This window comes from Diadema antillarum, unplaced genomic scaffold, assembly GCF_040938485.1.
Source record: "Diadema antillarum isolate AM-2024a unplaced genomic scaffold, OU_Dant_1.0 seq00001497_RagTag, whole genome shotgun sequence".
Taxonomy (NCBI): domain Eukaryota; kingdom Metazoa; phylum Echinodermata; class Echinoidea; order Diadematoida; family Diadematidae; genus Diadema; species Diadema antillarum.
The window spans coordinates 442,871-587,049 of NW_027272234.1; the positions used below are offsets into that span (position 1 = coordinate 442,871).

A 144,179-nucleotide genomic window follows, 5' to 3' on the forward strand; every position below is an offset into this window, starting at 1 on the left:
ACAGTGGCGGATCGGGGGGGGGGGGGGCGCACCGGGCCCCCCCCCCCCTTAATTCCAATGCGAAAAATATAGCTGCAAACTTCAGTTTTTGGACTGTAAAATGTCAAAATTTTCAAGCTCGCTCGTTCCGCTCGCTCGCATTTAATCGCTATGCCATTCCCCTGATATTGCTGCCAGCAATTGCCTGCAGTTGAGCCCGGTGCGCACCCCCTTAATTTCCAAGCGAAAAAGTATAGCTACAAACGGCAGTTTGGGGACTTTAAAATGTCAAAATTTTCAAGCTCGCTCGCATTTAATCGTTATGCTATTCTCCTGATGTTGCTGCCAGTAATTGCCGGCAGTTGCACCCGGTGCGCCCCTCCCCCTTAATTTCCAAAGCGAAAAGAATACAAACAATCTGATATAGCTATAAACGACAGCTTTGGGACTGCAAATGTCAAAATTTTCAAGCTCGCTCGCTCGCGTTTAATCTTTATGCTATTCTCCTGATGTTACTGCCAGTAATTGCCAGCAGTTGCGCCCGGTGCGCCCCCTTAATTTCCAAAGCGAAAAATATAGCTACAAACGGCAGTTTTGGGACCTTAGAATGTCAAAATTTTCAAGCTCGCTCGCATTTAATCGTTATGCCATTCTCCTGATGTTGCTGCCAGTAATTGCCAGCAGTTGCGCCCGGTGCGCCCCCTTAATTTCCAAAGCGAAAAATATAGCTACAAACGGCAGTTTTGGGACCTTAGAATGTCAAAATTTTCAAGCTCGCTCGCATCCCTTACGAAAAAGTCCTGCGGTACCACAGGACAGTACCACAGGAAAGTACCACAGGACAGTACCACAGGAATTGTCCTGTGGTATTTTGGGACGTACCACAGGGCAGTACCACAGGAAAGTACCACAGGACCGGTACCACAGAACAGTACCACAGAACAGTACCACAGGACAGTACCACAGGAATTCCTGTGGTATTTTGGGACGTACCACAGGGCAGTACCACAGGGCAGTACCACAGAACAGTACCACAGGAACTGTCCTGTGGTATTTTTGGACAGTACCACAGGACAGTACCACAGGTCGATCATTACCACACAGTATGCACAGGGCAGTACCACACAGCATTACCATGGTACCACAGGAGAGTACCACACAGGATAGATCGAAAAAAAAATCTGGGAGAATTTTAGCCACATATCAAGGCATATTCCTGATAGGTGAGTGATGGATTTCAGGACAGACATGACCCTACTTAATAACCTGTCCTACTCCTAAACCTCAAACGAGAGTCTAATGGCCAAGTGCCATTCTATTCCTATAATAGCTAGATCTATATAGTCATATCCTATTCCTAGGTAGCCACAGAGCTACCAAGTCTCAAGCATTCTGCGTGAGACTTAAGCATTTAGGATCTGTCTCACGATCTCACGCATGGCACCCATTTTTCTCACGCATCTGGTGAAGTCTGCAATTTGGGCTAAAGATAAGGAACATAGCTCAAAGGATTAAAGAGATAGTTGCAATTGAAGGTATATTCCCCTTTTGCCTTTCAAAATTAGTAAAAAATAGTCACTTAAGTATGCACCAGATCGCATCATTAAGAGCTAATAATGTAAAAAAGCGCCCTACCATGGGAGGGGGACATCCCCCTCGTTTGCTTGCGCATGCGCGCGAGCGCCGAGACGCCGAGTCGTAAAAATCTCACTCATAAAAGTTTTTTGAACTTGGCATCTCTGTAGCCATCGATCGTATCAGTACATATATATGGCCGTGTATCCGTAAACCATTAAGGCATGGCTACTAACTAGATTATACTTTATTATCAAGATATGAAATTACACTTTCCTAACAATATCTATGATATTTATTGGGAATAACATAACATAATTAGACAATCTTTCATAAAGTTCAAAGTAAGTCCCATCATTAATACTTTGACTTTTTAAGTCATCTATGTATTTTCTAAAATCTAGAGTGCTTTTTATGAATATTCATGAGCTATGTAAAAATTTGTACCACAGGAGTACCACAGGAGTACCACAGGAGTACCACAGAAGTCCTTATGAAATTTTTCATGCTTTACCTCAGCACTTTCACTAAATAGGTAATACTGTAGGAGTATAGGACAGGTTAAGTAATGGCAAATCAATTGCTATAATTCACAGCAGAACTCATCTATCAATTAATTGAGGAATATTAATATGTGCTCTTTGTTTATATTTTTGTTATTTCAGTTGGCTCTGCCTTACAATTTTCCTGTGTGGTACTCCTGTATGGTACTGCTGTTTGATATTCTCCTGATGTGATAGTCCTCTGGTATATAAAAAGAATATCCTTTGGCATTTTTCTGTGGTACTTCCTATTTAGTAGACCAGCCAAACCTCAAAAAAGGCTCTAGATAAGGATTCGACGGCATTTTTTGTTAATGCTCCGTTCTCATACTGAAAGTTTTGCAAAAATACCAAGGAATAGCGTACGGCCGGATGTCAAGCGCATTTTTGCCGAAAAATGTCATTTTTTGCACAAAATTCAGAAGCATGTCAAAAATCACGATTTTTATTTTTTGCTTGCATTCAATTCATATTCAAAAGATCATGAGTTTCGATTGTCCCTTTTAATGAAATTGCAATTCAAATGTGTTTCCTTAGCATTCTAAAAAGTCATTTTGTACAGCCATATATGGGGCTCTCAAATGTTTGGGTGTTGTTTTCTCGAAATAATATTCACAGATTAATTAACATTCTGCAAAGTTTGTTTTTCCAAGCTAATTAGATGATCTTCCAAAAGTAATTTAGTGTTTCATAAAACTACAAATGCTTCTTTAATTGAATGTGTCAATATTATTTCTAGTTTTCTTGAAGAAATTTTTACTTTTAATCAAAACTCTGAACATGACGCAGGAACTCAGAAAATGCATTTTCGAGCATTTTCCAGCAGCCCCGCGCTGCTTGTGTGCGCGCGAATACTTAATACGTGTGCGTACGTCTACGTCTGCATGCGCAATAAGTCATAGAGATATTATTAGTATACATCTCTATGGCAATAAGTAAACTCTCTCGATCTCGCGCGAGAGCTAGAGCTGCATGTTTCGGTCGTTGAGTTGGAAACGTGGTGACTGAAAAAGGGACTATTTCCTTCGAATGTAAGTAGATTAGTAAATGAATACATAGTTCTTTATTGCACTGCATAACAATTAGATATACAACTTTGATCTTAGACTTGGCAAATATCAAGGTTCAAGCGCTAGTAGAATCTAACGTTAGGCCGATGTCTTATGTCTTTCGCACCGATCCCGTGGGCATGCCTACCAAGCCCCGGGCCGCCACCCGACCGTGCCGGCGGTGCTTGTTAGTGGAACACCGATTATTCCGTAAAGCACGTCTTGACACGGTGCGAAAAGAGGCCTACATTAGGTCTACGTCTAGATTTAACTGTTAGCCTGTGTCTTGTTCGTTCGATCTAGATTTCTAATCTATGGCCTCATCACATGCACTTAGACTGAATCCTCGTCTAACGTTAGGTCTAATCTATCTAACGGTTACACTCTCTTTTACTGTTAGACATTCCAGCGAGGGGTTACTGTCCTGTACGAGATGTAGAGTGTTAGATGTACGGCTACGCCTGTTAGTGTTGAATATGCCAAAACAATATTCAATCGGGCTAGGCCCTAATCACAATGAACTTAACACCTAACGTTTGCACATTAGCACAATAGCAGTTGTATAACGTAGACAATACAGGCCCACTACTAGTAACGTTAGATGTATTTGTAGGGCTAGAGCCAGGTCCAGGGCAAGGAGCTGTAGTCTATACAGAAGGTGTAGATGTTATTATACTAACGTTTAGATTCTAATCAAATACTAGACCTATATAAAATCTGGGGGGGGGGGGGGGTCTGAAGTATGATAAGAAATAGCTGCCGTCTAAGTAAAATTAGGATCTATTCTAACCTTAGTCAAGATCTGGGCCACTGATTCTACCTAACGTTAGAGGTTTCTAGTAACCTAGATATCTAGGCAGTTTTGTTGTAAAGACCCAGCTAACAAGGCCTAGCTAGACCTAAGTTTAGACATCTAGAGGTTCCAAAATCTGTCTATAAGATAGGCTAACTTTGATCTAAATGTTCACATTAGATCTAACATTTCTATCTTGATCTAACAGAATCTCCTAACATTAGCTCTAACTTTAGCACTATACTAGTCTCTAGAGTAGAGGTCTAAGGTTGACTCCACTCTTTATGGTACCGTAGACCTACATGGGTTTAGAAAAAGAGTCTAGGATTTAGGCCTAGGTGTTTTTTTATATGTATAAAAGCGAGTCTACAACCAAGTGATCTTGCCATTCGAATATGCCTGAAAGAGAGAGAGAGAGAGGGAGAGAGAGAAAGTGTTCAGTCCTGACTGCCAAACTCTCCTAATCTGTGAATCATTTACATGTACTCTTCTAGTTTACAAATAGATCTAGTCAAAAAGGAACTGTTCAGAAATGTCTTTACTCATAAGTACCAACTTCTTTTCTTAATGTCTCATAGAATATAAAGGTTCATTTGAAAAAATGTAAATATTACATTTTCAATGGATCGTTTATACCGACTCACTAAAACCTAAATATCTTTCTTCTTCTTTTTTTAACTTTTCAAAAAGCTAAAAAAAAAATCACATCTCAATAAAAGAGATTTATAGTTATAATTGATTTGCATGGGGAATAAAGAAAATCATGTCAATGCTAAGATGCCTTTTCAAAACAGTTAGATTTCAAATTGATTTTTTTTTTGTTCACTGTTAGCTTATAATGCTCTGCTTTAAAGATGAAAAAAAAATTATTTGAGTCATGTTGATTTCTGTTTTCAGCTAGATGTACCAACAAGTGGACAGACTGAGTCTTGTCTTCAAACTTCGCCAGAGAGAGACATATCCTGACTTGCCAAAATCTAAAATCTACTTGCAACAAAGTGCAGAACAACCAGAAGGTAAGAAACGGTAAATGTCTGAAATATATTATAACGGTCTAATTTGAAATATCTTTTAAATACTAAGTTACTAAGTGTTTGATTATCAAATGTATCGGTTAAGTGCCCAGTTGAAAATAATGCCAAATCTAAATACAATGAGTATTAAATATTCCTATTCCATTTGAATAAATTGTAACAAGCATGTTTTCACTTTGACAGTTGCATCACAATACAATGTACAAGTACTTTGCAAACAAAGAGAGGAGAAGAATCTTATATCTCCATTTATATACAAAGGGGAGCAAATCTATGATCAAATGTGTATTCTTGTTTTCTTGTAAATTCATTGCATGTTTTTTTTTTGTAGAGGATCATGTGAAAGAACGGTATTCTATCTACTGAAGAGGAGATAGTGTAAAAATCAAACATAAATGTAATCAAGTAAGATATTGTATGTAATGAAATATTTCTCAGCCAAGTCAGTTGGAAATAGTGGTGGCACAAGTGTTTAATGTGTGCACAGATGAAAATACGTCTGTAGTCTCAAATCAATTTTAAACTTTCCATTATTATTATTTTGCTATAAGTATGATGTAAGGGTAATATGCTGTGATGTATTGTTCTTTATTTTTATCAAGGTGTCAGCAACAAATGGACATGCTGAGTTTGAGATCACATCCACTAGAGTGAGGGGGAGATAGAAAGATGTCTTGACTGCGATATAAATGCCCTTTCCAGCTCACAAGTAAGTGTCAACGATTTGAAATTAGAAATAATATCTCATGAATACAAACCGATTTGTGCTAGGAAATCATATCCTAATCCACATACAAATGAGAGCATGATACAATCTAATATTTGTGTACAGGAATTACAGGTGTCAAGATGACTTCCATCCTATATAATTCATTTTCAGTAAGATATGGCTTTAGAGCATCAAAGATGATAATAACAACGACATGATTAATGTGTAACATGTAATACAAATTAGTGTTGACAGTTACCTGAAGATCCAAAATCTCATACTAAGGGATTCATGAGATCGTGATGATTAATTCTAATTCATGATGAATGTGTTTGATTTTTGTTGCAGTATAAGTATCCTGTTTCACTCATAAAAATGATAACTTATTTAAGTTTTTGTTAATTATATTTTCGACCAGAATTAGCACAAAGTGGACAAAATGGACCCTGCAAACCACAGCCAACTACGGACAAGAGAGAAAAAGAAAGAGACAGATGTCCTGACTACCAACTTCTAATCTTTGCATCCTGTACTCTCTTTCGAAAGGAAATACGGGAGGTAAGCAATGATACACGTAAAATGTAAACCCCAAATAGGTTGGAATATTTTGTTAAGCCTTTGACATTTTTACCAAATTTTTGACTGTCGATCGTTCATTGGGCAAAAAATTAACGCATGTTTTGCTAAATGAGTGCAGTACTGCATATGCATGTAGTCAATCACTCTAACAACCAAGATTCACATGAATTATCGCCGATTATTATTATTTTTTTTTTGGAGCCTCTGTCAAAGATGGTTGCAGGAGTCTTTATGTTGTTGCAGTCATCCATTCACCTGCACATCTGTCCCATTCTCATCTCGCAATAACTTAACATTTGCTCAGCAGATCATCTTCAAATTTGGTTTTATACAGAAGAGATGATTACCTGGGCCATGTAGCATTTTAGTTTCTGTTTTGATTTTGCTGCTGATTGTAAATTACATGGAAACCCTGATTTCTATTGACTGTAGAGTATTGCTACCATGGTATTGTATTTACCTTTGGATGGCAAAGTTATCATAACCTCTAAGCAATTTGACTTTGATTAGTTATGAGGGTATTGATGTGAAAGGTCATGGGGTTATTATATGCACGAAAGTGTTGAATGTATCCAGTTGCAGTATAAGGCAAGCACTACCTTGAAATTCTTCTGAATGGAATGAAAAGCTTAATGGAAAGAATTGGATGTTTGGATCATGAAAGTTTCCTACATTTTATATTTCATTGCGTACTCACGGTTAAATTGCTACAATTAGGATCTACTGTATAAAATATACTTTACCGTTTTAAGGAAGCACTACATATAGAGGAAATCAAGTAACCGTATATCTTTAGCGTATATGTCACTGTGTCTTCACCAAAGATTAAAATGCCCATGTCACTTTCCTCATCAAGTAAAGACAGATACTAGTACACCATTCTTTTTTTTCTCTCTCTCTCTCCAGAAACAACCCTGCCAGGCTATCCGGTCCGCATCCAGATTCCGTATGAAGGATGTCATTAGAACCTGAACTTACAAGTATGGAATGCATCTATCTAACATTCTCAAGTGTGATAACAATGTGCTTTCAGGACTATTATAGAAGTTGAATATATATATATATGAAAGACATGTGTATATATTAGGAATTTCTACTAATCCAGATTAAATACTTCTTTTCTAATCTTTTTTTGTTTTGTTTTCTTTAGTGATGAAGTAAAACAAGGTCTGATATCAAAATGTGCACAACACTACTTGGCAAACAGAATTTACAATATGATTTGATATAGATCTACTTCCAATTTTGATTGCAGCATTAAAGGGATGAGGGATGGTCTACTTTTGGTTGAGATGGGGACTGAGATGGAAATTTTGTGAAATAATGAGAACCCTGTTATGAAATATTAAAGAGTAAGCAATACCAAGAGGAATTCCAAATGTATTTGTTAAAAATTGGTTTTGAAAAGGCTGAGATGTACAAAAACAAAGAGGTCCTAAAAAAAGGTGGCACCCACTTTTAATGATTATCATTCTGTGTCACTTTTTAAAAAAATTCTTGGCGTTTCAAAACCAACAACTTTAATCAAACAAACTTAAATTACTCTAAGAATTTGATGCTCTTTCACATTTCATAAGTTGTTTTTAATTTGCTTGCAAAAAGTTAAAGTCTGAAATTCCGTCTCAACCAAAACTATACCATGCCTTTGAGACTCACAGTTATAAGCCGCATACTAGTAGTTCATGGAAATTGATCCTATTATTTCCTTTGACGCCGAAACGCCAACATGTTAATCCTGTCAGATTGGAATGTCTTTTGTTTGTTTTTTTGTTTTTTTTGTTTTTTTTGTTTGTTTGTTTTTTTTTTTGGGGGGGGGGGGGGGGGTCAACAAAAGGGAAGTGAACTTTGCCTTTCTTCATCAGATGGAGGAAAATATATGAGATGTTGGTCAGAAAAAAAAAAGAAAACTACACGTTGATGTGCCTAAAAAGAGAAAACTTCACAAAGGAACAGTTGGTGAATCTGAAGGGAAATAGCACAGAGCATGTTTTTTCTGGTTTAAGTTATAAAAGACATAAGTAAAAGGTTCCAATCCAAACACCAAGTACAAGAAGTAGTGAAAAGAATATGATCTGGTGAAGATGTATGTTTTGCCAGTTTTGTTTTTTTTTCACATGTGCCATAATTGTCATGATGTTGGTAATACTGTAATATATGTTAGCTATTCAGGACCCCAGTAATGTATTCTGGTACTAATTGGAATAAGGGAAAGTATTAGAGGCAAGCCTCACCCACGCATTTTGGAGAGGTGATTTCTTTTTTTCTTCACTGAGAGAGAAATACTCAGTACAGATATCTTATCACACTGGTCTGCAGAACACAAAAATAATATCAGACTAAAAGTACAATTTAAAGAATTTGGCAGTCACCATTCTAATTAAGTTGTACAGTGACGAAAGTTCAATGCAACAGCGTACAGTCATAATTAGCTAGGACATGTAACCACAAACTGTGAAAAGACAGAGATATTGAAATATTGCCTAAAGAGAAAATTTTGATTTTCTAACTGGTGTAACGTTTGTGAAGGTGGACACAAAGTATATGTCACATTAAAAAAAAATGAGTTTATCAATGCACTTAATGAAGTCAGCACAATTTGTATTGTTGATTTTCAAAGTCTTTGGATGTATGTCACAGAGATTTATTCATGATAAAAATTTTCACTGAGGACTCATTTTTTTTAATGCTTTTAATCATTTAAGAAGATTGCTTTCTGATGGAATTTTTGTTATTGTTTTTAAATGTCCACAAATCGAGACTGAGGTTCTTTACCTTTCAAAACGAAATTATACTGTTGAAGACAAATAATTATTTATATTTTGCAGGATTCAAGCATGTTCTTACTATGTATGGTATTTTTATCAGCATTTTGGTTACCAGCAACATAGATGTCAAGTGCTGCTATTCTCGTAAATGTACGCTAATGGCAAATCATTATTTTAAAAAGAGAAATTGCCTCGTTTACTGTTTACTTTATTTCATTGTGTGTTGATATAGTCCGTGAAAGCTGTTTGAGACGGTGGTTGCGGGCGTGTGCACATTGTGTAGTACGTTTTGTTGGTTGACTGGGAATTTAGAGTGTTGGTGATAACTGAAATTATTATTTTTTTTTTCACAAAGATGTGATGATATAGAACAAGAAAAACAATTTGTTTCATGTCTGCTCCAAGGACATAGAACTTGGCCAAGGATAAATATAATCTGCACTATAGACTCGATGATTTAACCGACTTAATGATGGGAAGGGGAAATGAGGCTGTTATTGCATTGTACGCATTTCAATTCTACTTCCTTTTTACTTTTTGTTTTCTTTTTTGAGGGTGATATTTACCTTACTTTTTCACACAAATATCTGGGATACATATATAATATTCTTATGTCGCCGAATAAGTGTGCGTTCCAAACAACGTTCATGTAAACAATCAATCATCATAAAAGAAACATTTAGTAAGTCTTCTGCGGGAGGACAGATCAAAATAAAATGCAAACACCTCGCCTTAGAACATTGCAAGAGTAAAAGTGATTTTGTGCCTATCCCTAACAGGGCTGCGTTTCAGGGCCTGAGAATGCAAACTATATAGCAGTGTATTGATAACCATGAATTCCCAAGCATTCTCGGGGGAAGGGGTGAGTATGCAGGATGGGAGATTTGGTATCGTAATTTTTCCCAGTAAAACGTGATTTGTTATCACGGTTTCCATGACAACCATTTCCAAACATAGTAAACAATTTATATCTAACTCTTAGGTTTTATTGTTAAACATGAATTAGTTAGATTGATACGTTTTTCACACACACACAAAAAAAAAACATGTTTCAACACTTGTACGTTTTACACTCGTGAATATTTGAAATTTTCAGGGAGTGACCTAATAATGATCAGTTGCCATGGTAACACTACTGACCACCCCTCTTTATATTTTTGTTGTTGTTGCAAATAAGCACATTTCAGTCATATCAAGGTGCCACAAAGGGTTTTTGCAGTCAGCTATCCAACCTGTCCATTGACTTCGCCGATTATGTAAGGTAAATACCTACACGCACTATACCATATACAATATATATGGGCCTACGCTATACATCGGATTTTTCATTCAAAATGCGCGTCCAGTAAAAATACATCGTCCCATTTAGGATAACATAAAAGTGAAACGAGTTATTTTTCGCCTTATCTAATAATTTCTTTGCTGCATAAGATATCAGAACATATATTATATTTCGAAAAAATAAAAACTTTTGAATAGATTGATTTAGGTAGTTTAAAAAAACTTTGAAATATTGGTAGATTTTACAAAGTACAATTTTGAGTAAATAACGGTTCTATGTTTCATTGCGCCATATATGTGCGTGTAATATTCTACATTCAAATGTATATTAGTCAGGTTATAAACTTGAAATGGAAGATAACACATTTCTAGTTTGAAATCAACCATTACTTATTTCGATAAAAAAATCAAAATCGTGATTTTTGACATTCTTTCAAATTGTGTGCTAAAAAAGGCATTTTTCGGCAAAAACGCGCTTGACATCCGGCCGTACGCTAAACTTCAGTATTTTTGCAAGACTTTCGGCTGGGAAACTTAGCATTAACAAATTTTGCCGTCCAAAGTTTAAAAAATCGTCTTGGCTGGCCTACTAATATGTGTGGTATTGTTGTGTGGTATTGCTATGGGGCACGACTGTGTGATATTACGCATTTAATTTGCTGTGTGGTACTTCTGTGTGGAACAGTACCATATGATCTTCCTGTGGGATTTTGGGACACATACCACAGGAATATCACAGGATTAGTTCCTGTGGTACTGTCCTGTGGTAATGTCCCAAAATACCACAGGACAGTTCCTGTGGTAATGTCCTGTGGTACTGTCCTGTGGTACGTCCCAAAATACCACAGGACAGTTCCTGTGGTACTCTCCTGTGGTATACGTCGAAAATTACCACAGAAATTCCTATCGTACTGTCCTGTGGTACGTCCCAAAATACCACCGGACAAGTCGTGTGGTACTGTCCTGTGGTACTATATTGTGGTACTTTCCTGTGGTACTACCCTGTGGTACGTCCCAAAATACCACAGGACAAGTCGTGTGGTACTGTCCTGTGGTACTATCCTGTGGTACTGCCCTGTGGTACTGTCCTGTGGTACGTCCCAAAACACCACAGGACAATTCCTGTGGTACTATCCTGTGGTACTTTCCTGTGGTACTGTCCTGTGGTACGTCCCAAAATACCACAGGACAAGTCGTGTGGTACTGTCCTGTGGTACTTTCCTGTGGTACGGTCCTGTGGTACGTCCCAAAATACCACAGGACAATTCCTGTGGTACAGTCCCGTAGTATGTCCCAAAATACCACAGGACAAGTTGAGTGGTACTGTCCTGTGGTACTATCCTGTGGTACTTTCCTGTGGTACTGTCCTGTGGTACTGCCCTGTGGTACTGTCCTGTGGTACGTCCTAAAATACCACAGAACAAGTCATGTGGTACTGTCCTGTGGTACTTTCCTGTGGTACTTTCCTGTTGTACTCTCCTGTGGTACGTACCAAAATACCACAGGACAATTCATGTGATACTGTCCTGTGGTACACGTCCCAAAATACCGCAGGACAGCTCCTGTGTTACTGTCCTGTGGTACGTCTCAAAATACCACAGGACAATTCGTGTGGTACTGTCTTGTGGTACTGTCCTTTGGTACCTTCCTGTGGTAATGTCCTGTGGCACTGCCCTGTGGTAACATCCCAGAGTACCACACGAGCCTGTGACACAGTACCACACAGTTCCTGTGTTAACATATATTTGTGTGGTACATTGTGTGGTACCGACCAGTACCACAGGGAGTACCACATGAGCCCGTAAAACAGTACCACACAGTTCCTGTGGTAACATTTATTTATGTGGTACATTGTGTGGTACTGACAAGTAGTACACGGAGTACCCTACAAGCCTGTGGTACGGTACCACACAGTTCCTGTGGTAACATTACAAGTGTGTGGTACATCGTGTGGTACCGACAAGTACCACAGGGAGTACCACGGGACTTTTTTGTTAGGGATTTAATATTTATGCTATTCTCCTGATGTTGCTGCCAGTAATTGCCAGCAGTTGCACCCGGTGCGCCCCCTTAATTTCCAAAGCGAAAAAATAGAGCTACAAACGGCAGTTTTTGGACTGTAAAATGTCAAAATTTTCTCGCTCGCTCGCATTTAATCTTTATGCTATTCTCCTGATGTTGCTGCCAGTAATTGCCAGCAGTTGCGCCCGGTGCGCCCCCTTAATTTCCAAAGCGAAGAAATACAGCTACAAACGGCAGTTTCTTGGACTGTAAAATGTCAAAATTTTCAAGCTCGCTCGCATTTAATCGTTATATCCATTCTCCTGATGTTGCTGCCAGTAATTGCCAGCAGTTGCGCCCGGTGCGCCCCCCTTAATTTCCAAAGCGAAAAAAAAAAAAAATATAGCTACAAACGGCACTTTGGGGACTGTAAAATGTCAAAATTTTCAAGCTTGCTCGCTTCGCTCGCTCGCATTTCATCGTTATGCCATTCTCCTGATGGTGCTGCCAGTAATTGACAGCAGTTGCGCCCGATGCGTCCCCCCCCCCCCCTTAAGTTACCAAAGCGAAAAAATACAGCTACAAACGGCAGTTTTGGGACTGTAAAATGTCAAAATTTTCAAGCTCGCTCGCATTTAATCGTTATATCCATTTTCCTGATGTTGCTGCCAGTAATTGCCAGCAGTTGCGCCCTGTGTGCCCCCCCCCCTCAATTTCCAATTTGGGGACCTTAGAATGTCAAGATTTTCAAGCTCGCTCGCATTTAATCTTTATACTATTCTCCTGATGTTGCTGCCAATAATTGCCAGCAGTTGCACCCGGTGCGCCCCCCTTAATTTCCAAAGCGAAAAAATATAGCTACAAACGGCACTTTTTGGACTGTAAAATGTCAAAATTTTGAAGCTCGTTCGCATCTAAGCTTTATGCTATTCTCCTGATGTTGCTGCCAGTAATTGCCAGCAGTTGCGCCCGATGCGCCCCCTTAAATTCCAAAGCGAAGAAATGCAGCTACAAACGGCAGTTTTTTGGACTGTAAAATGTCAAAATTTTCAAGCTCACTCGCTTCGGTCGCTCGCATTTAATCGTTATGCCATTCTCCTGATGTTGCTGCCAGTAATTGCCAGCAGTTGCGCCCGATGCGCCCCCCTTAATTTCCAAAACGAAAAAAAAAAAATATATAGCTACGAAATGCAGTTTGGGGACTGTAAAATGTCAAAATTTTGAAGCTCGCTCGCTTCGCTCGCTCGCATTTCATCGTTATGCCATTTTCCTGATGGTGCTGCCAGTAACTGACAGCTGTTGCGCTTGGTGCGTCCCCCCTTAATTACCAAAGCGAAAAAATATAGCTATATAATATATACAAACGGCAGTTTGGGGACTTTAAAATGTCAAAATTTTCAAGCTCGCTCGTTCGCATTTAATGGTTATGCCATTCTCCTGATGTTGCTGCTAGTAATTGCCAGCAGTTGCGCCCGGTGCGCCCCCCTCCTCAATTCCCAAAGCGAAAAGATATAGCTACAAACGGCAGTTTGGGGTGTTTGAGATATCAAAATTTTCAAGCTCACTCGCTTCGCTCTCTCGCATCTAATCGTTATGCCATTCTCCTGATGTTGCTGCTAGTAATTGCCAGCAGTTGCGCCCAGTGCGCCCCCCTCCTCAATTTCCAAAGCGAAAAGATATAGCTACAAACGGCAGTTTGGGGTGTTTGAAATGTTAGAATTTTCAAGCTCGCTCGCTTCGCTTACTCACATTTTAATTTAATTGTTATGCAATTCTCCTGATGTAACTGCCAGTAATTTGTCGTTTCACACCGTCATTCCATAATCCATGTAATAAGGAAAACTTACAATAGGCGTTTTCACATCAGCCCGATGTTTCGAAATAGCGCGCTATTTTCTGACGTGGGAAATTAAAAAAATATCTCGAGCTTGGATTTTTATCGGGCTGATGTGAAAACGCCTATTGTTGCTCAATGACTGCGCTGTGGAATGTATCACATTCCGTTATGTAATGTAGTCGCCATTAAGGGTGGGATTTCACGGAGCACGCGAACGATTTGCGAAGGATGCGAATGACAAAATCCAACATTCGGAAAAGTTTTTCTCCAAATGTGTTCCGACAATGAAGCCGGAAACTATTCTTGCGCAATTTGTGCGAAGTTCCCCCACGACGTATGTGAAATTGTCGTGTGTATCATTGCTAAAGTACAGCATGTAACGTACACGAAGAACACGCGACGGAAATGCGAACAACGAAACATTTTCATTAATCATGGGAGAAAATGTAGCAAGGAGAGGTGGAAGCAAGAAAAAAAAATCAACTCAAAACAGCTTTCTTGAGTTAAATTTTTTTTCTTTCCTGTATTTCTCCTTTCTTTTTCTCTCATTTCTCTATCGTGTGTTTGCCTACATTTTTCCCCCTAGGACGTATCTCCACTAGTAAAGCATTTGATCTTTTTTTTTTTTGCAGTTCCTCCAACACATAATCTCTATAGTTCAAATGAAATTTACATACTTAAGATTGATTTTAAGTGTATTCTGCGATTTTTTTTTGTATATCAAATATTCTTTCTCTTTGCTAGTCTTTAATTTCTTTTGTTACTATAGTTGTTAATAATTGTTTGATGTTTAGATGTATGCTACGATTTTTATTTGTATAAAACGTACAGGGCATACATCCCCCAAACATGCGCTAAACGTTCGCGAGAATGTCTCAAAAGGTACGCGAACAGTTTGCGATTACGTAGTAAAATGATCGGAAAAACTTCGCAGATTTCGCGTAAGGGTGGGATTTCACGGAGCACGCGAACGATTTGCGAAGGACGCGAATGACAAAATCCAACATTCGGAAAAGTTTTTCTCCGAATGTTTTCCGACAGTGAAGCCGAAAACTATTCTTGCGCAATTTGTGCGAAGTTTCCACGACGTATGTGCGAATGTCGTGTGTATCATTGCTAAAGTACAGCATGTTACGTACACGAAGAACACGCGACGGAAATGCGAACAACGAAAATTTTTCAATAATCATGGGAGAAAATGTACCCAAGGAGAGGTGGAAGCTGTCTTGAGTTGAATATTTTTCTTTCCTCTATTTCTCCTTTCTTTTTCTTTCATTTTTTTATTGTGTGCTTGCCTATATTTTTTTCCTAGGACGTATCTCCACAAGTAAAGCATATGATTTTTTTTTTTTGCAGTTCCTCCAACACATAATCCTTATACTTCAAATGAAATTTTACATACTTTAGATTAATTCTAACTGTATTCTGCGATTTTTTTTTTTGTAAAACAAACATTTCTTTCTCTTTGCTAGTCTTTAATTTCTTTTGTTACTATAGTTGTTAATAATTGTTTGATGTTTAGGTGTATGCTACGATTTTTATTTGTAGAAAAGTATAGGTCATACATCCCCCAAACGTGCGCTAAACGTTCGCGAGAATGTCTCAAAAGGTACGCGAACAGTTTGCGATTACGTCGTAAAATGATCGGAAAAACTTCGCAAATTTCGCGTAACATACGCGAGACATTCTCCAAAGTTTCGGAGTCTGTTTGGGGTTTCACGAACATTTTGCGAACATCGCGCGTGTCCTGCGAAGGTCTTGCGCATATGACGAGGCTTTAAAGACACTTTCGAGAACACTTCACGAGCAAATCACGACCAAGTGTGCGGAAAAGGTTCGCAGAAAATTTCAAACTTTTTTGAAATTCTCGCCGAAGTAAAAACGACATTCGCGAACAATTGACGACGCTTCCGAACCCTCACGTTTGTTTTGCGATCTTTTGCAGACTAAAATGCGAATGCTGGATTTTGCCATTCGCGTCATTCGCAAATCGTTCGCGTGCTCCGTGAAATCCCACCCTTAGTTTGCAGACTGACAGCGCGCGCACACACACATACGCACGCACGCACAAGTATACACATCCTCAAAATTACTTTTCCACGAGGTGCCCCCCCCCCCCCATGTCTTGACCCACGGTACGCCACTGTCGCTGTAGCGTATCACACACAACCAAACACTCATGCAAACCTTTAGAACATAAAGCTTGGTAACTGACCTTTTCACATGCAGAGGAACACAGCAATGGCTTAATATGCAGTCCACACATGCCAACATTATTTACATGCATATTGTTCGCATTGAGTTCTTCAAGAGAACCAGAAATCTTGCTGGTTAATCCTCAAGTTCATGCTTTGTTGAACATGGCTTTTATTAAATCATAATAGCCATGTTCATACGTATATGGGTCTGATCCAAAAATAGTGTTCACTTGGACTAAATTTTCATATTGACACTTGTATTTCATGTTATATATCATATAAAAGCTGAGAATCTGCAGTTTTCAGAAAAATACGTTTCTAATATATTTGACGTTAGACTTTCCCGTAAATTACCGATAAAACATGAAAAGCGCCCTCTTTGCGCGACGGGACGGACTTTACTTTTTCAAAGAATTTGCACAAAATCTACATAAGTAGGGGAAACATCAATTCTTGTCATAGAGTACCCTTCCTAGGAGCAATTCATATCTGGTATTCATTTTTCTCATTATAGTTGAATTTGGGGTCAAAATCTTCATTTTTTTTCTTGAAAAAACATGTTTTTCAGTACTTTGACACAAAATTATTATTTTTTCTGTATGATAGACTTGAGTTTGATCACTCATATTCCATAATGTATCAATGAATTAGTGGGGCTCTATATCCATGACACTAAATTAGATAATTCTCTATTCATAAGAAAATTATAATTGTCCAACATAATGTCCGTCCCGTCGCGCGACGGGACGGACATAATGGTGGGCGCATAATGGTGGGCGCAACGGGACGGACTGCACATGTAAACAATGGTAGGTGCGACGGGACGGAATTTTTATACCATAATAGGCTAAAAAAAGAGTGTCCCTAACTTGAACAGAATAAAAAGACTACAATGTAATTGGCAAACTTTTGAAAAGAGTAACCATTGTATGTGGTCAAGGGGTTTTATGGATCCTTCATCTTCCCTTCAGTTCTTAAATTATTATATGTACACTGTATCTCTACCCCCATCCCATGATCTGATTGACTAGTGAGGTTGACCAATTGAAGTTAAAGAGATGGTATAGTTTTGGTCTGACTTGTATGTCAGAAGTGTCTAAGAATTGAAAGAGGTTTATGTTTCAATTCTTAGACACTTCTGACATACAAGTTTAAAAATACAATTTATACCAAAAAAAAAAAAAAGAAGAAATGTCAACAATATTACAGCAACTCAAAAAAGAGGTGAAGTTTTAAAACTGAAAAACTACAGCATGGTTGTCAAAAACTGTGATCCTAATATATGATGCTCAAGCCCTTGTGGATGGAAATTGAAAAAAAAAAAAACCCAGCATCTGGATACTAAGATTATCACAAAATTACTTCCCCAAAATGATTTGCCACTACTCTGAGTGGTGTTGTTGCTGCTGAAAACTTGTATCTCCATAGACTTTATAGCATAGTCAGTCAAATCGTGGAGGTAGAATCAAAGGTTGTGAAAATGACGTGCAACGTAATGAGTCTCATTTTCACTCATAAAAATATATATATATGTTCCTGGGAAAAGTATAATCGAGGATTACTATACCATAAGTGCAAGGATTTTTGTGTAATGAAAATCTGTAATGAAAAACTATAATAGTGATAACTGCTACTGAAATTTTCCAACATTTCTCCAGTAGTTTAAATCTTGGTACTCTACACTAAAATGTTATAAAACTGTGTTAACCACAGGTTTGAACACATTTTGATGAAAATTAGTCAGTGTTGAAAATTTCCCATTCGTATTGTACATATATTGTAGTGCATATCGTTTCGTCCCGTTGCATTATGGGATGGAATTCAACACCTTTTGAGGAAATTACTGAAAAACTATAATATATTAGATCTGTATGTTAGCTCTTTTGTTGAAGTAATGTAGGGAATGGTAGCAAACAATGCCACATAGCATGACAAGTCTTGCTCATCAACGCTGATACAATCCTCCTTTGAATTTTGTTTTAAAAAAGAACAGTGATTTTTTTAATTCCGTCCCGTCACGGCAGTAAAATTTGTTGTTTCCATGAAAACAAAACAATTGTCTGCCTTGTTTATAGTGCACTTTCATGCTTTCGTGTAAGCTTGATACATATGGCTGCTATCATGCTAACATTATTTTTTTTTTATTTTGTGAGCAAAAAAATTCTCCTAAAATGCGTCTCATCACTGTCCCTTGATTTTTTGGATCAGACTCAGAGGCACATTTTTGTTTTTCTCGCTGGAAATTGGAAAAAAAAATGGAAGAGAATATGAAGAGTATCCACAGTTGCCAAGATTGTCATTAAAGACAGCCTTTGCATTGGTGATCAAATCTTGGTGGAAAGATTCAATCTTTGGGCAAATGAAATGCCATTGCAACATTATCATTCATGAAAAGTAATTTTCCTCGAGAAAGAAAATCAAGGATTACCGTACCAAAAGTGTAAGAATTCTTGTAAAATGAGAATTTTTGGACTTATGAAAATAATTGTTAATCAAATTTTTCAGCACTAATTAGTAGTTTGAATCTTGGTGTGCTTATTCTACACTAAGATGTTATAAAACTGTGTTTTCCAAAGTTTAAATACATTTTTATGAAAATTAGCTGATTCTCTAGAATTTCCCATTCGTTTGTACATGGTTCATTTTTGTCCGTCCCGTCGCGCGACGGGACGGACTTCAACAGCATTTGAGAAAATTACCTAAAAAATAAAATCTAGAATTAGATCTAGATGGTTCTCTATTTGTGCAAATAATGTTTGGAACATTGACAAACAAACACCACATGACATGGTCTGTATTGCTCATTAACTTTGAATTAATTCTCCTTTGAATTTTCTTCACAAAAACAAGTGATTTTTTCAGTCCGTCCCGTCGCGCTAATAAAATTTGTTGTTGCTATGGAAACAAAACAGATGCTGATCTTGTCCATAGTGCAGTGTGATGTCTTCATGTAAGCTTAACACATTTGTAGTAATAAATGACTGCTAACACTTAAACTTTTATTGTTTTAAATAAAAAACCCATTCAAATTCCGTCCCGTCGCGCTCCCTTGATTTTTGGATCAGACCCATTTCTAGTCGGAGTAAGAATTCATGGCTCGGCAATTAAAATTCAAATAAATGCATATCTTGCCACGACCCTTGTGTCCACACGACGGTCGTGGGAAGAAACTCCGACCAATTTATGTGCGAGGGTCGGTGTAACTTCCGGAAGTGGCAGCGCCGCGCTCGTCGACCATGCGATTGTTTTTTACCAGTGGCATTTGTATTCTCCATTCTTGTTGATGGAAATTTTGGTAAGAGCGGCAGCTTCTTCGTCGCGATCGATTAGGTTAGAATTGCACTACACGCGCGCGTGTACTCGCAAAATGTCAACATTGCGATTTTGACCCAGGAAGTTTTACCTAGGTCGTAAGTATGTAAGTTCATAGATACTCCGAGGGCTTGTCCGCACGGGCAATTTACTCCTACCGGCTAGTCGTGGTAGCGAGATACTCCTGAGAAAACTCAGGAGTATCTCGTTCGGAGGAAGAGGTCGTGGTAAGTTTCTCCGATCGGAGGAAGTTACCACGACCTTGTTCAGACAGGCACTACTCCGACCTATCCTCCGAAGTTACTCCGACCAAGCTTCCTCCGACCCTTCCTCCGAAGTTACTCCGACCAAAACTGCCTCCGTCTGAACGCAGCTTTTGTTTTGCGAGCTTATGCATTATGTCGCTTTGCAAACGAGTGCAGTGCCTAATGAGAGAGGGAAGCAAAGAAAAAAAATGTACAGGTGTGCACAGTGCATGAGATATTTCCACACTGACTTAATTCAGAACTGGCTTATCGGCCACACAATAATGATACACAGGTATGCAGCCGGGTGCACGCATGGTCGCCGACAGAAATTCCTTTCCTTACGAGCTAAATTTCACATCTGTAAACAATTTCCCTAGACACACTTGCTAAAATTAAAAAAAAAAACAAAATGAAATATTCTATAAGATACACGAAAGTATTTCATATCTAGGTAAACCAGCTTAGAATTTCACTCCAGTCCTGAAATTTGCAGGGTTAATTTTCTCCTCGAACTGTCGAAATCCGCGTAGAGGCCTTTACAAAATAAAGCACACACACAAATGTAAGTGTTTTTCTGAATCTACGCCTCAGCAAACAATGTCGTCCCCGAAATCAAAAAGAAGAAAAAAAAAAAAGGCGCTGTCAATCCTCATAATTAAGGCGTTTGTTGCAAAAGAATTTCCCACATCAGCCACATTTATAAATAGTTTTAAACTTGCAGTTTTGAACTTCTAAGGTGTGTTTTTTTTTTTTATCCCCCTTCCCCCATTCATCGCAGTGTACTAGTATTCAGCAGGTGAAGAGATGGTTCTGGGGTCATCACACTTTAGTACAGTATAGTTATTAACAGGTGCGAGACCACCTGACAGGAACGCCCTCAGCCGATCAAACCGCGTCATTCAACGACTCTTGCGCTCACACCCATAAATATTTCCCCATAGGGATGTGTGTTAGAAATCAAATTTCAAAAAATTCTGTAAAATAGCTTGGAGAAATGAGGTGTTTCAGCTTCACTAACCTGGATAAGTGAGATACGCCCTTTCATCCGTCAAATTTTCAGGGTGGGTTCTTCAGCTCAAATTCTGTCCAGGGGTCCACAAAGCCAAACTACGAGTTCTTGTCACTCAAAAAATCACTTATTTTCCGTACGCGTACCCAATGAAATATAGTCCCCTCAAATTCCATCAGAAAAACTTTCACCTTCCAACCAAAATGCAGTTTGTAGAGGAATTCATACTCAATATTTACAGCTATTCAGTTTTTTGCCAAAATACATCATTGATTTTTAATCAATTTTTTCTTCATTTATTTTGGTCTATTTGTGAAGGGGTCTGGGACATTCTATTGTATTTACGGGTGTGAGCCCTCTTGCTGTCTTCCCATCACTGACCTCTACTTCAGTGCTTCCCATAGTTTAGCGGGCGACGTATTTTTTAGACTATATCAGTCCTTAATTGCCAGTCAATAGAGGGCGCGACGGTGTGGATGCACAGAACTAGAGTTCTGTGTGTGGATGTCTAGTTAGTCGACTAGACTTCGACACCGTCGCGCCCTCTATTGACTGGCAATCAAGGACTGATTCAGGCTAAAAATACGTCGCCCGCTAGACTATGCCTCCCACTGCATGATATCTTGAGAGCATTTTATTGGTTGCTGCAGGAGCACTCACTCCAGATCTGAAAGCTCCGGACCTCTCTAGCTCACAAGAGTCCTCCAGGAGACAGTGGGTCGGAAATCTGCTCTGAAAGTTGGCTTCGGTCGAACGATTGGCGAACATGAAATTTGACGACATCTTATCGACTGTCGGCGAGTTCGGTCGGTATCAGATCATTATCTTCTTACTCGTGTGTGTGATTACCATACCCAACGCTTTCCACAGCATTGGTATCGTGTTCATAGGCGGAGCAGCCGATCACTGGTGCGCGGTGAGTTCAAGAGGCAACGTGTACTTGACCTAACATTTTACCGACAGGGGTTCTGTTGATTGATTGATTGATTGATTGATTGATTTCACATATTTTGTAAGGGTTGCTTGCTCAGCAAGGTCTGGTTTTCAGCAATTCCCTTTTTAAAACAACACATAAAATGTACGATACAGAACATTAAGAATACGCAAAATTGCATGAATAATATTTCACATTTAGCTGTAAAATGTTACAGAATATATAAATCATTAAACAATAATCAAAACTGAATACAACAATTCAATGGACATTACCAGACATCGTAAATGAACTGTAAGATCATCAATATATATAAATATTTATGTAACTGCAATGAAATAACACAATTTCAATTCAATTAAAAAACAACTGAAATTACAGATCTGCCAATGCTATGGTAGTGTACTGAAGAGTTATGATTATGTAGATGCTTGTATTATATGTTTGTGTATGTGTGTGTGTGTGTGTGTATGTGTGCGTTGCATGTGTGTGTATGTGTGTGTGTGTGTTTGTGTGTGTTTGTGTGTGTATGTGTGTGTGTATGCAGGTTTGTAATTACGATGAATGTTTGAGTATATAGGTGCATTGCGCGGCAAGAGCTTAAAAGAAGGCAACATTACATGACAAGTACAAAATAAATGCAACGTAAAGGACATGGCTGTGGCGAGATGTTACACTGAGCTGGGGTACGCACAGTTTTTAGCTTGACATTACAGTAGAGATGTAACACGACCCAACTCACTCTTAAATATTGAAAGCGAATTTGCATTTCGACATTCATCAGGAAGAGAGTTCCATAGTTCTCCTCCGATATTGATGAAAGTTTTTTTGAGAGAAATTTGTTTTACACATAGGCTTCCTTGATAATTTTCTGTTTGAATTGCGAGTTATCCGCAAAGATACATTGTCGTTAAAGCAAAACCTTTCACACAATATTGATGGAGCATTGCTATTCACACGTACATTTGTACATCATGTAAAGGCCGTGTCACACCAGCCTTGCGTGCGACTTGCAAAGAACAATTTTGACTACCCGGAGGTCCCCGTAGATATCCGCACATGACAGTACCTAGCATGTATCTCAAAAGTAGTCGCCCGGAGGTGCGCACGCATATTTTTTTACCCGCAACCGTGTTTAGGCCCTGTCACACCTTTCCGGGCAAGCTACTCGGGCTTGTTACGTGTAGGGATTTTCTAGCATACCGGACATTCCTGAGGGCGGAAAAGGATTTGTGCGAGTCAGCGCATGTGTCTTACTTGCTGGACGCGTTATACTTGCGAGTACACTGTGTGACCTTTGTACCAGTCGCGTGGGGGCTGACAACTTAGTGAAGGAATTCCTCTAATGGAATGGCTGAAATCTCACAGAATTTCATTATCTTGGCTGCATACGGGACTGCGAAGTACCTGCGTGGGAATTGCCTGGGAAGTACAGCCGCTAAGGGTCTCCTACTGGCGTTCTGCGTGGACCTCTACGGGCATTCCCGCGACCCACCCGGAACAAGTTTTGGTCATGCTCAAAACTTGGCTGCGGTTAAATCGGACTTGCGTGAGCACCTCCGGGCAACTACGCGCTAGATACTGTCAGGTGCGGACCAACTGCGGAGAGCTCCTTGGAGTAAATTTGTTTCCCCGCAAGTCAAGCCGCAGAAGTTCCCCCGTACGGTATGACAAGGCATGAATGAAAATTGCAAACATTCTTGTTCGCCCGCTGAAAATCTTCTACGTGCTGGAAACTACCTCCTCGCCACAAGCCCGCGTTCTGGTGTGACACGGCCTTTAAATAGTGTTTTGAGAGTGCACCACCCGAGGTTTTGTAACACTTGATCAGATGGGGTATCCCATATATGCAAGTATATCCACTAACCATAACCAGCACGTTTTGTGCAATTTGTTTATAGTAGTATGATTAAATTCGGATCTTAAAGACCAAAGAGTTGAGCAGTACATTGCATGAGGTAGAAAAACCCCCCAGTATAATCTGCTTAATTGGTTCGGAGTAAATAAATGTTTTATTCGTCTAATCATGCCGAGCATTTGTTGCACGACTTTTACTGTAGCATTAACGTGGTGTTTAAAGTTTAGCGTTTCGTCAATAACACCAAGACATTTGATGTCGATAGAGCTCCTATAGCTCTAAGCCCAATGCTCCGTGCCGCATAAAAATGCCCTTGTCACAGCCGTGGTGTTGATCAGAATTGTACATTGCTTTGACAAATTTGCGCAAGATGATTAAATGTTAATCGTTTCTATGACTATGAGATACCGCTTTTACCCTTTGACATGTTAAAAACAAGAAAAATCGGCTCCAGCGTATCTCTGCGGATCGCTACGAATAGCTATGAATACAAAGAATGTCAGATATGTCACGAACTACACAATCAAATTTGCCGTAGCGGCCACTTTCCACTACGAGAGAAAAGCCATGTTAACGACTCTATATCTATAGCAGCCACCTGTCTCTGACGACCACTTTTTGGCCGTCTCCCTTGAATGGTCGCTATAAACAGGTTTGACGGTCTCTGATGTGACGTGGCCTTTACTATTAGGGAGAGCGGTTTGGAGCATTGAACCTCAAAACCAGTGAAATGTTAAACATTCAACTGTCATGGGATAGAACCTTCGCATTATGTTTGCTCAAATTGCAAAGAGATGTCACTCCTTATCTAACACCTCCCTGATCTGAATGAAACAGATAGGCCTTACATGTTATAGGACTTCATGGAAAGAGTTCCATGTAGGCCTACGTAGATTAAAATACCATCGCAACCCAAATCCCAACCCTATCCAACTTGGACCAAGCAAGGAGGTTGAAGAGATGGAGTAACAACAGAGTTATTCCCTTTGATCTATGTTCGAAGCCGCCGCTCAAAATATTTGAAGCATGTGCCAAACAGGATCTGCCGCGCCGATACGTAACAATTGACTCGTGTCTCATTGCATAATTACCAGCCACTTTCAAAGGAAAATATGTCTTTGTGATGGTAATTACTTTCCCTTCTTATAAAAGCTATAGGTGGTACAGACACGAGGATGCGCGAACAGAAATAGAGGAAAAAATGCTGAAATGAAGATGAAAATTACTCGACTGGGCATACGCGGGCACTAATCTGATATATCTATCAATAAAGAATTATACTTGAAGATTATTACATGTTATTTTCATTTGGGGAAATTTAGTCGAAAAGTGATAAAACCAGCTTTCCAGGATGGTACAGTTTTAAACATATTCACATAATACAGCTCTGATTTACACTTTCGCGCAAATTTCTGAACGGAATTGACTTTTGTTTTACATGCTTTATTATTAAGTGAAATTTCATTTTTTCAAATAAATAAATAAGCAAAATATGGCCAACATCGATCATCAAAGGCACAAGTGCACCTGTGGAATTCTTTTGTACGTCAATAGAAATTTGACAATTGTTTGAATAATTAGAGCCAGTTGGAATTCCATGTATAAAACTTCCTTGGTCCGTACCTTCGGATTCAGGATGGCCTTTGGTTCCGCCTTAAAGGGGCTTTCCAGACGATTTTGATAATTTCACGTCATGTTGTACACAAATAGACAGCTCCATTGTATAGGCTTGTGGAATTCATTGTGGTCCGTGAGCAGAGAAACAAAATACTTTGACGAATCTTAAACCATGGACCCTACCAGGGTCCATGTTCAACAAAAAATATTTGAGAAATGTAGCACTGTAATTCCATTACAATACAGCTTACTTTACAAGTTCACCTGTTTATAATCAATGCATACCTTCTTCTTTTGTTACGCTTCCTCGAGACCCACCTCATGCATTCTTATGGTGAGGCTGCATGTCATCATCCTTATTCATTGCTGTTTGTAATAAGTTTTGAAACCATTCTTATTTTTCTTCTCAATCACGATAGATTCTGAAACTCTGTAGGCCTACTCAATATAACTAATTGAATGCTTGTTCAAATAAGGATATAAGGAAAGCACCGACCCATGTCAATAATGTTCAGTAATTCCAACAATCTGAGGCTGCGTTTATCAACTCCTTTTCTCGGCAGAAACAGGTTATCCAAACAGCTTTCAAGGAATTTTTACGAGTTGATAAACGCAAAGCTGTTTTGAAAGCCCTTTAGGAAAGCCTTTTACGAAAGGGTGCGTTTATCAACTCTCCTTTCTCAGCAGAAACAGGTTATCCAAATAGCTTTCAAGGAATTTTCACGAGTTGATAAACGCAAAGCTGTTTTGACAGCTCTTTAGGAAAGCCTTTTCGAAAGCCCCAAAGTTGTGACGATCCAAACAGGTTTCCTAAACAGGTTATCAGAAACCTGTTTGTAAAAGCCTTTCGAAGTTGATAAACGCAAAGCTGTTTTGAAAGCCCTTTAGGTCGCCCTACTGCGGTTACGCAACCATGCGTTTCCGGTTTCTGAAAAGACGCGCGCCACGTAAAGTGCACCCGAGTACGTGTACACAGGTGTATACATACAGCTGTGTGTAATGCACGCATATGCTTGGAACAAGGAGGTGTTTCTTTCACCAACAAGGTTTGAGAAATAGAGTAACAACAGTCTCATTCCCTTTGATCCCATGTCTCATGCCGCCACTCAGAAATATTTGAAGTATATGTGCTAGACTGGAGCTACCTCACAGATAGGAAGACAATTTATTGATTCATGTGGCATTGTATCATGACTTGTCACTCTCAAAGGAAGATATGTCTTTATGATGGTAATTGCTTTTCGCCGTCCCTTCTTAGAAAACAAGCGGCACATTAATAGTACAGGCAGTCAGGGCTTTGGAAAGGGCTCTCGAAAAGGCTCTCGAAAGGGCTTTCAAAAGGGCTATCGAAAGGACTATCGAAAGCCGTTTAAACATGGGAAAGTTGATAAATGCAGCCGACGAAAACAAGCGGCACATTAATAGTACAGGGAGTGGACAGGGCTTTCGAAAGGGCTATGGAAAGGGCTATGGAAAGGGCTATCGAAAGGACTTTCGAAAGTCGTTTAAAAAGGGGAAAGTTGATAAACGCAGCCGTAGAGAAGTACTAGTAATGTATAACATATGACTTTAAAGGAGACCTCAGGATGATTCTCAGATTTTTACATTTGACCAACTATAAATTAGTTATACTGAGGACAGAGTTTCAGTATATGGGATGAAGAATAAGAATATTTTCAAAATTTAGAACAAATTGGAATGAACAAGGATGATGATATGGCAGAGTCACTATGCGAATGCATGAGTTGGGGCTCAAGGAAGTAAAACAAAAGAAGAAGGCATGCATAGATTATACACAGGTGAACTCATAAACAAGCGGCATTTTAATAGAATCACACTGCTACATTTCTGAAATATGTGAACCTCCTATGTCATCATCCCCGAGAGAAGATCACGTGTTCGCACTCCGATGATCTCATTGGTTGCAAGTTCTAACACCTGAAATTTGTCGCTGCGTGCGCGGTGTCGTCAACGTCTCTGTCATCACGATAGTCAGTTTTTCGATGCTGTCTGGGGCTAAAACGGATATTGAATTTATGATGGTGACTTTGCTAAGTTCGTCAGCAGGGGTAAGTATCTTTTAAGTTAATTATTTCCTGTACCAGTTATTTACTATCATAAACGATGTGCATGATTTTCACGGATTTGATCGCATATTGTACGCAACTTTGTCTTTGCACACATATAATGTAGCGCAGCATAGCCTGTTTGCCATTATATCAGCATAGGCCATAACACTAGCGGTGCATTGAGTCCGAACTTCATTTAGGGTTCCTTTGTCCAATAAATTTAAATAATCTTCATTTTGAGAGAATAATTTCTATCATCAAATTTTAGGTATAAAATGTGCTACCAAATGCTTCCATGGCATTTTCCATTGTTGTTGACGTAGTTGTCTTACCTCTGATGGATCTTTGACTTTGTTTAGCATAAATCATTCGTGTAGGGTCCTACCGGTACGGTAAACTGGCGTGCACGAGGACGAAGTTCGAACCCTGTCTGTAGGTCTAACGTTAATCAATAGACACCAAATTCAACTGCGGAAATTCGACTGCGATCGCGATACGTCAATAAGCTTTCTTCTTTAACACATTCGTAGTCTAACATTTTGTTTTCCATTTAGGTATCTATCAAACCGAATGATTTTGTTACTAGAATCTAAATAGTCAAGACGTCTACTAGAGTACTGGGTCTAACGTTAGTATTGGTCTACGTTAGGTTCCTAGAGCCCAGAGGTATTCTAACGTTAGTGCTACATCCAGAAATTAAGTGGGATCTAACGTAACGTTAGATGTTCAGATTTTGAGAAAATGTGGATTAAATATTGCGTTCTTTACAATGAAGGGGGCCTCACGTTAGATTGACAGGCCTGAAAGATGTGTCGAAGTTTGGTCATCCCATCATTCATACCAATGGCCCTACCTTAGCGTAGATTAATTCTGACGTTAGATATTCTACTACTACTGTACTAGACTAGGTCTAGGCCCTATATATGTATATGGGTGAAAACTTATGAACGATGTACAATCGGCCATTTTCGGGCTTTGCGATATTCAAACCCTTGTATTGTCACCTGGGGGTGTTTTTCATAGTTTTAGGTATCATTTGGTAGGGGAGGGTTATGCCTTTCAGAAAATATATACTTTGTATAGTTGTTACTGCTTTCCTTGAAAAAATAATGCCTTAAAGCTGAAAAGATTGACAAAAATGCATATTTTACGAAAAAATCCCAGAATCACACGTCGTAATTTTTGTTCCAATCCAATTCTACAGCTTTGCTTTTCCTTGTGAGTAAGCCCACACACTTCAACTATTCAATCAAGTACTTCTGCCATGAACGTGTGTATCATTTATCTTATCAGGAACTCTTGAATTCACTTATGACTGAAAAAGAACGTCTCTGAATGAATTGTCTTTCCCTTGACCCCCAAAAATCAGGGTGACTATAAAAACATGTAAGGCCGTATTTATTTAGCGTCTTATTCATACTACCATTCCATCAAAATTTGTGAGTGAGCTGTATGAAATAATCGCGTGGTGGCTCATTAAAGAAAATTATACTGAATAACCATCAGAGATGTTCTATTGGTTAATTGTGTCATTATTGAAAGTGGGTTATGGTTGAGATAAAACCTGGTGATCAGTATATCAGTGTGAGCCAGGCGACTATGATGATTGGCAACTCTAGTAGCACACTGTCCACAAAAATTAGTTCTGGTTGAAAACCCATATTGGTGAATGTCTCTGATCAAAAGGAATGTCCCTGATTGAAAATCTCTGAAGGGATATTCCAATATCTGACACTTACGCACTGCATGATACTTTATTTCCGTGCTTATTTTATGCACTGACGCGATATCCTGGAATCGAGTCGGCACAGTTCAGAGACGCGAATGCCCATAAATCCAGAAAATGTGAGTAATAACCAAAACTTTCCTGGTGTTTGTGCCGATTTATAAGAGCTATTATTCCGTAGATTTGCCAATCAGTATAATTTGTGAAATTATGTATCTTAATCTTTGAATTAGAGGTAAATCAAAGAAGGATGGCCAATAAATTAATATGTAAGAATCTGCATGAAGATCAAAGACCGCACGTCTCTGAGCAAAATGAAAAACGTCTCTGATAATTACTGTTTCACGAAATAAAGACATCCACTATTTAATACAAATTATGAGAACATTGAATTAAAATTAGCTCTGGATGGGTGCGGTTAGTATAATAGGAACAAGTAGAACAAAGATCTTATCCGTTGATGGATTTGAAATTTGTGCGCATGTGATGTGTTCGCATGCACTGGCTGTAGTATTCAGTGTATGTAGCTCTCCCAAGGTCCTCTCGGCCGAGTCACATTCAGTCATCAATTCGAACAGAAAGGGACTATAGGCAGAACCAAACGTTGCCCGAAGCCTGTTTTCAATACTTCACCTTAATTGGTAAGTCTTCAAATTGAAGAATTTTTGGGATTTTAAGTTGACATTTATCCTGCGATACTAAATCTGTCATGACCCTGAATGCTACAATGCGAAGCCCGATTACGCTATGCGTATGGGACTGCTGGTCGCTATGCGTATGGGGCTGCTGGTCGCAGTTAATTGCATGATTACTAAGACATGCGAGTAAGTCTCACAGTGTTAGTTATATGAAAGGTACTTTAACCTGAAACACAAACTAAGACAAGGAAACTTTTGAGGTACCAAAACTTTTTATTATCTTTAATGTCTCGTTCACCGTACTTTAAGAGACTTTCACACCGGACCTGGCAGACTTGCTCACTCATGCGAAACATTGCAAAACAAAACAAAAACAAAACATGACGGAAGCAAGCTAAGGTACGGCAACAAGGATCGAGGAAAAAGGAGTGTTTGGGTAAATCCTTGGATCCAGCCTTAAAGGACTGCTGTTGTTGTGGTTTTTACAATTCTCTTGCGCCCGTGTGTGTGTGTGTGTGTGTGTGCGCGTGCGTGCGTGTAAAGGCAAGTAGTTTTGCAGGTGTACTGCATGCAGCATTCGTATTTACGTATGTTTTGACTTCTTTTCTGGGGACCTACCCCTGCAAGCGTTTGCTTTTCTTAATAGGTTCGCCCGCATAATTATGTTTCCCATTTATAGTCACTTACATTCAATTTTCAATCAATTTTCCGAAATAAACCAGACTGATCCAGATCCATTTTGTGTCACGAAATATGTTTTCCGTTCAGTCTGCACACACTAAATTTTCAATAGGCGTTTTCACATCAGCCCGATGTTTCGAAATAGCGCGCTATTTTCTGACTTGGGAAATCGGAAAATATCTCGAGCTTGGATTTTTATCGGGCTGATGTGAAAGCGCCTAATGTCTTGTCAATGGAAACTCGACAAAAACGAAATGTAATGAAATTCAATAACTAGTGAGAAGAACGCCCTCAGCTGATCAAACCGCGTCAATACACCACCACTGTCCTCCCACTAAGCTTGTTGGTCTGCTAGAAGCACCAACTTCAAATCTGAAACCCAGAACCCAAGTTCTTTTTCGTTAACGAGAGTCCTCGCCAAAACATTAGATAGGAAATCCACTCAAACGTACTTGTCAACATGAAATTCGACGACATCTTATTGACTGTCGGTGAGTTCGGCCGATATCAGATCATTATCTTCTCACTCGTGTGTGTGATGTCCGTACATACTGCTTTCCACAGCATTGGTATCGTGTTCATAGGGGGAGCAGCGGATCACTGGTGCGCGGTGAGTGTACGTAAAAATGGAACTAGCTCTACACAGTGTATGAGTACTATAGTACTCGAAGCAAAAGGCTTATTGTTGACTGGCAAGTGGTTTCTTTGCGAACAAGCTCACTGATTTAGCTCTTCGCCCCAAGGGTGCGGGGACCGGGAATGTTTTTGTTTGTTTGTTCGTTTGTTTTTTAGTCTGCTCGTTGTTGTTTCTGGGCCCCGTCTTATGATGACTTGTGATTGATTCAAATCAATCACAACCTTGCGACTGAATGCAAATCCATCTTATAAAAAAGTTATGATTGAAATTAAGACGGAAAACTGCAATCAATCACTGATTGATTGCAGCTTTCAAGAGAATTGTGATTGAATTCTATCACAAGTTTTATAAGACAGGGCCCTGTTGTTTGCAGGGTTGGTTGTGTGTGTGTGTGTGGGGGGGGGGGGTTGCGAACGTGGGGGGGGGGGGGGGTTCAGCGATTTACAAGGTCAATAGTGAAACCTTCGGAAAGCCATGGCTGTTCACTGTTGTGATTTTCCTTCAACTTTTGTTTTTTCAATTTTAAACCGATCTTTTCCTCCAGACCCCCAAACGTGGGCCTATCCATAGCGGTAGGCTTCAGCCCCCATACACCATGGTTCCGGGGCTCCTGGAGTGCACACAAAAAAAAGACAATGTGGTTTGTAAATTGTATGGGATAAGATCAGATAGATGCTGCATGAAACCGTTAAAGCAGAATACTAAAGGAAATGCATATTTTGTTGGATTATTCCCCCATTTCAAGCATAGAGCATGTTAAACACAGCGGCCTTTAATTCATCCATTTAGAAAATTGCGTTTTGGAGAACGGCTGCTGAGAAAAATTGTATCCTGAATCATGCTCAATCGGAAGATCCGTGGTTATTTTGGGGGCTTGTCCATGACGTCATGGGATGAAAGGCAAACCCGGAAGTATCACACAACACACACAACCTAAATGGGTCAATTCCTGGCCTGACTAGCATTAAACTAGTCGAGCACGGTTAGTAAAAATTGCTATACGAACATGATGATAGTAAAATGCGGCAATGCAGCTAGTAATGCTCTGCTGGATTAAATCAGGCCATGGTTTACTAACCCAAAGCTAGTCAATCAAGTCTGACTAGCATAAAATTGTATGCTGTACTAGTTTGCAGTGTATACGCCAAGAATTAGTCAAAGTGGAGGAACTAGTGTAAAGCTAGTCGAAGTGGAGAAACTATCATAAACTCGTTGATCTTACGAAAACAGCGCATGTTAGTAAAACTGAAGGAACTACCGTGAACTAGTAAGTCAAGTTGGTAGAACTAGGGTGAATTCCAGTGAATACATATTTGAATGCATTTGGTTAGGCCAATAGAAATTGAGAATTCCCCTGTCATGTGTTTACTTTAAGCCAATCACCAGCCGCAATTTCCCCTGGTTTGGGCGCGGGAAGGTTTACCTGAGCGACGCGTCGCCTGTACGTGGACGTACTGTGTGCATGTGTATACGATGTGCTGTGCGTGTATTTATGTATGCATAGGATTTACGTGCGTGCGCAATCGTAAGAATCAGCGCCTGGATGTAATGGACGTGAGAAAATGTCTGTCTTCAAATGGAGTGGGGCGGAGATATTATTCACATTTTTGAAGGTAAGCAAACCATAGATCGATCTAATTATAACCCACTTGTTGAGTTTTTCCAGTATTATGGGCTAGTCTACCTCTCCATAAACGACCATCTAAGTTACCTTACGAATAACCCCGGGCCCGGGACGCTCCTTGTAACGTTAGTGTACACAGTTAGCTATGGGGCTGGTCGCAGTTACCTTACGATCTAACACCTAACAGCTAGAATCCGAGGCCGAAACTCAACTGTTAGGTGTTAGGATCTAATACTACAGTAATACTTTGAGTCTTTGTGCATATTGGGATGGGGCTCGGCCTATTCGCGGACTAGACCCTATAAAGTCTTTAACTTTTTAACGTTAGAAACGCATTTTTCAAACAAAATAGAGTCTAGACCAGGTTATGATTTCCAAAATTAACAAAAATGAGTGACGAATGTAACCGTCATTGACATTGTACATCTGACATTGTAACTGTGTTAGGGGGCTACTTGTACTTTTGTAGGCACCTATAGAGCGATACATCGATCATCAATAGATCAATAGAGTTCTAAAAGTTCTAACGTTAACATTATGCGTTTCAGAAAATATTGGGACACACTAAACTCTGAGTCTAAATTCTCCAGAACGTTAGTCGTAGGCCTAACGTTAACTACTAACACTAACAGTGTAATGTTAGATCTTAGGTAGAGAAACTAATAGAACTAGACACGGTCTAGTCTACATAGTACATGTACTTAAGTTGGGGTTCTACCGAGGTAGGGCTTACTCTATAACTGTAAAAGTCTAACCGTTAGTCTAAACAAGTCTCACAACCGTTGGCGTTAATTGTAGGCTCTACTCATTTATTCTATTCCAACTAGAACAGCATTAACGCGAAATAGGCCTACTATTACTAACGGGTTAGGCCCAACTAGTATTAGTAGGTAGTCTAGAACTCCGGTTAGGTCCCCACTCACCCTTCACCGCTATAGCTGGGGACTTCTTTCAACCTCCATAGACTTTGCGCATTAGTGGAGACACACACGCAGAATGAGAGGGGACCGTTATCACGATTTAGCCCTAGAACGTAGTAGAAGCAGAACCTAGACCACTGTTAAACATCTAGGGCCTACATTGAACGGTTTTCCAGGATAAGCTATATCCTAGGGCCTAGGTCCGGTTCTCATTGCGGTATTATAGACCTAACGTTAGGCCTACAGTGCAGTGGTATGAACTCTACATGGACTACAAGCATAGCATCATGCACACAGAGATGATCACTGTAAAGTATATAGAGGGAGACGTCTAGTCGAGTTTAGACCACGGTTAGAGATCGACGTATATAAAGCTGTGCTATAATTAACCCTACTAGTATTTTAACTGGGGGGGGGGGGGGGGGTCAAATTGACCCCCTTCTCGACATTTCACGCCACGATTCCGCAACGCGCAAAGATTTTGCCGCGTCATTTCATGACTTTTTTCATTGAAGTCTCCCGCATATTTTGAGACCAAATTTGCGATGTCCGGGTACACCGTTTTGAAGTTACGCAATGTTTTGCATATACATGTCAACCTGAAAACAGCTCAAATTCATGATTTATGTGCAAATCCTATGCAAATTGTGGTTTGTTTGTTTGTTTGTTTTTGTTTAATTGATATAAATTAAATTATTTCAACTTTTAACCATTGAAATTAATCAATTCTAATGTAGATAAGCTTGAAAAAGTGCCTGCAACAAATTTTGGAAAAAAAAACCAAACAAACAATGGAAAACAAAAGATCGAAAAAACAGTAAAATACATGAAAAATTAACAAAACAATAAAAAAACAAAAGAAACTGATTTCGACTGCGCTATTTTTTTAAAAGAAAATTGTTTGATGTGTCTTGAGGAACTCTGACACAAAAATTTAGCAATCCTTCAGTCTTTTTGTTGGAGTTATATGTAAAAATATAATTTCATGCATAAATTTGCATAATTGCAATTTATTCAAAAATATAAAATCAACATTTTTTCTATTGTATGACCATGTAATCTTGTAGTTGACATCCGGCTCTATTTTCAGGCAACATTTTGCGGTGATCACGCGATCGGCGGCCGAGATCTGAAGGGGGGGGGGGGGTCAAATTGACCCCCCCCCCCCCCGTAAAAACTTGGTCTCCAATAGCCCAGTTGAAATAGGGTTAATGCAATAGACTAGAAGCGTCTAGAAACTCTACATTGCTATTGAGTCGACAGCCGAATCACTGACACTGTGTTGCCAGAAGGTGATCTCGATTGATACAGTAATAAAAAAAAAAATGGTGAAATTTGGTGATTTGTATAATTGTGATGACCTATGTAGTAAAAAGGACTTTTATTTGCCACCACATTCAAGCATCCACACAGCTGGGAGAATACCATAGTGTTATTGCACTCCCACGTCATGTGTGGCAATCATCTAAGTAAGAAATACGATGCATGCACTGTTAAGTGTTAGTCCACTGTGACATCACACTTCTAGCTGAAGATCAACGTGCTCACACATCATGGAGATCGATCCCCCTTTTAGCAGACGACAACGGGTACTATATTTGAACATTGTTTTTTATGAAAGTTACAGGTGACCTTAGGCATTGAAATTTGGCAGAGATCATCTTTGGGTCTTTCTAAATATGCTGATCGATGTAGCTAAAAAGTAATTACTAGCTTTTCTATTGATGCACACTTAGTATTTGTGTGGACAAAACGGAACTGCATATTGTCTTGTGGAGATGAGTTCTAAATCTATTTCTGAACATTGTGTTTTCATGCTTTCCTCCAGATAAAAAGACGTAACATGACAGTTCTTCGGGAGTGATGGTGATTTAAAGGAACTCGGTATAGGGGTCATCATTTGGAGAATGAAGACAGATTGATAGCTGTACAGTCTCTGTCACACCACGAGGGTGCAGATCACCAGATTGAAGAATATGTAACAGATGTGGCCAACGACTAGCCATTGAATGCAGGGTTGACGAATGCTGGAAACACCGGGCCAACATCAGCGAAGGAGCCTCTGAGATATGGACTTCCATTGCACTAACCCTGCTGTAAGCTATTCTGTTGTTTTCCACGATGATTAATGAAGGGAGACTAGTTTGAAATTGATTCACATTTATTTTACATTCTAGAGTCTCAGTAATTACATAAGAGGCTACATTAAGAGACTGAAAGCTTTGTTGGTTTTGTTTTGTTTGAAGAAATGATTTTCAAGTATTAATTATTCTTCATGGAGCAGTTTTGGAGCTGTCCTTCTCTCTGAAAATGAAAGCCTTGAGAGGTTAGTACTCGTATTTAAGAAAAATGTGTACTTGCTGTATCGACAGAAGTGAAAACCATGTTATGGTCAGTCTTGAGTTGTGTAAGAAGAGCTGAACGTTGCTTATGGCAAATATGTATATTAAATGATTTTGCACTTCAAGTTTATAATGTAAACTGGAGGGACCTATTATCCTCATGCCATAATTTGTATGATTTGTAAAACCTTTAAATTTTACTTATTTGCCCAGGAATTCAACACACACATCACTCCAAGGGGGAGGAGATACTTCAATAGCTGATGGAAGGAGTTCTGACTGCTCCAAGGAGACACCTGCTTATCCAGATCATCGTAGCATATTTCTTGTTGATAATGGAAGCAGAAAACTGTACAGCGTAAGTTCAATTGTTTGAATACTGGTCTGGAAAACCAGTTTCCCATTGTCATGTCTTGTACTATACATTTCCATGCAATATAGCACCATTTAATTTGCCTGTTCACTTTTGTTTTTGTCTTCTCAAATATAGAGAATAACAGACTAAAATGTGCCCCCCCCCCAAAAAAAAAAAAAAAAAAAAAAAAAAAAAATGAAGGGACCGGTAAGTATAGCGTGGTAAATGAAGTGATGGTTATAGACTTAAAAATAAAGACTGATATACTTGTATGAAACATGTAAACAGAGTGTACCTACAAGACTCCGCGCTGACTTATTTTCTTGGTAGCCCCATTGGGCCACATGTAAATGATAATAGTCCTAATACTTATGATATAATTATAATAATGATGAATAAAAAAATGGAAATTGATTTGCCATAAAGTTCGATGGATAATCACATCTTGTATTTTTCTACTAACTGTGCACATCCACACTTAACCCATCTGCATGAAATTTTCATTTGTATTAACTGATATTTGGTGTAAGAAGCACATGAATAAATGTACTTGAAACAGCGGTACTGAATAGCAATAGAAATTAATGCCAAGAAAAAAAACATGAAAATAGTTCAGCCCCTTAAAAGATTGAAATGAGGGTCAATTTTTTGATGTTATATATTTGCTTCGTAGAATATGATTAACATTCTTCTTGCTTCCTTTTTAAATTCAGATACCCAAGTAGTGAGCAAAAGACGCGTTGAAGCCAAGGCAGTTACGATGCAGTACCCCACTTTGTGAGACACCACACAAGGTGCACAAGGATATGTAAGTTTATACTCATAAGTTTATGTGATCTACAACTTGTTAGCCCTCTTTAGCAGAAAGCTTAAGTGACATACATGGTATATTGTATCTTATTCATCTAGCTTTCAAAAACTTGAACATTTTCAACTTTTCTCCAGAGATAGTGGACAGAATTCAACCATACTAGGAGTTGATCATCCTTGTTTAGTTAGGGGGCAAGGACCCAAAGTTGTTCAGGATATGGTCATGAGCCCCCCCCCCCCCCCCCCCCCAAAAAAAAAGGGCCTTTACAGGGAAATTAATTGCATCTTGTATGTCTTAATTAAATCATTGGGCAAATATACAGGCAATGTGGGGGCTTTTGATAATTTTTTATGTACATGTTCATAGATGTCTAATAAATTTTGTGTGCAGATTGGTCTGATTCCATGACTTAGGTTGGATGTACGTAAACTCCAACGTAACATAATGTAACGTAAGCTCCAACATGCCAGTTGCGCCATTCATTTATTATAAACCTATTCTCGTTTTCTTCCATAAGAATGCCACTACATGTATTTCTACTGCTATCAGATCTTCATCAGTTATAGTCAACTCTGTGCCAAAGTGAAATTTGTTGAGACTCGAGAAAAAGCTTTGACCTACAATGCATTCTTATATTTCAGGAGTACCTGTATGACAAGGATCTCGGGATTCATTGAGTATCGTTTGGAGACCTTGAGGAGCTATGACACCACTCATCAACTCAGGCAGAGAGAGAGTAGTTGCAGCTCCCACCAAGCCCCTGACTGAACACAATTCCAACGTTAGATTAGAAGCCCAACGAGAAGAGACAGCTACCATCGGTGTATAGGCCTACGTACATATCCTTGCTTTTTCCTCTTATGAGATACATTAAATGCTCCTCTGAAGTTGGAACTTACATTCTTGTTGAAGAGTCATCCTCATCAGGCTCATCTGTAGTTGAACATGAAGCTGTTACCAGGACGTACTGCAGCACTTCAACACTAAAAGTAGAACAGGGTTCGTCGATGAAAAGAGTTTGTTTTGAAACTTCAAGCTGCCCTGAAAACAACCTTATTATAGGGAAGATTTTATTTTCCCAAACAACTGGCAGTATTCACCAAATATTGTGATGACACATAACGATCCAAATTCTGTATGTTCATCCATGCTTCCTTCCATGTGTCCATCTGTTACAGTTTCAGTAACTTTTTTGAACTTCAATCATAACCAAACTTGGATAATAGGTGCACTATGGTAACTTTCCCCTTATGACACACTTTGAAGTCACATGACAGGGTCAAAGCCTCAAAAGTCAAAAAAACAAGGTCATTTGAGGTATAATTGTTAGTTTATTTTGGTTAAATGTTTCAAATTGCTCCCATTTGAAGAAGTTTTTTGTCAATTAGTGCTAGTTGATATTTAATTTGAATATTAGATGATCAAATATCAGTAACACAATAAACTGCCTTTAGTCAGAAACTGGCTTTCTGGTGAAAAAAAAATTGATCTATTTTTAGGACAGAGACTGGTCGATCCCTGTACTGTTTTCAAAATGTGGTCTTAACAACTGCTAGTGAAGTGGGTAATGTTCATTGTGTCTATTTTAAACTCAACTGAGCCAAAGGCTTGAGTGAGCTATTGCGATCGATCGCTTTTTGTTCGTCATGCGTCGTGCATAGACTTTTACATTTTCATCTTCTTCTCAAGAACTGGTGGGCGGATATCAACCAAACTTGGTGGGGATCATTCTTAGGGGGTAGGGACCAAAAGTTGTTCATGTGGAGCATGTGGCCCAGGGGGACGGCCCCAAGGGGAAAAAGGGGGTAATCTTTTAAAATCTTCTTCTCCAGACCCAAAACAATGCAGTTAATATGTTATTTGTAGATCTATACATTTACCTATAAAGAATATAGTTTGTTCATGGAAAGACCCAAGTTTCGGTGGTGGGGGCCAAGGGGAAAAAACACATGTCCATCTTCTTCAAACCGGAGTCCAGATTTCAGTCAAACTTGGTTGGGATCATCCTTAGTGGGTAGGGTCCCAAGGTTGTTCATGTTGAGCATGTGGTCCGGGGGGGGGGGGGGGGGGGGGGGGGGGCAAGGGAAGATGGGAGAAACTTTTGTGCTCCAGATCCAAAAGCATTATAGGCAAGATATGGTGTATGTGGATATCTTTATAGGTGAAGAATATACGTTCATGACAATGCCTCAATACCTATGATAACCTCCTTAGAGCTCGGGGGGGGGGGGGGGGGGGGGGGCAGAGGATAGGGCCCCCAAGAGAGGAAAAAAAAATCTTGCTCTCCAGACCCGAACGCATTACAGTCAAGATACGTTTTAAGTAGATACCTTAAAGATAAAGAATATTCATGAAATGTTGTTCATGACAATACCTCGGAAAACCCCTTTGGACAGACTGTTTTGTGTACTAACATCGGTCTTGTACTAGTCTGATTTCATACCTTGATACCACCTTCAGAAATGCATCCTTTCTGTACAAAATGGCATGATATAAAAAGAAAGTCAAAATCTGAAATTTTTAGAGAATTTGTTCCGTTTGTTGTATTTTTAGATCAGATTAATACATCACATGTACCTACATTTGTATTGGATGTTACATCACTGCAAGCCTCATTACATCTTATTCTTATGGACAGTAATGTGTTTGTGTGTGAAAGTTTATGAAATATACTCTGTGATAACGAAATTGTATAGGAACCACACACATTATCTCAATGAATTATTACTATATGCCTATGTTATAATCATTTGTAAGAAAGCAACCAGAGTCAGATTTCTCTAATTAAATTCCAAAATACATGTACTGTACATTTAGTACACAATCCTTGGGAATGAATTTCTGCTTTAGTTTCAGACTTTGCCTTGCGGCTACTCCTTGACACAGATTTCGAGTTGTATAGCCACATATAATTTATAGTTCTTAATACACTGTACAATAAAACATGCGTTATGAAGCTGAAATAATGAGAAGGATGAGAAAGACTCAAATCAAGTTTGTAGCCCATATTATACCAAAATTATGAATGATAATAAATTTGCTCTCAGAGTGTTAAGTTGACTTGGTCATATGATTAAAGCTTTTGTGACTTGATTTGAGATAATTATCATTGAGAAATTTATAATGCATTTGGAGTTGGATTATTATACCTGTCCTAGCTGTAAGATAAAACCAAAATCAACTGCCTAGTTCCTAGTATAGCAAAGTTATTCACATAATTAAAAAAAAATCGCTCCCATAGACTTTATGTGTACCGTTTCTCTCCCCTCTCCCCCTCACCTCCCCCGCACCTTCATGTTTTTTTAATTCTATCACTTGCCGTGTCACAATTTCATGTGCTTAATGAGCTCATATAACAATGAATCATAACATATTTTTTTTTTCTTTTTGGTCCACCCTTTTGGGTTGCAAGTTCACAACACATGGCCATTTACGGGTTCAATTTTATATAAATGTTGTATATAAGGAGATATGCAGTTGTAGAGCTTGACTCTTGATTTATTTCATGCTTCCCATTGTGCATTGAGTGTTTTTATGTAACCCTGTATATTCATTTGTTTATTCAATGCTGCAATTCAATTTCTTTTCAATTATGTAAGATTCCTTTGTGATATTCATGATGTCTACATTAATTTGCTGCATTCGTTGGATGAATAAAATTTGAGATTTTTAACCTGATATTATTGCTTTTGTTTTAATGTATTTTCGTCACAGTTACATTATTTGCATACATGTAATTTCATTTCAGATTCATCTCCGAGACCTTGACTAGCTTTCGCTTGTCACGCATGCTGCACTAGGTTTGGTGAAAGCTAGTCAAAAGGGCCAGACCAGCAATAAGCTAGTCTAGCTGTTTGTACTAGCTCTATGTTAGTGTAACTTGACACCATCTACACTAGTTTAAAGCTAGTCGTTTTCTAGTCAAGCAGCAATGACTAGCCTTACTCAGCATAGTCCAGCATCCATAACAAGTCTCATGCTAGTCCAGCAGTCATGACTAGCATGGAAATCCAAAGCTAGTAACTTAGTTCAGCAGACATGACTAGCTTTGTGCTAGTCCAGCACTCTTTGACTATCTTTTGCCTAACTAGTCCAGCAATCACTACTAACATGATGAGTAGTTTTATGCTCATTACTAGCTTGATTTCCCTAGTCCAGCAGTGTTAACTAACATCATGACTAGCATTATGCAAGTCCAGAAGTCATTACTTGCCTTGGCTTACCAAGTCCAGTAGTCATTACTAACTTCACGGTAGTCCAATAAGCAAGTCAAGCTAGCATTACTAGAATAACACTAGTCCAGGGTGACACCATCTGGACTAGCTTCTTATTAGTCCTGCCTACCAATTTAGGTTGTGTGTGAACAGCCAAAGCTTACCTATGTATGCTCTCGATGAGAGCGTGATGTCGAGGCTCATACCCCAAAATCCCAAGACATTATTTATCAGAATGTCACAAGAAATGAAATAAAATTGTTTTCTACTTCAAGTCTCCTGTGAAATCACACATTTCCTCGTTTAAATAGAGTCTGTTACGTGCCATTTAGGCCACGAATACAGAAGCTGTCAGGCCTAGTGCCTGTACGATGGTGCTTCGTAGTCGATCAGTCACATGCATGCGCCCATCACCGGCCGCGTATGTCGCAGTGCATTAGCCTCCGTGTATCAAAGAGCGGAGAAGCCCGAGCTTCGTACCTCTTTGATACGTACAATATATCGGCAGTTCCTCGGTAGTTCATGTACTACAGCTGTGTACGCCATATACATATTGTACATGTATTTAGCGAGTCTATTTTTTCGCGAATCGGGACTTGCCAATAATTTCGCGAGTGCTTAAATTCGTGGTTGTGGAGTACACCACGGAAGAAGGAAATATATACGGAAAGAACGTTAATATTTTCTCGTGTTTTTAAATTCGCAAAAAGCACCAGGTTCGCGAAATTGGCGAAGATAATCAAAAAAAAAAAAAAAATTCGCGAAACATTCGGCGTACGTGGATCGCTAATGCTAGATACCACGCAATCAATGCGCGGGCATCGGCTAAGTCGAAGTCTTGACTAGGCCGGCCGGCCTATCTGGTGATAAAATAAACGATACAGAGCACTGCGATTTTCATCGATAGTGATAAAACTTTGATGGACTCGGTGAAGTAATGAATGGATCGTGCAGTACCTAGCTCTTGCTAGATAGAATGCTGATGAGCTGTGAACGGGAGTACGGAGTGAGTTAGCCCGACCAGACGCTGTAAGTACGCTGTGCGAATACCTGTCGCGACGTACCTACTACGTACAGCGACTGGGCTGTATAGGAGTGAGTGTGATGTGATTGATAATACGTAGCCCGACCAGACGCTGCGCTACTTACAGCGACTGCACTGGGCTGTGTTCAGTAGGCCTAACGTTACTGCTGCTCTGAAGTACGAGATCAAGTCAGCACTAAGCTCGGTTCATTTTCAGTTCAGAATAAAAAAAAAAAAAAAAAAAAAAAAAACACTCTTACCCATCTAAATTTTGAAGTCTACCTGGTATTGGTCCTGCGTCACCAACATTGTCCCCTGGCCTGCCGTGTGGCAAGGGCTCGTACTGCCAATCTCCACTAAGTTCGTCCGCTTCAACGGGACCGCCCTGGGCCTTCCCCACTAGCTCGCCCGTAGCGTTTCCCTCCTGCGCCCGGCCGTGCGGCTCGTCAGCAACATCTATTTCTCCAACTTCACCAGGGTCATCATCACTAGTTTCATCATCGTTATCATCACTAGTGTGTACTGTATCACTCAGTTCATCATCGCTCCCACATTCAAATTCCACCAAGAAATCATCCTGATCATCACTGCATGGCCTTAACGTAGGGTTGGGGGTACCACGTATCGACACCCTAAGGATCTGTAGCTTGTTTATTCTAAAAATATAATACAAATCCGCCTAATTCTTACCTCAAATATGCCATAAATACTGCAGTTTTGAATGTCGTGACCGTCTCGTTGATTATGAATCTCCGTTTTAAAATAGCGCAATTTTAGTGCGTGCGTTCCGTTTTCTTCGCGCAGCTAAAAAGGGAACCTTGCGATCGACACCCCCTCTCCTCCATAGGTATACACGTGAATTTCACAGCATAGGTATACACGTGAATTTCACAGGCCATAGGTAATACACGTGAATTTCACAGCCATGCGTCGTTACTGATCGGATGTGTAATTTTTAGCTTGGTTTGTTTGAGTTTGATTTTCGTTTCTTCGTTTTTATTGTTTTTATAGCTAATGACACTTAATCCCGCGCGTACTTTTTTGTTCTATACGCAAACAGCCATGATACGCAGGGTGTCGATGGGAAGGTGCCCTGTCGATAGGTGGTGCCCCAACCATACGATGTCGTGCATTATCGAAAAACAAACTTTTAAACTTTGTATGCAAATACTATCTACAACAACTTGTATGATACACTGCATGCATTATGCGCGCGGGGGCCTGCGGCGCTCGAGACCTTGCGCGATTCCTTTCATCCCATGACGTCATCGGCAAAGCCTCGAAATTTACGCTGTGACCTAGATTTCAGGGGGGGGGGGGGGGGGGGTGACAGGTGTAAATTTTCAAAATCCTCTAACTCCACTTCAAAAAGGCCATTTTAAACGATGTAAACGACAAATTGTTCTATGTGTCCCACTCTTTCACTTCATATATATCTATTTCTGTAGTATTCCCCTTTAAGCCAAAGGAAGTATTTACACGATGTTCTGGAACAATTAACCTCTGGACAATTACCTAGACACTACCCTTAACCCTAATCCTTATCCTAACCCCAACGTCTCACCAAGGAGGTTATATACATGGGAGTTCCAACTGGCTGTAACAGTTATCAGATTTCTATTGATGTACAAAAGAATTCCACAGGTGCACTTGGGCCTTTGATGATCGATGTTCCAAGCCGCCGTCTTGCTGAGCATACTGAAGATTCATTTTGAACGTTATCATAATGTTGGCCATATTTTGCTTATTTATTTATTAAATGAAATGAAATTTCACGTAATGATAAAGCATGTAAAACTTAAGTCAATTCCGTCCAGAAATTTGTGCAAAAGTGTAATTCAGAGCTGTATCATGTGAAAATGTTTCAAACTGTACCATCCTGTACTTTTCCGCTTAATTCCACAAATGAAACTTATATGGAATAATCTTCAAGTATAATTCTTTATTGATAGATATATCAGATTAGTGCCCGGGTATGCCCAGTCGAGTAATTTTCATCTTTATTTCAGCATTTTTGCTCAATTTCTATTCGCGCATCCTCGTGTCTATACCACCTACCTTTCATAAGAAGGGATAGCGAAAAGTAATTACCATCACAAAGACATATATCTTCCTTTGAAAGTGGCTGGTGAGTATGCAATGAGACACGAATCAATTGTCTTCCTATCTGCGCGGCAGATCCTGTTTGGCACATGCTTCAAATATTTTTGAGCGGCGGCTTCGAACATCTAGCAAAGGAAATAAGACGGTTGTGAATCCATTCTCTATATCCTCCTTGGTCTCACCAGGGAGGTAGAAGCTTTCACCTCCCTGGTCTCACCGTAAACCTTACCCTTATCCCAATCTAATTTGCTCTAACCCTTTCATCCGTAAAGCGGGGTTTCGCCGGGTGGTAGTTGTGGGGGGGGGGGGGGGGTGGGGTAATTGTCCTGAAAAATTTTCCTCATTGTTTTGATAACTGTCTTGTACCTCAATGAGGCGCAGGTGCGTATGTGTATGTGTGCGTGCGTGTGTGTGTGTGTATGTGTGCGTGTAATTTCTTGGAGGAGGGGAGGGGGTAGAAAAATGATGAGCATGGATGCTTGTTTCTGTGTCGTCATTACTGAATAACTTGAGGCTACTACAGTTCATGACGTCAGGATGTATAACACCATAAAAAGAAAGATTTACGTAGAATTGAATATATTTGTATTTCATTACAAAGAGGACGTATATTGACTTATTACTAACATAATCATGTTGACAGTAAGTGTATTCCCCCTACTTTTTGCGCGAAGTTAGGCAAGTGTACTTTCGATTATGTCAGAAAAGTGGAAAAAAAAATTGCGTAAGAACAAAGATAAAGATTTACCCCTTCTGACCATGGACTCCGTGGTCTGACAAATACATGCATTCCTGTACACTGTTTCAGCCCAGGACATTGATTTGTGTTTTTATAAGAGATCTCTCAAAATAAATGTCTTAAAATGTACTTGTAGGCACTGTTGCATAGAGCTAGTATGGTAACTTTGCGATTAATGACAGCTCTGATATCAAAGGTAACTATATCGGTCGTATGCACAGAATGTAATGTAGTTGCTCAAAGCACACCATACACTTATGTGATCAAGCTCAAGGAGCTGCGTACACCTGTATGCACAACCCTTTGTTTTAATCGCTTGCATTCCAACGGGGAACTGACTGCAATTTCAAATGAACAAGCGACGTCACTCTTATAAGCGAACATTATTTATCGGGGTACAAAGGCAGGGCTTTGAAGGATATTTCAAAGGACATGCCTGTGTGTTGGCAAAGCACATTCCTTGCATATAGTAGCAGAAAGTAATCATCAAGAATCTTACAAAAGAAAACTCATGCTCATAAATGCACAAACACACACACATACACATTATCTTGTGTTACATTCCACAGATTCCATAAACGCAGGCTGAACGCCGACTGTCCCGTTTTAAGAGCCCCGTCACACTACAGCGAATGCCCAACGAATGCCAAGCGAAAGCCCAACGAATTCGAAAATGTGAAGACAGTTTGCATGTCTGACGTTCTTTGAATTCATTAGCTATTCATAGGGATTCGCAGAGATACGCTGGAGATTTTGGACATGTTTGAAATAAAAAAAAAATAGGCTCCAGCGCATCTCTGCGAATCCCGCCGAATAGTTAATGAATACAAAGAACGCCAAGCATGTTACGAACTATTCTAGTTTTACCAACGGATGTGAACATATCTTCAAATTTTCAAATTTATTGGACATTCGTTGGGCATTCGCTGTAGTGTGACGGGGCCTTAACAGGCGCAGTGCTCGAAAACCACCGCGGAGAATACGCTGCCCTTAATCATTTCGTTGCTGATGTATTACGCTGGAAATGGAAGCATTTCACATCATTGTCACTGCAGTAGCAAACATGATTGCGTACTATACATGGATAATGTGCTTTACAAACATTGGCTCCGGCGGTTCTCTGTCCGTACTCCGGAGGCTACTCCGCGTCTACCCTGGTTGATGCAGTGAAGCCCTTCTCAACAGGCTACCAGAAAGACAAGGTAGCCTCGGGGTAGCCTCCGGAGAACAGCCGGAGAAGGTGTCCGTTTTATACGTCCGCACGGTGAATCTATCCGGAGACGTCATGTGACGAGCGCTGCGCCACACAAATCCTCGAGAGTCTCCCTATAAATCAGCCCGACTAGACGTCGTGCAAAGCATGGCGAGTTCTGTACTTTTTCTTTCTTGGATATTATACAATTGGGGTGCACGTCACGAGACGGACACCCACGACTCACAGCCCACAAGTCATACAGCCCACTAGTTATACAGCCCACGAGTTCAATACTGAGTAAATAAAGCCCACGAGTTATACAACCCACGAGTTCGACACTACACACAAAAGGCTCACGAGACCGACACTATGCAAAGAAAGCCAACGAGACCGACACTACGCTCAAAAGGCTCACGAGACCGGCATTAGGCAAACAAAGCTCACGAGACCGACACTAGGCAAAAGAAGCTCACGAGACTGACACTAGGCAAGGAAGGCCCACTAGACCGACAGGATGAACATCGCCCCCTATAGACCAATTAATTGTATAGGGTGTCCAGATAATGGCAGAAGGAAAATATGAGAGATGCAAAAGGAGGGTTGCTATGGGATTACCTCGTCAATCCCCCCCCCCCTCACCTCCTGAACTGTTCAAGATTTTTGATTGGATTGCGAGTTTGTCTGTTTGTGAAAAAAAAAATCTTTAAAAGTGCACGAGATATTTCAACATTAATTTTGAAAATGCCAAAACACCCTCGTTTCCCTTTCCGCAAAAATATTATTCCCGTATACACCTGCTTAGAAATAAAATAAAATAAAATGATGTGGTCATTCAGATCAACTAAGTAGAATAATACCCAGGTGTGAAATGAAGTTTGCAAGAAAATATTTCTCAAAATGGTTAGTGTTGCAGTGCATACTTGCTTTGCATGATATGGAAGGGGAGTAGTCTTCTGCAAAGCTGCTGATTTAATATAAATTCGCAGAAATAAAATGTAATCTATAATATCAAGGTATCGTTCAGGATTCGGAAAAAGAACATGCATTCATGAACACAGCCATTTTATTTCATGAAAAATAAACCGTTTTGAGGAGAATGATTTCACAAATACAAGCCACAAAGCGATGTGAATCGCTGCAATATAAAACGTTTTCATCCTTTGAAATGTCAAATATACATTATGGTTACAAAAAAAAAAAAATTACAAACTGAACTCAAAGCAGCCGGGTATAGGCAGGACGATAGGTTATCTAATATCTCGCTCGATAGCGTGAAATTGCACCCGCCCGTATGTAATTTTCCACTTAATGGAACACCCTGTACAGGTAATTGACACCTAGATGGCGCTGTTCATCCACTCGGTCTAGTAAGCTTTCTTTGCCTCGTGTCGGTCTCGTGAGCCTTTATTGCGTAGTGTCGGTCTCGTGGGCTTTCTTTGCCTAGTGTCGGTCTCGCGAGTCTCTTTTGCGTACTGTCGGTCTCGTGAGCCTTTATTGTGTAGTGCCGGTCTTGTGGGCTTTCTTTGCTTAGTGTCGGTCTCGTGAGCCTTTTGTGCATAGTGTCGAACTCATGGGCTGTATGACTCCTGAACCTTATAACTCATGGGCTGTATGACTCATGGACCTATTTTTGATGTCGGGCTCGTGGAATGACCCCTACAATTGTATGTGGCCCTGAAAAGGAGTAGGGTTAATACATTTTAACTCACAGCTCTAATCTACTCACGACCTAATGCTTCATTCTTACTACTACACTGTTAGGGTAAGGGCTGTTCATGAGGACACTTACGGCAACTTGTATTGCGCAGAGGAGGGCTATCAATGGACCATATATGCCCGTCTTAACATGGTCAGTGAAAAAAGAGAATCAGACGAGAAGTTTTAAACTTACAGCGACTTCCGAGAAACCTCTTGTTTTTGTAATTGTCACAAGTTTTTTTTTTTTTTTTTTCAAAAACAAATCTTTCACCCTTTTTCGCTTTCCTCAAACGAAATGCTGGTTCTCATGTATTTTGGCTCGATGTTTGAGAACCATTGTACAGAATTCCAACCCCTGTTTTTGTTTATGGACAGTCGTGTTATGGGTACAGGCATAGGTGTTGGGAGATTGAAGTCCGAGGGTTAATAACAGAAACAGACGAAGTCATGTCGCATAGTCGGTCAGTTTCCCTCAGATATTGCGGAGGTCAATGACCCATGGAGGTCATTATTAGGGAGGAAATGTACGCAGGTTGAGGTAAGGATGGGGTGAAACACTTAGGCGGATAAGATGAGGAGGGGAATGCTTAGCAAGGCAACCTGTGGTGTATCCCATGGTCATCCTGATCACAGGAAATTGTTGATGATTATTTAATGAAAGACCAAGTCAAGAATCGAGTAGGGCCTACGTTGTGTAAATCCTCGGCTAGCCAAATCAATTCAAAGTTGTAAGTCATCAAGGATTATAGTGGTGAAGTGTGTACCGTCTATCTACATTTTCAAATTGATCAAACGTGCATTACAACGACAAATTCAGACGATTTATAGCGAGCATAACGAGCGATATTTTTCTACAGAAATTCCAGGCTAGACCGCTAATTAGATGTGTAAAATTGAGTAAGATATTTTGATTTTAGAGAAGATGAACATGTTATCAAAAGGTCAAAAAATGTCGGCAATGACTTTACCATTTAATGCTCGCTAATATCATTGACATAATAAAAAGTGGAATACTGAAAGAAATATGTTAAGGGGACGATGAAGTGGAAATTTTATCAAGTAACGAAAATGAATCTTTTTTGTCAGATGCTTTAACACCTCCCTACCAACGAGAGGCTTATAACCTTTTTGTCTACTTCAAAAAAAAAAGAATGCTCGGAAACCTGTATCAGGTAAAGGACTTGAAACTTCTCAGTGTTCAGCAATGGATGAATTAGTCGTGATTTCCACAAAACGTGTTGATCTTTGTGCGCTCTCTGACTGACCCCTTCAATGTTCAATAACTGAGAGCAGAGCCTGGGCATGCTATACAGCAGTGTAAGATACCCCTCCTGTTTTCGCCTCTGAATAAGCTTTGCACTATGATTTGGGGTCAAAGGGTATTCTTTCAAGTACGTTTTCAACTGCCTCAAAAATATATCTTCCTCATCCAATTCGCTATTCAGTCTAGGCGTTAATGGAGCAAAGATTGTCCCTGGCATTTTCATATTTTTTTTTCCCTTCAAAACTTTATTCGAAGCGTTCTTTCAGTAGATTGGCATTGAAATGCCTTTTCTTTCTCACCATTCATAATAGTTATCTTCCCAGCTGTATTGTACTACGCTACGTCTATTGAAGCATGAAAGAAATTCGTGCAGAGATGCTTTGATTTTGTATTGAAAACAGAGTGCAACGATAAACTGAACTGAAGTGAACTTATCTAGCCACTGCCACACTGCAGATTCCGGTACAGTTATGGCTTGCCGACGTAAAACCAGCAAGAATGAGCAAAGTTGTTGAGTTAGGCATTTTGAGAAACGTTGATTTGCTTTCTTTAGCATGTGTATAGTCAAGCAATTTGCTATATACATGATGTTTGTCTTTTCCGTTTAGGAAAGTAATCATGGTGGTAGCTATAGTAAGCTGTGGTTGAGAAGGGTAGAGTTCCTGCAGAAAATTAATTCCATTTGAGAGCTGGTAAATATTTCACCCACCGAGGGATCACTTCATATCGGTATTATCGGTATAAAAGGACAGAAGTGAGACAGATCACCTCAATTGGGCAGGAAATACTTTCGAGACTAGAACCTATCTTTTATATGATCAATAAGTAGTAATAATTCACAGGGATAATGTATTTTGACATTGCCAGTGAGTGTTTTTTTTTTCAGTGTTTCATGTATCACTCGGTAAGTCCATCGCCCAGTTCAGAGTTACAATCTGCACAATCTGAGCAGATGAATGTCATCTAAAAGAAAAAAAAAAAGAAAGAAAACGCATGAGACACAACAAAGTGGCAAATGTTTAAGGGAGCTTGTTCACTTTAAAAAGCAACTTTGATTACTTTTTTTTTGTGGATGATATATGGCTTTGCAAATGTTTTATTTTTTGTTGCAATTCGGGTTCCTTAAAAGCGGATAGCTGTGAATTAGCGCGTTAAAGTCGTTTCAGGACAAACCCCACGGACAGATAACCATCGATTATTGATACTTATGGTAAGTGACAATGTCAGAGTTAAGATTACAGGGTTAACGATAGGGCTCAGATTAGGTTCGGGATTAAGATTATAAGGAAAATGGCCGGGTATTGTCCAGGGGATAATTGTGTTAGATACCGTGAAGTATAGTCAGAGATGCAATTTTGTACGCCACGCAATGTTCCACATAATTATTGTGACCTGAAATAGACTGTGTATATTCTAGACTATGGTGTAATAATGCATGAATTCGAGATCGTGTTAACTATCCATCAACACTGATACGTTACACTTTCAGATGATCAAACTTGCTAACACACGGTAGCTTGTTTACAGGCCATAAATTTATAAGGGGAGTTTGATGAATGAAACTTTACCTGAATGCTATCAACCAGCCTATTTAATTCACGATGGAATTGTTGAAGGACAAAGGTCATCAAGCTGTCACCGCTTTGTTTTTCTTTCGTCTATCAGTATTACAAGTACATGTACAACCTCTTTCTTCGCGTCGATCGCTTTGTGCGAATGAAAAAAGGCAACCGGAATACGAAATAAAGCAACAACATTATACACATAATTACGCACTTTCTATATAATGCACACACCCACTCACACACGCGCGCGCACACACACATGCAAACACACATCTTATACACGATCCCATAACCATCTCAGTTAATGCATTAGTTTATTGCCAAAACCAAAGTTGCCGTCAGGAGCATGTGATGGCAAGCATAATCATAAACATTGCATGAATGATAATTGTATTTCAGGTGCTTATCTCAATATCAATTTACAAAGCAACATGTATGCTGGTACACTACCTTGATCTTTATCTGCTCTTCATGTGCAACAATGAGAACTGCGAACTGGCTTATTGAATTGAAGTGCTGTAAGTTAAGTATTTTGATGAATAGTCACTGTAAAATCTATAACCACAACGCGGATGCCTATAACAGTTTTACGCTCACAATATGGCACCCTGTTCAGTCCTTTCTTCCCTGTAGAAAGATAATTGCATTATCTCACCGATCATTTCATGTATGTTCAAGGTGCAGCAAGACTGTTTGCATAGATTCTATTCTTCTTTCATCATTTGGGGGGGGGGGGGGGGGGGGGGGGACTCAGTTTATGTTGTGTTTTATCCGCATGGACCTGCGGAAGAACCAAGGAGGTTCGAGAGATGGAGTTACAACTGACTATAATTATTCAATCAGCTGTCAGTTTTCTATGGATGGACAAAAGAATTCCATAGGTGCATTTGTGCCTTTGATGTTTGATGCTTGAAGCCGCCATCTTTCTGAGCAATCTGACGATTCATTTTTAAAACTAACATAATATCGGGTATATGCTGCTCGTTTATATATCAAATGCAATGAAATTTCACCAAATGATATAGCACATAGAACAAAAGTCAATTCCGTTCGAATATAATATGTGCAAAAGTGTAAATCTGACCTGTATTTTGTGAAAATGTTTGAAATTTTACCCTCATGGAAAGCCGGTTTTATCACTTTTCTCCTTATTTCTGCCAAATGAAACTAATATGGTATCATCTTCAAATATAGTTCGTTATAAATCAATATGTCAGATTAGCGTACAGACACGTACAGTCGAGTAATTTTGATATCTATTTCAGCAATATTTGAGCAATTTCTATTCGCGCGCCCCGTGCCTTTACCATTGTCTACCGCCCATCGTTTGTATTAAGTAGGGATAGCGAAAAGTAATTACCATCAAAAAGACATATCTTCCTTGGAAAGTGGCCGGTGATTATGCAATGAGACACGAGTCAATGGTCTTCGCATCTGAGCGGCAGATCCAGTTTGACACATACTTCAAATATTTTTGAGTGGCGGCTTCGAGCATGGGATCAAAGCGAATAAGTCTGTTGTGACTCCATTTCTCGAACATCCTTGGGAGAACTGTCTCTGGACTGAAGTATGTGCTGTGCTTAAATAAAGAAAAGAAAAGAAAAGAAGAGAAGAGAAGAGAAGACAAGACAGGAGTAGAGAAGAGGAAAGAAGAGAAGAGAAGAGAAACCTGAAAATGTCGGTCACGTTCAACAAGAAAAAAAGGTCAAAATAATGACAGTGATAATGAAAGTTATAGGCCTTTACCTGGTAAGCACTGTGCACATTATTTTGGTGTACTCTCAACAATTTTCCAGAATTTCGAGCTATGACCCAAATAAAAAAAGGACATCTCTGGTACATCACTTAAAGATGGTCAAGTGGTCAAGTTCGAATTTTGATTTAATGGATAATGTCAAAGGTCAAAATGTCAATTAATTTTTACCTGATGAGAATTACTTTCTACAGCAAGGAGCTGTAACCACAAAGCTCACACCACCGGTTCATCACCGAAGTTTTCTGTCAAGGTCGAATATTGATGAAGTCGGACAAGTTTGTCAAGTTATAATCTTGGAATTTTCATGTATAAACTAACAACTAATGAATTACCATCCGTTTTTATTCACATGTTCAAAAGAAATCGCTCTATTCATTGCTACCCCACTCGTCAGAGTGACGCTTATCACCTTCCCCGTACTCGCACTATTTTTGCAAAGAAAACAATTATGTTTACTGGACCCAGATACTGGAATGACCTCCCTCAAGATATTACTTCTTCCTTATCCTTATTCACCTTCAAACGCAAACTAAAACGGCTATTACTTAGTGGATACACACTACCCAGCTCTTAGCAACATTTTTTTTTTAATACCCCCAGTCTTTTGTCTTTGTCTGCAGCTCCAAGTTATTTGACGATACCGTTATAGCACTTTTGTGTGTGTGTGTGTGTGTGTAAACACGGCGAAATATGTACAGTCTCGTATAAGCGATACTAAAGTATTCATGTGGTTCGATAGTTCGTTTTTAATACTGATTTTGCACTGGTACAATTTAAGTTGGTCGAGATAAACATGTCCGTTCTCCGTATAATTTCACGCCTATAAATTCGGGAACCTACAGTTTTTACAAGCATCATTGCTTTTATGTAGGCCCCATCATATTTCTGACATTTATTTGTGATATCCTCAGATGAAAATGACCATTTATATTTGTGTGTAATGTTTGTTTGTTTTTTCTTCAAACATAAGATATGGTTGTATATGTTTTGTACTTTTGTTTTATTGTCAATCATTTTGTAATCCCATCACTGAGAAATGGAAATATGAAATAAAACTTGAAACTTGAACTTGAACTTGAAACTTGTTTGACGAACCTTCCGACTTAAAATCACTGTAATCACATTATTGATTTGCATAATTGCTTGACGTTTGCCTTATGTGTTTTGAAAATGGAGTAAGTTTTAATCTTCTTTACGCCATAGTATTTGTTTTGTATGTATCTCAAAGGCAACCGATATAGTCTGGGTGCCAAAGCCACTTTTTGGGCCTAACCTTGTTTTACCGTCCACCCAATGTTTTTTAATGGTTTTACCCTATTTCGGGGGTGCTGAATCCGAATCCGGATGATGCAACTCTTGCATCCTTGAGGATTTTGAGATATTCAAGATGGCCGCCAAAATGGCCGCCAAAACCGGAAATTCCCACGTATCTCCTTCTAAAAGGTGAGATATTGAAAACAATTGATGGTTTTACCCTATTTCGAGGGCGCTGAATCCGAATCTGGATGATGCAACTCTTGCATCCTTGAGGATTTTGAGATATTCAAGATGGCCGCCAAAATGGCCACCAAAACCGAAAATTCCCACGTATTTCCTTCTAAATGGTGTGAAATTGGAAATAATTGATGATTCTCCCTATGTGGAAGGTGCTGAATCCGAATCTGGATGATGCAACTCATGCATCCATGAAGTTTTTGAGATATTCAAGATGGCCGCCAAAATGGCTGTCAAAATGGCCGCCAATTAAAACCCGAAATTCCCATGTATTTCCTTCTGAATGGTGAGAAATTTAAAACAATTGATGGATCTACCCTATTTGTATGGTGTTAAATCCGAGTCTGGATGATGCAAACCTTGCATCCTTGAGGGTATTGAGATATTCAAGATGGCCGCCAAAATGGCCGCCAATCAAAACCGGAAATATCTATGTATTAGCTTTTAAATGGTGAGAAATAGAAAACAGTTGATGGTTTTACTCTATATCGAGGGTGCTGAAACCGAATCTGGATGATGCACCTCGAGATAGTCAAAATGGCCGCCAAAATGGCCGCCGAAACGGAAACTCCAATGTATTTCCTTCTTATAAATGGTGAGAAATTGATAACAATTGATGGTTTTCGTCAATGGCACAGTTTGAACTTGCTGTATATACAGTGAAACTAGCTCTACTGGATATCTTTGAGTTGGTACGATACAAGTGTGCCAACAATAATTAACCCTTCAAGACTACAGATGCGGTTGAATAATTGCAAGATTACACTGTTTCCTCTACATAATGGACAAGTTTTGAACACTAACAATTAATGGACAAGACATGTTCATCTAAATCATATTGTGATAGTGATGTAGAGAAGTGTACTGATATTACCCAACATTACCTGCCTTAATCCATGCGCAGTTTTAATCTCTTTATCCATGAACACTCAAATTGGTTATTTGGTTTATATTGGTGGTCTTGATGACATTGTTGAAGACACGAGTGGGACATTTTTATTGTTATGCTTCAATATTTTCTTCAATATGATGTAACATTATGTATGTATATATGTATATATAATCTATTATAAACACACACTAGCGTGAGGGGACGGACAAATCACAGGTAACGCGCCTTGGAAAAAAAAAAAACTAAATAAAAATCAAACGACAACATGGAAGGTAATAGTTGATAATCCAGTACTTACGAATATCATAATCGCGCAGAGTGCTTTTGAAATAACCCTTATTGATATTTACTATAGTGGTCATGGATGCAACCATTTCCAATGACCTAATCAGAATATGCGACAAGTTTCACAAGAATACGAGGCGAGACTCGTCAGAATACAAGACAAGTTTCAACACCAAATACCAACATGCCATAATTTAATTTTACTCTATTGATAGCCGAAAATGATTAACTTTACATCTATGGAGCAATATTATTGGAGACCACAAGCATTATTTCATAACAATTATGCATAAAGACATTTTCAATCGTATCTTTCTTTGCGTTTGTACGTTTCAGTATGATGTCAATATCACTTCTTCTTTTTTCCAGTACGTGTTAAAGTTCCGTTTGAGACATATCGGAATATCTCAGTATATTACAATACCATTGTGACTGTCATTTTGACTTTCAATCAATTTTGGCTGATTTGACAAATTCGCTCAACTGAGTTGAATTCAAGAACACGAATTATTGCTTTTCACCCTGCATGGGTTTAATCTCCCGCTTCGCGTTGGAGCACAATACTTCACCATTTCAGTATAAGAACATGTTTAGGAGTTTCTGTTCATACAGGACATTATAGATGTCCGAAAACCTTCAAAGACCTTCAGCACCCTCGAAATAGGGTAAGACCATCAATTTATTTGAAGAATTTTACCATTAAGAAAACATATATTGACATTGGAATTTCTGCCACTTATTTTGGCTGTCATCTTGGATGTCTAAAAACCCTAAAGAATGGACGAATTTCAACAACCAAGTTTCGAGGGTGCTGAATAGGCCTAAAATTTACCAATTTTTGACAGTTATTTTGGCGGTCATCTTGGACATCTCAAAACCCTTAAAAAAAGAACACGAAAGTTGCATCAACCAGGTTCGGATTCAGCACCCTCGAAATAGAGTGAAACCGCCACTTGCTTTCAATTTCACACCATTTAGAAGGTAATATAGGGCTCACATGGAAATTTTCGTTTTTGACGGCCATTTAGGGGCCATTCTGGCGGCCATCTTTATTATCTCAAAACCCTCAAGGAAGTAAGAGCTGTATACTGGAGCTTCAAATTCAGCAAACTCAAAATAGTGTAAAACCACCAACTGTTTTATATTTTACACAATTTAGAAGGAAATAGGGGGTCTACATATGAATTTCCGTTTTTCGCGGTCATTTTTGGCGACCATCTTTATCATCTCAAAACCCTTAAGGATGCAAGAGTTGTATCCTGAGCTTAGGATTCAGCACACTCAAAATAAGATAAAAACCACCAATTGCTTTCAAATTGTCACCATTTAGAAGGAAATACACGGGAACTTCCGTTTTGGGCGGCCATTTTAACGGCCGTATTGACTATCTCAAAATCTTCAACAATGGAGGAGTTGCACCATCTAGATTCTGATTCAGCACCCTCGAAATAGGGTAAAAAAATCAATTGTTTTCAATTTCTCACCATTTAGAAGACGCAAATACGTGGGAATTTTCGGTTTTGGTGGCCATTTTGGCGGCCATCTTGAATATCTCTAAAACTTCATGGATGCAAGAGTTGCGTCATCCAGATTCGGATTCAGCACCCTCGAAATAGGGTAAAACCATCAATTGTTTTCAACATCTCACCTTTTAGAAGGAAATACGTGGGAATTTCCGGTTTTAATTGGCGGCCATTTTGGCGGCCATCTTGAATATCTCTAAAACTTCATGGATGCAAGAGTTGCATCATCCAGATTCGGATTCAGCACCCTCGAAATATGGTAAAACCATCAATTATTTTTAATTTCTCAACATTTAGAAGGAAATACATGGGAATTTCCGGTTTTAATTGGCGGCCATTTTGGCGGCCATCTTGAATATCTAAAAAACTCCATGGATGCAAGAGTTGCATCATCCAGATTCGGATTCAGCACCTTCCAAATAGGGAGAATCATCAATTCTTTTCAATTTCACACCATTTAGAAAGAAATACGTGGGAATTTTCGGTTTTGGCGGCCATTTTGGCAGCCATCTTGAATATCTCAAAACCCTCAAGGATGCAAGAGTTGCATCATCCGGATTCGGATTCAGCACCCTCGAAATAGGGTAAAACCATCACTTGTTTTCAATATCTCACCATTTAGAAGGAAATACGTGGGAATTTCCGGTTTTGGCAGCCATTTTGGCGGCCATCTTGAATATCTCAAAACCCTCAAGGATGCAAGAGTTGCATCATCCGGATTCGGATTCAGCACCCCCGAAATAGGGTAAAACCATCAAAAAACATTGGGTGGACGCTAAAACAAGGTTCAGCCTCTGGCACCCAGACTAATATATCTTTTTGTGAGGTCAGTTGTACGAAGGAGATATGATGCGCCATAGTTTTGCTTTGTTAACGTGCATTTATTTCTGCAAAATCACGATAGCCACAACAGTCAAGAAATTGTGCGTAAAGCTCAATCAGTGTATTCACAGCTCAATTCCCACCACGGTGCTGTGAACCGCCCTTCTTTTTCGTATCTGCATATTCCTTATAGTAAACCAATTCTTTTTGTGAAAGAGTCGTTCAATACAGCAAAAACTGTGGAAAAATGCACGGTCTGTTCATTGAAGGATGTGAAATAAGGCGGTTCTAAATGAGTACACTTGCGGTTGGCGGTTTGAGTAACTAATAACTTAACAATGGCACAACCAATCTTGGGACAAAAAAACTGAAAATTTGTTCAAAGTTGCCCTTGAAAACCTCGGCGTTGATGAAGGCATTACAACAATGGAGTGCTACTATAATCTTCACAGTTTTATGCGTTTCAATTCGTTTGGTTTTATGCCTCCACCACGAAGTGAGGCATTATGTTTTTCGTCCGTAATCGATTTTGTGGAGAAAAAGACCGTTTGAGGTATCCTAATGAAACTTGGCATGTAGGCCCTATTCATAGAATGGATTTATATGGATATTATATATATATATATATATATATATATATATATATATAATGATAATAATAATGATAATAATAATAATAATAATAATAATATGTTTATCGTATCCGGGCAATTACCCCCAGATGGCAAATACCCACCGGCTAAATTCTGGTTGGTGGTAAGGTTTAATAGAGAAAAGATTAAGGTTAGGGTTAGGTTAAGGGTTAGGAGTTTGGGTTAGGGTTAAGATTAGGTTCAAGATAAGGATTAGGATTAGGGCCAGGGGAAGGGTCCGGGGTAATTGCCCAGGGGGTAATTGCCCTAGACCCATATTTATGTATGTTTATATATATATATATATATATACAGTATATATATATATATATATATATATATGTAATGACACAACGAAGAGATGACTTACTGTTGGTTCGGAAACTTTTATGGACTTTTTTTTTGAAGGATTTTTTATCTTTTTGCAGATAGACAGGGTCGATGAAATTGGAAGTTCAAGCTGCGCGTATTTGAGGTGTGCATACACGGTCTGTGAAAGCGCGTGCTCTGCTCGGGCGAGTTGGAAACTTGACGTAAACAACAACGACAACAACAACAAAAACACGTCTATAGGCCTACGATAGTATTGGGTTAGGAAACTGGACAATTTTCATCATGCGTGTAGGCCCTGTATGGGTGGAAATGAGCTACTTGACGGAGGTCCACGCTCTACAAGTGCTTTGATGGGTATCATCGTCATCATAATTACTCCTATAATTACTGGAATCATAATTATTTTCACATGAAAACCCCTCTCTTGTACCCAAGGTTCCAGAATGGAAGGGGGAGAACTGCAGCTCATGGGGTCTCGACCCCGCAGAGTGTGCGGCGGCCAAGCGGGCTGCCAGCATACCTCCCGAGTCGAATACCACGAATTCAAGCAAGCTGAGCCAGTGCGAGATGTACAACGTATCAGCATCTCCTTTCATGCTGACGCCCCTGCCGGAGCATGGCAACTCCACGTACTCGTCTCTCTCCACGGAGGTGCCCTTTTCCTTTGACGATTTTCATTCACGTGACGTCATACCATGTTCCTCAGGTTGGGAGCACGATCGCAGTACCTACGCGTCGACCATCAACATGGACGTAAGGGAGAAGAAATTCTATGATAACTGTAGTGTCATATGTCTCACTCTCTCGGTTTTTATTTTCCTTTGAAGGGGGGGGGGGGATGAAAAAGCAAACGCATACAAACCCCAAAACTTTTACTCCTGTGGTGTGCAATACTTTCATGTATAAACTACACTTCATGTTATCTTTATTTTCATGTTCGACGTCAAAGATTTCTTATCTAGGCTTGTAGTCACTCAGTTACATATATACCTTAACCTGTCCATCTGTTTCAGCAGGAGGGAACCTGTTTAACAAACTTGTCATTTTTCAATGTGCCTTGATGAAATGTGCTATATAAACGACAGAGATTTTACATGAATTAATGCTTGCCCTTTGATATCACGCGCTGTGAATACACTGTCATGAATTTCAATTATTCCCGTAAAAAAGAATAGAATTAAAGCCATTGATCGAATCAACTGTAAGAGGGGGCCAACTTCGGTTGTTTTTTTTTCCATCACCCCCTAGCCAGTCATACTTATGAAAACAAAAAAGAGTTGAAAATTTAGACAAAAAGGATGAGTTCCTGTTTTCTTTCTTTTTCAAAGTTATAAGAGTTAGAAGAATCGAAACGAAGAGGGAATAGTGACAACTATCAATAGGGCAATCCATCTTGTATTAATCTACATCTTAAAGGTTCCCTGAAATAGAAATGCATGTCGATTCGTGTTGATTGATGATACCCTCAACATCACTTTTGCGGTGAAACGAATATCTAGAAACCTCACCATGTCTTTTGTTAATCACATTAATATCATAGAAACATGCGAGTTATGCTGAGTTGAGGGGAAGGTGCATACCAGTGAAATCACAACAGGAATATTGGTTTGGAAGGTTTTTTTGTGGGCATATCCAAGTATTCTGAAGAAAAAATAGAAGAAAAAATAGTTAAAATATACATATATTGGCTTTTTCTCGATATTCGTTTCACTGCAAAAGTGATGTTGAGCAGAGGGTATCAGAAATCAACACAAATCAACATATATTTGTATTTCAGAGAACAGTTTCATCCGTTCGGTATCGGTCAAAGTCCGACTGATGACTCGTATTGAGTGTGGAACCCGTAGCAGCCAAGTTGCTGTTAATGTTGCTGTTAACTTATTGATGTTGCTGTTAACTTATCTTTCAAAATTTGTCCCTCAGTTTAATCTGGTGTGCAAAAATGAAGATCTAACAGATGTTGCCTCCATCCTGTGGTTCGTTGGAGTCCTCCTCGGCAGCATAGCCTGTGGATTCACGAGCGATATGTAAGTTTCGATGAATTTAATCTTTATCATGTAAGAAATAAATGTGCTTACTCCAAGCGTTATTATACAGATCGATAACTCCTCTCATCACAATACACTTCTCTGAAATGTTTGACACAAGATATTTTATGGCTTATACTGTACAAATTTTATAGGTAGGTACGTACATGCAGGTATATGAGACTATTAAGCTCCTTTTGCATGATTGGCATGAAGATGCATACAGAGAAACCCAGCAAACTTTGTTTTGGGGAATTAGCAACTATCCTTCCTCATATTTAACATTTGCACTAATCAATTTTTTTTGGACAGTTTATGGGCAAATTATGACATCATCTCAGAAGTCTAATATTCAATTACATATAGGTAAAACTGTAATAGTAGTATGTACTGTACTTATTTTTTACCTGTGTCTGGAAGCAACTCTTGTGTGTGCATGTATATGTTTTTATTCATCTATTTTTTTTTTTTGCACACGACAAAGAAGTCTGAATATGAATATGAAGAAATCATGATTAAACTCTGATCTCAGATTACATTTGCATGTCGTATAATAATTTGCCGACCCTACTTCGTAAAGCCTTTTTCTCACGTCTGGGACTTGAACTCGAAGAGGAAATACCCTGCTAGAAAGAACATAGTGTCTCACAGTGTGAAAAACACATGTGAACACTGTGAAATCTCTTCATACTGTTTAATTCTAGCGTTTTAACAGTGTGAACAGAATGTGAGTCTTCATTTCACAATGTGAAACAAAGAATTGCTATGTGAACACTCTGTAAATACCACACCATATAGTTTGAATTCATCTTCACACTGTTAAATTCGGGTGTTTTCACATAGTCGATATGATGAACACATTGTAAACTTTCCGGTTGGGTTAAGAGCATAATAACCCAGCACAATGAATCAAGCAACCAGTCATACACAATAAATTCGGAAAGAGTGAAAGAAAATGATGTAGTGTATAAGATGAGGACTATATTTTAGAACCCTTCCGTGACGGGAACATGAAGTCATCAATATTAAGGAATGCATTATAAAGTCCCTTCGAACACTTTCTTCCAGAGGAAACTAAAAGAAAATTGTCATTTCCAATTACTCCAATTTATTTTTTCAAAAGCATGGCAATATGACTGCCTCATTAACAAAGGTCATTGCAGATACATAGGCTACAATACCACTTCGTCTGCAAAAATTGTCTATCCTATCATCAAGTTTATCACGTCATCAATAGATGCCGTGACAAATGATGTATCATAATTACCAATATCATCACAATTCAATTCATTTATTTTCATTCTTTTTTTTTCTTTCGGGAAAAACATAACACAAGATAAATCAGGTATTACATCATACACAAAAAAATAAATAAATGATATCGATAAACATAAGAGCGCATACTGGCAAAAAAAAAAATGATACAAAGTCATGCTTCAGTTTAAAAAAAAGGAAGAAAGAATAGAGAGGTCCACTAAAAATCAAAGCTTGTAGATTGTGAACCACTCATAAAACTTACGAATTACCTATTTACAAACACCTTGTGACAAATTTGATATACGACAGGACTAGACAAAACAGAAGAAACACAACATGACACAACTTGCGAATAGATGGAAAGTATGGAAGGAAAGAAAGAAAAAGAGAGAATGAGAGAATGCCTACACGCTGAACAAGGGAAATGGAACAGGGGATGATCATGGAGTTGGCGCTGCATGCAGCTGTGCAAGGATTGTGATTGCTACTTCTTTACGTAATAATGAATTCAGTGATTGAATGATTGGTGGGTGAATGATAAACCCTGAAGTTGACGAAACCTATAGCTAAGAAAAAAAAAAACATATCAGAGAGGATTTAATAGAAAAGATTTCAACTTGCGCTTAAAAGAATACAAAGATGGGGAATTTTTCATTTCACAGCTCAGTGAGTTCCAAAATCTAGGACCGGTGTAAATAAATGTATTCTGAGCCAATAAAGTTCTCAGGGGGGGGGGGGGGGGGGGGGGGGTAAATGAAACTTATTAGATCGTCTAGTGGGATAATCATGAAAAGACTGGTTCCGTGGGAACATTGAATTGAAAATACTGGGAAGTACATTTACATTGTAATTGAACATAAACTGACCAAGTTGAAAAAAAATACAAATCTTTAATTTTCAAAATCTTATGTTTAGTAGATAATGGCTCTGTATGGGAACGTAGCGGGACGCCACAAATAATACGAATAGCTTTTTTTTTTGTTGTAATGACAGTAGTTTATCTAGTAAATTTTGATGGGCACTACCCCACGCTAGGAGTCCGTAATTAAGATAAGGTAAAATTAGAGAAAACTACAACGTCAACAAAGAGGACAGTAGAATATGAAACTTGAGTCTATTAATAATACCAATATTGCGTGAAATTGTTGTACTAATGTTTGTAATATGTGACAGTGCACATCAAAGCGAACATAAAGTCGCACACACTGATTTTGCGTGAGGACTGAAAATAAGTGAAATGGGTCAACCTAGCCGAACTTGACTTTTTCATATTTTCTGAAAGAGCGGGTCTTCTTTTACATTATGCTAAAATTTAGTATCAGAAAACGGGCAGGAAAGTGTGTATTTTTAGCAGTTTAGCTCGAACATTTTTGGTAGAATAGTGTGATTGGGTGTGTCTTTAGAATCCCTTTTTCATTTCTGAAAAACCTTGTCCACACTCTTCACTTTCAACTCTAATAACTTTTGAAAGGATAATGCTACTGCTTTGAAAGTTGGCATTAATTATGGACAGAATGTGTTAATGAGGCATGCTTAATTTCAGTTTAATTTGATAATCCCTTCATTGTTGTAACTCTGGTAGTTTACTTCCTGTTTTTTGTCCCATTCATCGCACAGCCAGCACGGTTTGGTAAAGATTAATCGCTTGAATAGACACTGTACTTCAGAGCCTCTTTTCTCAGTTCACACTTTTCCTGAGTTTGTGCTTTCTTTCCAATATTTAGATAGTTTAGGAGAGTCCATTTGATTTGAGTTATACATCATTTTAAAGCTTAAAGTCTGCTCTTTCAGAATATGGTCTTAACTAAAAATTCATGTCTGGTGACTTTTTGTTTGTTTTGAGGTGCAGGGTCACATATACGGCCTCCAAGAAAGTTGATCGTCCACTGTGATACCAAGGAATTTCATGTGAGAAACTCGTTCTAAAAAAGTGTCATCAAAAGCAATACCTGTGCCTAAATCTTCTAAAGAATTGCTAAAAAGCATATACTTAGTTTTCTGGAGATTAAGTGATAATTCATTAGCTCTTATCCACTAAGTCACTTTTTTTAATTCGGAATTAACGATGCGTACAAGAGTATCTGGATTTTAGTGAGAAATGAAATTATTTGAATCGTCAGCAAAAAAGTATAAATGAGAGTATGTCAGATGATCTGCAAAAGTCATTAATAAAAATGATAAAAAGTAAAGGACCTAATAAACTACCCGGCTGGACGCCACATTTAATGAATTCTAAACTCGAGCTGTACTCGTTCAGAGATACATATTGTTTCCGGTTTTGTAAGTAACTCCTGAACCACTCCAAGGCCTTCTCGCATATTCCATAATGAGACAGTTTATAAAGTAATATTTCATAATTAATTGTATCGAAGGCCTTGGAGAAGTCCAGGAAGATACCAGTAAGATGAGAATGATTATCAATAGTATGCGCAGCGTGGTCAATAAACTTTAAAAGAGCATGAATGGTGCTATGTTTCTGACGAAACCCAATTTGAGAATTTGTAAAAAAAAATATGCAAATTCAGACAATTAATTGTTCTTGTAAATATCAATTTTTCCAATATTTTAGATAAAGATGAAAGCAAAGAAATGGGTCTATAATTACATATTTCAGAATCATCCCCTTTTTTGAATGAAGGGAAAACCTTAGCTATTTTCATAAAATCAGGAAAAACACCACTTGATAAGAATTTATTGAAGATATAATTGAAGATATAATTCCCTTTAAAATAGAATTAATGATATCGTCATAACCGGCACTTCGCTTATTATTCATTGCGGTAACAATATCTGTTATTTCATATTTTGTTATTGGAACAAAAAAAAAAAATAGAACTGGAATTGGATTGACCTAAGAATTTAAAAATGCATATTTGACTGCGGTTTTTTTTTCTGCCAAATTCCCTCTAATCATTGAAAAATAAGAGTTAAAGATATTGACTATATCATTGGGATCTTCCAAAACTTTATTATCATGTCTTATTTTTGTAATTTCTAATTTCTTTTTTGATATATTCATAGCCTGCTTCAACACCTTCCATGTATTTTCTATATCATGTTTATATTTTTCTAACTGAATCATATACTATTTTCTCTTTTCCAATTATATAATCTTCGTTAAAACATTTTTATACGAACTGTATTTATTTTTTGACTTCTCAGTTTTTTTTTTCATTTTGAGTTTATAATATAACCTATTTTCCTATTTATTGAACGGAGAAGAGAGTTTGTAATCCATGGTAATAACAATTTGGGGGAAGTTTATAATTAACTGACTTTTCTTTTAATCTGGGAATATATTCATCTAAATATCTATTAATTATCCCTGAGAAATTCCCAAACGATACATTCATATCATCATTATCATAAACACTAGACCAATCAGCCCTATCTAAGTTAACACCAAGGCTAGCCAAATTTTTTGGTGTAGCTCTACGTCAGGATGAAGAAGAATGAAACTTATTAACACAGTGTTTAAAGTCAAAACATGCTATAATGGGGAAATGATCAGTAATATCAGATAAAATTATAGAAGAATTTAAAATCTGCACAGAATTAGAAAAAGCATATTATCAAGGAGGGTGGCGGAATGATTTGTAATACGAGTTGGCTTCGAAATTAATGGCAAAAAGGAAGCTGACAAAAACATTTCAAGAAATTCTTGAGATGTATTATCACCATTCTTAATCAAATCAATGTTAAAAACACCCATTATGAAAATATTTCTATTAATAAAAAAGGGGCTTTTTAATAAGTTTGTTATGCAATCCAGAAAATCTTTAGGACTTGAACTTGGGGATCTATAAACAATACCAATCATAATATTTTTACTTTGCGGAGTGAAAATTTCCACAAACAGGGACTCTAAAATATCATACATGATATTAAATTCATCACAAACACTATTATTCAAATTTTTGAAATTAATAAAACGCAACCCCACCAACCGTCCTGTTTACTCTGTTATTAACAATAAAATAATAACCATTTGATGCATACGGCAAATTATCATCAGATGATAACCATATTTCAGTTAAACCTTTTACTGAAATTTGATGTTTATTTTGGTTATCTAATACTGGTAATATCTGTAATTCGTCAAAATGTTTATTAATAATCCTTATATTTAGATGTAACATAGAAAATGTGCATTGTGAAAAACTCTTTGTAAAAAATTTGAATTGATCAACAGTGACGTATTAAGGAGTTTGAGTTGTTTTAAAGTCATGTTCAAAATCAAAATCATATAAATCTTTTGAAAATGAGTTAACATTGTTGGCAATAAGATTATAAAAAGAAACAACAGACGAATGTAACTTATTCCGACTTAATTCCGAAGGGAAGCGTCTAAACAAATCAAATAGTTCATCATCATCAAGGGAATCAAATGCTGCATTGAGTCGATTAGCCATAAGGAGAGTCATAATTTCTACTTGTAATATGACTCTCCTTATGGCTAATCGACTCAATGCAGCATTTGATTCCCTTGATGAAGGCATGTCAACTGACGAGTTTGTAAAGGAATGAAATATGATGGCACAAGGGAGGCACCAACAACCCCGGGTTCACGGATAGTACAGCGAGTAGGCAAATTCACATAGAGATAGATTTCTGGCAACATAATCAAAAACATAGACTACATAAACAGCATAGGAAAAGAACATAGAATACATAAACAACACAGGGAGAAAGCGTACACACAATAGTCAAAGTCTGTAAAAGAACTTTGACTGGACCATTACAAAGCATGTAAACGGACATAGAGATAGCTCCCGAATTTGGACAGATTTGCTGTTTGTGGGAAATAGTTATGAATATTATCTAAAAAAATATTGATTTATAGAATGAAAAAAAAACACATCTGTAAATACATACTGTATATCCCACCCTCGCTCCCGATTCAACCCTCCCGGTGTTCAACGCACTGATTGCATGTGTATAAAAACTACAGTTTGATTTGTAATGATTGACAAGGTGGGGGGAAAAAACCCAGTGGAATTAAAGGCACTCGCGTGTAAAAAGAGCCAAAAAATCAAGCAAACAGAGTGTTTTGATGAGGAGGGTGAAGAAGGCGAAGGTGTGATAGACAAGTATTTCATAGGCATGTGTTGAAAAAAATCAGCGTGAAAAATGCTAAGGATGACAATTCAGTTTTTACTGGGTGGTTGAATTTTCGTGCAACCAAGGCAGACTGACGACCGTCAAGTTACACCCGGCATTGGCTTACAAAATAAGGGAGAAAACAAAATGTGAGATCAGATCACGCGTCATGTTACATGACAGGCAGAAAAATGAGAAAAAATGTGAAAACAGTTCACGTGCACTGTTACAAAACAAGGAGGAGTATACACAGGGATATACACAGGGGTATACAGGTCGGATCAGAATGTAGATTGAAATTGTAGCTAATCTGAAAGACTGGTAGAGAGTAGCAGGGGTAACTGCCCTCGATTGGCGGGGGGGGGGGGTAAAAAGAACCTACACGTAATGATCCTCTAGTCGTATTATAGCTCGGGTTGAAACAAATATAATGATTTTTCAAAGAATCCATGGACATTGTGAAAAAGAATACCATTGAAAACATTATGAGTATAACAAGTTTAATCCAAATTTGGACACACATGTACCTGGAATATCATTAAATGCGTCTTATATTATGTGAATACCAATGCGTGAGTGGAACAGGTTTAAGTTAATTTGCTGACATTAAGCATGTCGGACAACTGCTGAAATGAGTGAATATGTAGGCCCTACTAATGATAACCCTCGCAGGGGCAGACGGGGCAACAGCTGTATGCGAACTGAATACCATACTTACAAAAGGTGACAAGAAACAAAAACAACAACAGATCATTCCTAAGTCTCTGAGAAAGCGTTATTCGTACATTTGGATGCATGAATAAACCGGTCTATTGTTCGGAAAAAGGATGTACTGATGTATGTCCCACCTCCGCTCCCGATTCAACCGTCATGGGGTTAAAAGTACCGATTGCATGCATCGAATCGAATTATAGGCGCTCACGTATATTAAAAAAGAGATAAAAAAGAGCAAAAAACAAACAGACAAAAACCAAAGTGTTTGATGTGGAGGATGAAGAGGGCGGAGGTGGGATAGACAATTATTTCATACTACATTGTAGCAGCACCCGTGGAAATCCACGGGTCTGAGGGGTTTCATTTTTTTTTTCTCATAATACGATTTTGCACATTTTTATTGAAGAAATAAAAAGAAAAGTCTTCTCATTCTTTCGTTAATTGTGCTGTCTTCTAAATGACCACCCTTCCCAGAAATTCAATAATACATTTTTGTAGTATGTGCCCGGCGATCCGGTCCATTGGTTGGGATCATTCTCGCCACTACTTGCTTTTATTATAGAACTTGAGTTTCGAGGGGTTATTTGCACCCGTTCAAGTTCAACAGTTGTCTTGTTGCCCCTCACCCCTCCCCCCCCCCCCTCACGCACACACACATTTCCACCTCCGCAGGGCAAAAAACAAAAACATTCAGGGAAAATTACCAAAAACGCAAATGAGATTCCCCGAAAGTTCTGCCCACAGATTGTTCCCGTCGAAAAGGGAAGATATTAACACTATGACTTTAATTACCCCCTGCTCTTGCATCCACGCAGGGAATACACGGCTGGTCTCAAGGCCTCGGTTTGTTTTGTTTTTTCATATTTCTTTTCCCCACGTTATGAGAGAAAAATAAAATATTTTCTTCTTCATTTGCTCCCTCCTTTTTGTTTTTAATAACCAAATCTTGGCTTGATATATCATAGAACCATCATCTGCTTCAGACTGTACATTATCATAATTAATATTAGGCCTACAATATTATTGCTCAGTATGATTGTTATTATTATTATTGTTATTATTATTATTATCATTATTATTATTATTGTTATTATTATTATTATCATTGTTATTATTTGGAGAGGGGGAGATCATAGTCATCAGGTTTAATAGGGAGTAGGGTCTCACGACCTCGTTTTTTTCTTTAATATTTTTCCCATGTTATGGAAGAAAGAAGAATAATACATTCGTCTTCATTTACTCCCTCTTTTTTTTTGTTCCCAAAACTTGGTTTGATAGACCATAGAACCACACATTCTATTTCCACTTGTAATCTTAAAAATAGGCGGTCGGCAAAGCGAGGTTTTCCCCTACGTCCGCTCATCTTATGAATATGTATGATTACAGCAGCTCTGCAGTAAACGAATGGACACAGTTGCGCGTGTAATCTGATATGGAAGGGTGACCCAAATATATTTAGCCGTCCTAAACAGTCTGTGTACAATATGACATCGGACTTGAGAGCAAACGGCGAGCAAACTAAATGACGTACCTGAGCTGCATAGTATTCTGCAGTTGTGCAAAATACAATTAAATAACAACGTTCGTTGTTTTCATTTGGGGACGCCAATGACGAACTGTACGTAAATGCCCTTATAGTCCATATCACGCGCACGCAGATATAGTGCTTCGTGTAACCATCGTCAATACATTACATACCCGTAACAGGCGGAGGCAAAGGTACATCACAGAACTATAAACAACAGTGTAGAGTGTGTAGAGTTCTGTGAGGTACATTGTGTGTGTGCGTGCGCGTCCGCCGGAAGATGTCAGAGATTTCGCTGCATCCATCCTCTTTAGTATCCCACTGTCTCTGCAAGCTAAAAGATGAACGGTCGAGAAAGCAAGAGTCCAGCGCAGGTTCGGTGAATATCACAACACTCGGCTCTTTCGTCACGCACAAAAATGCATTATGCATCGATCTAATTAATTTTTCTTTTTCGTCCTCGACGTCGACACGGGGGCGGAGCGGGGATGAAACTCGCGCCATTCGATGCAGGATACTCTCCTGTTTAAACACACTAAATAGTCCATGGGCCAAGACCCGAAAAATGGGTTGTTGGTACCACCCGAGGTGGCAAAACCGTTTTGGTGTCATTTTGTTTGTCGGACATCTCCAGATACGCTTATCAAGCTATGATAGCATTTCCAAATGAGTAGCTTAGTCATAATAAATGAATTTTAAACCAATTTGGTCTCGTGTTTATATCCCTAGGGCTCTATACAGTACTCCAAAATCTTCGAGTGATCCCTGACGTCACTCCAAAATGAGTGAAAATGAGCATTTTCACTCAAAATTCACTCCAATTTCACTCGAAATTCACTCTTTTTTGTATTCACTCTTTTTAGAGTGAAAATTTTCACTCGATTTTTTTTTTAGAGAGTACACAACAAGTATAGAAAAAAATGTGAAAACAGTTCATACGCAAAGCACAATGTTACATAACAGGGAGGGGTATACAGGACGGATCAAAATGGAGATTGAAATTCGCTGATCTGGCTATAAGGTGAGTGGCTGAGATGACTGCCTTCAATGGGGGTGTAAGGGATGAACAAAGAGAGCATACATGTAATGACCGTCTGGTCTTATTCTAGCTAGGGTTGAAACAATGATAAAGAATCAATGGGCATTGTGAAAACGAATGCAAATGAAAACATGAGTGTTTGGAAAACTAAAAGTTGAATCAAATTGGGGTTACACATGTACATATATAAAATAGAAGAGTCTTATAGTGTGTGAATACCCGTGGGGGAGTGGAATAGGTTTCAAAAGACACCTTGGCCTTCAATGGAGGGGTACAGACCCTGAAAAGCTGTACAAAGAATGAATGTTGTTTGGATTCCATAACGTCTTGACAAGAGTATTGTATGTTTAACACATTATGATTAACACATTATGAGCATAGGGCAAACGAAACGATCTAAGGAAAACACACAGGTGGATATCAATGAAGAGTGTATGGACGAGTTCTTTGCACTCTGTATGCAATGGGGGACAAGAAGAAGAAATGCTGTACATCAAATACATGACTTTAGTTTCCGTTTGGGGGGAAAATTCACAACAGGAATAATCATACGAGCCCGAAATTCAACTAGGATAAAATTGTACCTTAAGAGGACGGTTGATATACAGTACATGCATTTTTATATATTCATTTGCTAAACAGTTTGGGTGATAAGCCAGTTGGCAGTTGATTCGAAATGATCACATAAGAGCAAAATACAGGGTTGTTTGAATACTTTTGGTAGCATTATAAAAACAATAAGCAACTACTAGTTGTTCAAGGTAATTGCTATTTAAAGCATTTGAGGTGAAAAAGGTGAAAAAGAAATATACGACTTGTACAAAATTTTTAGTATATCATGTGGAAAAATACTGTAAATCGCCCAAGTGCCTTTAGTATCCTTCTTCAAGGGAGATACACAGCAGAAATACACATACACATAAAAATCGTAAATTTAGCTTGTCACATAACTGACAAGGGTTTTAATAGCATAAGAGTAGGTCGTTAACATAACACAAAATTTAATTACTTATGAGCAGATTAGAAAAAGCAAGCATACACTACTCAGTATTTGTTTGCATAGGGTAATCATAGCTCTGAGCATAAGGATTTCAGACAAAATGCGAAATTGGAGGAATGTGGCGGACATGTTGCGTATCACGTCAGTGGCTTTAGTGACAGTTTTGGAGTGAGGCTTTGAACAGCAATGTATTGAATTCTTAATTCAGTCGATTTCGTAACTGATAGCAATAGCATTTAATGCTAATACGAGATGAGTCAGTGTAAACAAAAGGTGGCCTTTGATTGTAATTTGCCATGTAATTTAAGGGTAATTTGCTAAATGACTTAGGGGTAATTTAAGGGTAAGCCACATGGCAACTGATTTGAAGTGAAGGAATGGGTCATTGAGACAAACATTCAAAGTCACCAACTTCTTCTGCGGGAAACCAAAAGCAACAAGCATAGCATTTATTGTACTGTTTGAAGTAATCATCAATTTCAGCATGAGATAGGAAATTTATAAATGGAGCGAAAATATCAATTCATATTAGAGATAGACTGTAATATCACATCAATGTCTTTTCAAGTAGGGGCCCCACATCATGTTTTTAAGTCTACTACATCATCATGCAGTAAATGTCTTTTCATTTACATTATGAATTTTATCAGGCTATAAACGTCAACAATATATGACTCTGTCGATACATCACACTGAAGCATGGTGGATAAGACTCCTATCTTTAAATCCGGGGAAACGAGTTCAAATCTAGTCGACTACTTTCTACTTTAGACAAGACGTTTTTATCTATTATATCTCTCTTAAGCTAGGTGTATAAATGGGTACCTAGTAACTTTAAACTGATAATGGCAGAACCCAGAGCAGTGGCAACACTGTAGAGGCTATCCTTGATGAACCGAGAATCATCAAGGTGCGTATTAGGACGTCAACAAATGACATCCGGCTTCTGCACCGTGTCCTTACTTTTACACTTCATTGTTCTGTGGTGATTATAGGAAAATCTTCATTAACTTCACTGTGCGGCTTGTGGCACCGAAGGACTGAAATGTGTCATTTGAATCGAGTGATTTACTAAATATAATTGTTATTTCTATCTTTAGAGAGGAGATAGCGGAAGTTCGAGTATAGGAGGCTTGGCGCGCGGTAGACGAACCATGTACGCCATGCCGCAATTAGACTTCACTGGCGGACCAGATCTTGTGTTAAGTCCTTATCAAAACAACAACAACAGCAACAACAACAACAAAAAGAACAAAAATAAAACAAAAGCACCCCAACCCCCAACAAAAACAAAACAAAACAACAGGTTTAAGTGTCACTCATGACAGGAACATGCCTCAGTCAGCGACATTATTTAGTTTTTTTATTGTTATCTTAATAATTATTACCCTTATTTTATGAACACAGCTGTATTTATCATCATTATTTTAGCAGAGCTTAAATGGAAGGGAAAATTCTTTGATTGTGAGTTCGAAGCTCCTTTAAGGGGAAATCTGGGACAAGTAAAACTTAATCTAATTAGAAAGAGTAAAATCTCACAAGCACAGACAGCAATGAAACTTTGAGAAAAAAAAATTGGATGAAAATTAAGGAAATTATAGAATTGTTTCGTTTCGCAAATTTTTATGAAACTGTTCGTGAACGGTCAATGTGAGTATGCAAATTTCTAGCGAATTAATGGTGTCATCTCCTCACAATTTGCTTTGCGGTATAAAATCATGATATTTCCAGCTTTTTTTTTTTTTTTTGATCAAACACAACATTCCTAAGTCTCAAATCCTGATATATCTGACTAATCATTATTTTGATGGCAGTCAGCCAGGAATAACATTATGTTTCTCCCTTTAAGAGCAGAGAGAGTGAATTTGCGTAGTTTCTGTACATGATCATTGAAAATTTGTGAGATGATAACATTGTCAGCTCTCTCGCATATTCATATCAACCTGTTTTGCAGAAATTAACGAAACTTCACAGTGTCGTAATTTTCCTAAATTTTATCGCTTTTTGAGCAAGCTTTGACTGTTGTGCTTTTAAGATTTTGCTCTTTTTTTGTGTGTAAAACTAAAAATTGCATGGTCTGATATACCCCCTCAAACATTCGTCCAGATCACGAAGAATACAAAGCTGTACCTCTGTTGTATAACCAGTCAGCCTAAATTAAGCATGATGAGGAAGTGGAGACTTAATAGCTGACTTGTCTGTCAAAATAATGGTGATTATGAAATGGAGCAGTCGATTCAGGGAAAAACAGTAAAGACGGCTACAAACGAACGCGCCTTGGCTCTATGCTAGGATAGCAGAGTCATAAGCATAAACTAACATGTCTAACATGCTAGATCCTCTAAACATATGTCACATAAAGGCTTAGTTTTGTTCTCAAGTATGGTAGGTTGAATATATGAAAGAAACATTAACATCCCATGTAGTATTGTATGGAGAGCGTGGGGTCGAAGGTTAAATGATACATGCGATGAAGTGGGAAACTATAAAGATTGTGACTCAATGGTATATTGTTGTCAAAATAATGGAAGCAGAAGAGAAGAGAAAGAGAGAGAGAGAGAGAGAGAGAGAGGGAGAGAGAGAAGGAGAGAGAGAGAAGGGGGGGGGGGGAGGGAGGTAGAGGAGTAAAAAGTATAACCACGCTAGAAGTGCCATAGGTGCCTACTACAACATTTAATAGTAGACCTCTTCCACAAATGATTGACAATTTCTGCAGACTCAAGCAAAATTCCTCGGTCGTTTAATTTTGCAGGGAAGAGAGAGACAGGGAGGGAGGGAGGGCAGTGGAAAAATATAACCATGCCAGAAGTGCTATATAATGAAGCATCAGATAGGAAATCTCTTCCATAAATGAAGCATAATTTCTGCAGACTCAAGCAAAATTCCTCTGTCCTCTGTCTGAGAATGATAGCTATAGCTTCTTTCTTATGTTTCTGCAGTTCATGAATATACGTATACGTACATGTGTGTGGAATTGAGACCCGTCCCCCCCCCCCCCCCCCCCCCCAAAAAAAAAGACATGTTCGGAAGACAAATATAGCCCATTTAGCAGGGTCTGGCGCCAAAGTTTTCGACTTGTCTTTTCAGGTGGAAAGCCGACATTCAAGGTCGGAGGGGTTAGATGGGGGGGGGGGGTGCCTCAGACAATTTATTGAAAAGGAAGCGTCTAACATCCACTCAGGGCCACTATCTATAAATTTACCTGATGAGACTTACCTGATGAGGCCCTGTTATTATCATTATCACTCTTTCTATTATTGCTGTTGTCAGTGCTGTTATTACATGTATCACCATTATTTTCTTAATCATTAGCATTGTTATTGTTATTATTAGTATTATTATCATTATTATTATTATTATCTTTATTATTCTTATCAGTAGTAGTGGTATAAATATAGTAGTATTAGTATCGTTATAGAATTGTAACAATCAACATTATCACGATCATTGTTAGAGTACTATTATCAGTGAAAATGAATTAACCAAGGTAACACTCTTCAGCAAAGGCAATCTCCTTCCACGGGACCTTTCGACCATAATGAGGCAATCTCTGTGACGTTATACACGTATTTCATCTGTGACTTTGATGACGCAGATTTGGTCGCTGTTTCACTATGTGGGTAAGCAACGCCGTACTGGTTATCGTGGGCATCGCAACGGCGTTTTCCTCCAAACTTCTGGACTTTCGTCGTCTTACGAATGATAATTGCTATGGCCAACACCGGCATAATGATAATGGTAATATTGATAATTACAATAACAGTTATGATTACCTTACTAAGAGTAGTAAAGAATAAATACATCACAGGAGTATGATAGTCATAATAACTGCTTCTTATTAAACGTTTTTACAGAAATCGTATAAGAGCGCTGTGACAATACAAGACATCACATGCAGTAGACCATACATATACAATTCCCAAATTGCTCAATACATGTTCATGTACATGAACTGGAAACTGTAGGGGTGGGCATAAAACGCGCAAATGAAACCGGTGAATTATAGCACGGTGAAAGTCGATCTGATAATATATTCCATGCAAATCGTTGCACACCTCTCTTACAAAAGATTCACGCGCTTTCTTGAATCTTGTTCGAGATTTAAGCGGGAAAGAAACAAATTAACGATATAAAACTGTATTTAAGTGTTTGCCAATTTTACATATAAAAAAAGAAACTCAATTGCGAAACATGATAATCTTGCCAAATTTCGATTGCTGCTTTCTGATTAAAATGTCGCCTTTTTTTTTTTTTTTTTAAGGTTCTTGTTAGGTACAGGCGCACAAACCCCGCCAAAAGATTAAAAACGAATAAACGAACATCATATCCATCCAAGTCCTAAACCTCCCGAAACGAACCAAATGTGAACAAACAAAACAAATGAGGAGTTGTCGGAAATTGCGACATCGTAAACGAGGTATACAGTCAAGGTCATCAACCGACATTCTGTTGAGAAAAATCAAACAAACGAATGAACGAACATTGTATGTTGAAGAGACAACCTAACCCTTTTCCTTAGTGATCTAAACGTTGTGATTTCATGAAAACCCCGTATTTCTAACCAGAAATTCCGGCTAACCAAAATGGGAGCCTCACATCCTACATGATAAGCCTAACGTCTGTCAATGTCTGTGCACTCGGCGAACCTAATAGCTAAACAAGGTTCGTCCTGTTCGAAGCTTCTTCATTTTATTACACGAGAACCCAGGGGTGACAATGGTTCTTGAAATATTGTTTGTATATTATATAGGACCTATTGGAGGCATACGGAGACATAATAAATGAAGAAATGAACATTCAAATCTCATTAAATCAAATTACCGAATTTCTCAGCTTAGTAATATTTATCCTCCAACTTATCATCGGTTTGAATATACCACTATATACCGGTATAATTCTATCCAACATTACGTCACTATGTCTCCTTGTCTGCATGAATACAAGGGAGAGAGAATGAGAGGTGGGTGGAGTGAGAGAAAAAGAGAGATAGCGACAAGGAAGGTGAGGAAATATGAATAAAAGTCCATGGAAAGAAAAATGTATAATGAATACGCAGGTTCTCTGTTCAAGACTGCTCAAATTTGTAGTTGACGTATTGCAACTTAGGAGGAAGCGTCAGTAAGTGGATTTGACATTGCTCTGTCTGTCAGGCCATGCTTATTTCCTTAAATCTCGGCTGCCTCTGCAGCTACCGACGTCCAGAGAAATTGGTAGTTAGAGTTATTGGAGTATGTTCATGTGTTTCATAATACCCTATCCGCTGCCTCTTTTGATACTTAAAAGTCTTGGTACTTTTGTGATGATTTCTCAAATCATGTCCGCAGACGGCGTTCAAAATCCTAACTTGTTAATCCATCGGACACGTAATCTTAGTATTTAGAAGTAAACCAATGATGAAAAATCACCTTGGCTAGAAGACAAGGAATAAAGACATTTCAGAACTAGAAGCAAACAAACAAACAAACAAACAAGCCCACTTCTACGCATCTCGTTTACAGCGAGGAAATTCGGTATGATTTTGTCTTTATTAGCAGCTGACATAATGACTGGCTATACTCAACTGCACTAGTATAATCGTGTGACCGTGCTAGTGGGTCATAATAATGGGGGGGGGGGGGTGGTACTTCGATATGTTTCAAAGAGGTTAAGAAGTACAAGTTGTACTAGTATAATCTCTCGCAACAACAACAACAACAACAAGAAGTGAGTGAGTGAGCGCCTAGACAGCTCATCATACTGCTCCATCTCTTTTTGCTTCAATGTACTGTGCAGTGGATTTTTGTGGTATAGGATACCGAGATATTATGTTCATGACCAAATTGTTGTGTATTGGGTCAGGATCCACCAAGACCGCCCTGAAGCTGCTAAATGGTCAAATGTATGACGTAGTTGACCACATATTTATTGCCATGATATGGCTCTACACACTTGACTGGGGTGCCATGTCTAACAGACCTACTTGACTGAGCAACCTATGGGTCTTTTGAGAAACCACAAAGTCTATTCAACTACCAAGTACAGTGCTCTTCAATGTGTTGTCCGGGATAATAGTTCCAAGCCTCAGCAATGGAATTCCCTAATGCCTGCACAATTGCCCTGACACTGCTACTATTCTTTGGATTAACCCAAGCTTGCAGGGAGCCATGCATGCTGTGTACAAGAAGTACCTGCATGTACAGAAGCTATAGGAAATCTACAGATGGATGGAAATATGCATCTACAAGGACCCCATACTGTGCAAACTCTGAGTCTACTTTCCAGCTTTTACTAAAAGCAGGAGATGTGGATCCCAACCCTGGACCGGAAGGAGATAAACCACCTATGAGACCGAAAAATCTCATCCAAAAGGATGGTATACCACCCTTCGTATCACATCTGCCTAGCTCGAGGATTATTCGTTTACAATGACATAACGTTTCTTCATAGTCTGAACTCCCCTCAATATGTGTCACAGTCCCAGAGGCTGCCGTTGGATGTTTGGGAAACAATATCTCCCCTCGGAATTGAAAAACAACAACAACAAAAAACAACCAACAAAAAACAAAAACAAAAACGAGACGAAGCAAAGAGAAAACCGGACAGTTATCTACATCACCCATGAATTTGACTCATGAGTATAAATCAGCCAGGTGAGCTTTACACATCGATGGGAAAGGATTAAAAGTGTCACATTTGAACATCTGCAGCCTACCAGCAAAGTTAGACTATCTGAAAGATTTACTCAAGAATTATGAACTTGATATATTTGCAATGTCTGAAACCCATCTGGATAATACAATACTGGATTCTGAGTTAAATATAGATGGGTACAAGATAGAAAGACTTGACAGAAATCGAAGAGGAGGTGGGGTGGGAATGAACATTGCCGACAGTGTCACATATGTGCGTAGATGTGATTTACAATCATATGAGTTAGAGGCTTTGTGGATAGAAGTCTAATGCACCAATACCAAGCCCATTTTAATAGGAACGTTCTATCGTCCTCCAAGAGCCAATGTTGATTATCAAAATCATATTGATGAATGTGTATTCAGAGTAACAGAACTGAACTGTGCAGTCATCGTGCTTGGCGATTTCAATTACAATATGTATTGTAAAAATGAGTCAAGGTTTGTTGACAAATTGTGCAGGGAGAATTATTTGAAGCAAATTGTTAATGATAAAAGATCCAACCCGTGTTACTGAGACCAGCAGAACTTTGATTGATATTGTAATGACAAACTTCCCAAACAATATTTTTGTCAGAACAGAGTGGTGAATCTTGGTGTCAAGGACCACAACCTGATTTATGTTGTACGGAAATTGTATAGACCTATGTAAGTTACCGCCCAGATTAATTACGTACAGATCAATGAAAAGGTTTGACCCTAATTCTTTTGTAACAAACTTGAGTGCAAAGGATTGGGGCAGCTGTCTCGTCCCAAGTGATCCTGATCAAGCGTGGTCAATGTGGAAACATTGTTTTTGGATGTATGTGACAAACATGCCCCTCTCGTAACACACAGAGTCAAAGGTAATCAAACAAAGTGGGTCACTGAGGAATATGTATCTCTATCTTATTTGAGGGATAGGCTGAAGAAGAAAGCAGAAAACCCAAGACCAAAAGCAAAACTCATGTGTAATTTGGAGACAATACCGCAAAGTACGGAATCATCTGAATAATCTGCGTAACACACTGAAACGTGATTATTATCGAATGAGTGTCTCGGAAAACTGAAGAAATCACAGACAACTGTGGAATGTTTTAAGAGAGCTAACTCCAAGTAGAAAGTCTGCTGCTGAAAAGAGCACAGAGTTGCAGATAAATGATACTCTTGATCATGACATTGGGAATATTGTAAATGAATTAAACAGTCATTTTGTGTCAATTGGTACAAATGTTTGCTGTAATGAAAGATCCTTATGTACCCATGTCACATATAGCCGTGTACCCTGTGTTGATTTCAAATTTGTTGAAATTACGGAACATTTTGTGTTAAGTGCGCTACAGAAATTACAGATAAACAAAGCAACTGGTCTGGATATGATAGGAGCACAGTTGCTGAAAAGTGCAGCCCCAGCCATTTACACACAGCTTACTCACTTATTTAATATGACACTAAGATCTGGTAAAGTACCTTGTGAGTGGAAAGAAGGTAAAGTCTCCCCTATCTACGAAGGTGAAGATAGAACAGACAAAAATAATTACAGATCGATTTCTGCAATACCAATTGTCATGAAAATTCTGGAGCGTGCAGTACACGATCAACTGCAATCTTACCTGCTAGAGCATGACTTACTTGCACCACAGCAGTCTGGTTTCCGGAAGGGCCACAGCAATCATACAGTACTCACATATTTTTCTGATTATTTGTTGAAACAGATGGATCAAGGGAAGCTAACGGGAGTAGTGTTTTTGGATTTTCGTAAGGCCTTCGATACCGTAAACCACAGCCTTCTTTTAGAAAGGTTATGACTGTATGGTGTGCAAGGTATGGAATTGGCCTGGTTTACTAACTATTTAGAGAACAGAAGACAGAAAGCAGTGATTGGTAAAGTAGAATCCAGCTTGGGTGAGCTTGACTCGGGAGTTTCCCAGGGTTCCATATTGGGACCCCTCCTTTTCTCTATTATGATAAATGATTTACCCAAGGTTACAACAAAGTGTCAAATTATGCTGTATGCCGATGATGCTGTTCTCTTCTACAGTAGCTCAAATCCACAAGAAATAGAAAAGACTCTGAACTCAGCACTGCGATCTGTACATGACTGGGTGACTGTAATTAAGCTGGCCCTGAACTTTCAAAAAAAACAGTACATGATATTTGGTTTGCCACATAATTTGTCAAAAGTGTCTCACTGTATCTGCATCAGTGTAAATGAACATCAGCTTTCCTAGGTTGACACTTTCAAATATCTCGGAGTCTGGTTAGACCCATTGCTCACATGGAAGGAACACATTCAAAATACCAGCAAGAAGATTGGCGCAAGAATTGCTCGACTGTGCCGTATTAAAAATACCTACCACGAAGTAGTTTAAAACTTCTTGCGAATTCACTCATTATGCCCCTCTTTGAATACTGCTGCAATGCCTGGTCAAATTGTACACAAAATACAAAAGATGTAATAATCAAACAGCATAAAAAGATGGCCAGAGTTATTACAGGGGCTAATGTTCGAACTCCAACTCAGGCAGTATTAGATGAATTGAGATGGGTACACATTGAAGAAAGGTGGAAGTTTCACAAATGCAAAATGGTATACCATGCTCTAAGTACTGAATCACGTCCGTACTATCTGTCAAACATGTTTGTCCAGTGCCAATCATTACATAGTCACAGAACTATAGAAGTGCAATAAATATGGGTCTGATCTTGCCAAAAACCCGGACACAGATGGGAAAACGGAGATTTTCCAATGAAGTAGCATTAATCTGGAACCAACTCCCAAATCATTATGAAACAGGCATCCTCAAAACAAGCTTTTACTAATCTGTACTGGAGGAGATAGTGAGAAACTTGAGAATAAGCAAAATATTTGGGTTGTTAAGTTTATCTGATATCAAATTGTTTATTATCTGATTTTGTTTCTTTCTATCTCATTCTTTCATGTGTGATTAGTTTGTGTGCAAAATGTCTTGTAGTGAAACATATTTTTTGATTTGAAAGACAAGAGTAACAGGAATATAGTTTTATTTCATATTATGATGTATGTTTCATTACGCATGGAAAGTGTATCAAATGATATCCAGTAATGCAAAGTTAATGATAATTATATGATTTTTTTTTGTTAAGAATAATGTTTATATGAAATGTTTTTTTTTTTAAATTTGTTTGACGATATAAGTAAATTTTCTCCTTCTTTTATAGGGACCGAGTTTGTAGGGCCGTCGAAGCGGGTTCTGGTGGGCAACGGGCCCATGGTGTCGTTCTCCATCGGCTACGTTGTGCTGTCCCTACTGGCCTACCTCATCAGGGACTGGAGACACTTGCAGCTTGCCATTTCCATTCCACTCGTGGGCCTTTTCCTCCTAGTTCCGTACGTCACTATCATTCGATTTACTAATGCAGGCCTATAATTCAAATTTATCACATACATGGTTCGTGCACACATACATGTATAATTTCCTTTTCTCTCCGTCGGTCCTTCTAGGGAACCAAGTCTTTCTACAGGACGAAGTCCTTTTAGCCTTTGTTAAAACTGTTTTCATGCTGTACATTACCCCGGAAAGAGGTATCCACGTGAAAATGCTTCGGACACAATTTCGGGATTGCTGGTAGACCAAACTCGGTTTCCAGCAATTAAATGAAAGTAATTGAGATGTGAGTGTGATTATTGTTTTACGAGAGATAACTTTAAAGGACCGAGGTCTATTTCTGAAAGACCTATAAACGGAGATCTATGAAAGGCCACAGAAGATCTTTGGAAGACCAACAGACATAACTATCTGAAAGACGAACAGAAATTGCTGAAACACCAGCTGCAATCGACGGACTTTGCTGATGTCGTTTGCTGACATCCTTTAATAAGCTGTAGAAGTCCGGATGCTCCTTTAGCCACGCCAAAGTGTTCTCTTATGTTTCAGAGAGGCTTGCAATGATTCCCGTTGTTTCCCTTTCGAGATATTGCTGACAAACCGCCTGATTCCTCTGAGTCACTGGACTCCTTTGAGGCAGTGTTAGCACGATGGACATTATAGGATCAAAGGCAAGGGCAAAGGTATAGTGCTGGGCCCGGTACTAAAAGAACCAGGACCAGGACCAGAACCCGGACCCGGACCACGGCAGCGGCATGGACGCTTTCAAGACCATGATCAGGAACATGCACAGGAGGGGAAGCATTCTGACGTTCTCTTTTTTTTCATTTGTCAAGCTGCATGTATTTGAAGAGATTGTTTAATCCAATAATGACTTTCCAAGAGTACGTGCAGCAGTCACTACTACCGAAGGGAGTGTATATCTGAGACTGCAAATTTAAGCAATGCTAATTTTTTTAAGAGATTGATGACGAAAGATCAGGGAAAGGAGCGTTGAGAGATGTTAAGATTCCGCTGAGCAATCACCAGTCCCTCTGAGACCGCTAAGAGACTGTTTTGAATACATACGCTGTAGTTCAATACTTGACAGTTACTTGATGGTATTCATGCGACGACCTTGTTAAGATCGCTGAAGGACCACGGCGTTGGTCGAAAGACTATCAAGAAAGACCTTTGGGGGATCTGTCCACGAATGAGGTCCATTAGCTGCCTAACAGCCGTCTCCGTCTCTGAAGAAAGGTGGTTTAATTCAGACTACCGATAATCCTATTGAATATCATGTCAATGTTATCAATGCTGTGAATTGGAAGTGAGTTTGAAGCCGTATGGAACTGGTCTTAAGCGGCAATGTATTTGCGGTTGCCAGGGATAACGTTTGTAATAGCGTGTGCATGAACGTTGAGATACACTGGAATCACCTTATTGGTCTATCATTGAATGCTGAATTTGCAATATAAGAGCCAGAAAAAAACCTGCCAAAACACCAGTAAATATTGGAAGAAAATTGTGTTGTCAATGAATCATCAAAGGCTTAGAAATACTTTAGTTCATGTTGTAAATCTGCATTTAGAAAAAAAAATACACTTTATGCTTTATTTCTTGTTTGCAGATTCTTTCCCGAGTCGGCAAGATGGCTGATGAGCCGGGGTAAAATAGAACGGGCCTCATCCATCATCAAAAAGGTGGCCAAGACGAACAAAGTCAAATTGCCAGATCCGATCTTTTCGGAGAGTGACATTGAAGAAATGGTAACTATGCAGCCTATCTGTTAACTCTATGTAGGACAAGGAATCTTGATTTAAAACGAGATGCCACTTACACGGAAAAAGCGAGGAGAACCTCCTTGGTCACACAATCAGATATAAATGTCAATGAATTTGAGAGTCAAAGGCCTCTCTGTACTTTGTTTAGTGGTGAAAGAATTACCGAAAGGAATGGCAGAAGTTTCTTTGCAATCCGGTATGATATTCAAAACAAAATTGAAGTTCAATCTTTTTTCCTTTATGAGACAATGATAGTGGTTATAGTCACATAGGCAAATTCGATGAGATGACTGATGTTGTTATGGCTTCTCATGTCTCCCGTTGACTTTCGCTTCATTTCGTTCTTTTAGCAATTTAGTGAAAGAAGGAAAAGTGGAACCTATACCTTATATCTGTCCATATATCATTCGTTATTCGCATCTATCGTTCATCTTTCGCATCGAGTCATTTACAGTTATCTTATAATCATGGACCTACTACACATGGACTAGAAACGAAGGTGTTTCTTTGATCCCATTATCACCGCCGCCACCTGATTATGTACATCTTAATGAGTACATTCAGATGTTTGGACAGTAACGATTGTGCAATCATGCATCGCACTGACAAAGAACCGTTTCCCTCATTGCAGTCTTATTTTGCTGAGGTGCCTTTTCAGACTCAACCGCCTTTGTATAAAAACTGATGAAAGGGAGCAGCAAACCTGAAACATGACAGTTTTCCTGCTACAAAATTGAAAATTACTGAAGTGGAAACTTGCGGACAAGCATGTAAAAGGGCTTAATGATAGGACACACATGTCATCTACGGTTACTGTCCATGTTTACTGTGGAACAATGTGCGAAAAATTGGAAAAATTAGATTACAAATCACAACCAACCTTCCATTGCTTTCTATTGTAAAGTACGCGCATTTCGCAAATGAAATTACTTGAGCGATAATTTCCCAATATACACTACAACTGCACATGTATTTTTCTTGATTTAAGAGAATAACTATCTTCTGGGCATATAGTTTTTAGATTTCTCAAAGTGTCGTCATGTTTTTATCCAGGTTGGCTGTCGGCGGTATTTAAAATGCTTTTGTGCCACTTTTGACAGAAACAGGTGCATGAATTAATCAACGAGTGCACGAAAGTCCATGTGTAGTAGGTGCATGTTATAGTCAAGTTTCCAGGAGGGATTCGAGTTGCCAATTCAGTGTGCAAAATCACCCATCCTTTTTGAATTGCGTAAACCAATGTAGATGTGTTGCGAGGCGATTATACTATTGCCTCCTCTATTTAATGTGTAAAATCTATTTAGGGTGGCGACTGATGCAACTAATCGACGATTTCTCGTGTGATGAAATTTTTACTCTTCTGCTTGGTTCTGTGGTACTACACTGACGTCAACTTGTAAAGTCTTGTGGAGCTTGCTCCAAGTTTGTCACTCCGAAGAAAGATATTGTAGAAATTGGTCTAGAAAGGGTTAAGCTGTCTGATAATCTGATAATCGACTATGGTAAATGTAAATGTGCAAATTGTCAACATGATGACCATTTGTACGCAACTGTGACAGGTGCAAATGGTCGCCATGGTGATCATACTCGACTGTCACAGGTGCAAAATGGTCGTCGCGGTGACCATACTCGACTATTAGGACGGGTGCAAATTGTCACCGTGGTGGCGATTTAGCCGTTAAACTGGAGTTTGGACAATTTAGAATTTGCAGTCCGCAACAGTACCCATTGTTATTATCATTATTATCGTTATTATTATTATCGTATTATCATTATTTTGATCAAAATTGATAAATCACGGCTAATATTAAACGATCATAGAGAACTTGCGGAAAAATATCATAATTAAATAGCAGAATAATTGTTTGTAGCCAATGGAGAACGACACCACGGACCTGCTTTCCCATCATTTTTACCCAATATCAAGGTATAACACCGTCAGAACTATTAAAGGGATCGTACAGTTTTGGTTGAGACTTAATTTCGGGTTTCTAACAATTTTTGGTGAGATAATGAGAAACCTCTTATGAAATGTGAAAGAGCATGTAATTCTATGAGGAATTCAACGTTTATTTGATGAAAATTGGGTTTGAAATGGCTGAGATATCCAACAAAGAGCGATTCTAATAAAGTGTGGGACCCACACTTTATTACGATCGCTTTGTTTTACTTTGTTTTTGGATGTTTCAGTCATTCCAAACCCGATTTTCATCAAATAAACTTTGAATTCCACTTGCAAATGGTATGCTCTGTACTATTATTATAAGTGTTTTCTTGGTATCTCGCAAAGAGTTAAAAGCCCAGTTCTCATCTCCACCAATACTGTACCATCCCTTTAATATTTAGGGGGAAAAGCTTTAAATACATCTTGCACTTTGTACTTTCAATTAGGAATATCATCATCGTTCGTCGTTTCTATTTTCTTTTACCCTTTATGCCGTCGTTTCACTTGTAGAAGAAAGGCGAGAAGAAGGGCAATGTTACCGACCTCTTTCGGACCCCAAATCTATGCAAAGAATCGTTTAATCTCATGTTCAACTGGTAAGATAATGGATATGTGCTTGTGTGTGCAAAGTGTGTTTGTGTCTTTGACTTTATGCTTTTTGCCCTGTAATACGCTCAGTGCGTTCATGCATTGTTTGCCGTGGAGTGTTGATGTGTTTATAAATCAAAAATATCTTGACTCTTTAATACGCGCGCCTGTTTTTATTTGTTTGTTTTTCTGGGTTTACATTGCGTGGTTAGTTTTTGCACATGTGACAGCCATTTCCGTTGAAACATGGCGAAGCAAGGTTATAAACAGATAAATCAAATGAAATGAGAGTCATTAAACTCCTTCCTCGTAACAGTCATGGTTTTACGAATCTCAAAGTTCACAAACTTGGTCACGAGAGGTATTGCTATAGTGAAAACTCCAATTGAGAACCTAATTAGGGAACAATCAACCATTGTCTGCTAAGATTCAAGACTCGCTGCTTCTCTTACCATGTCACTCAGTTTCCTTAAATCTTCCCATGAAACGGGTAGACGTAAAGAATTAATTATTAGAGGTATTATGTATTCTAGCGAAGGTTATTACTTGGTAAGTTTTTTTTTTTTCCAAATCAATGTGCCCAACATTCAGTGAAAATACAACACCAAATGATTTCAATGCTCGAACAGTCAAAAGGCTTTACAAAAATAGACTGATGTAGGGCAACTCATCAGCTTTCACAAAGACACGTTGATTTTTATTTTTACCACGTTATAGGCACCAATAAAATTATCAGGTTTTCGAAAAATATTTCCGGCAAAAAAAAAAATGAGAGAGCATCAAAATTTCATGTCCAGTTATATTGATGTTCCTACAATAGACAAAAATAGCATCTTTCTGCTCTACACTCGGGCATTGTGGGTTGAGAAAAACGGAAGTGAAATTCACTGTCTGAACCTAAACGAGCGTTACTGATCCTCAACGTAGGGTACATTATATTTACAAGTCACACTAACTCTCAAAATAAGCATAATTTCGTGAATGAAAGGGATTATTCATAATGATTGTCTTGCACGTACCAAATAATCATTCATGTTTAACTGGTTGCATGTTAGAACAGCGACGTTTCATGTTTCATCCAAAATGTAAAAGAATTTTATATGACCACAACTTAGATGTAACACCCCCGCCCCCTTCCCCCCCCCCCAAAAAAAAAAAAAAAAAAGAAGAAGAAGAAGAAGAAGAAGAAGAAGAAGAAGAACAAGAACAAGAAAAAAGGAAGCTTGTTGGCACTTGATATTGGACCCGATGTATATGGCATTTTGTCCTGATTCATCTCGTTAGACTTATACTGCATAAGGCTCTTTTTTTTTTTTTAATTCTGGCGACGGTGCATTTGACCATTTCCGGCTGAGTCTCTCTTCACATTTATCACTCTGCCCTTCCCCTCCCTGTTAGGTCGGTAGAGAGCCTGGTGTACTACGGTCTCTCCTTGAGCTCGGGCGATTTCGGTGTCAACGCGTACGTGTCGGCCTTTGTGTCAGGAGCAGTGGAGATTCCCGCCTACATTAGCTCCGTCTTCGCCCTGGAGTACTTCGGGCGGCGCCGCTCGACTTGCGGCTACCTCCTGCTGGCTGGCATTGCTTGCATCATCGCCATATTCTGTCGTGAGTCACTCGAGGAATCAATTCTGTTTTGTCCCAACTAAAATTTAGTAAATATTATTGTTGTTGTTGTCATTTCAGGATTGGCAAATAACGAACTCAACTTAAGTTAAATCCGCTCCAGTATATCACACTGCTAGTGACTGCAGAGCGATCTACCGCGTACCGCACCATAATAGTAATTTATTACAGCGAATGATATTATTGATAGAGTTACATTCATCAAACAATAAAAGTCACTGTTTTCGTATGATGGAAAGATTGGTGATATTATATTTGATCAAGAAAATATTGATTTTGCGTTTGGCTGTATCGTAAAGTCCACAGAAAATAATGATTCAAGCAGCATTGTTCTTTGCAACTGATTGACAAATTGCCCTACATCGACGTAAATAAGCACTGAATTCATCAGTGTTTTAGCAGTAGCCATGATAAAAATCATGGGCGTACATACACGAGCAGGATTCGAACCTACGACCTCCTGATCACCGGACAGGCTTCATCTCCACAAGACCACCGAGCTTCCGCCCGAAAGCAAGTGTTGGTTCTAATCCTTATAGCATGCAGCGGGTATACTGCTTTGTTATTCAAATTCATGAATTTTTTTCGTCGAGATGTTTTCATTGCAACTGATTGACAAATTGCCCTACATCGACGTATTTGAATAAGCATTGTTCTTGTTGTTTTGTTTTCTTGTTTTTTACAATGAAATAAAATGATATGTTTCAACGTAGGGCCTAATGTCAAATGTTTGCTACATGGCTCAGTGTAAAGTGTGACAAATGGGGTAATATCAAAGGCTTCAGAGAATATTATGTTGATGAAACATCTCTGAGTTTTCTCACAACTCCAATTATTGCCAATTGATTTGATACTGCACTCCGCATTCCATGAATAAAGATTATTGTGTTAGCAATCTTAGCATGCTTACAACTACAAACTTTGTTGTCTTCACGTTATGAAATTATGAAAAATTTATTCGTCCATATCCTTCTTTTTTGAATATCTGTTTAAGACCCTATGAAGCATTACTTCTGAATGGCATAAATCAACCATTATGAAAAAACATATGCTTTGTGTTATCGACATAAATTTGAGCCTGAATTCAATTCCAAAAACATTTCAGCCATTCTGCAGCCCTATACCAACACATATACATTTTTATTTCATTAGATTTGTTTGAATTAACCTTGATAATTATACTGGGAATTCATTATGTATTTTGTTCATCAAACTAGGAAATACATTTACCGTTGATTTATTGTGATTTTTATGGAAAATGCAAAAAATTATTCGAACTGAAACTAAAAATGAAAATGCTGCAGCTCAAATTCAAGCCATACACTGTGAGCACTCTGGCGCCGTTTATACACCACATTAGGGCGATCATAATATCTGCTGAGGCAACTTCCATCTCTAATCTACCTTAAATAGTTGTGTGTGGCCTCGATGGGGTGACGTGCACCTTGTCAATCCAATAAAAGACTATGATATTTGTATGTGCCGCGCTTGCACACACAGTATGACGTTTAAACGGCATCAAAGTGCAGTCTGTCGATAGGGCCTACTATATACAGAAAGCCTTTTCTCGAACGGCAAGTGCCTCCAAGTCACATCCCGTAGACTATTAACACTGAGCGCGAGACCGTTTGGAGATTTCTTAAGGCAGAGTATGAATTTGGTTTTGTATGAATTGTATGAATTTGGTTGAGTCCAAAGAAGCCTTGTATTCCTGGTTCTCGGATATTTCTGAAAGAAACGTATGGATGAAGGAGGCATTTTTTTTTTTCTGCTGAATCAAATTCGGCAATTCAGGATCCCCTCGTCTTTTGGGTTTGTGACGACTGAATTCATGGATCGATTTTTTTTTTCTGCCTCAGTATTTTGAGGTGGTAAATATCACTTTCTGTCCAAATCCGATCATTCCTTTCTTAAAATTATTTGGTATTACTTTGATTGTGTAACGCCATACGAGGATTTGTAGAGTTAAGCCCTGTTTTAACAGATCTTACTCCGACAATATCGAGACAAAGTCCAAAGAACAAAAATCCCTCGTTTCGTGCAATAAAACCACAGGAAAGAGCGAGGGGTACCGCTTTGATACACACACCGAAAACCTTCTCCAGGTAGGTTTCCCTAGCAACCAACCCGTTCACGCGCGAAGGGGGTGTGAAGACAATCCATGCACGATTATGATCGGCGAACGGTGTGTCATTCTGTTTGGACTATTGGTCATGCGTGTTGAGTGTATCAAAGGAATGTTACGGCGAGAGAGTTTTAACAGAAGTGTTGTAGGGATAATTTTGATTTATAATTACCCTATCTGGCTTGGGTAGAATTTGGCAAAGATTACTGCCACAAAGTCCGAGCGACATTGTGCCCTGACCGTTTTGACAGGTCGGGTAAAAAAAAAAAATAAGAAAGAAAGAATGAATGAAAGAAAGAGAGAGAGAGAGAGAGAGAGAGAGAGAGATTATCCGCGTTGTCTCAGTAATTCTGGTTTTGAAAGGATCTGATAATATGTATTAAATGAGACTAAAGAGTATTTAAAGCGATGCTAATGTGCTTGTGTTTCCCCCTGTTAATCTTTAGCAATTGGGCCGTTGAGGGCGACGTTTGCCATGGTCGGAAAGTTCGGGGTGTCGGCTTCTTTCAGTATCATCTACATGTACACGGCTGAGTTGTATCCAACGCCAGTCAGGTAATTATGATATCATGCATGGGTCAAGCCGTCCCCACACCTTAAAGAATTAATATGAGTCATTGAAATAGATTTGCAGTAACCCCACTGAATTCCAGGATTTTGAGGGTGGGGCAGCGGGCCGGACCAACCACAGGGGACTTATCACAATTATTATAACTGTCATGTGCCATGACCTCTGATAGGGAGCTTTGACAGCTATAACAGTTCAGTCGACCCAGATTACCTCAGCTTCGCAGGTATAACGTTATCTTTTAATGAATATTTAAGATTACAATCTTAATTACTTTGCTTTGATGAAAAGAACAATAATGGATGATGATAACAGTACTGATAAAATGCTTGTGATGTTAGTCATAATTATGACAATAATAACATAATAGTATAATAACATGCAAAATACCTGGAGTATACTCCTTACAATCATTGCACACGATGCACTACCTCACTGTGCCTCAACTTTATTAAGACAGGTCAATTTTGTTGTTTGATCTCTTAAAAACTCTAGGTAGGTATTTAACATGTTAATAAAACATACATATTACAAACTTGAACAAACAAAACAACCCAACAAAGTCAAACCAAACCAACCAAAGCGCGTACATGAAGGAGTCGTTTAAGATGGTAACCAGACTGATTAGCTAGTATGATGTGGTATCAATGTAATACTCATATGAGTACATCAAATAACATTAATGATGCAGTGAATGTGTGCCTGAACAAATAACGTGGAAGTATAGCAGTATCGACAGCCAAGCACTCTTACATAATAACAATAATGTCTACCAACTTGTCTTAGACCCGCAAATGCACCCACAGGGATATTATTTACTAATGTATTTCGTTCTAATTCTGCCTATGCACAAGTCATTCCCAACGCCAATCCTATTCTATTTATTCACAGTGTCAGTCAACGCCATATCAATTTGGTGGTTCTGATAAGAGTTAATTGTAAACACGAATATTGTGTCTGGTTATGCTTAGGACCGTTGGTCTTGGGGTTTGCTCCATGGCGTCTCGGATCGGTGGTATCCTCGCTCCGACCATTCGCATCCTGGGTCGCACCTGGAAGCCACTTCCGTCAATCATCTTCGGCCTGTCAAGCATTTCAGCTGGCCTCTTGGCTCTGCTCCTGCCTGAGACTCGAGGACGCAAACTTCCAGAGACCATCGAGGAAGGGGAAAACTTAAGGTATACAAACGTCACATTAGAATTATCGATTTTCGTCACAGCCGCGTAAGGCGGAAGGAAGACATAGGTGACACTTTTACGTCGTTGTCGTCGTCTTTGGCGGCGTCGTCGTTGGCATTATCAACTATATTATGTAAAATATACTCTCTCTGATTTTCCACTCCTTTGAGTTGATCACAAAACCAACACCACATGTTAATAACCTACAATTCCGGTCAAATTCGAATATCGGTGCAGTCCGACAAGGTCAAACGTCAGTGAATTTGTCCGTATAAGCTCTGTACCCAGTATTGCTGTGTGCTCTCAATCATAATTATTCCACAGATTTGAGCTATGGTCACCAAACTCACACTCCTTGTACCTAATCGTTATATGCCGTTCAAGCTTGAGTATGGGTGCAGTCCGACAAAGTTAAAGGTGAAAATATCAATGGAGTTTCCCTCAAGAAACACTGTAATATCAGTATTGTGGTGTACTCTCAATAACTTTCCACACATTTGAGCTTTTACCATCAAACGCACGACACAGGTACATGACGGAACAATGTCAGCCAAGTTCGAATATTGATGAATTCTGACAAGGTTAAAGGTCATAATGTAAAATGAACTTACCCTGATTTAAGGGCGATATGCCTAGAGTGTGTGTTCTCAATTAACTTTCTACCGCTTTGAGCTATGACCACAAAAGTCACACGCAAGTACATCGCCTAAAATGCCAGTCAAGTTCGAATGGTTAAACAGGCCAGCGGGCTTTTTTTGCTATGCTAAACCGGGGGGGGGGACTCCCCCTCCCCCAGATTTCGGCCATCAGTCTCGCGATTGCGACGAAATTTGGTAGGCTCGACACCCACATCGTATTCTACAAGATTGTATCTTGAAATGTTTTTAGATTATCAATTTCAAATTTTAATCAACTCATTATGCAAATTTTGCCCAACATCTTAATTTAATCTGTTAAAAACATCAAACTGATGAATAGCAAAAATACGTTTTATGAGTTTCATAACAGAGCACTGTTTTCCTTAGGAAATGTACACAAAATCACAAGTTGGCATTAATCATGGGCAGAATGTGTTGATAAAGCAACCTTAATTTCAGCTTAATCTGATAATCTCGTCATTGTCGTTGCTCCGGTGGTTTACATCAAGTTTTTGTCCTATTCATCGCACACCTAGCTACCACGGCTTGGTAAAGATTAGGTGCTTGAATAGACCCTGTAATTCAGGGTCTCTTTGATCACTTCGCACTCTTCCAGAGTATGTACTTTTTCCCAATATTTACATGTAGATAGGTTAGGAGAGTCCATTTGAATTGAGTTATACATCATTTTAAGGTTCTTTCAGAATCTGCTCTTAACTAAAAATCCATGTCTGGTGACTTTTTGTTGGTTTTGTGATGCAGGGTCACAAATACTGAGACTGTTTTGGGGTGACGTAGCGTTATGAAACTGGGCGTGGCTTCATTTTTTTTAAGTTGAGCTTTCAGTCCACATTTTGTCCCTCCCCCGCCCTCCCCCCCCCCCAAAAAAAGGGGGGGGGGATACAGAAACAAGATTCATTTACAGGATGTAAACATTTAAATTAAACCAAAAGGGGGATGGGTTTCTTCGTCGTAACGAAATTTGTCACCTCCTGCTTTTGGAAAAGTAATTTTAATAGCCTACGCATCTATCGGATGGAGTAACGAAAAGTAAATTTTGGGAGGTTGTTCGACCATTTATATTCTCAAAGTGGATATTGAACCTACTAGAGACTGGTCAAAAGATTACAAGTAGCCAGCGCAGCTGCAGTGATTGTTTGCATTATTTGCAGCTATCAATGTGTGGTCCAATATTATGAAAGGACATGTGTGTCCTCGCTGCCCTCGTTTTAGTACTTTCTATACAGTGATTATAGTCTTAGGTCAGAGGATAGACCTAAGCCTTTTTGACAATGCTTTGAATTGCCCGATACGATATCCCCACTTGAATTGGAGGCATTGCTAAAGTATCGGATTGTGCAGTACGCTTCCCAAAGGTTTGCTGTGATGAAGTCGTGTAGCATCATCTTGATATATTGATACAGAACCCTTTTGTTTAGTTCAGGCACGTCAAGGATTTATCAAACTCCCTCTACTCTTTTTTTTGGGGGGGGGGAATTAAGAAGATCTCTGCAATAAATCACCTTTTTTAATGAATGGCGGCACTTCTTGTTTCCCTTCCAAATCTTGGCTCTTTCTTCATGCAGCACTGATGCACTGAAATGAATGTAGCGGTTTTCTCTTTACGAGGGGCTCTAGGTTTAGCAGTTCATTTCAATGACGTGACATTGACCACCCCTCAAAATTAGTGGAACTTGAGATATTTTTCCTAACTCCTCTTTGATACTCTCATACCTTAATTATGGAATTTCAGCTTGGGGCAATACTCATCAGACGCTACTGAATAGAGTGTTATTACTGCAAAAGAAAGCCCTCCGTATCATTTCCAATTCTTCCACACATTCCCATACAAATGCATTGTTTGACTGTTATGAGCTATTGAAAATCAATGAATTATTTTTATTTAGCTTAGGTCAATCTATGTATATGTATGATAACAGTTTACTCTCACCTATCTTTGGTTCTATGTTCAAAAAAAAAAGTCAATAATTCCATAATTACCCCATCCGACGCTCTAAACGAGTTTCATTTACCACTTCTTCGAACGATTCTAGCAAAGCATACATTTATTTACACTGGACCAAATTATTGGAATTCCCTGAATCATGATTTAAAATCTGCTCCTTCTATATACTCATTCAAAAGGAGATTGAAGTTTTTTCTCTTACAATCCTACAATGACGACTCCCAGAATCAGATTAGTTTATAGGCTTACTTTGTTACCCGTCCGCAATATCTGCATTGCCGTTCTTTTTATTGTTACTATTACTTAAGCCTTGACTATAAGATCTTTTTTAACCTATACTTCGCAGTTGAAGGGTTTGTTCTATATTCTTTTTTTCTTCTTTTTCATCTTCTCTTTCTTCCTCAAACCTCCGAGGATCGTTGTCTTTGTCTTTGTCTTTGTTGCATATTCCTGTCCATTCTGTTACCTCTTTATCAGGCTATAGTCTTGTTTCCTCTTGTGGCGTCTAGTCAGTTTTTTTTCCTATCATAGTCTTGTTGCTGTCTCAGTCCTGTTTTATGCTCATTACTCTGTTTCTCGTTGTTTTTTGTATAACTGTTTGTCCGTCTGTCTCTTAGTGGGCTGCCAAACTTTTTAGTGACAAACTTTTTGTGCCGATTTGTAGTTGTCTTCAATTCAATCTTTGCATCGGGCTTCTAATACAAGAGGGACCCACACTCTACAAACTTTGTCTTTTTAGTGGGTCCCTCCGTTTTTTTCACACAGTGCATATATTGACAACTATTTCATTTTCGTTACCTCAGCAACTATTGTAATGTATCGCTACTGTTAGTTTTTTTCTATTATTGTTGTTTTCTCTGTACAATTGTATGCATTGTTTCTTTCACTCAAGAAAGTGAGATTTATGTTTGTATATTGTGGAAAAAACGAATAAATTTGAACTTGAACTTGAAATTTGAACTTGAACTTGAAAAAAAAAATTGACTCCTAGCAACCTGCGACAACAGCTTGCACTGAACCTATGGCTTCATGTAAAAACACCAAAAAAAAAACACCAAAAAAAAAAAAAAAACACCAACACTTGAACGTAAGAGTTCAAATCAAGCCTGATTTGAACTCCTACTTAAACGTAGGAGTTCAAATCAGGCTTTGATTACTGTTACTGACAAGAGGTAATATCTATCCCTGCCTTATGAAAGTTTTAAGCCAAGTGTCCTTTCATTGTGGTAGGAAAGTAAAAAAGTGTTGAATTTTCTTTTATTTTCTTTATTTTGTTGTGCTACTGTATACAACACCAAGATTTTTTTGTAGTCTTTATCTAGCAATGGCTGTATCGAAACTTGAAAAAAAAAAAACATTAAACGGATTGTCCAATTTTCTTAAAACTTCATGATGTGTTTACTTATTAATTGCTTTGTACTCAATCCATAGTGATATGTGGGTTTCACCTCCCTTCAGGTTACAGCTTTCTCTCAAGAACATGACTTTATCGTTGGTGCAAACGGGCACTGAATGCCTGTTTATCACAAACAGGACAAAACAAAGAACAAAGAGAAAAAATCTGATTCTACAGAATGTAACCGGGTAATGATAAGGGCACATTTTCGGAGGCGTAAAACCTTCCACATATCTAACTGCCCTCACGAGGGCTTCATTCGTCTCCCATAATGGCATAGGCAATATACTTCTAGTTTAGGCAGTTAATGTCGTATCCAGTCCATATTTACATGTATGCTATATTGTACTGTATCCTGTGAGTCTGACGGTATAAGCGATGAATCTCCTGAATTGACAGTTTGACAGTCCATTATCAAATGTGTATTTTTCCCCCCTTTAGGAACTCTCCTCTGGACACTTATGTCGAAGTTCCTACCAAGGATATCCAGAATATGAACGGCACAAAAGTGGAAGCCAAGGCAGAAAATGGCGTAGCCTAAACGATCTCTGGAGTGTGGATTAAAAATATTGTAAACACTTTTTAACATGGGTAACAGCACTAATGGATATCATGATCAGGTAAAGGTTTGATAATTTGGGATTAGGCATAGGAGCTGGGATTACTGGTAAGCATAATGCATATTTTGTGAAATATGAAATTAACAACAGAGTCAGTTTTTCGTGACTATAAGTTGCTTAGATACTTCTGTATTAACCTTCCTTGATTAAGCGGTAGAATGTAGGTATAAATTCATATAGTAATTTTGTTTTGCCTATCGATGCTCTGACAATTAATGTCGTATATTATGGGACTATGGAATTTCACCAATGGCGACTTCTGACAATCTGACTGGTGATATTTTCTGTCTGTTAATGTGTCTTATTTCTTTCACACGCTTTAATAAGGGACCGCGGAACATAAGAATGTATAGACTGAACCATTAGAAATCCATGGATGTCTTCTGCGATTTTTGTTTCTATTCTTTTTTTTAATATTTTGCTGCATATCATTGAGCGAAAAAAGGGGAAGGGGTGCAGCCCTCCCCCCGTTCCGCGGCCTCTGTTAAATTGCATGAGATGTTCTGACAGTGCTGCATAAACACTTAATTTTAAAACTTACATTACATCCATTGATTTGAATAGATTCGAATCCTTATAAGCAGGACGAAAGGTCTTGAGTCTGTCCGTAGGGTGAGATTTCACGGAGCACGCGAACGATTTGCGAAGGACGCGAATGACAAAATCCAACATTCGGAAAAGTTTTTCTCCGAATGTGGTCCGATAATGAAGCTGAAAACTATTCTTGCGCAATTTGTGCAAAGTTTCCAAGACGTATGTGCGAATGTCGTGTGTATCATTGCTAAAATACAGTATGTTACGTACACGGAGAACACGTGACGGAAATGCGAACAACGAAAATTTTTCAATAATCATGGTAGAAAATGTACCCAAGGAGAGGTGGAAGCTGTCTTGAGTTGATTTTTTTTCTTTCCTCTATTTCTCCTTTCTTTTTCTCTCTTTTCTCTATCGTGTGCTTGCCTACATTTTTTTTCCCCTAGGACCTATCTCCACTAGTAAAGCATTTGATTTTTTTTTTTGCAGTTCCTCCAATATTTATAATCTCTATAGTCCAAATGAAATTTTACATACTTTAGATTAATTTTGAGTGTATTCTGCGATTTTTCTTTTTTGTATATCAAACATTAAATAATCATTTCTCTTTGCTAGTCTTTAATTTCTTTTGTTACTATAGTTGTTAATAATTGTTTGATGTTTAGATGTATGCTACGATTTTTATTTGTAGAAAACGTATAGGTCATACATCCCCCAAACGTGCGCTAAACGTTCGCGAGAATGTCTCAAAAGGTACGCGAACAGTTTGCGATTACGTCGTAAAATGATCGGAAAAACTTCTCAGATTTCGCGTAACATACGCGAGACATTCTCCAAAGTTTCGGAGTCTGTTTGGGGTTTCACGAACATTTTGCGAACATCGTGCGTGTCTTGCGAAGGTCTTGCGCATATGACGAGGCTTTAAAGACACTTTCGAGAACAATTCACGAGCAAATCACGACTAAGCGTGCGGAAAAGGTGCGCAAAAAATTTGAAACTTTTTTGAAATTCTCGCCGAAGTAAGAACGGCATTCGCGAACAATTGACGACGCTTCCGAACCCTCACGTTGGTTTGGCGATCTTTCGCAGACTAAAATACGAATGCTGGATTTTGCCATTCGCGTCCTTCGCAAATCGTTCGCGTGCTCCGTGAACTCACACCCTTAAGGACAATCCTGTGAGGATAAAGCGTTTGTAAAGCGATGTAGAGTGCAAGATAGGTTGAACCGTGAACATCGCGATTGATAGCCCGTGGTCTTGTCCACTAAGACACAATTACAGCTCCTCAGTGGATAATTGATTCCGCAAGAGTGGATAGAATTCGGCTCTTTGAACAGACTTTGTTAAGCCCTTCCATAGAAGGTGTTCAGGTAGCGAAAGTGGAATTGTACATGTATGGAGGGTAGGGCGTGATTACAGAGACTTACGCCCTAAATATATACTAAAGAAGCCGTTGCTTTTCGGTATTGTTGTTTTCTTAAGTACCGACGCTACCCCATGGCATTCATGCGTAATTTCTATAGAAGTGGTTTTGTTGTAAAAGTGGATCAATTGTTGCATTGATCAGTGTGAAGTACTTTCAAACTATCTCACTCATTCCAACGGAAGCAACAATAACAACAACAGAAACACATCACCAAGGAGGTCTTAAGTATATCCGTCCTATCAAGCATTCTATACTGCACCTGAACTGTATCTGATTGGATGCACTGTTACAACGTTTACTCTTGGATTTTTATTAAACCTTTACAGATAGCTTGCCTCTCGTATATGTGACTATACCCAACTCAAAACCCTTTTAAAAATAATGTAATTAGGATTCTCTGTCAATTGACCAAATATGTGATTGGGCTTGACAGACTCCATTTTTTTTTTCCTTCTGAACCTATACTGTCAAAATTATTGCGGCTTAAAACAAAACTGAAAAATTAAGGCGAAATTTCGTTTGTACACAACCAACCAAAGAAAACTATAGCTTGCGTGAGCTTTCGCCTACTGTCTGTAGGCTTCATCAGACTGGCGTTGACTCGCCGTAGATGGGGTGTAGGCAGTCCTACGGTCCGAGAGAATGGGAATGTACACTATACTCAGTACGCTGAAGATACCTTTGTATTGCCCCTCGTCACGATTCATCATACAATGGTATTGTGTTCGCGCCCCCGCTGTATGTGGATAGCCTCTCTTATCCAACGTATGAATTTATTGATGTCTTTGGACACAATCTTGCTCTTTTTCCAGTCAATGATGTGGTTTTCCTGCACCACGTGATCACTTATGGTTGACTTTTTATGAGATCTGCCTCCTTCTTTTTAGCCCTTGTGATTATATGTCTTCTCCAGTGACTCTGCCTCTTTTTGGTGTTCTGACTTCCTGACTCCAAATTTTCTGCACGTCTCCCCGATGTAAACCTTGGTTCTTCCCATTCTCTCGGACTGTAAGACTGCCTACACCCCATCTACGGCGAGTCAAGGCCAGTCTGATGAAGCCTGCAGACAGTAGGCAAAAGCTCACGCAAGGTATATAGTTTTCTTTGGTTGTGTAAAAACGAAATTTCACCTTAATTAGAGAATTACCAATCAGATGAACCTCTTCCAAAAACTGACAATTATTGTGCATAGCACGCCCTTTCTTTGTTCTTTGATTTTGCACCTCCTAACTCTGTCTGTATTTGAATCTCTTTTTGAGTAGGTAGAAAGATGGTCCAATTAACAAGTTATACGTGTATACATTGTATATCATTTTAAAGTTTAGAGCTTTCTCTTTCAAACGAAGAAATGTATAAAGTTCAATTATAGGGCGCTAAGATAGTTGGCTTTTACATGGCATCTTCCCGACGTGACCCCCCCCCCCCCCCCCTCCCCGTACTAATGGACACAAGTGTGATTTCGCTAACGTAAAAAGGGAAGAATTAAAAACAAAATGATAATAATTTTGAAAAATGCATGGAATTTATCATTTTCAACCACTGGAACAAAATGACCAGAAAAAAGCGCTTGCTGATCATCGAAAGATGTAAATATTTACAAGATAGCATGGAATTATTATTTTTGGTTTCTAGCCAGGGTTGACTTTTAATATCAAAAGTTCTGGAGTATGTGACATCAAGCCGCGGTCTGCCTCATGCTGTGATTGCAACTCAGTCTTGTTGGCCAAACTTTTAGTGTTCTCCGTAATGGAGACAGAACGAGAATACCGGACATGTACAAACATGTATTACTATACTTGCTTTATAATTTGTTTTTGAATATGTTTTGCATTGATTTCTATATATTTGTATGTATATTACAATAAACATGGTGCAAAGAGGACGAGACATGTGCATTTTATGTGTTTATTGTAGGAAGTGATCTCATGGAGACGTACCTTTCGCAAAGACTGATTTGAGTTCGTTTTATTTCTGCATTCCATCAACAGGAAAAAATATAACAGGAATGATTCATCTACGTATTAAAAAATATGAATACAATACGCATACAAATCACACACTGTGCATTCAGTGTAGTTATAAACACGGACAATTCACACAGAAAGTACCGGTAATGCAGTAGACAGCATTACAGAACAGATGCTCTTGGTGGTGGACTATAAGAGGAATGTATAATCGGCAGCTGGTTGAAGACACCATTGCCACCCCACCACTTGCTGGAATGAGCGGCTGCTGCCTAACATGTATATATATATATATATATATATATATATATATATATATATATATATATGTATCTCTCTCTCTCTCTCTCTCTCTCTATATATATATATATATATATATATATATATATATTATATATACATATATACATATATATATATATATATATATATATATATATATATATAGAGAGAGAGAGAGAGAGAGAGAGAGAGAGAGAGAAGGGGTCCCGAACGTGTACAGCTTGAACCAGTGTAGCTCCTTCTTTTTTTCAGTGCGAGAAGATTTTAAAGGGCATTCACGGACGGAGCTAGTTAAACGTAAAACATGTAGTTTATTTCCAAACATGTAGTTTATTTCCAAACATGTAGTTTATTTCCAAGCTTTCGGTCTTTCATCGAAAGCATAATTATGATCACCATATATACATATATATATATACAGGGCTCGACACTAACGGTGGCCCGGTGGCCTGGGGCCACCAAAAATGAAAGTCGGGCCACCAAATTTCAAAAAAAAAAAAAAGAGGCAAATTTGGTGGCCACCAACATTTTTTTGAAAACTATGTCAATAAATTCGTAACTTTTTGCGCAGGAAATTAGCCGTTAAATTTGTTCAAAGGATGGATGAAAAGGACTGAATGAATGCCTGAGAGTGAGTGTTGCAAGTTTGTTGAAGTTTATTTATGAGTAGATATGTCCAACTTCTACTAGTAATTCTTACTATAATAAATCTTAAATATTTGACTCATTAAAAAAAAAAAGACTTTAATGTTTTTATTGGGGTTTTTTCGGACACCAAATTTTTCTCTCGGGCTACCAAAAATTTGAAATTTAGGATTTTGGTGGCCCCATCGGGCCACCAAACAAAAAAGTTAGTGTCGAGCCATGATATATTATATATATATATATATATATATATATATATATATATATATATACATATATATACAATATAATTATTATTGTCTAATAATGTGTGTGTGTGTGTTTTGTGTCTTTGTACACAGTCATTTATGTGTGTATATGTTTGTTTATGTATGTACTAGTGATTTCAATTATCATGTGCCCATATGCATGTGGTGTGCCATTGTGCCGTCTTTATGTTATCTAGAAAAAACAAAACAAAACAACCCTGATATACTACTAGTACATTTTCGACGGTACCTTAATTCAGGAAGAAAGAGAGGCAAGAACACGGAAAAGGGTCATTAAGTAACATTGTAGTAATAATTACGATGGGAATGCATAGCATTCAATCCAAGAGTTGATTATTAATGACACACAAAGTCTTCGTAAATGTATATGCAATGGTTATCTGGACAAGATTATGGAGTCTGACTTTTAATAGCTGAAAGTTCGATTTGCAGATTCACTTTGTTGTTGTTGTTGCTGTTGTTGTTGTTGAAATAAAAATAATAACAGACACATTTTTAAAGTAACAGTGGTATGCGATGATAGCATAGACATTAATAGTATAATAGTGCTCCACGATTCTGTGATTTCGAGACTTCCCCGGAATCTTTTAGTATGACAGGTCCCGACTTCAACGCTGGAAACGCGTTGACGAAACGTTCTACCAACCTTTGATATTCCCTCTTAAAATGCTCGGATGTTCCAGTGGGCAAATGACGATTCCTATTTTAGATGACTTAAAATGGCAGTGCTCGAAGATGTGGTATTATGTTGCCGCATAGTGACGAACCTGAGAGAAATGCGGTGAGAAGCATGCCGAAGAAAACACAAATTCGTTTGGCACAAAATATCAGGAATTGTGCTCTTCGAGTTCCATAATTTGGGTACTCACTTTCCCGGAATCTTGTAGCTCGACAGGTCCTGATTTTGATGCCGGGAACGCGATGACGAAACGTTTTAGCAACTTCATTCCCTCTTAAATACCCGGATGTTTCAATGGGCATGTAGTGATGCCGAAAGATGACAATAACGACAATACTCGAGGATAGGGGTAACACGTTGCCGTATGTAGTGACGAATCTGAGAGAAATGCATGCATTTCTCAGGGCGACAATTCAGAGTTCGGCTAGGAGCATGACGATGGAAATACGAGTACATGTGGAACAAATTAACCCAGTGCGATACTGGTGAGGTGACGGACCCAAACGACACATGATGCTACCGGTCCAACCAGGGGCGCAGGACTTACAGACATTATACGAATAATTTATGAGTTGTGAGTGCATAGGGCACGAATATCGCACGAGGCGCGAGATGAGCCACTGGTCTATTCAACAAGGCGCGTAGCGCCGCGTTGAATAGACCAGTGGCGAATCTCGCGCCGAGTGCGGTATTACGTGCCCCAATGCACGAACAAAATCATAAATTATTCGTTTTATACAACACCTTGTCCACAATCACAATACAAAATTAGTGACCGCCAACTCAGGAAGGCCCAAAAATAAATGTAACAATTAGGCAGAGAATTGTAAACCACCCTGTGTACTGCTTTCAAACACTCGTCATGATTCGACCACACAGTCACAGGAATCGCGAACTCCGCAGGGTCTATACTTGACCGAAAGATCTGTCTGTATCTGTCCGTCGGGGAATGTTCCGCGGAGACTGCGTCTGGCTTCACGGATCCCCTCCGTATACAGACCGAAGTCAATGATTGCGGCTCCTGTGTGGAGCAGTCGCGCACAGATCAAACGTTACGATAAACCAAATTTCAGACAGCTTTTTTACATTCAAACAAGTATGACATGACATGACACATTATGCAGCAATATTTGGGATAAATTTCTCACATTGTGCAATCGAAATACTCACATAACCTCGGTTATAATGCAGAAATTTTATCGATATCGCAACATCGCCGTTCGCGAGCAGTAAGTCGCCATTTTGAATCTGTAACAATTGCTAAGCCAATCACATGCGAGGTACGTGTTTTAGTAAAACAAACACGTAGAAACTACCTCGCATGTGATTGGCTAATAGATTCATAGTGTATGTTTCTGCAGTTTGAATGTGACGACGCGACAGGCTGTGTTTTACGTTGAAAATTCTCCTAAAATGTTGGATTATTCATTAATCTGGTGAGTGTAACGTATTCTTAAAAAAATAATTTCACCATACAAGCTTAAATTTGCCGACCTAGGGCCGTGAATTAGACGCAATCGAGAAGGGTGAGGTACCTCACCCAATTTTCCATAGAGACAGTGGTTAAGAACATCCACACAGCAATGGGTACTGCAACCTTCCGTCTGTCTACGGAGGACAGCGTTAATGGCAAAATATAAAAGAGTCCTCCGGACAGACGGATCTTTCTGTCTAGGTCTATACCCATTCTACGCTAACGTTAGATCGAGTTAGGCCTGACTGTTAGGTCGATCTGAGATGTCGGTAGATCTAGTAGTAGGTCTAGACTTTGTCTATTTCCGAAAATGATTTTGTATAAAAACACAGAAAAATAATCAAATTACGGTTTCGATCAACTTGAAATGAAGTCTTGATGTTGGGATCACTGTGGTCCACGTAGCAGATCAGAGTCAAAAGTAAAAACACAGCAGTAGGTGTAAAGGCCGCGATACAAGCAACTAGCTAGGTAAAGTAACTGCGCGTACACGTTAACGTTGCAGTACTCGTACTCCGCCGCGCCTGGTCTGTGAGACTTACCGGCAGCGCAGCGCAGCCGGCCAGCACGTACACTGTACAATGTAGTTTGCTGGCGCTTTGCTACGGGTGTGAGCCACAGAACTCTGTGAGCGGCCATGCATTAGTAGCCCCCCGCGAAGCCGTGCTATAGTACCTTCGAGCCGTGCTATAGGCCCATGCCAGGGGCCTATTGTATGGCTGTCACTCTCAATGAGTTTGATAGGTATTTTCTATTGAATGTCATGTGACATGTTCTTGGCCAATCACAATTCGACATCATTCTGAGGTGTTGTATAATTAATAATTCCTGCTTACAAACAGGGTCAAGATGTTAAAAGCTTGATGACAAATGAAATGTTATTTTCTTTTTCCCCAACACAGATATTCAGACGTTATTTAATTGGTGTGATGTTACATACAGTATTATACAACACCTCAGAATGATGTCGAATTGTGATTGGCCAAGAACATGTCACATGACATTCAATAGAAAATACCTATCAAACTCATTGAGAGTGACAGCCATACAATAGGCCCCTGGCATGGGCCTATAGCACGGCTCGAAGGTACTATAGCACGGCTTCGCGGGGGGGTACTAATGCATGGCCGCTCACAGAGTTCTGTGGCTCACACCCGTAGCAAAGCGCCAGCAAACTACATTGTACAGTGTACGTGCTGGCCGGCTGCGCTGCGCTGCCGGTAAGTCTCACAGACCAGGCGCGGCGGAGTACGAGTACTGCAACGTTAACGTGTCGTACGCGCAGTTACTTTACCTAGCTAGTTGCATGTATCGCGGCCTTTACACCTACTGCTGTGTTTTTACTTTGACTCTGATCTGCTACGTGGACCACAGTGATCCCAACATCAAGACTTCATTTCAAGTTGATCGAAACCGTAATTTGATTATCTCTCTGTGTTTTTATACAAAATCATTTTCGGAAATAGACAAAGTCTAGACCTACTACTAGATCTACCGACATCTCAGATCGACCTAACAGTCAGGCCTAACTCGATCTAACGTTAGCGTAGAATGGGTATAGACCCTGCGGAGTTCGTGATTCCTGTGACTGTGTGGTCGAATCATGACGAGTGTTTGAAAGCAGTACACAGGGTGGTTTACAATTCTCTGCCTAATTGTTACATTTATTTTTGGGCCTTCCTGAGTTGGCGGTCACTAATTTTGTATTGTGATTGTGGACAAGGTGTTGTATAAAACGAATAATTTATGATTTTGTTCGTGCATTGGGGCACGTAATACCGCACTCGGCGCGAGATTCGCCACTGGTCTATTCAACGCGGCGCTACGCGCCTTGTTGAATAGACCAGTGGCTCATCTCGCGCCTCGTGCGATATTCGTGCCCTATGCACTCACAACTCATAAATTATTCGTATACTGTAGCACTGTTGATAATGTGTGAATGACTATCCAGCATCTCCTGTAGGAAATGATTCAAGTGGCTCTTTAGGGGGTAAGATGTTTCAGGTTTGATCACAGGTGCAGGTATAATATTGTAGGCCTATACTCGCCAATGAAACATCGACACCATGACGCTGATGAAACCAATGTACGCCTGGGCGGACAGTGTGTGATTGATTCCACAGGGGTACAGTCCCTTCCCCCTCAGCCTGCCCTCCTTCCTCCCACCCCCTTCAGTTACCCTTACACCCAAGACCTAAACTCTCCATCCCAAACTGTTAAACAAAACAAAATAAAACAAAACAAAAACAAAAAAAAAACAAAAACATGGACTTTCTATTCCAAAGCTAAATGGGCATTATGTGTTGTTTTGTTCATGAATCAGTCCAGCCATAGATGGCTGTAAATGCTACCGTCGATGCCTGAAAGCATGTCAGATAAGAGATAAGCAATGCAAACTCGTTGAGCATTTTCTCTTGATTTCCAATCCACAGTGCGTGCTCTTGTGTTGCTGTTGTGTTTTTTCGTCTTTGTACGTAACGCACAACCATGTCATGATACATTTTGAAGAAAATGTCCTTTATTGAATATCGATATTGATGGCTCACTGCATATAATGTAGGAAGAGGCGGCAAAGTAGCCCTCGTATAGCAGTGGTAAGGAAGTATAGTCGTTCAGATTAACAATGTTACGGCACAGCTAGCTCAAGTGGATAGTGTTGAGAAGCAAGCACTGGTCTACTTACAAACTTCGGTCGCAATGACTACAGTAATGATCTCATTCGCCTGCTGATACATATTATTTTCATATACTGATTTTTTTTTTCCGTCATAAATCATTAACGATTTTTACCCTTTTTAAGACCTTCGTTTACCGTTTTCATCATCATCAGTCAATGTCAATAAATTGTTATCACTAATTATCATGGTAAGCCATTTTATTAGCTACAGCCATGCCAATTTACAATGCACCGAGTGCTACCATCAAAAATATGATAATCGACATAAATTTCCTCCTTATAACGTCATCTTACCATTTCGATTTTAGAGACTATTGACCGATGAGCGAAAGGAAGCTAAGTATATAATTCCTTGTGGTCTTGGAAATTTAGGGGGTTTGAACAATTTTCGTTGACTGACTTTTTTTTTCTTTCTACAAGCTGATTTATAGCTATAGTTGACATTAAGGCCTAATCATGAAGTATCATTTGATCAACAATCAAATGCTTGTGATTATTCTTGGTAAAACAAAGATTGGTTTGATAAGTCGTCTATGTGAAACTGCCTGTTTACAACGCGATGAATATTGTATCTTTCTCCTTTAGTGTCTCACTTTGAAATTGATACTTTCCATTGGACTTGAAGCGTATCATGATAATGGGTTGCCAGCATGGAGGAATTATAGACATACGCAATCTTATATAGGATTAGAATATGAAAGCATCAAAATGGGCGCTCAGGTGACTCGGCACTTCCAGAAGATCTTGATTCAGTTTACGCATGTGAGCAATAGAGGGAGCCCTAAATGTTAGTGTTACTGTAAATGTGCGACGCGCACGGGTTGGACAATGGAAACTGCTGTTTCGAGTATATTGTGCAGAATACGGGTTTTTAAAGTTATTATTTATTCATTTATCTATTTATTTATTTATTTATTTATTTATTCATTTATTTATTTATTTATTCATATATATACATATATACATATATATACATAAATATATTTATCTATTTATCTATTCCATTTATCTAATTTCCTAATAGCCTCTTCTTAGCGTTGACGTCATCCTCGGATAAAGTTTGGTGAAATTTGCTCGATCCAGTCTTGAGTTATCGCGTAAACGGATACAATTTCATGATTTGACCTTACCCTTTGACCTCTGGCCTTAGGTTGATGATTTCGCCCAAAATCTAATTAGTAATTGCCCTATCATACTTTATACTTGAACCAAGTTTGGTAAAATTCCAGTCAACATTACTCAAGTTATCGCGTAAACGAATGCGGACGGACGTATCTACGGACGTACGGACGGACGGACAACCCGAAAACATAATGCCTCCAACACCACTTCGTGGCGGAGGCATATATATATCCCTATACTCTCTTAATTTCTAGGACTTAAATTTTAAATCTTTCTTACGACTTAAAATATTTTAAGTCTTTAAGACTTATTTTAGGTGGCTTCGATTAAAAGTTGAGTGTCGAAGCTGTTCGCAATCTAAATCTAACAAGGACTTAAACTTTCAGCCAATCAGATGACTTGTAAATGACGTCATGCGCTATCTTGAACCGCCTAAAACCGGAATTGGCGCTGGCCGTCACTTTGCTTCATGCGATGCTAGATAGCGTAGTCATACACACACATTCAGTGCACAATATGTACATTGTGCATGTACTATAGTACTTGTACGTACCTACCTACCGTGTACCATCGACCATTTGCAAACAAACGCTATTGACTCGAACAGTTTAGTTGGTCTTGAAGGCAGAAGTCATGCAGGCCGGAGTTTTTTGAGGGCATGATCTGACGGAAGCTTGACCAAGTTGCTTAAAGGTGAGTATATTACTGTATGAATGCTTAAGAATGTGTTTGATAACTCTGGGACTCAGTAACCATGGATAAAAGATGTTAAGATGTGCACTAACCGCCCTACATTTTTGGCGAGTTTGAGCCTTGCCGCTGTATACAGCGCTGTCCATCCCTGAAGCGCCAGTGCTAACGTTAGCTGTTCATGGCTAATGTGTCTATCCAAACATTGTAACAAGTTACATGTAGGCTAACGTTATACTAGTATTGTGGGGGCTCTATTTCGGTGAAACTGCAAGTACAAGTGTAATAATACAGGGACTCTTATAAAGCGCCCATTCTACCTAATGATTTACGATGTTGGTGTCTTGACTAAAAGGTAAAGCTATGGGCGTAACAGGCTACTGTAGCGTAGGCCTAACGGTTAACTGTCGTCTAACACTGAGTAACAGTAACAAGTTAGTGTCAGTTCACCCCTTCCTACACTCTTGTAAGGTTTAATTTGTCAATTTCTACGTAGAAAGGCACAGTTCTAGGCCTTATCATGCCCCACTATGCTGTGATAAAATGTAGGGCATATGCTGTTAGATGGGTTTTATTTTTAACGTTGTGTTTAGGCAGGGAGGTGCTCCCTGGTTTAGGCCACCAATAGTACGTAGACCCTATGGGCGCTACAATAGAACTGCGACCAGCCCAAACACGAAGCCCCCTGTGTGATGAGCGCCCCAGGGTTTAGGGCGCCAATGTTGCAACATATGAATTTTAGAACCCCGATTTCTTTCACCTAATTTGAAGCTTTTAATCAGCCGGGTCAGCTGTACGCGCATACACTAACCGACTAAGCGTACAATGTCCGATCAGCTGTGCGGTTGACTCTGAGTGGATCTGATTGGATCGCGTCAGGTCCGCGACCGTTCTATTTAGAGTAAGGGGGTGACACGTACGGAGCTCGGTGCCTATTTACGTGGCAGGGACACGAAGGCGATTTATTTACCCGGGGTGGTATTCTGTAAGCGCGATCCTTATTTCGATCCTAGGAGCGCGCGTAGGACAGAAAATAGGATACCCTTAGGACAGGCAAAATCGGTATTCTGTAAGCCTGTCCTAAGCCTATCCTAGGACAGTCATTTATGAATAATGAATATTAATGAGGAAAGACAGGACACGCCCGGCGCAGTATCTATAAGCCAATCATCTGGCTAATTTTACGCAATGCGCGCCCAAGATCTACATTGCTCAAACATGCGCTTCACGCAGCTCTTACTGTGCGAGGAGTTAAAATGTATTGTCAGTCTAATTTTACAGTTAAGAATACAATTTTGATTATCAAAGCTTTAGCACGCACTTAGCCCACCATAATAGATGTGACCTTACGAGTTCCATTAATTAGCATTTAAAGTTTTTGCAGAAATTAGCTCAAATTTTGAACTTTTGGAGGATGTTGGGGTAAACTGGGATATCATCACTGCATGCCAAACTTCGCCCTTAATTCAAAGTTATTATAAAATATATAAGATTTTCTTAAATAAATATAAATAATAATAATGATAATAATAGATGCACTCACAGACACACACACACATGCGCTCACATTATTCTATAAATATGATCGATATGCGTGTAATAATAATGTCTTGCTTATAGTTAGGACCTACTGTTTGTCCCACTTAAACCAAACCAATGTTCCACTTCTCCCAGGAAAAAAAACAAAACAATGATAACACAAATATGAGACTTATACGAATAAAGCGTAGCAACCCGTTATATGGCTAGCATCAAAAGTTTTTTGGTCCGATACACGTGTGCCCGGCCATTCTAGATATTAGAAAGTTATTCGAGAAACTTCATCAAATCACAATTTTTGTCCCTCTTAATTCACCCCGCTAGCTCTCCCCTATCTTTATGGTAGTATAGACTAACATGCAGGGCAATGATAACAGAATAAATAAACAGAATAAATAAAGGAGATTACTGATAGATTAAACAAAGATATAAACATGGAGCTACTATAGCTCCATGATATCCTTGTATACGGGTGCTGTTCGCTATTCCGAAGGTTCGTTAATCCGAAACACACAAATTCTCCATACCTAGAGGTTCGTTAATCCGAAAATGAAAAAGGGTTCGTTAATCCGAATATTTGTGGCGTTATTTCGAAGGTTCGTTATTCTGACGATTTGTTAATTCGAAAATGAAATTTGGAATAACGAACCTTCGGAATAACGAATCTTCGGACTGGAGCATTCGGAATAACGAACCTTCGGAATAACGAGCTGTAACCGTATAAACACGTAAGTTCACTACATTTGGAAAAAAAAATGTTAATCCATGCACATGGACTGTTAGGTCACCGGGTTGCGTCACACACTATACGTACGTCTTAACAATAATGTGAGCGTATGGATCGTTGCGTTACTAATACTTTACATGGCCGGCGGAACACAAAGAAATACATAAGGTGTCATCACTTTGGGCCCCCACAATTTTTTTAACCCGGAAGTACGTAAGTGGCACTAAATAGAAATAGATAGAGATCTTGAAGTGTGCGGAGCGCGGTAAGGTTATGTTTTTCCAATGTAGACTTTTTTTTTTTTTATTCGCTTGTCAGCTGAAGAAACCCAGAAATGGAAAGGGTGAGAGGAGCTGAGGACCTTTTTTTATTTTTTTTTCTTGTTAGCTCATGAAACCCGGAAGTAGGCCCCCACGCTTTTAAAAACGTTCAGTCGGCCCTGCTTTATTCTTCACGCGACCTAGAAGCACACTGCGTACGTTTCTTTTTCTTTGGTTACTAGATCTTCATAGCAACGACTTCGAAGGTCACGTAATGTGGGCGGCGAAGGTAGGCTACTTGCACCGCGTCCGCATGACGTTCGGGCAGACGTTGAGCATAATAATAATGATAACAACAATAATGACAATAATGATAATAATAATAATAGTAATAATAATAATAATAACAATAATAATGATAATGATAATAATAATAACAATGATAATATTAATAATGATAATAATTATTATCATTATTACAATATTAATTATAATTAGAATAATAGCTTTTGTTGTTATTGTGTACATAATGTACTTTTTATTTATTTTGTGCCGAATAAAATGAAGTGTGAATTGAATTGAAAATGGCGAACAACAAACAAATAAACACATACCAGCTAGATAAAGAATACAACTGTTTCGAACTTAAAGACACTCAGTCGTGGCGAGTGGTTTGTGCGGCACGGAGACGAACGCAACACGCTGCCTCCCCCATTCTGTATCAAATGTAGTGACCCCCGAATGAGAATAGCGCTGGCTCAATGGGTCAGCGAAAATACGATAGGCTACAAGAGAGCTCCCTGTGCTTATCTCCTAACCCAAAATGGCTGTCCCAGCGAGCCACGAGAGCTTCCGAATGGACGCACACTCTCAGTGCGCATGCACATGAAGAGAGGCCGAAAGAGCCACGCGTCTTCTGGCCTCTCTCCTGCAATCACCGCAGCTCGCGGTGACAATATTTGTGTATGACGCGTACACACACACGCACACACACACACACACACACACACACGCCGCAGCGTCTTCTGGCCTCTCTCCTCCAATCACCGCAGCTCGCGGTGACAATGTTTGTGTATGATGCGTACACACACACGCACACACACACACTTGTCTCAGTGGTAGCATTGCGCAATTGCATGCACAAACTTCGGTCGTTCGGAGTTTACGTACCATTAGGGATGGCGATCGGCTGCCTTTAATAGACTGCAGTTTTAGAATCCTCAGTATGAAAGGGACAGATAACTCTGTTATACGATTCATGTATCTATTTTCTTGTTCATGAACATACAAAATAAGAGACAGTGGGTCGTCAGTAGGCCTATATACGCAATAGCCCGGCATAATCGCCAGAGAAAGATTGCCTAGAGGCTATCCTTATTTTTGCTCCTAAACTCGATCCTACTTGTGCTTACAGAATACCACTTATCTTAAGATCTCATTAACATCTAATTACATCTAATTAACATATCAAGTTACGCCCCTATCCTAAACTGGGAGAGAAATAAGGATCCCTGACGTCACTATCCTATTTCTCCTCCTACGCGCGGTGTTACAGAATACCAATCGCGTATTTAGGAGCGAGAGCTGTCCTAGGATCCTTACAGAATACCACCCCCGGTCACGCACTGACTGCATCGGAACTGTTTCTTTTGCAGCAGATTTTTTGGCTAAATTGCAGAATACCCCGGCAATCCTTCATTCCGAGCGTGTCTCCCATAGACACTGTGCTTTATTCCGTTAGCGTACGGCCATAGAAACACGTTATTAAGGGGAAGTACGCACAAGAGAGCTGGGGTATTCTGCAATTGCTCAGATTTTCTGGCCCGCTAGACACAGCCGAGCGAACAGCGCTCGTGCTAACGTGTGCATGCATGTATACATACATCTCCTGCCCCCTATAAAGCTAACAAAATAGGTCCAGTTATGTTTTGTTGGTGGTTACAGGATGTTTAGATACTAGTATGTGATTAGATATGGTATTTTGTGGATATTATATTTCAAGTTTAGATACAAACAAAATAAATCATTTTTACAACAAACAAGATTACAAAAGACTGAATAGCTCAGTTGGTAGAGCACTGGACTGATAAACCGAGGTTTGCAGGTTCAAATCCCATTTCAGATTTTTTTTTTGTTCACTTTATGTATTCAAAAATGATTTTTCTCAGTTACTTTCTTTCTACTTATGTGGAATTTATTCCAAAAACTTATTGTGAGAACAGCTTTACAAAATGATCTGATCAAACCAGTCAGTCCATTGACCTGCAAATGACATGGAAATATTCATAATCTTTGGAGTTTTAGATGTTGTAATTCGTGTAGTCATTCTGTATTGTCTCCATGAATCTTGGATTATTATATTGACATGTAATCTATGAATTAGAAATGAGAAATCTGGCTCAAATTGCTGCAATCTCATTTCAAATTTCTTACCCGTATAAATAAACCTTACAATTCTCTGGGAAAAAAAGAGGAATGTCTTTTGTACATAACAAATTGATATTTCCAGTGTTGGGTTCCTCTCTCTCCCACTCTTTCTCTCGTTCTCTCATAATTTCATCTATCTCCTTATACTTGTCGAAATCTGCCCCCCCCCCCCATCCCTTCCTCTCTCCCCCTCTTGCACACACTCTGTCTCTCTCTCTCTCTCTTGCACACACTCTCTCTCTCTTGCACACTCTCTTCCCCCCCCCCTTTCTCTCTCAATTGCTTTCTCTCTGCTCTTTTTATTTGTTTCTTCCTCATGTTTTGTTTCTGGAATGTCTACACTTTCATATCAGATAACTCGATTTCTCACTGACCCCAAGATTGCTTATTGCTTCCTCTGGCTCTCAAAATTTTGATAATTTTAATACAAATACTACACGTGGAAGTTTGGTTTCTTTTTCCAACAATTTATTCAAATGTGATAGAATTTCAATGGCAGAACAATTTTAGGCACTAAACTGAACTACATTTGGCAACACAAGCCAATGCAATAAATATACTAACAAATTCATTATTTGCTCAGAAATAGCAATACTGAATGGAAAAATTTTACAGTAGTTTCCATAACACTAAAATTGTAGCACTCATTTACAGGGGAACTTCGTTACGAGCTCCTTGGGACCACAGAAATTTCCTCATTATATCGGGTATCTCGTTATATCGGCTTGTACCGAAAGGTTGGGTTGCGTCGCGTCGCGTCACGTTGACGCCAACGCTCCCAACGCTCCCAATGCACCCTTTCAGTCAAACCGGGGGAGCTTTGGCCGAATGGTCGCGTTCGCGTCAACGCGACGCGACGCAACCCAACCTTTCGGTACAAGCCCGTTATATCAGGGATAAAAACAAAGAGTATAAAAAGAATGGGACCTGAAAAATTACCTCGTTATATCCGAGCTTGTTATAACGAGGTTTCACTGTACATATGCAGAGATGCCAGGGGTGCTATTCAAAATTTCCCGAACTACTATCTGTAACACTCACCTGTTTATAATAATTGCAATTTACCTACAAGAATGGACGCAAATGTACTGTAGTAATCATTATTTTCTTCTTTCACAGTCTTTTCTTCCCTTCTACACTTATTATTCAGGTACAAACATTGTTTAAATTTCCTGAAGTTCTGTTTTTCCTTGGAAAAATTTCCTGAATTCAGGAAATTTCCTGAAAAGTGGCATCTCTGTATGTGGAACATATTTTACAAATAATCAAATCTATTTAATGAAAAGCCTAATTACTGGCTTCTACTTGTCAATAAGATATTAATATTCATTGCAGTATGTTAGATCAGAATCATCAGATGTGTTGAATCCATAGAGTTACATACTACTAAGTACTAAAGTGCGCACTAACCCGGAAGAGACGCCCTTCATTGAACGCGCCCTGACATTTTAATAGGGGACTGTGCAACCATTGAACTCTATGCTGAAGACAAAGCTAGCTGGCTACTACTTGGCTACTGCCTACGTGACGCGTCAGATCGCCCCAACCAATGTGTGTAATTACGCATAGGTGCACACGCTAAAGGGACTGCGCTGTAGTTCAATTAGGGCTGTTTGATAACATGCACTGGTACGCGTACTACTCACTCTAGTCTTCGTAGTATGTAACTCTATGGTTGAATCGCAGTAAACAACAAACCATGAGAAACTGATCAGAAAGAAGTAATCATAGTCATGTTGCATGTTACTGCATACTTCGATATAAAAGGTATCAAAATCTTCACTAGCAATAACATCAAGTTAAAGCCTGTATCATATAACTCATGTTGAATGAAAAATATGATCTATGGGTTAAACTTCTTTTTGGTATAAAACCAATTCCTAATCTTCTCACTCGTGGAATTAGCTGAAAAATGCACGATATAATCTTCCTATGCAGGTTTCTCATACTAGTATACAATGACTACATTTTAAGAAGGGAAGGGCATTTTTTAAAGAAAAATGAAAACATTACCATGAAATGGTTTAAATATCTTCAAAGGTGAAATTCAAATTTTCCCAAAGAATCAACCGATGATAACAAAGATGTTATTGTCACTACGCTTTTGTAAGATTTGAATATTGGATACACTGTAGTCCAATATGCCTAACATTATCTAAACTTTAGCGAAGCTTTAGAAAAGGCTTTAAGTGAAGGCCAATGTTTTCCGAATTTTGCAGGCCATTAATGTGAATAATCAGTAATGCACAACTCCACATTCACGTTTGGTTGCTTTTTGTGTTTTTTTCAGGACAGGTACGCTTGTTGTGCCCAGAAACTCCACACACACTGCATGTCTTTCTGTAACCTTCACGTTTACATGATGGTTCCAGGTACTCGACTCTATTTTGGATGTTCATAACTTGTCTCAATGCTTCAATATTGCGTCGATTTGAAGAAGAAAAATACCAGCTAGTTATTCGATCGTTCAATTTTTCAAAAGTTTGTTGTGAAAACTTGCTGAGATTGCCATGAAGGCGGATTGAGTCACTGACATGTTTTGCAAATACATGCATGTATACTGTGATATCACCTGAAGTATGGACTCGGTAGAATTTGTCAACCCATGCACAAGCTTGTGACTGGAATTCCACCAACTCGTCCTCTGTCATATCCTTTTTCATCTGGTTAACTAGCTCTCCAAATTTCGACCACAAAAACTTGATATCTTCAAGCTTAGGATTATCAGAACCATAAAAATCCTCTAAACATATGGCCTTTTGAATTTTTTGATGCTGTGGCCCAATGAAGTCTTGATGAGTGAGATAACCTTGTTTATCAACATAAAACTGCCATTCGATTCCGAGGTTTTGGACAAACTGTTCGAATTTCAACATAGATGGGCAATTCAATTTGTCAACATTCTTGTCATTCTTCGTAATGTTGTCGTTTGTCCTGATGCGTAGTACAAGTTGACGGGTCAGCTGGTCCGAGATGCGGAGATACAGATGGAGGGGATCTGGTATGACGTGAGTGACTGGAATGTGGGGGAAGATTGGAGCATGCAAACAATTGTAGTTTTCCGTTTTCTTGGTTTTCTTCTTTTTGCACAGCTGGTTCATTTCGGATATGTTCCTTGCAGTTCCAGATTGGTTGAGACGGTGAAATTCCCCTTTATGTGTTTGGCACCACACACAACAATAATTTGCCGAGCAGGCACCTAAGCCAAGGATGATATTAGTAAATTTCAAATCAGCACAAATAATGTATTTCAGTTTGATAGTTCTGCCATGAACTGTAATTTCCTGAAGTGACTGGGTATCTCGTACTATGTCTTGTAGTGCATCTGCCAATTCGTTGTACTTTTCAGGGATCTTTCCAATTGCTAACAATAGGTCATCCGACCGCCAAGAATCTGTAATTACTGTCATTCCAAAATTGGTTACATGTAGACGGCCAACCGATGTTCCGTCACCTGTGATTTTGATTACAAGTTCATCATCAGTTATCGGCCAAGCACTTTCCAAGAAACGTCTGAGTTTTACTTCAAGTCTCTCTTGAACACCTTTTTTGTTTGGAAGTAGCTGTACAGAAAATGTGGCATTTAATTCTGCCCTGCGTTGTTGAATTGCATAAAGTGATGGATAATTGGTTCGTATAGGCAGGTGATCTTTGAATTGGTTTAAGAATTGTTGATTTTCTATGGCTAGTTCTTGGTAGGCATCATCTGAAATAAGGTTTGAGTCCTTTATGTATAGCATCCGATCCACCGAGGGTCCAGAGGGCAAGTCGTCTGTTGGATAATCATGGTAGCCTACAGTATTTCCATAGTGATCTTTTACAAGCATTTTCTGGATTTTGATGTTATCTTCTGCCAGCAGGTCACGAGCAAAGTTCACACTTTCATTAAGGTTTTTCTTTTGTACACTTTTCCAGGTTGGCCCATATTTTGTTTTAGGTAGGACTTTCCTTTTGTTTGTGCGTCTTTTAAGGAGTCTTCCTAATAACACATGTGGGCCATTCTCAGATTAAGTGTTCAATTCCATGTGAGTAAAACCGAAAAATCAACCACAAAGTAATACATTCAAAGATGTGTTTTCGGAAACTTCAAAACCGGTCAAATACGAAACAAAAAGTGGAACATTCTAAATGATGGCCATTCATTGAGTAAAAATGAATTGAAATAGAGCATCATATATGATTTTTTATCACCAATCAGATACGTTACCGCAAATTTACATGTTGTATGGACTCCTAACTCTGAATTAAATTTATTGTTTTGATCCAATTTCTGTTCAGGAAAAGACATCTGTCCCCCCTAAAGATATTGGGGTTTTTCAAGAGGTAAAGATGTTGTCATTCCTTGCTAATCGGTAGAAATTATTTCTGTGTGGTAGGTTGAAATATGCTTTTTGCTGAAATGAAATATAACCTTAAGATTCACTTTGTATTTTTAGCAAATTTCGCTTACAAATAAAGTTTCGAATCCCACAAATCATGCAAAGGGAACGATCCGATCTGGAATTTCCACAGGAAACAAATATGAATTGCTTTCCTGGGGAAATAACTATTGAAAAACATCGAATCACCTTTGGTAACGTATCTGGTAAAATATAAGTAATAATTTAAGTTGTGTATGAATTAGTAAATATCACCTGTTTAATTATTTACCTCATGAATTGATGTAAAAATGAATGATGTAAGCTCAAATTAACCATTTTAAACATTGTACGTAATATTTAAACTATGAAATGTAGTGGAAAAGAGCCCTAAATGTGAAAGCTGAGTTCTTCATTCACAGAATATTCTCATCTTACGTCTGAATGTATTTATCCATCTGACTATAAATATTCATTAAGTTTTGATGGATAATGCAAACAAGGTTTAAAAAATATATTTTTGCAGGCACTTAGAAGTAAGTAGGTACAGTCTCTATGAACTCGATATGCTAAACAGTTGTTTAACCTATGGTAACGTATTTGGCTCATCCCTTTTAATGAAAATGAATAAATAATTGTTCAACTTATAGATGAATCTTGAGTAGTTCTTCATATGTTGAAAAGCACTAGAATAAATATGCAACAGAACACTGAAACTTTTCTCGGAAGCGTTTCATAAACTACTTTTTACTCTTTCAAAGTTTGGTAACGTATCTGGCGTACCGTAAATGAATCTGTCGGTGAAGTTACAGAGCAATTTCTACTGAATATTCTTCATTTGAACATAACTTTAATTTTTTATGGAAGCGTCATTCTATGCAGAATTGTTTTATGAACACTTTGTTTTACATAACATTATTTGTCACCGTGGGTGCCCTGAATTATACGTAACGTATCTGCTAAATCTGAAAAGCAAAAAACTGATATGCTGAATCTTAGCTTCGTCTTGTAAAATAAACGTTCAAAGTTGTTGCATAGAATATGAAAGTGGCTGGGTTTTATAGAATAGAACTTTGGAGTTTATGAGCACACAACGATTTGTTTGTAAAAACATTTACAATTTCTTTTCAGCATTTTGATTATGTGGTAACGTATCTGTCGAAAAACTTGGCATTAAGTTGTGAGACACTGACGCAGAAAGAAAAATCATGTGGAAGTGTTGCTCTTTTTCACCTCTCTGTCCTTTTGGTGTAAGAATATAATCCTGAGGTCCAACAAAACGAAGCATGTAATGTGTAGGGATGAATTTTGACCAGATTTGATCCCCAGAAAGCACAAGACCAATGAGCAAAATTCGGTCACGTATCTGGGGTAACGTATCTGTGGTAACGTATATGGTCGATCATATTATTATGAGAGCGATATCTACCAAATATTTCTCACTTGTACTAAACTTTAATGTTGAATCGGTGCGTCATTCTGAGGAGTAATGTATAATATACAATTTGTCTGACATTGCAATATCTGTCGCAGTGGGTGGCCTGAAAAGTATGTAACGTATCTGTCCAAATAAAAGTGTAGAAAACCGATATTTCAAACATTGTACCGTATTCTCAATAAATAGCTGTTGCACAAAAAATCTAAGTACTTGCAATGTATGAAGTATATCCTCAGGGTTTCATATACACAGGGTCATTGCATAGTCTTGTTATTTTCGCAATGCTGTAACAATAAAGAAACTGGTAACGTATCTGGCGGTGAACTTGGCGACAGGTTTCAAAAGGCTATAAAAAAAGAAGTCAATAAAAATTTTGGAACTTTTTGAGTTTTGTGATTAGCACATATGATATGCTCATCGTCCATGAAAATGATATTTGGAAAGTGTGTTTGTGGACGGAGAGGAGCAATGAAACATAATTCTGAAATAGCCGGCGACACTGCGTTTTGGGGGTCTTAACGAAGTTTAACAGCAAAATTTTATACAAAAAGGCAGACAACCGCATTTGATCGTGTTTATTTTTAACAAATAAAGTCCTCGTGATATATTATAAACATTTAAATAGTATCTAATAGGTTTCAGGGAACCGCAAACTGTCATGGAATGTCGGCGACACCAAAATTCCGTATTTGAACGCTTTTACTGAGAATGGGCCATGTGCTGTTTTTGCACTCTTCTGGCATTCTTTCGCTTGTCTTTTCTGGCCTCTAACTTCGTCTTCTGCTACCTTCCTACGTTTCCTTTCATTTTCTAGTTCATGTTCCATTTGTCTTTTAACTCCACCGAGATTTAATTTATATATGGTGCTTTTCAACTTGTCCAAAAATTGTTGACCTTGCCTGCCACCAGCACTCAAAGCCTTTGATGCAGGTCGCATAATATATCGTATTTTGTCATCGAGACGTTTAACAATGCCAGCATCTGCATATTTTGCATCAATGCTGTTCAAATGAAATATTTTCTTTAGTACAGATTCACTCTGTTTGAGTCCAGGTCCCATATCACTTTCGCGTACTAGCTGGTACAAAGTAAAGCAATTGATGTAAATTACCCACGATTCTGAATTTGTTCCAGAAGGTGCACCAAATACTGCAGGTAGAAAACTTACACTAAATACTAAGTATAGTGCCAAAGAGGAAAAAATTAGCTTCACAGTCAACAGTTTCATTTTTTTATTATTTTTTTTTTTTTGGGGGGGGGTTTAAACAGTAATTTTTAGCACAATAGTCATAATTCAATACAAAGTAAAGTCAGCTGGAAACTTAGGTTTTTAGATTGAAGCTTACACAATTCAGGCAGTGTAATTCTCACTGTAAGTACTGTGTGTCCAAAGTTGAATCGACCAAAATGAGTCAGCGATGAACACAATCAAAAATCTAAATCAGTTGGAAGATTTCAAAACTTCCACCCAGTTCAAACACCAGTGTAAGTTACATCATTGTACACACACAGTTTGAACTCAGATACACGCATATCTGGAAAAGTTTCAATTAAATATGAATTTGAAAGTTTGATGAGCTAAACAACCATATGAATCGGTCCGAATGTGTACTTGAATTACTTGAAAGTCACAGTTTGAACTCAGATATATCTGGCAAAGTTTCAATTAAATATGAATTTGAAAGCCTAATGAGCTACACAACCATATGAATTTGTCCGAATGTGTACATGAATTACTTGGAAGTTACAGATGAGATAACAAGCCCATGCTTTATAAGGTGACCCCTACTTTGCCTAGTTCAAACTTGTTTCCTCGATCTTTCACGAAACGAAAAACAAGAAGATGTCCACGATGGAGTAGTTTTTTGTCAAGTTGTTTTGTTTCCACATTTACAACATATTGTTCCAGGCACCTTCTTTCATGTATCCATATCTGTATAGTGCTCTCCACAACATAAGCAAAGTCTCCTGCTGCATTGACTATGCGAAAAAACCAATCAGTCCCTAGAAATGTGGCAACGGATGCCCAATCAGCTGTGAAGATGTCTTTCCTTTTCAAACGGACTGGATGACCATTTATGACCTCCACAAACCTATTGAATGTTTCTACTTGTATGGGAATATGCAGAGTAACTTCGGTGTCCTGAACACGGGAAATATTGAGGTTTTCTTTCACCTTGACAAGCAAATCCTTTTTCACAAGTTCCAGAGCATCTGATTTTTCCTCATTCACATCTACAACTTCACTTTTAAGTCTCCATTCATTGTACTTATCTTCCCATCCGACATAATGGACTAAAACTTCATCACCTTTATCAGATATTCTTTCATCGAGGACTTCCAAGCGGAATAGCGTAGCTGTGGACCATTTGTCTTTCTTTTCGTGAAGACGTTCATTTAAGTTCACACTGACATCTTCAAAGCCATGGTCGTGAATTGAAGCATAATCCACACGCCTCTTCTTTCTCAGATCCATAACCTGAAAGAAATATTTACAAAAAGAACACAATTTTTGGCTCTGTGCATGGTCCCTAGTACATTTTATGAAGACCGAGGTGAAGTGGAACAGGAGGTGAAGTGGGACGGCTTAGTGCAAAAAGCGCGGCGCGTTAAATGGCCCGTCAATCAGCGCGTTAAACGGCGCGTTGCAAAAAGCTCAATTTTTTTCCGAACAATTGGTATTTGCGCTGTTGGTATTCATACAATGACATGCACTACGTGTTACAAAAAAAAAAAACATTTCCCACTTTTGATCCTTAATAGTTCGAAAACTAAATCAGATAACACTGTCATGGATTTAGCTGAATAGTGTACAATAATTTAGTTGGAGTCGATTTGAATATGAAAGAATAGGTTTCATTAAATCCATGATTAATTTTAAAGTTAGGGTCCAGATTTTGGTCAGAGTGTGTGCTTACAATGACCCTGAACAATGGACATGAATACCACTTTTTCAGAGCTCTGCCGACTAGGCTTCTTGTCTCTTGCTCCAGGGCACATAAATACTTTATTATCAATTCATGTGGCTTGCCCTGGGCTCTGCTAGTCTGAATTCATGGTATCGAAAAAAAACTATAAATTTGTCAGATTACTAGTAAACAATTGTATTAAAAAAACTTTAGATTTTAAGCTTATACCAAATTTAGTGATAGCCTCATTGAGACAAATTTTGAAAATGATTGTCAGCTGGAATGAAACGTGTGGTATGCAAGCACATGGAAACAGGGCTTACTTTTTTGTGCGTGCATTTTACCCTTTGCCATGAATTCAGGTTAGCAGTGTCTAGGGCAATCCAACATAAATCATTAATAAAGCATTCATGTGCTTGTGAGCAAGAGACCAGAAGCTTAGTCGGCAGAGCTCTGAAAAAGGTCATGAAGGTGGTATCCATGTCCATTGTTCGAGGTCATTGTAAGCACACACTCAGATACACAACATTGCTTTCTGTGTAATTAAAGATCAAGTTTTCTACCGAGAATTAGAATTTGACCAAAATCTGGAATATAACTTTAAAATCAATCATGGATTTATTGAAACCTATTTATGCTTTCGTATTCAAATCACCTCCAACTAAATTGTACACTATTAAGCTATTTCTCATATCCACGACAGTGTCATCTGATATATAGTTTCCGAACTATTAAGGATCAAAAGTAAGAAATGTTTTTTCTAACAAGTAGTACATGTCATTGTATACATACATTTAATAGCACAGCCATAGACATGACATCGTCTAAGTTACCGACCCAAAGTTAAACGAAATTCGTGGTGAGTAGCTTTTAATACTTGTTTTGCATATCTTATTTCCTTGTGAAAACCGCAAAACTAATTCAATAGAATGTCCTAATCAATTTATTCGGCGTTGATTGATTCTAATCGTCTAGTTTTAAATAGGGTTGGCCGCTCATTTCCCTATTAATTACAGACGTCCTTATAAAATAAGAGGCCAGTGAATTTCCGACAGATTTTCATTCGGTCTATCCTACTGGCAAATCAGTTGACCGATTAGCCAGCAAACATAAAATACCATATGTGGGACTGCACTGGTATTTTCACCAAAACACGCGCAGAATGGCTCCTAAAACTACAGACGATTAGAATCAATCAACGCCGAATAAATTGATTAGGACAATCTACTGAATTAGTTTTGCGGTTTTCATCAAAAAAGAATAGAATTTCCAAAACAAGTAAAGTTACTCACCGCAAATTTCGTTTAACTTTGGGTCTGTAACTTTGACGGTGTCATGCTGACTTTCCGTAACGCTCCACTACCGCCCATCAGCTACAGTGTATGCAATACCTATGGCATAATTATGCTGTGCTGTATATGTATATGTATATGTATAATGATCGACATGTATAAATACCAACAGCGCAAATAGCAATTACTCGAAAAATAGAAAACTTTTTGCAATGCCACAAAAATCTATATTTTATTCATTTTTTACGCGCCGTTTGATGCGCCATTTCACGCGCCATTTAACGCGCCGCGCTCTTTGCACTAAGCCAGTGGGACAGCTCTATAACTCAAACACTAATAAACTGATGAACAGTCTGCTTTTGAAATATCCCTTAACAGGTGTTGCTAAGCACTCTTCATCTAGATTTAAAAACGTGTCCTTTTTTCACAGGTCTTGCTGCCTTCTTGAAATGGTAAGTAAATTTACAGATACCATACAAGGCTGTGGAGGTATTACACCTGAGTTACATAATGGTCTGGTAGATGTGTAAAAGAATTCACGAAATTTCTTAGGATAATACCTAAACCTCTGATTATGAGCTAATTTTTAGTATTTTTTACCAATGGGGTAAACTGACACACCGATTCTTATTGCACTCCCTGTCCAACTTCTCCCCACAATGTCCCACTTCTCCCAAATAAGTTTCTTACTGTCCCACTTTACCCCTGCCAGTGTCCCACTTCTCCCCAGGGTGTCCCAAGTCACCCCCTAATTCCCCAAATAACAGTTTGTAAAGTCATTGATTACATACAGAGGAAAGACGAAGGCCTAATAAAAACTACTGCACAATACACCGCAGTACCCATTGTCTTTGACGTGTAAACAGGAGCTGGCTATCCTAAATATTCTGGGAGTTACAGGGTAGAATTCATAAAATTGAAAATATGTCCCACTTCTCCCCAGTCTCCCCAACATATGCATAAATCAAAAGTGAAATGACAATAACTGCCAGTATGACTAAAACTATTATTGACTTTTTTTTTTTTTATTCCAAGCAAATTATACAGTTTAAGTCCTAGCCTGGCTATTCATAACATGAACAGAAACAAAAATATAGTGCATACTTTAAGTTTATAGCACAGTGACAGAGAAGTCAAAAAATTCATGCAGTGATTTTACCAGTTATAATTCTAGCATCTTGCTGTGCAGCAGGTCGACTGAACATTCGCTTGTACATCCTGGCTGATCAGAGTATTTCGTCTCTGGCTGAGCACCGACTGAACATCATGAGCCGCAGTAGAGGATGATGGCAGTGGAGGTCTGTCTGTGATATATAAAACAAAAGGAAATTGTTTTTGTCTATTGATGACTTTTAAAGAAAAAAAGAAAATTGTCTCAAATTCCTTTGGCTTGGGGCTAAAATCGTGTTTTTTGTTGTTGGGTTTTTTGGGGGGCCGAAGAGAAAACAGTAGATCTATAGGCTACACAGAATTTTTTCAAATTGCATTTTTAGGTAATTATTTTGCATACATGTAAATTTGCTTTGCAGCCAAATGAATTTCCTTTTATTCCCTTGAAGTGATGCAAGAAAACAAGAAAACAAACAAACAGAAAAGAAAGCCAGACCCAGAGTCTCTTTAAAACCAAAGTGAGAGAAAAAAAGGAAATGCAGTGTCAGTGCAGGCTCTTACAAGTTGAATCCTTCGATCCAAATTAACGTTAGACCCAACATTACCTTAATTTTAATCATTAGCATGGGATGGGAAGCCGGGATAAACATTTTTTTACCCCCTCCCCAGTAAATACTTTACTTACTTTACTCCAGCAATGTTACTAGGACCAGTGGCGGATCCAGGGGGGCGCAAACGGCGCGCGCCCCCCTTTAATTTTTCTGATTTTTTTTTTTTTTTTTTAGCAAAAAAAAAAAAAAAATTAGAAAAATGGCAGATGACGGAAAGAAAATGTGTTGCCTATCCCCCCCCCCCCCCATTGAGAATGATTTTCATTCAAGATTCTCTTGCTAGTCAGTGTGCGGTGACGGGAAAAAAGTTCCCCCCCCCCCCCCCCCCCCCACTGAGCATGATTTTGGAGATTCTGCTGATGGCAGCCGACGATGGAAAAAAGTGAGCCCCACCCCCCTTTAGTTTAGGCTTTAGAGGTTTCTACTAGAATTAGGGAATTCCTGGATCCGCCGCTGCTAGGACTAAGTCTAAGCCTGTTCATCGATCAAATGAGTAAGATTAAGAAAGATGATGAATCATTAATATAGACATACAAATGCACACACACACACACACACACACACACAGTTCAATACAATTATTTTCCTTCTGTATGCATGCAATGCACGAGTTCTGAGAGTACCCAGTAAGCGCAGCCAGCTGATCCGCGTTATTGAAACCCCTTGACTTCCCCTGAGCAAGGATGGTACGACCCGGTTCGCTGGCTGCCTGCAGATTTCAGTGTAACGACATCGTACCGAAAGAATTATGGATTTTATTCAATCATCCCTTTTAACGATTCTGTGCATGCCATCAGGCTCAACATACTTTACAATGTTCCTCAAACGTTTATTTATAAACAGGTATAACTTTGATGATATAATATTAAAGAGAAACAAGTTAAACTTACCAAAATTTGCGGCTATGCCCGAGCCAGACAGGAGGCAACACAACCGGTGGGCAACGTAACACACGTAAATCAGTGCAATTCCGGTTTCCGCGGAACTCATAGCAAACTTCCCAAAATGAGACAAAGCTCCCAATTGGTTTAATCTTTTGACGGGGGTATTATTCATCCAATGGAAATGCTTTATATATCAAACTGTTCAGAATAACCTGAAGGACTTCAATCTTTTTCCGGTGATGAAAAATAGCCCACTCCCGGCAAGAAACCGCTAGATATAGTCGGAAGAGTTCAGTAAGAAAGATCGATACCACAGAAATTTTGACCAAATTAATGAAAAGTGAGCAATAAATGACGGTGCAATGGAACAACAAAAAATCTTAATTTTTACATCATCATAAAGAAGAAAAGTTAAATTTTCTAATGCTCTTTCCGGTGGTGAACTAGGCCGATCGAATCAGAAGATATGGTTGAAGAAAGGAGGAAATTACACATTTTTACTGCTATTTACTGCAGCGCGCGGTGGGTTTAAAGAGGTTGATGCTTAAGTGTATGGGTAAAATCCATATGTGCCAGTGCAGTGGCGTCAAGCTCTGAACTGTAAAAACTTCTATCGCATGGGCCATATTGGCTGACATCACCAATTTCTATTGACTCCCATATTAAAATAGGGGGTCTACAATTAATAAACAGTTTCTGTTCCATTGCATGACTAGGTCTACTGAGTCTGATGTCACAATAAACAATTACCTTTGGCGTGTGCACTCAACACTCTTACTATCAAGCGTGCATCATGTCACTCATTTTACTGGAATAATCAACTTCAATGCTACTTGCACTCGGCTGCGTACATGTGTATGTAATGTGAATGTGCTACTGATTTGCATTCCATGAAAATACTTCTACTATTATTACTACCACTCAGTAGTAGGCCTGGACACCTAGGCCTTCATGGTTGCCATTTCTGCACTGAATTCAAGACTCTTTCTTGAACTAGTAAGTCTGTTAGTGTTATTGTTGAAGGCGTTGTATGAAACAAATAATGTATGGGATTAACTCGTGCAATGGAACAAGATTTCGCACCTGGATAAAGGTATTCTACTCCAGTCTTTCTCTTTGTAGCATAATCAATGTGGTGATCTGTGTTTGAGTAGAAAAATCTAGACTTAAAAATTCTACAGATCTACACTTCTGGCTGAGATGTATGCATTAAGCATCACATACACCAGTGAGAGAATGTAGTGAAGTTTTACAATATATGAGGCCTTTTTTTATTTTTTACTTTTAATATTTTTTAAGATAACGGGAATGCAAATTACCTGTTATATGTATAATTTGTACTCCAAGGAGTACTCCGTCAGGACTATCCCTTCTTGGTGTTTAGATATGCAAGACATCCCTGGTATTTCTAAAAATTGATTTTAACGATAACATCTGAAACAAAAATCAGAGATAGGGTCTCATTTTTTCCTCCAGCATGAAATACAACCCTCGAGACCAATAAGAAATAATTAATTACATAAAAATCTAGAAATGTGGCTATGGAGACCGTTTATACCCCCGAAGCATATTTGTTTTCTTCCTTTTTTTTTTGTCAAGCGTTTCTGTTTTTCATTTTCCACTTCCTTATCACTGATATTTCACAGTTTTTGTGTTTATTTTCAGATCAATACGGACTTTGCCCAGTTGTACCGAGAAAAGTGCAGGAGATGGTGAACAGATGGGGGCCATTTTACGTCAATAGAATCTTGCACTTGCCAAGCGAAACCACCCTTAGTTGCAAGACATCGTAAGAAGATGTGAAGACATGGATGGAGACAGTAAGTCCTTCCGCCAATCCTCATAGATCTTGTGGCATGGATTATAATTACTGGAACAATTTCTGTCCAAAGTGTAAGAGTAAAACTTACTCATTTGTTTATGCTTCATTGCTATTACACCTTTCAGGAAAGTGAATGTGTACGAGTTTGCTCTTCATAGACTGATATTGATAATAAGTCGAAAACTGAATGTTAGGGATTGTCAGAGCTGATACAATACGTCATATCTAATATGTTAAAGAGAATGGGTGAAATACTTAAAGTTGAAAAAAAAAATGTGTTGTGTTCCATTCTATAGGAATTTTGTGGAATGTCACTACTTGCAGCGATGCTTCACAGACCCAACATCCCCATGTAGAAGAAAGGGAGAGGACCTCTCATGCTCCCGAGGGATGCCCAGCAGTACCTGGTGCAGAATGACTATAGGGCTTTTTACACTTGTAAATTTTTGCTTAGCCCCGGACTATCGGTGGGGCTAAGGGGGGGGGGGGGGCCTTAGCCCCACCGTTGGTACGGGACTATCCTTAGCCCACTTTCTGTTTACACTCGTTTTTGCCAAAGTGGGCTAGCCCCACCGATAGTACGGTACTATCTGGCCCTGCAAAATAGCAGGGGTTAGCACCGCAATTGCGGTGCTAGCACCGCAATTGCGGTGCCAAGCAAGTGAGTGTAAACAGAACGAAAAAATAATCCTGGGCTAAGCGACGGAGACGAAGTCCGACCCTCACTGACCAATCAGAAACGAGGCAATCAAGTGCTGCCGGTGCGTGCGTGTACGTGTACAGTACACAGCGTAATTATGAATATTCATGTGGTTTGGAAAGTCCGGGGCTAAGAAATACGAGTGTAAAAAGGTCAGTTTTCTCCTTAGCCCCGGACAAGAGATAGTACGGGACTAATTGGCCAGTGTAAAAAGCTGAAAAAATTGGTACGGGACTAACGATAGTCCTGGGTCAGAGAAAGTCCGGGGTTAAGAAACACAAGTGTAAAAAGCCCTTATGTGCCTGTAAGTACAGTATATGCTTAATGTTTATAGACTTGAAATCAGTTTATGATCAAATCATTGAGCTTCCAATTTTGAGAATTATCAATATGCATGTTTCATTGGGCTTTTAAGTACCAGCTCATGTTTAGAGAAGAATATTTGAGCTTCGTATCTTACAAAGCAAGACTCGTGTAGAATCTGCATGTACTCAGTAACAGGTGGAATTTAAAAATCTGAATTTCTCATGCTGTCGTGAGAAATGCAAAGTTTTCTTCTCTGATATATCAGTGTTTTTGAAGCGATTCTTCTCAAACAAACTTTAGAACATTCAGCAATGAGTATTGTGTAGGGGTATCTACCGTGTTTTGACAGTTTTCTTTTAAATTCATTAAATTACGGATTAAAAATGCATGCTGACTTCTATTGATTTGTAATAATATGTACATCAAATATCTTATGAGTCTGGAACATGTAAATATCAAGTAGGCCCCACCCCGATGATGGCAAAAAGTAATCTGATTTCTGGGAATTTTTTTCAAGGCTTTGAGGTTTACCAGATGAGACAAAATGTTTTAAAATGATATGTTCCGAAATATATCAGAAATATTTACTTGTACATCACAAACTAAAAGTTATGTGATGAATATGTTATTAGTACATTGTATTTAAGATCAATATGTAAAATTATATTTTAATATTTTTTCCCTCCAGAGTGCCCTCTCACTGAGAACTTAACTTCCCTCTATGTTAAGCAAAGTTTATTTGATAATAATTGTAGCCTTTGTCATTTGCTCAAACGATTCAAGTGAAATTTAGTTCGAAATATCAGTAGTGCTATACATGTTTAATCTCTTTTCAGGTAGGAACCAATGTTCATGGCATTGCTGATGCAGAGACTCCAACCCCAGCCCCAAGCATCTTCTGATCTGGAGATTCTCCCACCTGAAAGCCCTGGCAAACGGGAAACGCCAAGTTGATCTGCGCGAAACGTATACATCACGAGCGAGAAGCGCAAAGTTCAGTGATGCTAAAGATGCCACCTTCAGCCAGCCCTGCTTAGTCAGATAAGGGAGTGACTAGACGTACATCAAGTATTTTCTCATCCTGGACAAGACCATACTAAGTCCAGGCTGGAGATGACCGGAAGCAAGAATTTGACAGACTCTTTAAAGCCCACTGTGTCTTCATCGTCAAATATGCTTGGGTGCTTGAAGCATTCTTTGATTTTGTGGCGGCATATTCATGTCACTGCTACAATCCCAAGTGAGGGCTTCGTTCTGGGCATTAGCCACGAACTTCAAGAACACGTCAGTGTATGATGCTAGTAAGATTTTCCGACATTGTGCCACAAACCCATGCACACAAGAAGCATATCTGACTTGCCCTGGTTGTAGTAAAGTTTCCTTGTAATTTTTTTTTTGTGTGCATTTTTAAATGAAAATAACACAATAAGGAAAGTTAATGCCGCAATGTTTCCTTTAGAGGTGCTATCATGTATGTGTGTGCCTCACTTTTGCATTTGCATTGCTACGTGAACATTTCAACAATATTTCTTAAAGTTTTCTTAATTTTCGGTGAATTCTTAAATCAAAGTAACACAGGTAAAATGCTGCAATGTTTCCTTTGAAGATACTATCATGCATAATGTTTGACTCATGGATATTGAGTTATGTTATGTGTGCCTCACTTTTCCATTTATATTGAGCTACAAATCCATGCACACAAGAAGCATGTCTGTCATGCCCTGGTTGTAGTAAAGTTTCCTTGTAATTTTTTTTTGTGTGTGCATTTTTAAATGAAAATAACACAATAAGGAAAGTTAATGCCGCAATGTTTCCTTTAGAGGTGCTATCATGTATGTGTGTGCCTCACTTTTGCATTTGCATTGCTACGTGAACATTTCAACAATATTTCAAGTTTTTATACATGTCCAGTTTCTATTTATTTATTGTTCATCTTTGGCTTGTTTTCTGTATATTATGTCTGGTTGATGATGAAAAAAAAAAGTAATGCCAGATCCGCATTGATTTAAATTGAAAGAAGAAAGTTTAAGTTCCCCTGAACACTTTTGTAATTATTCAACGATTACCTAATTTTCATCACTCCCACAGTGTTGTTGAGCCATTGTCCATCACATTTATTGAGCGCTGATTTGTTGCTATTTTCATTATGACGTTGTGGCTAAACACTTTAATATGAAACTCTCTATTTATAAAGAAATAAACTTTGGTTTTCCAGCCAAAGTATGTGCTTGAACCCACGAGGAAGGATAGATTCAGCGCAGATGGGCACCTTAAACAAATTTAGAGCATTTGACTTGAAATTTGGCACACATGACCACTATGGTATATAGATATGGAAACAATGTGGTGAGCAATGCGTTGCCATGGTAACAGCTTTTTTTAAACCAAAAAACATACAAAAATATTGTGGATTCAGCTAACTTCCTTTAGTCTTCGAGCGTTTAGCTAGAAATTTGGCACAAAAGACCACTGTGGTATGTAGATGTGTAAACGTATTCTTTCGTAAGTGTCGATCAATGTGTTGCCATGGTAACGGCATATTTTGAATGAAAATCATACAGAAAATATTGTGGATTCAGTTAACTCCCTCACTCTTTGAGTAATTGGCTTGACATTTGGCACATGCAACAACTTTAGCATATAGATGTGCAAACTTAATCTTTCATCAATGGTGAACAATGCATTGCCATGGTAACAGCATCTTTTCACTAAAATGCATACAAAGATATTGTGGATTCATGTAACAACCTCAGTCTTTGAGCATTAAGCTTGAAATTTGGCACACCTGACCACTATGGCACGGTACGTACATGTGCAAACTTAACCTTTCGTCATTGTTGATCATTGTGTTGCCATGGTAACAACATAGTTTGAATGAAAATCATACAAAAACATTTTGGATTCAGGTAACTCCCTCAGTCTTTGAGCATTTGGCTTGAAATTTGGCACATGCAACCATTGTAGTTCAGAAATATGCAAACTTTATATTTCATCATTGTTAAACAATGTGTTGCCATGGTAACGGTGCATTTTCAATGAAAATCATACAAACATTCCGATTCTCCTGTCTGTTTAGAGCATTTTGGCTTCAAATTTGGCACATGTTACCTCTACATTACCTAGATGTGCAAAAAATCTTTTGTCAGTGTGGAAAATGTGTTGCCATGGTAACAGTATATTTTGCATGAAAATGATACACTAATGTGAATTCAACTAAACCCCTCACCCTTTTAGCATTTAGCTTGAAATTTGGCACATATGACGGCTATGATATAGGGCCTATAGTTGTGCAAACTTCATTTTTTTTCTTAATGTCCAACATTGTGTTGCCATGGTTACACAATTTTTAGTAAAAACCATAGAAATCGTCAGATTATTTATCTTGCTCACTCAGTTTTTGAGCACTTGATTTGAGAGGTGGAACAGTGCATTGCCATGGTAATTTTTTTCTTTATTAAAAAGTAAGAAAAAATAATCCTGGTTGAGCTAATTCCCTCAATTGTGGGTGGGGGTATATTAATCACAATGAGTGATAATTCTAGTTAAAAATTCAGATTGCATCACTTCAACATAGTGCTTTGTTACGAGATATGACATCAAAGTAATTAAGAAACTAGTGGTCCATCTCACTTGAACAGTCTCTTGAGATGGTTCCCTGTCATCAGTTGAGATGGATTCTTAAATATCAATAGATTAAGCAGGAATTTGTATATTCTTTTGTCAAACATTTTGTCTACCAAAATGCAGTATGGAAATGTACTTATGTAAATCCATTTCAGACAATCGATATTCAAGGAATTTTAGAAGTAATTTTAGAATTTAATTGTTATTTGAGCTTCTTAATGTTTTAAGGTGAATTTACTTCAGAGTTTACATAGATCTTGCTCCCTACTGTTGTATGTAATACAGTTTGGATTCAATTGTAAATTTTCCCTACGGAATAGTGGAAAAATTAGGGAAGTCTGGTAAGAAATAAGGAAATGTAACACGTTTTCAGAAAACATTTCTTGACTAGTCCGTATGAATATGCAAATACATGCAGGTGAAAAGTGTAAAAATATTTTGAAGGAATGACATCAATTCCCTCATTTGGACGTTCATAAAGACTGGACAAGGTCTGTTTTCTGGAAATGTGTGAAATTGAAAAGAGGCATATCTTCCTTATTTCGTAGCTGATTTTCATAGTCTTTACACCATTCTGTGTAGGGAAATTTCTTCTCTTTTCTAATTTGATTACACTAATTTTGGCCTTTACTTCCCTCTTGATTAAATTTATACTATGCATCATTCCAAAAAATCAAATAATTCTTTAAATTGCATGCATGGGACGTACAAAGCGTGTAAATCTAAACGTCAACTTAATGGAGGCTGTATTGTTTATTACACAGCATCATTTCTAAAATTTAAGTTATTAGAATTCATATATAATCTTATATTTGTTCATAGTTTCCATCTTAAGACTTAACGATGCTCACCAGGGAAAGAAATACATAAAATGAAAGTGAATCGAGTCGTATGGAGTCATCTTGCAAGATTTAAAAAAAAAAAGTGAAAAAAAGTAATCTATTTGGCAATGAAGGTTCCAGTCGTCTAGTAACTTGTTTACAGAACACAGTGAAAGAAGCATCAGTAACATGAATGTGAAGATGTGACCATCTGAGACTATTGCAAAATATGCTCTGTTTTCATCATGTCGTATTTCATTTTTTCTGGAGCCTACATGTGTATGACAATCATCTGTATATTTTGTAACTTATCGATGTTTGTGAAAAATGCATCAGTTTGATTTTGTTAAAATAAATAGACCTTTACATGTGAAGAAAGTGCATCAATTGGCTGTCATTTTCAGTAGTCTGAGTTTAAATCCATGATGGATTTATTTGAAATAAATCCAAGGAAGGCTTAAAATAAGTCTTTCGTCGCTTAAAATAAGTCTTTCGTCGTTTAAATCCAAGCTGGATTTATTCTAAAAACAAGTCTAAGAAAGATTTAAATGTAATCTAATAAGACTTAAAAAATAAATCCTATAGACTTGAAATTTAAGTCGAACATAGACTTAAATTTTTAAATCCTAGCTAAGACTTACTTTTAAGTCCTAAGGTTTTGTCTGTATTTACAGTCCGCTAGGACTTAAAGAAATAAATCCTTAGGACTTAAAAATAAATCCTAGAAATTAAGAGAGTATCATATAATACATAGTCGCTGTGTGCATCATGATACTCAGAAGCTCGCTGCGTCTACGTCAGTATTTTTTTTTCTCATTCCTATATATTTTCTATCAGCTGCTTGTTCAGTGCTAACAATGGACAGCCACTGTCTATGGCCATCCCACGAGACCAACATTGAAAATAGGTAGGTCCACGAGTCATACAGCCCATGAGTTTGACACTATACGCAAAAAAAAATAAAATAAAATAAAAACTCTCACGTATGCAAAAGAGGCTTACGAGACCGACAGCAGGCAGAGTGGGCCCAGGAGACAAACACAAGTGGCACTGGACCGTTACAGTGCCGTTTATATACGGCACTGGACCGTTAGGATGAACAACGCCATCTATGTCAACTACAAGTATGTATTAATCTGTACAGGGTGTCGCATCATTCACATACAGGGGGAAAATAACATACTGCTCTACTGCCGGGTGCACTTTCGTCACAGTATATCGAGATCGAGATTGTAAATAGTTGCATTTGTATAGGTAAAGTAAGGTACTATAAGTATGTTGCTCATTCGTATACGGTATTTGGCTGCGACATGATTATATGATTGAGTTAAAAAAAATATTAGTAACTTCCAATCTACTACAGATGTTCATTATAGTCCCTATATGACACAGTTTTAAAAGCTTTAGACAAAATAATGTACGCAAAGTAGGCAACATGATCACACATCGACTCCATAATAATGTTCATGAGATAGCGTAATTTCTTAATCATTATTGGCTGCCATTATATTTCGTGAGTTTTGTTTTGTTTTTGTTTTTTACTTACTAATTCGTGGACTTCATGCATGACAACTCATAATTTCGCGTACTGTATTTTGCCTATTGGATGTCAATGAATGTTGTGGGATGATAATGTATTAAATACGTGCCTGCAGGTCTGTGGGGGAGCGAAAATACCTAAAAAGGTCGAGGAGTTGATACGCATACGAAGGCATGCCTTTGCATTACAGGAAAGATCTATTTTACGAGAGTTTTATCATTTCTTGCATGCACATTGACACTCACACGATCATACTTTAATAAAATAAACGGACTGCACAATGTCCGAAAATCCTACAGGGTGAAGGAGGTAACACACTAGCAACTCCCTTTTCCCATCGCTAATTTCTTGCTGTTGGCAATATCGGGACACCTATACAATCACTGTATAAGCTGCTACTATTGCGAATTTTAACAACACGCGAAAATGTCGCCATGCGCTGTAGGGTAGTACACTTACGATAGCCTCGAATTCACATCGCGAAAACAACAAACATCTCGCGAAAATGTCTGAGACCTCCTCATTCTCGAAAATGTCTAGCAAAATGATGATAATGATGATGATAATAATAATAATAAAAATTGTAATAATAATAATATCAATAATAGTAATAAAAATGATCTCGTATATTTTATTTCTTTAATATATATATAATAATGATAATAATTATCTTTTATTTCTTTCTCTTGCTCTTTTTGCTCTCTTTTCTTTTATACGTCCCTTTCCTTCCTTTCATAGTTTTCGTTACTTCAAACCCTAACCAGGCCGGGTTTTTTGGGTGTTCTGTGGCCGGGAAATTTGGCATGTGCATTACCTGTGGCGTAATCTACCAAGCTATACAAAAAGAAATGGAAATTTTCGTCATAATAATTAATTATGCTAATATATGCATGAAATCATACATTTTGCTCTAAATCAGAAATTAAAGCTCCTAGAATCCTAATTTTTGGTGAAGACATTCTTTGTAGCATTCCTGACAATGTACTTGAAAAAAATGTGGTATCAAAATCAATTTCTTATGTATTTTATTGTTTTATGAATTTCTTATGTATTTCTTTGTTTTTTCGACCTTTTGTTTTATCATTTATTTCCGCAAAATTTATGACAGAACCTATATCAAGCATAATTATGCTGAAATTAAACAGTTTCAGCCTATAAAAGTTACAATAATCATATCTTTATGAATAAGTAGAGAAAACTCCATTTGCATAGACTTTATACACAAAATCACGTTTTTGAGCCATTTTCGGTCTGACAGGCATGTATAAAACGTTATGCAGCGTCATAGCGGTATGCACGATTTTCGCGAAAATGGTGTCAAAAGATGCGCGAGACTTGAAAGTAAAAAGTCAGCGAACGACGCGGTCAAAAAGTTTCGCGCGGCGGAGTAGTGGCGAAAAATGTCGGGGGGGGGGGATTCAACCCCCCGGCCTTTTTAGGGTTAAGAAGACCAACATTTTCATCTATGCAGGGACCTATACATTACAAGCTTTGCTTTTTAGTAGGTCCCCACATTTCATGTTTGTCAAATTGTCTTCTCTTGTATTCTTTGTAATGACGACGCTATGTTCAGTCTTATGTCAAATCGATTGTGCTATGTTATTTGTGTTTTGAGATGTGGAACAATAAATCAAATCAAATCAAATCAAATCACAATGATAAAGCTTATACAGTAGGTATACCAAATGGCGCTGCTCATCCTGTTGGTCTCGTGGACCTCTTTGCCCAGTGTCGGTCTCGTGAGCCTATTTTGCATGGTCGACTCGTGGCCTTCTTTTTTTTTGCGTATATATAGTGTCGGTCTCGTGAGCCTTTTTTTTTTTTTTTTTTGCGTAGGCCTATAGTGTCGAACTCATGGGCTTTATTTGCCAAGTGTAGAAATCATGCTCATGGGCTGTACTCTTGGGAATATTTTACTGGAATAATGTCGAACTCGTGCAAGGGCTGCATAACTAGTGGGCTGTGTGAATTGTTGGCTGTATGGCTCGTGGGTGTCGGTCTCGTGACAAGCATCAATCATCTCTGCTCAAGTTAAAAAGAAAAACACCTTAGATCGTAAAAGAGCTGTAGGCCCTATCAATGTTATTTATATTTCAATACGTGCAAAATGCTGCACTATACGGGTGTACATTTCAATGTAAATGTTTTATAGTGAGTAACATCTTTGGTGTACCTCGACATCAGGGCCGGCGGAATGGGGGGCTCCCCCCCCCCCCCCCCACACACACACACTTTTCGCACCATATAGGAATACATGGTGCCATCACTTTTGCTCCCCCACACTTTTTTTAACCCCGGGGCCCCATTTCATAAAAAAATGTTAGGATGGCAACTCTTGCTGGAATGGCAACTTCCAATAGCAACAGCCAATCAGGAAGCTGGATTTTTGTCATTATCATGACAATTGCCATTCCAGCAAGAGTTGCTATCATACCAGCTTTTTATGAAATGGGGCCCAGAAGTGGCACTCTATAGAGATAGAATGAAACCTTGAATTGTGAGCGTAGCAAGGTCTTTTTTTCCGCTAAAGACCTTTTTTTTTTTCTTGTCAGCTAGAGAAACAGAGAGGTGCACCATAAATTGCGCTGAATGCGTTTTTGCTATGTTTTGTTTTGTTTTGTTTTGTTTTTGTTTTGTTTCTTGTTTTTAGCTGATGAAACCTGTTATGGAAGTGGCCCCCACTTTTGAAAATATGGCGCTGGCGGTGGACATAGTTTTCAAATACAGTACACTACCACTACAGTATCACATTCCGATTCGTGTTTTTTTTTAATGCGTTGTACATGTACCATTATACGCCGTCGCAAGTCGCTTGAAACGTGACGAGACGCAGCTTACAATCCACTGCACACAACGTTGTTGTTTATCGATATCACCAGTGATACTACTATTAGTATGACATCACGACATGACGGGGGGGGGGGTCATACATGGATGGCAGAACCGTGGGGGCTGTGGGGGCTCGGGCCCCCACACTTTTTGTGCATCATACAAAGGAATACATAAGGTGTCATCACTTTGGGCCCCCACACTTTTTTTCTAACCCGGAAGTACGAAAGTGGCACTAAATAGAGATAGATGGAAATCTTGAAGTGTGAGCACGGTAAGGTTATGTTTTTCCACTGATTACCTTTTTTTTTTCTTTTCTGAAGATATGAGCTGACGACCGTTATTATTTTTTATTTATTTATTTATTTATTTATTTTTTGTTTGTTAGCCCATGAAACTCGGGAGTGGGTCCCCACACTTTTGAAAACGCTCCACCGGCCCTGTCATAATTGGGGTCAAGGAACTGTAAATATGGTCCTTATGCAAAATAAAGATCGCCGATATTACGTACATATTATGCCATGCATGCCCAGCTGCACTGTGCATGCGCGCGCGTATTGGCGCGCATCCAATGCGTGATCCCTTGCTTCGTATATACAGTATACAGTACTCCCCGTACGTAGCGCTAGCGTAGCCGGCCACGTACGTACGTACGTCTTGTTACCCGATCCATGTATGTTATGTCTGTCTAACAGTTTAGTTTAATACAAGTATACAGTGTAGCCATCTGTATGTACGGTAGTTGTCTCATAGGCGCTAGCGATAGCGCTAAGCATGCAGCAGGCGCTAGGCACATGCACATCACAGATAGGTAGGCGGCGCTAGATCTAACGTTGGAGGCCGGCCGGCGGCGCGGCTCGATCCAATGGCGATGCTCCTAACTAGTGCCAGGCTAGGCAGGACCTACAACTAAATTAAGGGATTTTTATTATTACGTAGTATTAAACGTCACTCACTGCTAAGTAAAAACATGAGGAGGAAACTTTCAAGATCGCGATGTCGTTTGGATTCTTTTCCAATATGTGCATCAACATCGTTCGCAGAACCCGAAAGTTTGATCAATTCAGAGTGTGGATATGTATATCTCGTCCGATTTTACACTGCCTGGTCTACGAAAAGGATGGGACTGTTCTATCGCCACTTAATCGGGTGCATGTCGACCGCTATACAATGTGTAACGTTAGAGTGTAAACACCGTTGTTTGACGTCTACTGAATGCTAACGCCTCTTTGTAATGATGCTAGGGATACCTGCCCGCTTCAGTACCTCGTGTCCGGAACTTTATCCTCCCAGCGGATGCGAAGGAGGTTGCGGAGGCATCACATATCGAAGTGGTTGATTTGCCTCTCATGTCTCCGGTACAAAGTCAAAGTTTCGCAGCCATAGAGAAGCGTGGTGAGAACAACTGCACAGTAGATTTTCAGCTTTATTGAAAGGCTGATCCCTCTCCTCTCCCAAACATTTTTTCTGAGTCTCCCAAAAGCACTGCTGGCTTTAGAGATCCTGTTGTTGAGCTCAGCATCAATTGTGACACAGTTGGAGAGGGTGCTGCCCAGATAGGTGAAGGTCTGGTCCGCAAGGCCCAGGTGAGATGGGCAGGCCACGTCACCCGCATGTCTGATGACCGCATCCCAAAAAGCTTTTCTATGGAGAACTCGCTGATGGGAATAAGCGTAAGGTGGGAGGACAAAGTTCTACCTAAAAGACTTCTCCATCAACACCGAGTCCTGGGAGACACTTGGCGCCATGCTATTGCTGTAGGGGCCCGTAGAGCAGAGGAGCAGCGCGTCAAGCAGGCAGAGCACAAACGCCAGATGCGAAAAGCTAGAGCAGCCACCCCCAGCAGTGTAGCCCCTACCCACTTCTGCCCTACCTGTCGGAGAGGCTTTCTTGCCCAGATTGGCCTCACCAGCCACCTCCGAACCCATCGAGCCAATTGATGTCATTGGTCATCCTCGAGAACGAGGGACGAACACACACACACACACACACACACACAACGCCTATTTGTGCTACACTTGACTTGAGCATGAGCGTAGGCCTGACGTTACACGGCAAGAGAATCTAGTATTTACAGCAATAAATCAATGTACCCACCTATTTTGCTAGTCACTGACTACGCACGCCAAACGAGCAAGTTTTAACACAGAACCAAGTAGAGTGCACACCCCACCCCCACCCCTGACTCCCCACCCTGACTCCCCCACTTGCGCCGTCCGCGGGCGCCATCTTCCTCTTTTTTGCTCGTAGCCTAGACGAAGCAGCTAAGTTCTTTGGACGGGGAATTCATCCCCTTCCATCGTAACTTCAGAGTATTACTATCTTCATTTTCTCTAGTGTTACAAATTTTATGGTGTTCTATATAATTTTGTAACCTTTTTTTATCTGAGAACCTAAATATTTCGAGGGATTTTAGACGATTTTATTGTACTATCGTAACCTCCTCGTTCAGTACCGACACAGTAGTCCCGCGTACGTGTTTCACTGCGGGACTTTTGCATATCGCGCGCCGTGCATGCGCCGGCTCCTGATCCTTTCTGCGTGACTGCAGACGTTCGTGTCGGGACGTGAGTGCATATCCTGTGGCCTAGCATCAGGGTAAGTCCTGTAAGTTTCTCATATCCTTGTTTCGAGATTACTTGACTTTAGATATATAAACCCAACCGCCTTTTTCAAGGCGTATGTTTTCTAGGTCACAAATTTTGGAAACAATATGAGCCCCTCTTTGGAGACATTTTCATATGGTTCGGGTCGTCCATGGCGCCCATCGGCCGGGCCTTCGCCCGAGTCGACTTCCCGAAGCCCTGTGGCTGTTCCGCCAGCCAACGACCAGGGTGCCCAGGCCGTCCCAGGCGGGTTTCGCCCCGTCAGTGGCTCCGGCCAGGGCGAGGGGATGACGCCGCGCTCCCAACCAGCGGGGGTTTTTACGCCTCAAATTGGGGAGCCGGCGGGGCATGCACAGCCAGCGGCCGGGCGGGCTTCTGCGCCCGTTACGGGCTGGAGCGCATCCCAGGCGGCAGGGGTTCGAGCTCGGCGTGCAGCGCCGGGGGCCGGGCAATCTTTCGTGGTTGCCACGGACCGACGCGTGGCTCAGGACCCTGGGGATTTGTCCCCCCTCTCGCTTCTGACCCACAACCTCTACCTACCACCAGCCCAGCCTTCCTCCCGCGACTTAAAGCGGGTAGCAGAAGCCTCTCCTTCCTACGAGAGAGAGGATAAGAAAGCTAAGAAAAGGAAGAAGAATAAGGACAAAAAGTCCGGCAAAGATCGCCCGACAGCTGTCCCTTCGGAAGGCAAACTTATGGGCATGCTTCAGGCATTTGCCGCCCAACAGGGCTGGTCTTTAACGCCACCCACTGGGGCGAACAGCAACCCGCCTAGCACGGGAAGCCCTGCCACTGGGCCCGCGGCTATTGTATCGCCGCCAGCACCACCGCACAGGCCATCTCATCCTCCGGCGGCGCTGGGTGCGCCCCCCGGGGAGGAGACGTACCAGGATAGTACCACTCCCTTGTATGTGGACCCGCCTTTTGAGGTCATGGCCTCTCCCGACCGAGCATGGGACGACACCGATTCGGTGTCCCGCCTTTCAACCAGCTCGAGGGCCCCGTCCCCCACACCCACGGAGGCCCAGGACCCCCCTACTCTTCAGCGGATGGGCACTGAAGCCCATACCTTGCTGCACAAATACCTGCCCGATACTTACAAACAGGCAGGGCAGGAGGAATCGCGGGCTTCACTGCTCTTTAGGCAACAAGCCCCGCCCACTGGCATTCCCCTGACTGCCGATTTCAAAGGAGAGTTTGACCGCATTGCCGGGCAACCCCCGCAAAAATCCGGCACAGCCCTGGGCAAGGCCTTCACCTCCCAGGCGGAGGATTTTCAATCCTTCTTCTTAGCGGAGAAACTTTTCCCTGACACGCTAGCGGTATAGGGGAACGTGTAGCCTCCCGCAACCCCTTGCGCTCCTGCTCATTCAGGGAGGAGGATGCCCGCTGGGCGGCCATGTCCACTATGGTACGCTCAGGCATGCGGCTTACGGCCTATATGGGTGCCCTCATTGTGCTCAACGCCCGTGCACAGGAACTTGGGGTATCCGAAGGGGACAGAGCAGTCATAGATGACTTACTCCTCTCCCTCACAGGACTGCAATGGTCCCAGTTAACTCAGGCCGCGGTATTTACTACCCATCGCCGCCGCGAGATGACTCTGCAAAGTTTGGGTGTAAAGCAGGGGGATGTCCCCACCCTCACCCAGGGCCTCTCTTGCCGTGGCCCCCTCCTCTTTGCCGGACAATTTGCTCAGGTAATCGAGAGGGAGGTAGCCAGCCGCAAACAAGCGGCTGAGATAGCACAACAATTAAAGCAGTCCAGACAGGGGCATACCCCCCGACCTCTGAAGGAGACCTTTCGTCCCCCGACTGCGGGAGGGCATACCGCGCAATCCCAGCGCCGTGTCACGGTGACGGTACCGGCACCCAGCCCCGCCCAATCAGCCCGACAAGATCGGTCACGTGGCGGACGAGCTGCTGGTGACAAACGCCGGGGTGATACCTGCAAGTCCGCCAAAGGCGGACACCGTTTTTGACGGGTTTCCCCGAGCGCTTGTCCCCCCTGTGGGGGTGGGGGGCGTCTTCATTTCTTCCTATCAGCATGGAGAACCCTCACATCAGACGCCTACGTGCTCTCCATCGTGCTCGACGGCTTCTCCATTGCTCTAACCGGCCCGCTCCCGGGCGGAGCTATCAGAAGACGCACCCCCTACAGGGGCCCCTACCCGCCAGCTGCTTGCGACAGAGATCACAGCCCTGCTGGTAAAAGGGGCCATAGAAAGGGTGAGAGATCATACCCATCTCTGCCACTCCCCTGTATTCATAATTCCCAAGCGCTCGGGAAATTTCAGAATGATCCTCAATATAAAGAGGATGAATACCTTCATTCCATCGGCATCCTTCTGCATGGAAACATTATCCATGATCCTTCCCCTACTCAGACCCAACGATCTTGCGGTCTCATTGGATCTGAGAGATGCCTACCTCCATGTTCCCATTCATCCCAACTCTCGGGACCTCCTGGGATTTTCGGTAAACGGCAAGACTTACCGTTATCGGGCCCTGCCCTTCGGCCTGAAACCAGCCCCACGGGTGTTCACTCGACTAGTGTCGGAGGTAGCAGCATACCTGAGGGGACGCGGGCTCCGCCTACTTTGCTACCTGGACGATTGGCTCCTCGTAGCAGACTCAGAGCAACTCCTTGCAGCCCAGGTCCTAATCCTGGTCCAGACTGTGCAGGCACTGGGCTTCATAATAAACTGGGACAAGTCAGAACTATCTCCGACTCATACCCCCATTTTTCTGAGAGCGGAGATAGACATGCGAAACCAGCTCGCCCGCCCCAGCCCAGACAGGATTCAGAAAATCCGCTGGGCAGCAGCAACTTTGCGGAGGACTCGCAGGACCTCAGCCAGGAAGACCTCAGCGGGCATCAGGCTACTTTTAGCCAGATGGACGGACTTCAGTTTTCTCAGCTAGGGAAAACCCCTGCGGGTACCACAGCCGTCTGTCACTGTCACCACGGATGCATCCCTGCAGGGCTGGGGGGGGGGCACTGTCAGGGCAACATGGTAGCCGGGAGGTGGTCTCACAGAGCTGCTATAAGACACATCAATGTCCTGGAGTTTCAAGCAGTGCAGCTTTCATTACAGCAGTTCCTCCCCCTCTTAAGGGGACGCACTGTACTGAAACGCACAGACAATGTTACGGTAGCTGCATACATAAACAGACAGGAAGGTACCCGCTCAACGAACCTCAGCAGATTAGCGGCACAGTTTTGGAGGTGGTGTCGCCACAGGGACATCACGCCGGTCGCCTCCTATTTCCCAGGACAGGACAACCTGATTGGAGATTTCCTTTCCCGGGGACGCTGTTTACCCTCCGAGTGGATGCTCCACCAAGAGGTCATGTCCCTCATCCAGAGGACGATGGGCCCTCTTCGAGTGGACTTATTTGCCTCGGCCCTCAACCACCAGCTCCCTCTTTACTGCTCCCGGGTAAGGACCCCGGAGCATGGGCCCTGGATGCTTTCTCTATCAACTGGAGGGGAATCCAAGCTTATGCCTTTCCTCCGATAGCCCTAATTCCTCGCGTCCTACGGAAAATCAGGGAGGACAGAGCAATGGTACTCCTGGTGGCCCCTTGTTGGCCCAGGAGACCATGGTTCCTGGAGCTATTCGATCTCCTTGCAAGTCGTCCGATGAGTCTCCCCCTACGACCAGATCTAGTGGTTCGGATCTCGGGAATCATACATCAACGACCAGCCTCACTTCATCTAACGGCTTGGCCGCTATCGGGGAATCGGCCAGACAATCGGGCCTTTCAGACCGGGCAGCAGTATTTGTCATGCAGAGCCACCGGGACTCCACTAGGGAGATCTACAATTCGCGCCTTGCTGCCTTTTCGGAGTGGTGCGAGTCTGGGGGTGTAGAAACCCGTACAGCCCCTTTAGGATGCGTGGCTGATTTCCTTATCTCTCTCTTTGACAAGAAAAGGGCTCTCTCTGCCATTAGGGGCTATCGTTCAGCCATCGCCGCAATACACTCAGGTTTTCCAGACGGGTCGGGAATTTCCTCTTCACCATATCTTACTAAGTTGCTCCGCTCCTTTTTCTTGAAACGACCCCCCATGACCAAGTTGGTCCCCGCCTGGAGCTTGCCCCGCGTCTTAGATGCATTGGCCAGACCACCCTTCGAACCCATGGCCTCATCTTCCACCTTAGTATGAAGACAGCCTTCTTGATAGCAATTGCTTCAGGCCAGAGGCGCAGTGCGCTACATGCTCTCTGCCTTACCCCAGGTCATATCAGGTGGGAGAGGCGTGGGGTACGCCTCATCCCCAGGGCTACCTACATAGCTAAAAATCAAACGGCCTCCTCAGGTCCAGTGGAGATTTTTATTAGCCCACTCTCGGAACTGTCCTCTATCGCAGAAGACAAGGCTTGGTGTCCGGTCAGAGCCTTGAAATGGTACCTCGATAGGACCAAGAGTTTACGCAAGGACGGCCAGTTATTCATTATTACACGCGAGCCCTACACACCAGCATCGCGAGATTCCATTTCCCGTTGGATTGTGGAAGCCATCCAGGCCGCTGGTACAGAAGCCTTACTACCAGGAGCTACCCCCCCGGGCCCATGATACGCGTGGCATTAGCACTTCCTGGGCACTTTTTCAAGGGGTGCCTCTAGCGGAGATCCAGAAAGCAGCATACTGGCGCTCTTCCAACTCCTTTATCTCTCACTACCTGCCGGACATCCCAGCCGGGGAGGAATCCTTCGCCTCTGCAGTGCTGACCGCCGCAGGAAGTGTTGCCTGACTCCTGGTGGACCCTTCCTCCCAGAGGGACATGCCCCCCAGACGTTATCAGTGTAAGTCTAGCAAAATAGGTGGGTACATTGATTTATTGCTGTAAATTATGA

At 39.4% G+C, this 144,179-nt stretch overlaps 2 protein-coding genes and 2 long non-coding RNA genes across 4 annotated transcripts; 3 read left to right on the top strand and 1 right to left on the bottom strand.

The window, feature by feature from the left end:
* Nucleotides 1–21,677: 21,677 nt before the first annotated feature.
* LOC139710083 (organic cation transporter protein-like) lies at nucleotides 21,678–95,672 on the top strand. Its single transcript, XM_071622027.1, has 12 exons — nucleotides 21,678–21,827; nucleotides 59,098–59,415; nucleotides 60,586–60,689; nucleotides 68,576–68,603; nucleotides 77,586–77,676; nucleotides 81,173–81,341; nucleotides 82,949–83,087; nucleotides 85,558–85,643; nucleotides 87,034–87,242; nucleotides 89,832–89,940; nucleotides 90,925–91,131; nucleotides 95,573–95,672. The coding sequence occupies exons 1-12, from the start codon at nucleotides 21,678–21,680 to the stop codon at nucleotides 95,670–95,672; spliced, it is 1,710 nt and encodes a 569-aa protein (XP_071478128.1).
* Nucleotides 35,611–37,067, top strand: LOC139710093 (uncharacterized). Its single transcript, XR_011709428.1, has 3 exons — nucleotides 35,611–35,711; nucleotides 36,171–36,315; nucleotides 37,026–37,067. It is a non-coding gene; the product is annotated as an uncharacterized lncRNA (long non-coding RNA).
* A 23,335-nt stretch (nucleotides 95,673–119,007) lies between the features above and the next one.
* LOC139710094 (uncharacterized) lies at nucleotides 119,008–125,368 on the bottom strand. The gene is made up of 3 exons (XR_011709429.1): nucleotides 125,075–125,368; nucleotides 123,623–123,767; nucleotides 119,008–120,741 (listed from the first exon to the last, which is right to left on the bottom strand). It is a non-coding gene; the product is annotated as an uncharacterized lncRNA (long non-coding RNA).
* Nucleotides 125,369–142,329: 16,961 nt separating this feature from the next.
* On the top strand, nucleotides 142,330–142,839 carry LOC139710084 (uncharacterized). Its single transcript, XM_071622028.1, has one exon. The coding sequence runs from the start codon at nucleotides 142,330–142,332 to the stop codon at nucleotides 142,837–142,839; it is 510 nt and encodes a 169-aa protein (XP_071478129.1).
* The last annotated feature ends 1,340 nt before the right edge of the window (nucleotides 142,840–144,179 follow it).

Bases quoted from the DNA above. Each gene is read 5' to 3' on its own strand.
- LOC139710083 (XM_071622027.1), top strand. From the start codon at position 21,678: ATGAAATTTGACGACATCTTATCGACTGTCGGCGAGTTCGGTCGGTAT. The intron at 60,690-68,575 runs GTAAGTTTCGAT...GCATCCACGCAG, and splicing joins TGTGGATTCACGAGCGATAT to GGAATACACGGCTGGTCTCA. The intron at 91,132-95,572 runs GTATACAAACGT...TCCCCCCTTTAG, and splicing joins GAGGAAGGGGAAAACTTAAG to GAACTCTCCTCTGGACACTT.
- LOC139710084 (XM_071622028.1), top strand. From the start codon at position 142,330: ATGGTAGCCGGGAGGTGGTCTCACAGAGCTGCTATAAGACACATCAAT.